The sequence below is a fragment of the Stegodyphus dumicola genome, chromosome 4 (assembly GCF_044657685.1).
Source record: "Stegodyphus dumicola isolate Sdum_Otavi_A_Nest chromosome 4, ASM4465768v1".
Classification (NCBI taxonomy): Eukaryota; Metazoa; Arthropoda; class Arachnida; order Araneae; family Eresidae; genus Stegodyphus; species Stegodyphus dumicola.
Genome location: NC_140771.1, coordinates 134,469,959 through 134,601,661, shown reverse-complemented (window position 1 = coordinate 134,601,661; position 131,703 = coordinate 134,469,959). Strand labels below are relative to the sequence as shown.

The 131,703-nt window shown below is 31.4% G+C and overlaps 1 protein-coding gene and 1 long non-coding RNA gene across 7 annotated transcripts; both read left to right on the top strand.

Moving 5' to 3' along the window:
• Positions 1–10,199: 10,199 nt before the first annotated feature.
• LOC146997697 (inositol polyphosphate-5-phosphatase A-like) lies at positions 10,200–100,389 on the top strand. 4 transcript variants are annotated; one of them, XM_085815491.1, is made up of 8 exons: positions 10,200–10,305; positions 21,878–21,997; positions 47,774–47,815; positions 51,728–51,828; positions 58,969–59,056; positions 81,699–81,803; positions 84,949–85,049; positions 99,845–100,329. In XM_085815491.1, exons 2-8 carry the CDS (start codon positions 21,992–21,994, stop codon positions 99,891–99,893), a joined length of 492 nt encoding a protein of 163 aa, XP_085671617.1. In that variant the 5' UTR covers positions 10,200–10,305; positions 21,878–21,991; the 3' UTR covers positions 99,894–100,329. The 4 variants fall into 4 exon arrangements, with proteins under 4 accessions (XP_085671617.1, XP_085671621.1, XP_085671620.1 ...); XM_085815495.1 differs by lacking the exons at positions 10,200–10,305; positions 21,878–21,997; positions 81,699–81,803 and adding an exon at positions 46,909–47,001 and having other exon boundaries at positions 99,845–100,389; XM_085815494.1 differs by lacking the exons at positions 10,200–10,305; positions 21,878–21,997; positions 47,774–47,815 and adding an exon at positions 48,053–48,196 and having other exon boundaries at positions 99,845–100,366.
• On the top strand, positions 66,725–73,268 carry LOC146997698 (uncharacterized). 3 transcript variants are annotated; one of them, XR_015040791.1, is made up of 5 exons: positions 66,725–67,300; positions 68,265–68,378; positions 68,697–68,806; positions 70,840–70,882; positions 73,044–73,268. It is a non-coding gene; the product is annotated as an uncharacterized LOC146997698 (long non-coding RNA). The 3 variants fall into 3 exon arrangements; XR_015040792.1 differs by lacking the exon at positions 68,265–68,378 and having other exon boundaries at positions 66,727–67,300; XR_015040790.1 differs by lacking the exon at positions 66,725–67,300 and having other exon boundaries at positions 67,889–68,378.
• Positions 100,390–131,703: the final 31,314 nt, after the last annotated feature.

Here is a 131,703-nt window from a genome sequence, read left to right as displayed (position 1 = left end):
ATCAAGACTTGCTTCATGGAAACTTTCTTTTAGAAATGTCTAAAATAAAAGAAATAAGAATAATAAATATTTCCACCTTAAATATACAATGAAAGACACAGTATTAATAAACATTAATTCCCTTTTGTATACTAAATTTTTTGATGAAGCAAGTTCTAATCAGATTCAGCAAAGCCACACAAATATTTCCACAAAAATAATTATTATGTTACTATTATTTGCAGGTAAACAGCCTCAAATATTTAAATAAAGCATACAACTAAGAGGTCCATGATGAGTAAACCAGGTGTAATTATGAGGGTAGTGTGCGAGTTCATAATAAATTTACGTATAATAATTTTTATCAGTTTTTATTTATTTACGGTGTCAATTACGATTTTAAAATAACTGTGTTTGTCTTATTGAATAAAATTCAGGTACACAAATAAATGATTACGACAATGCATGCAAGGATTATCCAGTCCTGGAGGCTTCCTTTTATTTAGCACTTCTTAAATTAAACTCATTCATGTTTGCAACATACAGAGAGAAGTACATGAGGAAAGCAATGAAAATATTCACACAGATAATATTTGAACTGAAATAGAATGAAATGCCAATGTACAATTACTTTATCCACTTGATTTATGATACATAAATAAATTTGTGTTAACAGTTGAATACTCATCTAGAAAGTTGTATTTGTCAGCAATTTTCAAATGTATTTTATTTTTATTGCATGCAAACATTTGGTCATGAACCTCAGTAGTAATTTCTGCTTAATTAATTTATTGCGTTCATACATGTACTGAATTACAAAAGCCCTAATATAATATATTTAAAAGAAACAGTAAACTACATATATAGTTGCTAATTTGTGATGCAATGAAACTTGTTAATAAATGATATCTAAATAAATTTAAAATCAAAAAATTCTCATTGATGATGACTAGAAGCTTCAGTCAATTTAACAGTACAATTTTGTTCCTACAATCATAATTCTAGACATGGCAAAAGAAAAACTCTGGCACTTAGGAATTTTTATGATGAATGGCTTTCAAAATAGCTTTGTTTATTTATTTAGATTTATTTGCCAATGTATGCAGTAAAAGACTAATAATGCAGTAATAGACTAATGAATCTAATAAGGATGCATTTTCTTATATTTAGTAACAAACAAAATACACAAGTTTGTTTTCAATACCTGACAAAATGTAGGCAAAAGCTATTCCATAGTGATTTAAAAAATTGACTGGACAGCTATAGCTACGAAGCATGGACAGTATAGCAACATTTTAAAAAGTTTTCTGAAGTCAATTAACTTCTGTCCCTTTAAAAGTAATCCTCTTCTACATTCATATGTCATTCTAGCATTAGAATCATGTCTGGAATGCCTATGCCAAAAATTATTTAGCCAAAAATTTCATGCTACACAAGAACGTAAATTTAACCAGTTATGATTTAGAAATTTACACTTCTCCTTTTCATTTCCCTATCAGAATGCAAACTAGTTCGAGAAAACTTGAGGATTACAGATTTTAAGACAAAGCCTGTTTCTGCTTCTCGAGGCCACATTTACTAGATTTCACTATCTAAGTAATTTATTATTATATCTATCTCACTATCTCAGATAAGATCACAGTCCAAAGTCTCTGGCTTTGGATTGCGACTGCTGACATTTAAATTGTTATGCTGGTGAGAAGTTTGAGCCAACTTCCCATTAAATGAATTGTGCAATATTTGATTACTGGATTAGTTTTAATTTGAATTTGAATGTGACTTTTAAGATAGCTTGCCACAAGTCATTGTTTGACTTTGTTAAACATGAGATGTGCAGTTCAAGGATCTGATTTAATAAAAAGGTTATATTTTAACCATCAGAAGTCTTTGTCAGTATCTTCAGCCAAGCAATAATTCACTTCAAGTCCATTAGGAGTTTGAATATCAGTTTATGCTGCGAAAGAGCATCAAACTCTATACACTGAAGAGAGATTTTTTTCATTTCTACCTTCAAAAAGTGAATACAGCAAGCTACTGTGTATTGTGTAGGTTGTATTTTATGAACAAAAAGCAAGGAAAAGGTGGGAGCATGCTACCCAATGAAAATGTACCTTTAAGCACACTTCATGAAGATTTTATAGGACCGTTACTATAAACAAACAAGAATTATAGCCATATTTTGACCCCTGTAGATGCTTTTATAAAGTTTGTCTAGCTGTATCAGTAAAGCTGACATCAGCCCAAGATTCATCTTTGGAGATCCTTTTAGAATAATTACAAACAGAGATACGGCTTTCACCTCAAAGAACTGCCCAGATGATTACTATGCAAAAGAAAAAAAACCCAGTACATATTCTAAACTACAGGCATTCTGTGAGGAAATGGTCAAGCAGAAAGTATCCATTGAACTTTCATTCTAGTCTTAGCCAAATTGTCTACTGAAGATCCAATAAAATGACACAAGTATGTTGCAGATGCCCAATGCATATTAAACAGCCCTAACTGCAGAAGCACTAGGAGATCAGCATTTGTCAGCAATCTGTCAGCAAAATACATTTTATTAAAGCAAGCAATTGATACAGCAGCAGAATATTACAAAGACTACTTTTTAAGGATACAAGCGCCCTCCCCCTCTTTTATTCTATGGCATCTGGAGCCAAACCTCATGCAGACATAAGGAAGAAACAGAAATAAGTGATTATCATTTACAAGAAAATTGTTTTTAACAGCTTATTATTTTTTTCAATTCAGTGTGACCATAACATTAGAAATGTAAAATTATAAAGAGACATAGAAAGGTGAATGCATTTCAGATTTATGATGCCATCTAAACCAATAGTAGAAAAAAAAATTAATGAAAATATGTCTTATAAAAAAATTAAACACACATGAAACAAAAAAACCTATGAAAAAATTACTTTTATTCACCCATTAAATATTAAAACTGCTAATGATGTGATGTTTGGTTCAGCAAAGTTTAAAACTGATTATATTTTATTCATTGTTACCTCAATAACTCCTCCAGAAAAAAAAAAAAAAAAAAAAAAAGGATCAGTTGAATCAAAATTTTCATCTAACAGATTAGCACGATCTGCAGCACTGCTTATGATGGTGCTGTCAATTGCCCAACATACCTTCAAAGTTCTTCTACCACTTACAGATTCTTGATACCACTGAATACAAATATCAGTTGATTTTGCAGAGGCAGGTAAACCCAGTATATGTATTGTTATTTAAACTGCAGGTTAAAATATGAAATAAAATTATGTAGAATAATTACTTCAAATTATTATTAAAACTCTATCTTTTTCATCTTTATACAGTTTCAAGGAATAAACATAACTTCAGGAATAGACCATCCTTAGATATATGAAATACTAATAAAAAAACAAATATTTTAGAAAATCAGTTTCTTACATTCAAATATTATTTTAGCTACAGTAGCTGAGAACAATGGGGTGCCCATTTGTTCCAAGCTAACTGGAACAGATTTATCTTGAATAATGCTGTTGTGAATATTTGTAAACATCTGAATCCTTTCTGATTACACTTTTTGTTTTTCTGCATTCTTGTGGTGTTCTATTCATTTATTGTTTTTAGGCTGATAATTTTGGGGTTTACTTGATTTCATCATTCATTTCCTTTATTCCTTGGCAGCAATTTTTGCCACCCATTTGGGAATGAGAACTTGTCAACTTGGTGCTTTTATGGGAGATTTGCAAAAACACATTTTCAAAGCCAGGGTTCGTACACATTTCTGTACACGGAAATTAAGTATTTTTAAAGACTTTTAAGGACCATTAATGAAAAAAAATTAAGGACCTATGAACAAATGGGAACTGAATAAATTCAGTTAAAAATATTATCTATGCCTGAACTTCACTTTTGTAACACCATCCTAAAAATAATATATAGATCCGTAAGTAGGATGCATTATTATTAAGCATACCTTAATTAACATTATAATTAATAAGTGTGAGAATAAAATTAACTTTATGGAATTTATCAAGTAGCATTAAATATTTTACACTTATAATAATTGGACATATTTGAAAGAAGATAAGTGGCATTTTATTTATGTTTTACAAATAGTTAGCTTTATGTTTATTATTATTATTAATGTTTCATTTTGTAACATACTCACTCAGTCTAGAGATTTAATAAATAGTAAACAGATTTTATGTCAAGGGGCATAGGTTAAAATGAAATCATAATCAGCATGATTCATAACAAAAGACTGGTTGTTGTCATCATTGCTTAGAAAGAGACCTGCTGATCAAAACAAACCTGAGAGGCCTGATGTAGGCACGGTTGGCAGGTTATGAAAGTTAGCTGGGCTCCGTCTGACGCAGTTACTGTCATAATTCCATGTAGATTTTCAGGGGTTGCGACTCAGATAATATACTTTAAGGTTCTAATAAGCCAATAAAGCATCAGAGGTGATAAGTTATTTTTCAGTATTTTAAGTGTCACGAGATGCGAAGAATAAGTTTTACATAAGTTTTTACATTTTTGTGTTTTATGTTGTAATCACGGTAAGGCTTAATGAAAGGCAATAACTCGCTTTAATATGCAGAGATAATTTTTAAAGGTAAGTAGTTAGTTATAAGTAATTAAATTAGGTATTAGATAAAAATAAATAAAATAAATAAAATTTAAAAAATAAATAAATAAATAAAATTTAATAGTTAAAAAATAAATAAAATTTAATAGTGACCATGTAAATCCATAATGACTGAGGTTATCTAATCTCAGTCATTATGGATTTACATGGTCACTATTAAATTTTATTTATTTTTTAACAATATTTGTTAAAAAAGGCCCTAGTAAAATCACAATCTAATGAAATTTCACAGTTTAAAATACCTATAATTTATGACATTGATTCTAAAACGATATTAGGATAATTACACATTAAAAGCTACAAAACCATTTATGTTTTGTAGCAACAACACTCAACAAAATAGTTACGCATCTTTTTAATTTGAAGCCTTTCCAGACATTTTGAGTAATTTATATCGATTTCCTTCTCTTGAACCATCTTTACTAACAATTATAAATTTGTCTCAATATGCGAAAGAATGTCCTCACTAATTTCTGCGTGTTTTATCTCCTAACCTGTCAACCTCTCCACAATGTACTTATGAGGGTTTATTTGATCTGGTAAAAGTTAAATAGCCCAAAAACCCCTGACAGTTGTGAAGCAAATTATTGCTGTGTCTGAAAGTAACTACAAAGTCAGACAAAGCTTCTTATTTAAAAAGAACTTAGAACATAGAGGCATGTTCTTATGCTAACAAAATCAACTGCAGCTCGTGGTGATGTAATTAAACAAGAAGAGTCAAATTCAAACTAAAAATATCAACTAGCGGTCAAAGACTATACAACTTAATTTCATTTAACTCACTCTATCGTTGTAACAAACTCAAATGTCGGCAGCGGTAATGCAAAGACAAATAATTACAAATTATGAGAGCTGGCAGGAACTAATGCAGGGAGCAAGTGGAGGTCAGAAACACTCTTGTCTTACATTCCAAAAACCTCAGTTTAAAAACTGTCTAAGTGATTTGCATTCTGGTAAGGAAATAGAAATGGGAAATTAGAGTAAAGGCTGAAATTGTAAACAACTGGGTAAGTTACATAATAATAACTGTACATATCTTTGAAGAATAATTTTCTTTCTCTTTATGTATTCAGTTTATTTCTTCTCCATTTCCTTTTCATTTTAGAATTTTTAGATTTAATTAAAGATTTCTGTTATTCTAAATAAAATAAATACATTTAGAATGTATAGAAAAAGCAGCTAATTTTATTTCTTTAGTAATATGAACATTCAGAAGAAATATGAAAGATAGATGATAAGGTTCAGTTACAGAGCTGTTGTGGCATAATTTTCAGAATTTATTGACACACTGTGCAACAAAATCTAGAAATGGCAAAACTTTTAGCATTTAGAACAGGCACTGGAAGCAGTATTTAAGATCCACAGAAACTACATCAGGTGAGAAAATGCCTAGTGCCAGCCGTGTATATGATGCATTAAGACATATTAGATGAATCTTTTAAATTTTCAGTTTTCAGTTTCTTTATTAGTAAAAAACATTTTCTATAATGCCTGTCCATATGATAAGATTAGAAGCATTTCTAATATTCTCCATGCTCATGTCTAATGAGAAGTAGAGGAAATAAAGGAAGATAAAAATGTTAAGAAGATTCTAGTATCAGAAGTAAAACTTTCAACTATAAAACCAATGTTTTCACTTTTCTTCCAGACGTTCTCCATAAAGTAAGAAACTGTGTGTTAATACCATCGAGACATTTTTCATTTTGTCACATTTTTCTGGAATCTTCTGTAATCGTGGGTCTATAAATCTTGCCTTCATATCTTTCTAAACTTTCCAAGCTGCAATGTCTAAAATCCTAAAGCAAAATTACCCCTACCAATTCTGTAACAGCATGACTAATAAAATCATTAATAATTAAAAAATTAAATAATTCACTAATCAATGCTTAAAATAATTACCATATTTGACGGCATATAAGACACACTTTTTTTCCTAAATTTGGTCTCAAAAAAGTTACCTGCACCTTATCCATGAAGGACACTTTCAATACTGAATGCTATTTTTAGCCCGGATAAAGATCTAGACACACATAACTTTTTCTACATCTACATGTGTGTGGCCTTCTAAATAAGGGTGCGTCTTATATGCCAGTGTGTCTTACATGCCGTCAAATACGGTAAATAGTGCAAGTTAAAATTTAACAAAATACGAAGAGATAAATTAAAATTTAATATGATTTTTAATATAATTTTATTAGTAAAAATAAAATTTTCAAGATGTAATTTCTACTGAAATTTTGCTCAGGTACATAAAAGAAGTGTAGGGCTCCGGGTAGAATTATGATTTAACTGCAAAACTAAGAAGTACCGGAGCTGGGCTCCTGTGAGCTTGGTCGCAAATTAAGCTCTGGAGAAAACTGATGCATATTCTGAGAATTCTGAATACTCTGAGACAATTACATGGGAAAAACTCGATAAATATCATAAAAAATTTTAAAATAGATTTTTAATTAATTACATAGCTATTTTGCTTTTGCTAAGAAATGTTTTAGAATAGGTGCTTTACAGCATTATACCTTGCTTATTTTTCACATTCAAAAATATTGTATAATAAGTGGCCAAAATGGAACTTTATAATATGACAGCGAAAAATACAAATGCTTTATTTTAATGTTATTTCTTAAATACAATTCCAAAATATTACCATTATTTAAATGAAATTTATCAATGTTACAATGTTCTGAAAAATATCATTGAAAAATTCCCAGATCTCGGAAATAAAAATTTTCTATAGAAACTGATCTTAAAATCGCCAAAATGTTGATAAATCGGCAAATTTAGAACCATTTAATAAAAAAATTCATATCTCCAAAAAGCAAAAAGTTCTTTAAGAACTCTTCATTATAAAAAATGAAATAATTTCGAAATGCTTATGTTTCACTTCGTGCTCAGAAACTCGAGTATCCCACTATTTATATTAGAAATAGAAATTGCAGAATCGCCCACTGCTTGCAGCATTTTTAATATTTACACATACACGATATCCATGTACACGTCGACCTATTTTCACTTAAAAAAACATCCCAGAATTGCACAAAAATGGCATTGCACACACTCTTGACTTTATCCATGTACATTGCTAAAGCCCTAGCTAGTAACCTTTATCGCCTTACCAAAATGTCGCCAAACTACCTGTTACCATATTCCAAAGATTAGCCTTTCCTTCGAAAATGAAAAACCCTCCCATTTTTCAACCAAAGTTCTATCAAGCATTATCATTTATATTTCCTGTAGTAATAATGCTGACTTACTGTGTCCGATTGCATTAAGGCATAGGATTTTAAAATTAATGCCTCAATGAGTTGTAAATACGAATTAAATTCTTTAAAAAATTTTAAAGAATTTAATTCGTAAAATTTTATTGTTTATATGGGAAAATATAAAGACATGGAAAAAATTGTATGCAAAGAATAAAAATTGAAAGTCTCTGCTAAGTATTCATTCGATAGTAAGCTATTATGAAAATACCTGCATCAGTTTATAGTTTTATCATTAAAAAAAAATTTGGCAAGCCACGTATTAAAGTCTCCAAATTAGATTAATTTAATTAAATATCTGCATTTGATTTTCACTTTTAACTACCGATCATTGCAATACTTTCACCTGAATCCACAAGTTATTGCTCAAATATGTCGCCAAGCTGAGGCAGCGATATTTAACACAAATGATTATTAAATTTCATAAACTCTTACATAAAAAATAAAATGATTTACACAAAATAAAGGAAGCACTTCCGCAGAGAACCCGGTAAATGTAAACATCGCCAACTTTCGCGATAATAGTTTAAATCTGGTAACCCAGCAGATTTATCCTATTCGCTTGTTCGAAGTTTGCAACCATTCCTCTTGCGTTCATTTTGTTGAATTATCACTGTCGTTATTCGCATTTGCAGATTTTCGTAGATAGATGCCGGTTCTCGGTTCAGGATGAAAGGAAGAAAATACGGTGGTGAATGCTAATTTGTAACATGGCTGTTTACATTGTGTTCTTAATTATTAACAGCTCTAAGAACTATGAGGTTTCCAACCTCTAAAATAATTTGTTTCCGTAGGCCGCAAAAATGTGCATGTGCATTTTAAATAACCAAGTAATGCTTTTATTTTTATTATTGTTTATTGTCATCTAAAATTATGAGAATAAATCAATTTTTATAGTGTAAAATTTTAACAAGGTAATATATTGTTAATGCTTTTCTAACAATAACCTTTCAGAGGATGGCAGGTGTGACATAAATAGATGATTAAATTGAAATAAAAAATATTATTGATTATCTAAGATGACAGAATAGTTTGATGTATCACCATAGTCATCAAAATTAGCAAACCACTGCTGGTGTAAGGAATATATTGTTTTCTGTGTTAAATGGAATTTAAGACAATTTTTTTTTCGCTTATCACATTTAACCGGTTAATTTCAGTATATTAATACTAATTTATATTTATTAAATGAATTTTTATTTCCGTTATAAATGCTTATATATTGTCTTATGCTTAATATATTCTTTTCTCTGCTAACTTGAATTTAATACAAATTTATTATCGTATATCACGTTTAACCGGTTAGTTTTACATCTACATGCTTATTATCTGTGAATTTTTACTACCATATGCTTAATATATTGTTTTGTCTGCTAACTTGAATTTACATGCAGTAAAAATCACGTTTACAGAATATAACGTTTACGGCTCGGCTCATCGTCGCTAAACCGCTAGCTTGGCGAGTAAAAGTGCAACGGCGCCAACGGGTTCTCTGCGGATGAAAACCAAAAATAAATATTTCTAAAAAAGCATTTCATAACGAAAAAAAAAAAAAAAAAATACAATTTTGCAGGTTAAAGGAATTTTAGAAATGCGAGAAATATTCATATTTGAAACTTAATTGCAAGTCACTATGAAGTTTTTAATGTACAAAATAACTTTCAAGTATAGTTTTAACTTATGCTGTTTTTCAAGATAAACATAGCGGAATCGAAATAAATATTAAAAGAATAAAACAAGTATTTAGTGATGATAAGAAAAATGATAGTAAATAAAGGTTCAACTGTTCAACTGAAATCTGGTTTAATTATATTCTTTTAATCATGCAGAAATTCTAGACAGTAGGGTAAAAAATAATTAAACTTACTTGTCTTATGAACAACTTACTCGGAGTGGCTCTAATCAATTTTCGTATTTAAACCGCTCAAAGCATATGTAAACAAAACATCACTGTTGCCATAACAATTTTACATTATCATGAACATATTAAATTATTAGTCCAAAGAGGCTTTGTCCCTAAAGGACGATTGTTTTCGTTTTGCAATTTTGCGTTGAATGAATATAAATGTCCGTTTCACTTTTCAAAATGTTGCCACCAAATATTAGAGTATATATTATATTTGAAGAAATTAAAACATGAAAAATTCGAGTGGCTCCTAAACACTATACCATCTGGGGGAAAAATCTTTTTATTATAAATTAATTTTAATATAAAAGTTATTTTAATATATGTGCATTTAAGAAAAAAGAGCAGTGAAAATTTCCCAAAATCGCAAGCAGATAAATTTTGGCAGCATAGTTTTGTCAAAAATTGCGCGATTTGGCAACACTGCGTTGCAACTTGATTCGCTGTTTGTAGCTGCGCCAAAGAACTAACTTTTAAAATCGTGTATTTAACAGCTTTTGACACTAACATATTTTCTGAAGCAGGGCAGAATTCGAAAGGTAAATCCTCTTGAAAAACCAACAAAGATGTCTTGTAGAATATAATACAGTATTATCAATTAATTACATAACTGCTTTTCTCTTACTTGAAGCAGAACTTTATTAATCTTGTGAGATATTTAGTCCAAGGCAGTTTAATTATAATATTGTTTTTCAAACTTTTAATATTAGGTATATATATATTGTAATAGATGAGTAAGAATTAAGGATACAGTGGATATTTAGCTGAGGTATGCTAATCATCCTAAATGCTACTATTTATCCTGTGATATATCTATATAATATAATAGTATATAATAGTAATATATATAATATAAATATTTAGGAAGTGAAAAATTTCCACACTTTTTTTAAAAAATTAGAATCTTTATTGATTATTTATAATGGGAATATTTCTGTTCCATTTTATTTCTCGCTTCCTGTTAAATAGTCTTAAAATTTGTTTTAATTAAAAATAAATAAAAGTTGTAGATTGATAGAAGCTTTCCATAATGTGAAACAACCTTTCCATGAATACGTTTCTTCCCGTAATGTTATGCAACTGCAACTTTAAAATATTAGATTATGTTAATTAAAATTTGGGTAAAATCCTAGGAGAGCCCTTGGTGACAAACTGGGAAAGTGCAGAATGTCTGCATGTTTCTCAAAATTGCCAACTTAAAAATGGCAAGTAAACAAATTGCACAAACTTGGTATCCATGTACACATCGACCTGTTTTCACTTAAAAAAAATCCCAGAATTGCACAAACTTGGCACTGCACACTCTCTTGGCTTTGTCCATGTACACATCAATATGTGCCATATAAATATGTTATATATGGTGCATATTGTATAATATATGTTATTAAATGTGGACTTTAAATAAAATTTTTAGAGTCCACATTAATAACATTGCAACAGCAAAAATTGCAAATATGGTGCAAGTTAGATCATTTTTAAATGCATATATTTATATTAATTGCACTAATTGTATATGTTTATTATATGAATATTTTAAATGTCTGTTTTATCATTCATTATTAATATATGAACATTTCTGTTTTGATTGTTCTGTTCAATGTATCTTTGATTTTAATTTCACTTTTAAATTTTAGCACCATAATTTTATCAAAGTCTTCTGAAATTTAGTCACAATTTCACTCAATCAAATCTAACAGTGTAGTTCACAGATGCAGCATAAAAACTATGTCAAATAACAGTCACTAAGGTGTATGGATTACGTTTTTCATGCCATCTGTTTTGTTTATTTCATACTTATGACTGCATAAGAAGACTTACATGAAACAAATGTGTCACAAGCAGTGACACTGAGATGTTGTTTCACATAAAACTGAGAAGTACAGCACTAATTAGCACTGTAATTGTTAAAGAAAGTATCCTAGCTTTTAAAAAGCTTTGTTGCATGTAATGTGAACTTAATTACTTTATCATTTTAAGAATAAGAAGGGTTTGTGTGTTTATTTAATTCATAATGCAAAGCATGCAAGGGCTAGCTGAAAAAGGCATGCTTTTGTGAATAATTTCTAGGGCAATTAGGCTCATATTTACATCACTTAAGGAAAACCATGAAAATGTCACAAAATTCAAAAAACACATGCGAAAAAAAATAACCTGCACAGCCAGCTCATTTTTCAGGATTTGAGCCGAGATTTAACTACCACTATTCAGCCTTCTGAATTACTTGTAAGACTAAATATGTAATATGTAATATCATGTAATAAAAAGTTAACTGTGTGTTGTGTGGCAGGATTGCTTTCTCAAGTATCAAGATAGGAAATACTATTCTTTTCTAAATCTATTCTTTTTTTTTAAGTGTTTGGTCATGGTATTATTCATTACATGTACTTTCCATAATTCATGTAGAATACTAATATTTCTACTACAAGTGTCTTTTTTTTTTTTTTAAAGTGTTTTGCTTGTTGATATTCTCAAAATCGTATCTGATAATTAGTATAGTAATAGGTATAAATACAATAGATGTATATAATCGATCAGGAGTGGCCACAACTGCATATTTACATTATTCTAAAATAGGTGAAGTAGGTTTCAGACAACAAGAAATGTGGATTCCAAACAATCATTCAGTGACGATGTTAGTTCAATAAGAGTAATAAATTACTGAAATAAATTACTTAAGATATTAAATAAGAGTAATAAAATATTAAATTATTAAATAAGAGTAATAAATTACTGAAATAATTAGCCTGTAATAAATTACTGAATGCATGACTTTTAATACATCCATTTTACATAAACAGTTTTTCAGTGTTATTTTTTTTAAAATTTACTTGCAGTACAACTCTAATATATGCCCTAATTTCACCAAATGTGCCGATATGTGTTCTGCGCTGGTTTTTGGCGCGATTGCGTGTTCTATGGCAACCCCGTTGATGTTGAAAAATTTTTCGCTGGAGCTCGTTGATTCGCCGGCATACCGCCTTTAACATGCCGCCACGTAATCACTATTGTATTTACATGACAGCAAGACACACTGTCCAGAAAATTTATACTATGGTTCACAAATAAATAAAATCACAAATCCCTATTTCTATCATGCACTGCCATTAAAAATAATCTCCCAGACCCTCTTTCCACACTTCCAAATACCCACTACCCCTCAACAGGATAGCCACATTCATATTTCCTTTTGCCGAACTTTCAATTCAACAACTACCATTTTATCTTTCCCTCCCATCATCTCAGACACAGAGGCGAACCAACGAGCTCCAGCGAAAGATCTGTCAACGTCAACAGGGTTGCCATAGAACACGAAATCGCGCCAAAAACCAGCGCAGAACACATATCGCCACATTTGGTGAAATTAGGGCGTATATTAGAGTTGTACCAAATGCTTAATCATGACGAAGATTAGGTGCGAAATTGGGACAAAGTGCAGAATCGCAAACTGCTTGCCATGTACGTTCATCCATGTACGTTTTTAAGAATTGCACATACACGGTATCATCCATGTACGCGTCAACCAATTTTCACTTAAAAAAGCATCCCAGAATTGCACAAAAATGGCGTTGCGCACACTCTTGACTTTATCCATGTACACTACTAAAGTCCTAGCTAGTAACTTTTATCGCTGTTATGTCGTGGAGCAAAAACAATTTTATTTTGCACATGACTGCCACTGGCTCCAACATAGCAATTTGAATACTCTACATCTAAAATTTTAAACACCATTCCAGAATTTTAAATGTTTATTTAATAGAATTCTATTCATATATTTGCAAGTTATACACTATAAATACAATAAACAAAATTTGAACTTATCTGCGCCAGTGTGAATAAGCCTGGCATAATATTCTGAACTCGACGCAACTTTAGCAGGAAAAATACCGCTAATTCAAACACAAGGTTTCATCCTTTCCAAAGCAGCTAATTTTCTAAATATATTTTACTAATATCCGCAGCGGGACAGCGGATTCCACTTCATTCACCCAAAACTCAAATGTTATATCGTAATAGTATCGCAAAAGAAGCAAAAAACATCGACTCAAAATCAAAATATTAAAATCTATAGAATATCATCCGCTGTTGCCATTCCAGCACTGCCAAGTTTTTCTTCCTGCAGCTGTTGCCAGACTTATCCTCGCTGTATGTGAGAGGTACAACAATCGCCTTGCCAAAATGTCGCCAAACTACCTGTTACCATATTTCAAAGATTAGCCTTTTTTTTTACTAGTACATAAAAATCTAACATTGTGGTTCTCAACCTATTTTGCCCTATTCCACCCCTTTCGCCATTGCTAGAAGATCATTCTCATCATGCCCTTCCTTTTCAGTACTCGAAAAATGCATATGTATATTTATTTAGATTTCTTAACTTGCTTTATAAATTAAACAACAAAAAGTACAGAAAATGTTGGTGTACAACCAGGATTTGAATAAAAATAGTATTTTATATTCATAAACCACAGCTGCTAACTGTGGTTTTTCTTCTGGTCTCCTGGTATATCACCAAATCTCCCATTTTTCAGTTTTTAGCCTTTATTAAGGAACATTTTTCCCAGAAATGAATAAATTTCATTGAATGAATTAAACTTAAATTGTGCTAATTCGATCTTTTCACCTTTAGTGATTTTCAGAATAATTTTTCTTCTTAAATTTTATTATACTTGAATTGTATTTTTTATTAATTTTATTAAACATCATCTGATCTGAATTATCTTAATCTAATGGAGATATTTGTAGATGTTTACATCAGGGTTCAAGCTCTGTTTAATCAATTAATATTTATGTCTAATTTAATTTTATTTCGATCTACAGTACATTACCAAGTTTATCCGGATTTAAAGTACTTTGATCAGTAAAAGCTTTCATTCACTACTTGAAAATTTCTCAATTCATACTCTATTTCGATTTTATTTTTGCCATCAGTTCGTACTGTATTTTGATTTGCTGTTTAATGTGTGAGCTACAGTTGAACACTTTTTTATAAAATCTTCATTATGTAGATGACAAAAAAATATCTCAATTCAGAAAAACTGTAAATTTCAACATTACACTGATCAATACATTATGTAAGTATAATCAGACATCAAGCTGATCTTTACCGTATGGTATCCCTTGGTTTCTGAAAAAAATCAGAAAGTAGTATTGGTTGTTCGTGAAATCTAAAAACCCCAATGTTAGTAACTGTAATGTTGATAATGTTGGCAAAACTTGCCTTGGAGAATTTTTTTTTTTTTTTTTATCATTAAGAAGCCGTTTTTCTGCGAATATCACCAAATGTGTTGTGATAAATTGAGATTTTGGCTATTTTTTGTAATAGTATTACTTCAGTATGGACCGGGATTTTTTTTATACTTACCATTCTTTTCAATTGATGTGTTCGGTTGCACGTGCATTAGTGTTGTATTTTGATGTGGGTACCATCATTTGAGTATGTCTGAGGTAAGTAAGAGGATGAATGTTGATGTTTGGGTTCTATTATGTGTATTTATCCACCATTAATAGCAGATGAGCCGAAACAACCAAAAATTTAATTGAATTGCTTACATGGAAGATGGTGGTGGGAAGCTTGAAAGTATGCTCATGATAAAAAGGTATGTTAAAAAATTGACGTTTCATTTATTTATTCGTCTCCGTATGTTAATTTTTGTTAAAAGATTTGTTGTTTAATGTTAGGAAATATGCATTATCGGTTATTTGTTCATCTCTGTGTGTTAACGCAGCGGCAAATTTTTTCTGGTCACCATGATAGTTTTAACTTTAAGTGAAAATAGGTCGATGTGTTCATGGACAAAGTTAAGGCAGTGTGAAATGCCTGGTTTGTGCAATTCTCTGACTTTTTTTTCAAAGTTAAAATAGGTTCAGGAATTATTGCTTCGGTCGTAGACAATTTTTGACATCTGGTTTTCACTGACTCAAGTAAATGAGCACCCATGGAATCCATTATCAATAACCCTTTTGGTTGGAAAAAAGATCCCATACAACACTGCCAAACTTTTTGTAGCCGCTCATGCATGATTGTTTCGAACATTCAGCTGTTCTCGTTTGCACAAATAATTACGTTATTAGGAAAATCTCTCTTCGGAATAGTCTTTCGTTTAAAAATGATCATCGGCTTTAGCTTGTCACCGTTTGTGGCACATTCGAACACACATGTAAATGACGTTATTTCATGCCCCGTCGTGAGCACAGATACAGTTTTTGCATTCATCAACACTTCTGTTTGCAGGAGAGTCGAAAGCTAACGGCGTTTCATCCATCTGTGACCGAAGAAGTTTTTTTTGTCAATAATATCTGTCACATATTTTTAGAAAAGATGCCTTTTTATCCTGCCAGTCCATTGGTAATTGTTGCCCGACTGTTGTTCTAGTAGGCACAGAATTATTTTTTCTTTTCATAAATCTGCTACACCTCCTTTGAAATCATTATATTCATTCGTTTTGCTATAAATTTTGCTTGTAAGCGAATTTTTACAGTTTTTACATTCCCTTTCCTCGTTCCTCCTTTTTCCAGTTTTCAAGGTCGTCCTCTAGATTCGGCCACCTTACAGTATCACTTCTTACGCTCATTTCTGTTGTGGCATATTTTAAAGTTCTTTTTCAGTCTTCCAACGTCGAATACAACTCTCGTCAACTACAAACTCTCGAGCTGTTGCTCGATTTCCAATTTGCTCAACGCGTGAAATTACATTAAGCTTAAAACCAGCAGTATAGCTTCTGTGCCGTTTAGGTGACATTTTCAAAAATTTTCCACTCTCTTCTTACTTAAAAACTATCCAACAAGTACTTGTACCCAAACTGATGGGATCTGTATCTGGCAGAATGCCAAGAAAAATTGATTCATGCTGAAGGGGAAATATGTCAGAGTTTGTTATTGCAAGACAGGTGGAGTCGTATCCGCCTTTGAAAAAAATTGCAGAAAAGGCAGGGGTGGGGAGAGGATGGGTACTGGAAGATTTATCGAATGGCAGAGGAGAGAAACTATTCAAACTGATGAGATGGTTGATTTGAAAGGGGGAAGAATGTTATTTTTCTGAGATCTCATTTAGGGTGAATAAGGCATGTAGATCCGTTCAAGGGAAAGAATGTAAACAAAATAACGTTCGCAAAAAGCAACTGATTAAACTTATTTTTCTTAAAGGTTGAATAAACTTATTTTTCTTAAAGGTTATTTTTTATCGACAGACCAGCTTCACTGCTTCGTTTTTAATTATTTTATTTAGAAAAACGTCATATACAAATATTTACAGTGAAGCAAAATACAATTTAATTGTGAGCTTCGGTTACAAGTAATTGCTCACGTCAGACCGGTTAGACTTCTTTTTTCAGTCTGCTGCCTCAATCGTAGGAGGCAATGATTTGGCGAGATTCGTTGGCGTAAAATGCGCCAACAGCAACTGAGTGGTCTTTTGTGTGGGAACAGCACCAGTCTATGCACAATGACAAGGCCATCCAAACTATGTACAATGACCATCATAGGAAATATTTTATATTTAGTACACCTAAACGCCGCATGGGTAGAAATGCTGCACACGCTGAAAATTTAAGTTTTAAACACGTAAACGCCGCAGCGTTTCTTCAGGAAATTATGGTACTTAAAAATAAAATATCGAAAAAATATTGAATGATGTAGGAAGGAAATCTAAGATTTTCTTATTTATGCTCAGAGTTTTTGATGATGTGAGATTTGAATGAGCTTCAGAGAATGATATAACATTAAGCATAACCATAAATTGCTTTAAAAAGCAAGATTTGTGTTGTGGCTGAATGCAGTCCACTGATTGCTGCTGAATGCAATCATATCTATCCAGGATTTTGGAGAAGGTGCTGATGAAGTGTAAAATAAAATTTCACACACCTACCAGTTGCCTAGTTACATCTCTTGAGGTTGCTTTTTGTCTAAATATTTGTTAGTGTTATAATATTTATGCTGCTGCAGAGTTTTATTAAGACTGCAAGGGTTTGTTTTTGATGTAGAGGTCAGTGTATGGATAGGGAAGTTAGAGAAGCTTTCTATACCAGAAACATATTGTAGATGACTGTGAGATTTGAAAATGCTGAGAAATACACCATAGTGCATAAAATTAATGTCAACACAAAATGTGAAATTTTTTTCCATTTCTGGAATTTTTGTATCTAAACACAGGACCTGTTTAGCAGATAAAGCAATAGACGCTTAATATGTGCACATAGTTAAATAAAAATTGTCAGCAACTGAAAAACATAACTTGTTATATATTTGTAATATAACTACTGATTGAATAAATGTAAAATATAATAATATTTTCTGTTTCTGTATTTTACAATTTTTTGTGCACTTCACCCTTTCCTATTATTTCTAAGTATATTTCTCTTTAAATGTTAGGAATGTCTTAAGCGGAGTTTGTCCAAAAATTTGGACGCTTGCCTTATGCTATGGCGTATTTTTATCCATACAGCTTGACAAGTGTTATTATCGCATGAAGAATAAGATTAATTTATCTTTCACCTGATCTCATTGTTACTCAGTTTTTAAAGGGCTGCAAGAAAGTAAAGCATAAAATCTTTGTTTTAAATTTATTTAACCTGCTATCATTTAAAAAGTTATCAACATTTGAAGCATTGCTGTTATATTATTACTGTTACTATGTTTCTAGTGCTATGTATTATTACATACATCAGTGCAGACTTGTTTAGTTTTTAACTGAAGCAATTTGTTAAAAGCATGAGATTCTTGAGAAATAAATTACTAATTCAGGGTTTTCCAAATCTTGAGAAGGCAAAAGTTTTGAGAAAACACAATTGTATATAAAGCAATTTGCCTTTTAATTTGAATTATTTTACATTCTAGAAATAGAGTTGATGAGAATTTGATCTTATTTAAAAATGTAACTGGTATTTAAACTTAAATGCCTAATAATTTATTCTTCACAGCCTTGTCAAAATCATGATTAATTATATAGAAGAATATCTGCTTAATTGGATATAAAATATGGCAATTTATTATGCATAAATGGGAGTTGTAAAGTTAGTTTATTGTAGTACGTGCTTGAATTTTCTGATTTCATACATTACGTGAAAAATTGTTAAGTGGCCGAAATCTTTACATTTTGCTGTTTGAACACTGCTATTAGATTTTAATATATGACTTTATAATAAATCCAGATTTTTCTAATAGCCATTATAAATGTGTTTAACATGTTTCTATAGAATCAAAAGAACAGAATTTGGGATATTTATTTTCTTGTGGAAAACATATGGTGTCTTGAAATATGTTTGATTGCGGGAATAATTCAGAATTTTGTGTAATGTAATTTGACTTAAGCTAGAACTGAAACACATTAACCACTTGCGCTAAAAAGACATGCCACGCATGTCGAGATGCTTTTGTCTCAAACCGCATGCAACATGAACACCACGTCGATAGGCATTTATCGCAAAAGTGAAAATAACGTGGTGCACATGTCGCCTAACAACGAGATTGTTTATTTCTCGAGTTACAGCTCTGGATTGCACTCGCAGATGCAAAGCGGCGTAAATGAGACACTTTACCGCTTGTTATATTGTAGTGCATGTCACCGCAACCGTGGAGTTTAGTCGTAGCGCAAATGGTTAAATTGAAGTAAAGTGATAGGATCTTGAATATATTTAGATAGGATCTTTAATATATATTTAGATGTTGCCATGTTTACTGGAGAAGCTAGAGGAGACAATAAGTTGCTTTGAGAGATCTGTTTTAAAGTAACAGAGTCTAATTTATCTTTGATATATGACTTAATTTAGGGTATAAAGACTGATAATACAGAAGAAAAGGAAATACACCTATAAATTAATCATTTTAATAAGTGTTATTATAATGCACAACTAACAAGGTGAAGCTGCAGCATAGTTAATACCGGACTGCTGTATTTTAAGTGTTTCCTTTTAAATCTCTCATATTTTTATTATCTCTCATCTTTGTTATTATTATTTTCTCTCATGTAATAATTATTCCAGTAAACTGCAGCTCCTGTTCAGCTGTTCAACTGCAGCACTTATTGAGCTGTCACGCATATTAAGCTGTTTGTTATACAGTTTCATGGACATCAACTCCTCTGCCCAAGAATTCCTAAATCTAATAGCAGTGACAAATAATATTCTGGAACTACTGAACAAATTTTCAATGTGGAGGCCCTTCTTCTTTCTTACAATTTTTAACATTGCATCTCCAAATGGTTTCATCGTTAGCATAAAATTTCATGTTGTGGCCATTTTTGCATACTCGTTTATCAGGTAAAAAACCTCTTTCTTGAAAAATGATATGGCATCTTCCTCATTACTTGGTAAATTAAAGAATGTTAATGTGATATTCACAAAAAAATGCAGTGGATGTATTTAAAATAAACAGTGGGAATTCAGAAACCTCATCAGAAAGGAATAATGTAAGAACAGGCTGCAAGAGCAAAAATGCAGCATGGTGCATTTTTGCTCTTGCAGCTAATAATATACGATTATGTGGCGAGGTATAAAAACATGCACCCAAAGCTGATATATGATCGTTTTGTGAAGTGTCAGAACTCGTAGCCAGATTCTGGCAAGAAATCTTAGTTGATTGGCGATTCAATCTTGGGGGTCGCTATAACGAAGAAGTACCCAAATTTCTTTAGTTTGGTATATGACTTTGAACTTCAAAGTGAGAGACTAAGCAAAAATATTATAAAGGGCAGATGAATTTTGCCTAGAATCTTACATTTATTTTTTTGCAGTGTCATTTTTCCAATTTAATGCACTTGCCTTGTTTATTAAAATGCTTGTCATTGTAGATACTACTTCCTACTGTACCATCAATATTTGTGTCTTAAATCAATGATTAAAGTGAAGTAGTGACTTACTTTTGATATACTAAATTGACTTCTATGCTAATTTTAAATGCAAGACTATTTTTAGCATTTTATAATTTATAGGATGTTTATTCTTTCCTGAGAACCATATAGTATTTCATGATGATACCAATGAATGAGAGGATTTTTTTTGGGAGGGGAGTTGATATTTCATTTAATTTCAAGCATTATATATTTCCCTAGCATGTTTTTAAGTAATATAATTGCTAAACTCTGATTGGTAGTTAATGGAAGTTTGAATGCTTTAGGTAATTGTTGATGAATAAATATATTTCAAGGTTGAGTTTTAGATTCGTAAGTGGGATATTTTATAGTATGTTCAGTTTCTTTCTTTTCTTTTTTTCTTTTCTTTTTTTTTTTTTTTTTTTCTCATTACATGTTATAGGCTTTGAAAATTTAATATGATGTTATATTATTATTTTTTTTTAATCAAAACTTGTTTGATATAAAGCTTGTTTGCATGCTGTGTATATTTCATTATGATTTATATGTTACATGTTTACTCTTTCTAGAAATTGTCTGCTCCAATATCTACAGAAGTGTGAAACTTTTTACAATTGTTTATTAAGAATTTCTATCATTTGCCACTTATGTTGCATGTGTAGTAAATTTGTAAAAGTTTCTTTTCCCTGCTGCTTGCATGTGTCATCTGCATTATGCTATTATGATTTTTTCTTAATTTATTTTTTAAAGAAAGAAATGATATATTCCAACTTTCATCATTTGTTGTTATTGTTGCTGGATTTTTCTTTAGTTCTATATAATACACATGAAAAATATTTGCATAATTTTTGCTTTGTATTACTTTCTATTCTGCATCAAGATTAGTCGGAGATTTGCAACTATTTATGCTTAATCTAATATATAGTATTCCCTCGCTAACCTGATAATTAGTGCATTATCAAATTTTTTGTAGTTTATCAAAGATATTTTTTGGGGGGGTTCGGGGGGTTACATTCACGAAGTTGCAGCGCAAAAAAACACAGTGAGAATTATTTGTTGTTTTACACAAATTGAATTTTTGATTTTTATTAACTATAGGTATTAATAGGAAACTATATATTGTAACACAAGCCTTTTAATAAAAATGATATTGCAAGATAATTACATTAATTGACAGAGAAATGTCTGTTGTACATACCTTTTCACATTAAAAAAAAAGTTTTAAGCTTATGGCATTTCAGTATTATTATAGTTATTTTCTTTCTAAGTATAATATGATTTGAAAAACCTAATAACATCTATTTCAACAGTCATTGCAGGAATCTAACTCAAATTTAGGTCTTGAGTGGTGAAAGTGCTACTTGTTGAAGAGTATGATTATTATGGTATCTATCGTGACTTGTCGATGAACTTTGTAAATCAAAATGGAGGTATGTGATGCAAGAATTGTAGTTAAAATTTTTTAGAATTTTCAAATACCTTATATTGCATTTAATTTTTTCATACCTTATTTTTTAAAAGGAATAAGTATCTAAGTTGACACAATTTGGCTGTTGTGTGCCTGTTATTTTTTTCCCTTCTATCTGATCTAAAGTAGTCCTGAAGTCTGGGACTCAAATGAGATTGGCATTATAAATGATGGAAGGATTTTGTTATGTTGCTGCTGTTCCCATTTCTGTTTGTACTGTTTCTTGTTACTGATACTCTGCTAAAAATTTCAAACAAGATTCAAGGTGATGGCCATGCTACTGATACTCTGCAATGAGTAATGCTTTCTTCCAGTCACCAATACCCAGCATTTGGTTTTGTTTCTTGTGTAAACACACACACATATATAAATGTACATGCATGTGCACTCACATACACAACACACAAATTAATATAAAACTGACAAAAGCAAATTGCAAGAATGACTTTGAGAATTATTATCTTGTGCATTTGCTGTTAAAATTGACGTACATTACTTTAAAATGTTAAATTATTACCACGTATGCAAATTTTTTTGAACTAATAAATTACATGATTAAAATAAATGAAAATTAAAAATTAATATGTTGATTTTTTTCACTGCCAGACCTGAACATTGTCAGGAGGTAGGTAGAAATAACACCTATACAATCATCATACCTGGCCTATTAGATGTGTTTCTGTTAATCCCAAATTGGCTGAGGCTTTAAAATGTAATATTTACCATTTTTAAAAACCATTTTTATGTCTGAAAATTTAAAGACTCTATCCCTACATATATGGCCAGCCAGAGAAGCATATATACGATAGTATAAACTACATTCAAAATGAAAATTCAAAGCATCAGAAAATTTCGGTTGGGTCGTATGCGTAAAAATGGCAAAGTGAGCAAAAGCAACACTTTTTACAGGAAAACTATAAACACAGTAAATATATAAGTGGTAAATGCAGTCATAAAATTAAGTATAAAGAATCTGGAATTCAATAAACATTAACACTTTCACTGCTGGTCATGTGAGGTTATGTTGATAGTTAATGCTGTGTGATAGAAATAGATTGTACCCATATGCCAACTTTATGAGAAATATGATTTAAAAGAGGTAACAAAAGATTATTATGTCTACCATATTGATTGCTAAGCCTTTAAGCATAGAATTTTATGACTGCACACCAGTGTGTGATTGGCACTAAAAGTAAATTTATTTTTGCAATGCTGCATTAAGCCTGGCACAAGGTATTTAAAAATGAATCAAAATTAGTAACAATAATATGCATTATTTTTGAATGAAACTATGCCACAAACAAATATATATATATATATATATATATATTATAAATAAATATGTTATAAGACAGTTACAATGATATTCCTACAAACTAATTCCTGAATGTTATTCGTGTATGGTCTTTGCATGAAATGGAACTTTGTCTTCATTCCAAACTGCATACATTGACAACTAGTTTCTAACCTTCACTCTATGCCAGTACCAGCACATATTTTCAAAACTTAATGCTGATCGGCAGCAAATTTGTTAATCAATATTTCAGTCTAATTACAAAAATCATATAGATCAATTAAAACTTACTCAAGCAGTAGGTACTTCTAAATGAATGTTGGAAAGAATGTGGATGGGAAAATTATCTGCACTCAGAGCAGCCTTTAATCTCGCCAAATAATATTAATGAAATAGTTGCTATAAAAACTTAAAAAATGGAAACTTTAAAAAGAAAAACTTTAAAAAATGGAATTCAGAATCTGGCAAAAATTAAGAAAAAGAAAAATAGAACAGACTAACAGCTCTTTGTGTTATTTTGGCTGCAGTGGCAACTTTCAGAAAATTTGAAATGTCACCATTAGTCAAAGTTACAGCCATAATGGTAGAAATAAAAATACAAATTTACAGTAAATTACATATTTTACAAATTTTACGTACTAAAAGTAGTTTCTCACCCATTCACCTCATTCTTCCTTGCGGTTTAAAAAGGGCTTCATTATGTTAAAAAAAAAATCGCAGTTCATAGATGATACCAGCTTTTTTTCAGTTTTAATTATTTTTAAACATATTTATTAACTTGATTATTGGTGAATGTTTGTGAAAGCAATAGAATTTCTGGTTTGTTGACTTCCCTTAAAATATCTTTTATACAAGCTAATTGATTATAAATAGTATTTCCTATAACCTTTTTGGAGATGTTACTGTTCCGATTAAGTAGCTTAATCGAATTAAAGTCGAAATCTCTTTTGTCAAGTAATGTGACTTCTTTTGGTAATTAAAAATGTTAAGATCCAGAAAATCGACAGCTGGTCAAACTGATCAATCTCAGTTGGTCTTCTTAAGTTTAAGACAGGAAGGCTGAATATTGCTAGATTCGATGAAGTTAAAATTGTTGAAAGAATGATATCATCAATATATTTATAGAAATCTCTACTTTTTAGTAAATAAGTAAAGGTTACATATTTGAGTAGAATAATTCATTCCCATAAAGATGCCATTAATTTGCAGAAAAGTAGTATCTCGGAACTAAATGTAATTGTGAAAAAGAGAGCAGTGGAGATATACCTTCCAGCTAATAGTATCTAAACTTTTACGTATCTGTAACATTGGTAATTCTAATAGACTGATATAAATTTTTTTCATTGGCTGTGGTGTATAAAGGTTCCCAAAGTCATAGCAATTGATATTAAGTATATTGCTCTTTTACAATTTTAATCACATGATGGTTGTTATAAATGATGCAATTGAAGTGTTTTTCTTTGTTTACATTTTTTAAATTAAGTTTACAAATCTGCTTGAATTTAAGAGAAAAAAATGTAGTCATATCCCTCCTTATAGTTCCTCGTGCCATTAGGAATAAATCTGAACTTGACTGAGCTCTTTTGGAACTTAAGCAGTGCATATAAGTTAGAAAATCTACTGAAATCAGAATTAAGAAATAATTTTAGTGTTCTGTGAAAAGCATGATGTTTATTAAAAGCATGACGTCTGTTGAAAAGCATGATGTTTATTATTAATAATTGCTCTTTTGTTACTTTTAGCAACACCATAAGTAACTGCTTGTTTAAGTTCGCTTTCATAAAGAGAGCTGTTACAAATGATGCTGAAATTATTACCGACTTTGTTTTTAGTTATAAAAAATTTAGCCCTAAGAGTAGAAATTTTTTTTGAGTTCTTGCAAGAGGTAAAAACTTTCAGAACTTTGCTGCTTAGACAGTGCTATTTTGCCATTGTTTAATATATGTTTCCATTCCATAAAGGTTTGAGTAGGTAGGCAAAGCTTGAAGCTGGTTCTTAAAATGAAGTCATCTGTATTATCTTCAACATTTTTAATGCATAATGATTTATTAACTGAGCCAACTAACTGGCATAAATTTAGTACTCTGTTTCATAAGCTGCCTTAAAAAATAATCTTCCAACTGTATCAAAATTACCAGTAATAATGTGTTTATTGGGAGAATCCATACAAGAAGGGGGGGAAATACATCATTGCAGTATCAAGTTGCTTTTCAGTTCAGTTCCTGATGGTTGGAAAGCCAGTTACTCTTTTTTTTTTTTTTTTTTTTTTTTTTTTTGTAGTTGAAACAGACGTGAGTCCTGGAATCTGTTGTGGGAAAAGATATTGTGATGTTTTAAACCATTTTTTTTAATTTATTCTATCGAAGGCAAGATGTAGAAAGTTAATAAGAGAGAAATTCATGGTCATCATGTTTCTGTTACTTTGAAATTTAAGTATAATAAAATCTAATGCAAAGTCTTTAATATCAGAAAAATTATTGAAAGTACCTATGAAGTACTATTGAAGTTGTGATAATGTAAATGTGTGCAGTAACGTGACACTTTTTAAAGGGAAATCTCAGAATTAAATAAATTAATGAACTTAAGTTGAAGTTTATTAACATTAACCACTAGTATTTTGTTTGTAGTCTTTTTGCCTCATCTAGTTCTTCTAAGAGCGTTTTTACTGAAAATATTAAATCTTCCATAAGTAGTATGATTAAAATATAAAGTACATTTATTAAGATAAGTGTTAAGTCCCTGTTTTTTAAAATGTGCAGATTTTCTGAAAAGCCTAATTTTTAGATTAGGAATAAAATCTAAAATTTTAATTGAAATATCAGTGAAACTGTGTGTTTTAAAATGTTCTATTTCTACTGTGGCCTGAGAAGTATGAGCTGATGCAAGCAATTCATTTTAATGCGAGATCTGTAGTTGTTTATTCTTGATTGTTTTTAGTCTGTCCTATACAAACCTTACTACATTTGTTACAAGTAATAGAGTAAATACAATTAGATGTTTTTCAGACTGCTTTTTCTCACCAAGTTGGATTAGCTGGTGGGGCATTATGTCTGTCTGTATGTTAAACAATTGGAATTTTTACATTCCTATATTTCAAATCAGCAAGATGATAAAAGTAAAAAGGGGGCTAACCTTAATTACAGTCAAGATTTATGAAGGAAAAACTTGAAACCTCAGTTTTGCCTGAAAGTAATAGATTAATTCAAAATCGGAAAGTCCTTGAATTATTAAAATAAGAGTAATAGATAATAATAAAAGAATATATTAAGTTGCTTACTCAGATACAAACTAATATAAAATTGAAAAAAGCAAATTGCAAGAATGACTTTCAAACCTAGAACCCTGTGCATTTGCTGCTAAGATTGACATAAATTGCTTAAACATGTTAAGTTATAATCAAATAAGTATTTTTTTTTAAATAATAAATTGCAAACAAAAGTAATTATTGTATGAAACGAAAAATATAAAAATAGATGCAAATTTAAAAGTTGAATGAATAATAGTCAGTAGTCTTTGGCTGAGAGTGACATCTGAACGAACATTATGTTTTAAATTTTTAACTCTAAAAAATTCAAAAATACATCAAAATTGAAATTGGTATGGTCATTTTATCACTGTCAGATCCGAGCATTGTCAGTAGGTAAGCCTATTGATACAGTTACCTTATCTGACCCAGATTTCTTTCACTCGCATTACTTTCTTTTTTGTTACTTTCAACAATTTTAATCATATCCAGTCTAGCAGTATTTGCTTTTCGTATCTTAGTAACACTAACTCGGAGCAAACCTGACTGTTAATTTTCTGAATCTTGGCATTTTTAATTATCAAGAAGTGAGATTAACTTTTATTCAATTAAGTTAATTAAATGGAGCAGTAACATCTCAAAAAGGCTGTAGAAAATACTATTTATTATCAATTAGTTTGTATCAATAATATTTGCACATAAGTTGAGCAATAGCAACAGGAAATTTTATTACTTTCACAAGTAAGTGGGCAATAATCAAATTCCTAATTATTTTTAAGAAACTACTGAAAAAAAGCTGGCTTCCTCTACAGACTATAAATATTCTTTTACATAATAAAGCCAATTTTTTAAACCGCGAGGAGGAATGAGGTGAATGGGTGAGAAAGTATTTTTATTGTCGTCTATAATAACCTTACTCTGACTTTCCGCCTACATTCTTTTCAGCAGTCATTTAGAAGTAGCTACTGCTTGATAAATTTTAATTAATTCTTCGCCTTTTTTTGTAATTGTATTTTTGTATTTTGATGCCAATTTTTAACATTGTTATAATTCCAGATTGTTTATATTTCAGTAGGCACTTACACAATTGTTTATTGTTTTCTTGCGAGAAGTTTTGTTCACTTTTATACATGTGATCCAACAGGTATTTTTTGATGCCTTGAATTTTTATTTTGAATGTTGTTTATACTATTGTATTTACATTTTTTTAGCAGGCTGGGTATGTAGGGGTAGCGTTTTTTAAATTTTAGAGGTACAAATAATTTTAAAATAATTAATTTTGAATCCTATGCTAATTTGGGATGAACAGAAACATATCTAGTAGACTGGGTATGGTAATTGTATCAGTGTTAAGCTCACATACATCCTGACGATGTTCAGGTCTAACATTGATAAAACAATTGTATTCATTTTTAATTTTCATGTATTTTCTGCTGTTTGAATTTTTAGGTCTAAAAATTAATATTCATTCAGATCTCAGTCTCAAATATTGACTGTTCATTCACCTGCTAAATTTTCATCGATTTATATATTTTTTATTTATTATAATGTATTTTATTTATTATTTAAAAAAATTATTGCGTTTGTTTAAAATTTATTTGAAAAAAATTTGGCTATTTGTTTATAATTTAACTTTTTAAAAATTTATATATATAGTGTATATATATATAATTGTCTTCTTCGCTTTTTATTTTAATTTTTTAACTACGTTCACAAGGTTTAAACTCTACAAGCTAGTAGGTCCTTCCTAAAAATCTTGTATTTTTTTACTAATAGCAAATCGCTATTTATTTTATTTTGTACATTTACCTAACCAGGCCAATTATGTATAGTTTTTCTTACACCTTAATGTGTTTTTTCAAGCAGACGTGTCAGGAAATGGAACAGAGAATTGACACTAAAGTTTTTGACTAAGTTTTTTCAGTTAATATTCAAGAAGAGTTTCGTGTACAGTTTCAATTGTCTGTTTCGACGAAATGCGTTATGGAATTAGCTGGATTCGAATATCATTATAAAATTTCCCCTGAAGGGTCGGTAATGAGATTCGAATTGGGCTAATTTACCATTTACCACTTTTTAGTTTTTGTATTTTTGCTTAAGTCTTATATCACACTTTTATTCTATTGTTTAAAGTTTGCCTTACCTTGATCAACATTTCACTTACAATTAGATTTGAATTTTATTTGTAAATATTCTAGTGATAATAATGTTTACACTTAATTGCACTTTATTTTCCGTATGTTAAAATTTGTTTCACTGTAACCGCAGTATCTAAGCTACTTTTTAGCGGAAGCACTAAGAATATTCTTTTAACTTGTTTTCTAAATTTTGCAGCTCAATGCACAAAAGTTCTTGACCACAAAGGTCTTTTTTAATTTGTTCTCCTTTCTTTAGTTTGTTCTCCTTTCTTTAATTATTTATATATATAAAAGTAAATGAAAGACATATTAATATCTTAAAAAAAATATTGTGTGCAGAGCTGCTGTAGGATTAAAAGTAGGAAATAAGTAAAAGTGAACCTACTAACTAACTCTAGCTTAATTTGATGGCATTTAATTTATAGGATGACAAAACTTGAAATGCGGACAGTTTGTCATTCCTTGTCTTCCTGTTTATCTTCATAATTTTTTCTTGCAATTTGTCCTTTTGTCTTGAATTAGGAATTTGTTTGTGTTTGTAATTTGATCCTTTTGCTTTGAATTAGGAAGAATTGTAGAATTAAATATTGTAACATTCAGCTAGGCTTACTGGTGCTCACTTTTTCGTGGCATATACAAATACACATACGAAAAAGTGCAATATTATGTAACAAGAAAGCCATGAACTCCTTATGTTTAATACAGATATTATTTTATATGAAAAAGAAATAATTGCTGCTTAGTTTGACATGTGTAATGTAAAGAAGTCAGTGTAGTGCATTGCCACTGTAAGTGGTGGTAACTGCCGTTCTGTATCCCAGTACAGAAGGGAAATTATGTTCATTATGTATTTGAGGTATGCAACTCGGTAGTTTCGGTATGTTATCAGGTTTCATCTGCTGTAGCTAAGATTGGTCTGTGCTGTGCTATCATGACCAGATGCATTTATTAGGTGATACATCTAGTAAATGCATGGCCTGAGAAAGAACAACAGGCTGCTACACTTCAGATATGTAATGGTGGTTATCCGGTGCAGTGAGAATTGGAAACCAGTGGCATCTTATACCATAATGCTAGATGATGGATTGGTACTCTGATATGTAATGTGGGTCTTACTCTGTCTGTCCCTGTTCTACCGTTGGATGGCATCATGGTGCTACAGAGGGGATTCATATGAAAATTTTATATGTCATTGATCCCATCATATGCAATAGTCTAGGGTCTCATAGCAGTCTCAGAGACCTATGATATGCATTCTGAAGTAATGGGTACCTGGCAAAAATTTCCCAGTGGTATGTCAGTGTTCAACTGTATGTGCAGTAACTGGTTGCTTTGCAGTACATCAATTTTTCTAATACTTGAGTTGTGGCAGTACTGTCCAGTAATTAACTATGCATATAGTATGTCCATTATCATGGTCTTTCATATGATTCAGCTGTTGTGATTTTTCACTTCATTGAGTCCATTTTTCCTCATGTTTGCATCACTATGCAAATAGTCTATCTTAACACAAATGTTAGTTTCTCAAAAGGTAGTTTTCAGTTTCAATATGCCATAGATTTCTAGCCATTAAAGTTGGAAATCTTTTTTATGGCAGCCATATTTCTTAACAGGATCTAGTTTAAGCTGCCTATGCACAGGAACAATGAAAAACACAAATCTGAAACTTAACAGTAGCTCTTTGTTCTACCCATGTACAGTGCTTCCAATCAGTATTTCTGAGGTACATAAATGGCATATATGTGTACTGCTATTACTACCTTTCATGATTATTTGCATATCATGCAATTTTAAGTTGATCTGTTGTATCTTTCCTATTACTCTGTATATAAAATGCTTATTTTGGAATTAAAATTATGATATGAGTTAAAATTATGTAAGTTACAAACATTAGTTCATAATGTTAATAAATTTCAGATTGGAATGCAGAACTTAGTGTGTGTCATGTAAATGGCTTTATGGAAAAAAAAAAAAAAAAAAATTTGAGCTGGTTCTAATTGTGTGAGGTTTGATGTAGTGAAGCTTTGCAGTTTCATAGGCCATAATAATTTTAGAATTTGGATTTAACAGCATTGTAATTTTAAAATGATCATTCTTGGAAATAATAATTTATAAATTTTGCATAGATTGAAAAGAGCAAAAAATATTTGTAGTTAGATATGTGAAATTTCTTATATTGTTCTGCAATTCTAAATTATTTTTTCTATTTGAGATAGAACAAATAATTATTGTATTAATGATAATCATGGAAAATATTTATTACCGAATGTATGGGATAACAATTAATTTGAATCAGTAATTAGTTCAACATATTAGAATGCTAGAAATTAACCATTTTGGGGCACTTAAGAGATGACACATAGGAGACTAAACTGCCAGACAGACAATGAATGAATTGCGTACATTCTGTAATAAGGTTACTGTAGTATTTAAGTTGAAAGGGATCATTGATTTTATACATATAATTTTAGAATTTCAGTCTTTTAATTTTTCTTGATTTCTGTGATCAGATCTTTTGCGGTTTTAAAGATGATTCCTTAAATTTCTTTAAAGTGTTGTTTAATGTTTAATAAACATTCTACTGCTCTTTTACTGATAAATACTTCTAACACAATATTTTTCCTCTTTTTTTCTGATAAGCATCAAGAATTAGTTATTGAGTTTCGTAGTATTTGTTTATATATTTTTAGAGACTGTTTTTTTGTGTGAATGTGTGACTACAGCCAAAGTTACCCCCTTCGAATGGCAGGCACTTGCCTTATCAGCATTGGCGACTTCTAAGGCCAGAAGTGGCGACCATTTTACTATGGAGGCTCCTATTAGGTGGCCACCATTGCCTCCTATGAGGGGACAGACAATTTACATCCATGCCTTCTCCGGCATTCGAACCCGGGCTCTTCAGTATCGCAGTTGACTCCCATACCCAGTATACTGCTTGGGCGGCTACTACAGCCAAAGTATGAAAGCTTTTAAAATTAAGTTTTAAAATCGACATCATCTGTAAAAGTCAGCCTATAGTGTGAATTTTTTTATGCAGTGCAGTCCATGAGTTTTGACTTTTCTGTCCTTATTTTGTTTCATGGATTCAACATCCATATATAATGACTTAATGAGTTTTACATATTTCCATCTATTTAGTGCTATTAATACAGATCAACGACAGTGTGGAAAAAAACCATTGGACATTGATAATAGTTTGGTTTTTGATTGGGTTTTATGCGCTATCTGAAATTTACTTTGTACTGGAAAAAACTAGGTTGTTTTCATGGCTATCCATAGGTGAAGCATAAATACAAGCCAGTGTTCCTTTAAAAAAATCCTCCATAATGACTTTTTTTTTTTTTTTTTTTGATAGGTAGATAGTCTTTTACATGCCTTGTCATAGCTGCTAGGTTGTAACATATATTTGTCCCAATTTGTTTTTTTTAAATTTCTAAATTTTGTGTTACACATAATGGATTCTGTATGCATTTTGATCAGTTATTTTCGTCCAGTTTTCTTATTGCTGAAATGTACCTTGTTTGTAGAATTCATGGCACTGACCCAATTGATTAATGTAATTAATTTTTTGGTAATTACTTCCTTCCCTCCCTTTTTTTTCCCCCTTATTTTTTCGCCTTTCCCTAAAATTTACTTCAAGTGTTTTTACAGAAATTTAAATCTGATAATTTTAAACCATTAAAAGCATTTTGCAGAGCTATATACAGATAGTACTCTGAAAGCCGAAGATCTGGGTTATATGATGGGTGAACTAAAACATCAGTATAACAATTTTTGCCAAGTCTTCATACAAATATGTAGTTTGTCTATGTCATGGTGGAACTCCAGTACCTATTCTGTTGGCAATAACTGACCTCTTCCTCTCAGTGACTTTGTTCATTTTTTCTGATTATAGGCAGTGTTTAATGGAATAAAAATTTAGCTGGAGAGCAACTTGTATTATAGGACTTCTTTCTATTGTCACTAGAGAGGGAGAGAAAAGAATTTTCTTTGGCTGCAAAACAGCACTTGAGATCACCTGTGTTGGTCGTCTTGGGTTTGACCATCTTTTTTTTTTTTTTTTTTTTACTAACATTGTAAAGTCCACTTTTCATTTCCAGTGATGAGTTGTTTGAGGAAAAACTAATTTTCATTGCAGTTAAGTAATGAAACCTTGCACAGACAAATTAATGTGCAATTAATGTCCATTAAAATTGCAACACCATGAAGGAAAGCAAATGCGAAAAAGATTGCATGTAAACAGTGTGGTATGAAGACAAAATGATTAAATATGTACGCACATTGGAGTTGTACGCACATTGGAGTACAGGGTTGCAAACTTAGTAGAAACAGCTGCCATACCGGGCAGCTAAAACGGCCTTTAAACCATTAGGCATGGAGCTGAGAATACAGAAATGGACAACTCATTTCATGCTGCTTCATGTCTATGCCACATTTCATCAATTGTATTAGCTGGAGAGAGGTGGCGGGCCAGTCTCTCATTTAGCCATGACCAGACGTTTTCAGTGGGTGACAGATCTGGAGACTGTGCAGGCCAGGGTAGCAATCAAATACCCTGTGTATCGAGGAAGCTCCGAACACGACATGCAACATGTAGTCTTGCATTATCTTTACTATATATTGTTTAGGAATATATGGAATATACTGTTTAGGGGTCTTGAAGATAGGGCACAACCACTGGACATAAAAAGTCAGAAATGTACCCATCTGCTTTGATTATCATCCATCCGAACTAGAGATGTGCGTGTCGTGTACCAAATGGCTGCCCAAGCCGTCACACCAGGGTGCAGAACCTCTATGTCGATATCGAATGCAAGCAGACGACATGCAGGCTCCTGGGACCCTCCAGACACGTATACGGTCATCAAAATACTGCACATAGAACCGGCACTCATTTGGAAAGGTGACATTGTGCCACTCCTGTAGCCAGCTTTGTCATTTCGTGCACCTGTCGCTGTCTGTCTCTATGCTACTTTGTCAAAGGAAGCGAAGTAATGGTCACCCTCCTGATAGTCCACGCTGCTGCAAACGTCGACGCACCTTATGAGCTGATACTGGGCATACTACAAACTTGCCCATTTCCTGACTAATGGTCCGTGATGTGGTCATACAGTTTTGCAGGGCTTACCTCACAATATGTCTGTTCTTTCTGGCATTAGTCATGGGAGGGCATTGAGATCTTGCATGCTGTTCACTATGATCCTCAGCACTTTATTGATTCCATATTCGCATGACAGTGGTTGGATGTCGACCAGTGCGACCGGTGATATCACAGAACGATAATCTACACTCTTGACAGGCAACGATCCTGCCTCTATCGAATTTTGAAACTTGCAGGTAAGCATTTCCTCTTCTCATCCGAGGATAACATGATATTCTGAGCAAACTCCAACCTTACAAAGCACTTTCCGAATGAGAAATCCACTACATGACTTTTCTTTTATGCTGTGCTTCAGATGTCTTTTCTCCCTCCTGCATCGTCTAAATGTGCTGAAATACTCACGATTTGCACATTCCAACTTCTTCCTTTGACATTCGTCAGATCATTCCTTCCTCATGTTGCAGTTTTAATGGCCAGCAGTGTAGTACCAAAATAATGAGCTTGAAGTCTTTCATATATGACTCAAGACCATAATGGTATTAATATTTAGTGTCTCACCATTCTCACTAGTTATCAAATAAGAGGTGCTATTAATCATCGTTTGATTTTATCCACAGCTGTGGTGACAGGTCATACAGCGCAAAATGTATCTTTGATATGAAAATTTCTTTTATTTATCTCCAACCCCATTTTCTGTTTGTTAAATCATCTGCAGCACCAGCCCTATACATGATGCAAGGTAACAAGGATCTCTTTTTCATAATAAAGAAAGGATAGTAAGAAAAATGTCTGTTATTTGTATTACTATAGGGCATATTGATCACAATAAAGCAGCTGGGATCTAAGTTTTAAAATGAGGAATTTTATCCGCTTTAATTGTATAATGGTTAAGGGAAGTGGAAAAATGAGATAAATATGCTACTACCCCATTAATTATCCATATACACTGAATGTACTTTGGCATTTGCTTAAAAATTATTTTCATTTTATAGCATTTCAAAATGTATAAAACAATCCTGACCATGCTTTAATGAAAATATATATGTATATGCATTCTATGTTTATCTCTTAAACAAAACATTAATTAGTTGATGACAATCAGTAAAAATTCAGCTTCAAGAGTAGATATGGCAAAAATCAATATGAGTTTTGTTACCTTGCAGGTATTATTTATTTTGAAGACAGTATTAAACTTATTAAATGCTTACTATATCATATGAAGTGAATGTTTTTCTTATTTTAAAAAACTCATACCTTTTTTTAAAAATTGTTTTTACATATTTGTTGTATCTTTGTAACGAAAAAACATTAGCAATTTGTGCTTTTGTAGAATATATATCAATTAAAACTTGTCAATTTCAAATCAGTAGGAGCCTTTGTGTGTGCTGTAAAAGTGTATCTTTGTAGTAAAAAAAAAAAGTGTTGGCAGTTATGCTTTTACGCTTTTGTAAAATAGTTATCGATTAAAATTGTCAATTTCATATCGATAGGAGCCTTCGTATATGCTCTTAAAAGTGTCATTTTAAAATGTGTATTCATGGCAAAGAGTAAAATGAGCTTTATAATCTAATTGTGAGCATTTATCTGATGTATGCTAAGTTTGTCAACATATTGTTGAATACCTTATAGTTAGCAATTGTGGTCTTTTTAAAAAGGTATGAGTATCATAGATCCATGGCATCATTTAAGTTTTCAAAATTTTTTAAAAATTTGTGTGAAGAGTAGATAAATTTGGGTTTTATTGGAGATGCTTGCTTGCTTTATATCAGCATTAGCACAGAATCTGTCTTAGGGTAATCTCTAAGTAAGAAAGAAACAAATATAATCTTTCATTCTACAAATTCTAAACTATTTTGATTTGATCATCTTTACACAATATGCATATGTGGAGCCTGTTTCTTGGTTTTGAATTAGTGTAGCTTTTAAAAATATTCTCTAGGTAGATTATCATTACTGTTATAAGAGACATAGTGAATTTTCTTTACTGATAATTCATAATTCTTCACGATTAATTTATGATTCATGATTTAATTTTTTCTTTAACAATGAATTGAGCATTCAAGCACAAACAATATTGTTTATCAAAATGTTTTTTTGTAACTTTCTGTTACAGTAATTCCTGTGATCCTTCATGCCATGTTATCACTTTTATGATGGCATAATAAATAAGTAAAAAAAGTAATTTGAAAGTAAAAAAAGTAATTAATAACCCATTGTTAATACAGTTAGTGACAAATAATAAAATTATCCTTTTCACATTTGACTAATTTCTATGACAAGGTAATTTTTAGTTTAAGTGCTGTATATACCCATGTATAAGTTGACAATGTTAAGGAAAAAAATCAAACTTTGAAGTAGGGGGTCGACTTATACGCAAAACCTTAAAAAAAAAAAAAAGAAAGAAAGAAAAGAAGATCTGCCGTCGCTGATCGATGACACATCAGACTTGATTATTACATATATCGTTATCGTTCGTACAGAAAAAAAAAATTATTTATTCTTTGCATTTTATTTATTAGTTTTTTATTAAATTTGTTTGTGCAGCATTTGACAGCATTTCCAGCATGTGTTCATGTTTGCTTCCAGAAAAATGGTTGGATGGACTACACCCGACTGATTGGTTTCAAAATCTATGGTTTAAAAAACCATATGTAATTTTAAGGAAACCTTCCCTTTTGATTTGGGATATGTTTCGACAGCATCGTGCTTATCATGTGCTAAAATGGAAATAAATAAAAATTTGCTAAAGTGCGAGTGTAATTTTATCAAGTACATCGGCATGCTGTTTTATCAGCGGTGGCAAATTTATTTTTCTCAAAAGTCGGGAGGGATCGACTTATACGCAGATATATACGGTACCTGTTCTTAATCATAAATACGAGGGCTATCCAGAAAGTAGATTACGTTTTGGAATAAAAAAATAAACAAAGTATAGGAAACAAATTTTATTATATACAGATGAAAGCCACACTCAAATACTACTTTTCTACATAGTCACCATACAAATTAAGGCATTTATCGTAGCGATGTACGAGCTTGGAAATTCCTTCGTCGAAAAATTCGGCCGCCTGCGCCTTCAACCACTTCGTTACCTCTTCTTGCAGCTGTGCGTCGTCATCAAAACGCTGCATAGCCAGCCACTTCTTCATTGCTGGGAATAGGTGGAAGTCGCTCGGTGCCAGGTCGGGACTGTACGGCGGATGAGGAAACAACTCCCACTTAAAAGATTCAAGAACTTTACGAGTGACATTTGCCGTGTGGGGCCGGGCGTTGTCGTGAATCAACAAGATCTTAGAGCTCAACATTCCTCTGCGCTTGTTTTGAATTGCTCTTCTGAGTTTTTGGAGAGTTTGGCAATACCTTTGAGAGTTTATTGTAGTGCCTCTTTCCAGGAAGTCCACCAAAATTACACCTTTTCTGTCCCAAAAAACAGTCGCCATCATCTTCCTTGCCGACATTGTTTGCATGCATTTCTTGGGTTTTTGGGGAGAACTTGTGTGCCCCCACTGCATTGATTGCAATTTCGTTTCACAGTTCACATGTTTCACCCATGTTTCGTCACCAGTAACGATGCGATCGAGTAAAGAGTCACCATCCTTATGGTAAGCGTCCAAAAAGTTCAACGCTGCAGCCATTCGCTGATTTTTGTGGTCCTCTGTCAAGATTTTTGGAATCCATCTTGCACAAAACTTGTGGTAACCAAGCTTTTCGCTGATGATTTCGTGCAACAAACTTCGCGAAATTTGTGGAAAACTCAAAGAAAGTTCCGTTATTGTGAAATTTCGATTTTCACGGACTTTAGCATCGACTTTTTCGAGAAGTTCGGCGGTCACTATGCTGGGTCTCCCACTTCGATCTTCGTCGTGAACATTGGTTCGGCCATTTTGAAATCTTATGACCCACTGACGCACTCCACCTTCAGTGATAATGTTGTCCCCATACACTTCACGAAGCTGCCGATAGATTTCTATCGGTTTACAGTTTTTGCAGTCAGAAACCTTATTACTGAGGGCACCTCGCAGCTCGCGGGATTTTCAATTAACGCAGACATTTCAAACCGTCACAGTATCTGAACGGAGCACAGCACGAACCTCTCACTAGCACGGCTAGATGCAGACTGAGCTGCGCAACGCTCTGACCCCAAGATGGCCGCGCTAGCCCCGCCCCTAGCGGACACAGACGGAAACGTAATCTACTTCCTGGATGGCCCTCGTATTAAGCTATTATTGCTAGTACCAAATATTATACAAATAGGCTATCTGATGTGATCTGAAAAGGATCTCTTGTTTTTAGGTATGCTCTGTAGTGTGACTTAAATATCTGTATTATAAGTATCCTATGATTTTGTTTTGTTTTTGTTTCCCAGATTAATTTTATGCTATCTGGTCACAGTCAATTTTATACTATCTAAAGTGCGCTATCTGGCCACAGGTATTGGGATATCTACCAGTGGAAAATTTTGGCTGTAATATCAGTGGCATTATCAGGATCAAAGCTAACCATTTTTTCTCCAAGTGCGGTATCTGCGAGTCTTTAAATTCTGCTGTCCAGAACCTCTCTAAATTCTATAAATTTTACTGTGCATGAATTCTGGCAGTATCTCTTCTAAATTCTAAAAAAATTTTCCATCTGTAGATTTGCTACAAGTTGCTTTTCTAAATTTAAAAAAAAAAAAAAAAAAAAACTGCTTATGGTGTGACTGCACTGGTTGCATTGCCCATGGAAGCATGACTTTTAATGTAACAGCGGTTGACTTTAGTAACATAAATGAAAATCATGTACTATAAGAGTAGTATGCATGAAAAATCTGTACATCACATTATCAATAAATTTCCAATCATCAGTCAGTTCAGAATATTCTTCGGTTGTTAACCATACCAATGTTGGTAAAGTAAAGAGGAAGTTGGGTTTGGTAATGTGAGTCACATATAAGTATTGAAAATGCTGCACCTTCCTGTAACAGTATGCAAAATTTCATTATGTTGCGGTCCTCTTACGCCAAGAATGAGCTGGTTTTTGGTGTCTGTGAGGCAGATTATGAATATTCAGGTTTATCCAGACATTTTCAATTAACCTGTGCTGTTTGTGCTCTGGAAACTGTCTGAAATAGTTCTGTACTTTATCAATGTGAGAGTGCTATTCTAAAATAATGATCTGTTACTGCATATTTCTGGGAGATACCTATGGAGGAGCCTATCTTAACTTCAACCAAATTAAATATTTGTGTAATAAGTTAGAACCAGAGCCACCACCAAAATAGGTGCAACCTGTGTGGTTGCACTGGGGGGGAGCAACATTTTTAGAATTCTGAGAAGCATCGAGTAGCAAAATTTTTAGAATTTAGGGGAGGCAATGGGAAGCAGAGTGGTAAAATTTATAGAATTTATGGAGGCATCGAGTCACAGAATTTTGGAACCGTAGAGAGTACACTTGGGTAGCAAACTGCCTAGCACAAACTGTGGTTAGAACAGCTATTATAAATGTGTTTCATTCACACAAAATTAGTGCCTAAGTTATCAGCTAATGTGAAATTTTAAGTTGTAACCTTCTAGAAATTTATTCTTTTTCATTGCACAGAGGCTGTGACAGTAAAGTATAGACTGACAGTTTATTAAATGGATAAAATTTTTCATTAAATGCTTGCCATATTAAGTATCTCAGTAATTTTTCCAAGATGGTTTGCATGAAATCTCTGAAAATCTTTCTTATGAGTAAGCATTACAATATGTAGGTTGCTAGATTGTGCTTTGACTTAGAATTAAACTTATGCCTTCTTAAATTTGAGATTAGAAGTATGAACATCATGAACTTGCAGTAGTTGATCATTCTTTAATTTTTTTTATTATTTTTTTTTTTTTTTTTCTTTTAAATATATATATAGCCGAAAGGGGAAATTTGCTCAGAAGGACTATTAATTTTGTTTTGCCATTTTGCATTGGTTCACTCTAAACGGCATTTCACTTTTCAAATTGTTGCCAGCAAATATTAGAGCTCTGCATTATAAATAAGGAAATTAAATAATAAAGAATCTGCATGAATGCATGTATGTTTGTCGCACTGAAAAAACAATGGTACCTAGAGGCATCAAATTTTAAATAATTTAGTCCTCCACTCAAATATGGGCATCTGGAAGCCCGAATTTGGAATTAGTATTAGTATGTATTTCCTATTTTGTAAAACTTAAATGAATTTCTGATTAACAAAATCAATGATTTCAAAGCAAGCAATGGCAACACTGTACAGGGAGGGGTAAAAAAGTTTTTATCTTCAGCGCGCGACACTGTGCATCAGAAACTCTGATTTTCGATATCCTCTTTTTTAATTTTTTTGTAATATTGCTGTTGAATATAATTTTACAGGTTAAGGGTGAAGAAAATGATATTTAATAAAGGTAACTTAAAAAACATAAAAAAGTGTCCCTTTGGGCATAATATAAAATGATTATTTCATATTAATGCTTTCAGATTTTACACATATGTAAATACATATCTATATTTTTTAAATGGGTGGCTTTGCAATCCCTTCCTAATTGTGTTGGATATATTCCCATCTGTATGCAGTACTGATGGAGGCCAGCTCTTCAAGTATTTTATTTCACCTGAGCACTTTGACAAAAATTTGCTGTAACTAGGAGTTATACTCTTAAGTCTCTAAATGTATAGGGAAATAATATGTTTGTAAAGCTATGGAATTAATGGCCAGATTCCTTTTTTGATAATGGATTGTACTTTGGAGTTATATCCCATTGTAAGACAGAGATGCTTCAAATTATAAAGAAAAATAATGAAGATTTATATTTTATCTATATTTTTGCCATTTAATACACATATGCATATAATGGGGTGGGGGAGAAGTAGTAATTCAAAAATTCAGCTTTTATTTATACCTGTAAAGGCAGAATTTTTACTTACATGCTTCAGTGCTGCAATCTCATTGCTTGTTTGCTTTAAATACTGATGTTTAACTAATTAGTGTTTGTTAAAAAAATAAAGAACAGCTTTAGACATTTCAGATGCATCTGTACATAAATTGATCATCTTGATTTCTGAATACATATTACATGTGGCAAATTCTTAGCAAATATATACTGTGTTGTTTGATACCTTTATCTCCCACGGAGTGACTACCCAATGGCTGAAAGATTAAGGCTACTAAAATATCCTCACTTGGCCCAGGTCTGATTTTTAATTAGGGCTCACTGAACAAGTTTTTCATGGTTTTCTTTATGAGGGTAAATGAAATACAGTATAAAGTCCATTATCCGGAATGATCTATAATCCGGACCTCAAAGCCACAAACTTTTTTGTATGCTTTACACATGCATATAATGCGTTTACGCATGCATGTAATGCGTTTACACATGCGCGTTTAGTACAAAAAATGAAGCACCTTAAACAACTTACATTGAAAGAAATGTATAACAAAGTAAGCAAGTAAATATTAAGCTCTCTCTCTCTCTTTTTTTTTTTTTTTTTGTGTGTATGTGTGAATTTAGATACCCTTTAGATAATAATTTCTCTTTATGCCTGTAATGCATTTACGCATGCGCATCTAGCACAAAAAACAAAGCAAACAACTTACATTAAAAGAAATGTTTAATAAAGTAAACAAATAAATATTAAGCTATTTTGTAAATTTTGATACCCTTTAGATCATAATTGCTCTTTATTTCATAAATTACGGTTTAATATTTTTAATTGTATAATTTCTGCTTGCCATCTTACCAGATTTAAATTGATGATCTATAATCCGGAAAAACCCCTAATCCAGAATCGCCGAAGTCGCGACGAGTCTGGATTACGGACTTTGTACTGTATAAGCCAGTGATTTCAGAATGTCCTTTACAAAGGAATGCCTCCTTTAGGCATATAGCAGTCATACGTTTCTCACAGCTGAGTAAACATTTACAAACCACTGTATTTTAAACTTTTATGTCAGTCTGACTGTGTTTTAATGTTTATGTGAATGACACCCTGAAAACTGAAATAATCATCAGTTAATGTGACTAGATGAGACAACTGTAAGACTCATAAGCTGGATACTGTAAGTACGTGAAAGGAGTCTTCAATCTAAATCTGGGAAAGACCCAGTACTTCTATAGTTATTGTTCAGAAGGTTTGTTGTTTAAAAGATAAACCTTTTTCTTGCAGTCACTTGAAAATAATTTTATCGAGTAGTAACAAGTTCTTTACGTCTAGAAGGTCATGTTTCTTCTCATATTCATTTATGTCTGTTTTGTGTGGACTTATGTCTTTGAAACCAAATATTAAAAATGTGGCCAATTCTACTCCTGTTATTAACAAACGAGCCTTTTCGTTTTTCATTGAGGCCTTGATCGCTCTCTAGCTTGAAGAATTATGACTTTTATTAACTAATGACTGTTTTTTCCATTTTACTCTTACTTTTGTGGCCATGTTAAGTAATTTTAGCTGAATTAGCCATTTTCACTTTTTGAGGCAGTTCTTATTTTTAAAACAACTTGACTGACGCCATTTTGAACTTTTTCCACGTCTTTCCAAGTCTTTCGACCCCCCTTTGGTTTCTTGGGGCGAGTTCCCGCCAGCGGACAGTCTTATCACATAGGCTGTTGCCCAGTGACTTTGTTTACCCCTTCTTACGTCACACAACAAGTAGGAGAGCGTTGAAAGACACAGAGGGGAATTACAACCCCTTTCAGTTTATGCTTCACGATAGAAAAAACTGCATAGCCACAGGTCTGCTTTTTATGTTTCTTTTTCAAAAAAAAAAGTTTTCTTGGTCTTAGCAAGACCCACACTGTTAGATTTCATTTAAATTTAATTTCAGATTTCTAAATTTATAAAGGTTTAATTCTTTAAGCTGGCAGGTCTAGCCCGTACGTTATTTATATTTTGACTAATAGCAGACCGCTATTTATTATTATTTTTATTATTGTTGTACATTGGAGTTGCATTTTCATTTTTTTACACCTTAATGTGTCATTTTGAGCGGACGCGTCGGGAAATTGGAACAGAGAATTGAGAGTAAAAAAAATTTTTAGGGCAATTTATCTATTTAATTAAAAATTTCGTAATGCTAAAGTTTCAATTGTCTGTTTCGGCGAAACAAGTAATGGAGTTAGCTTGGTTTGACGTTTAACCAGAAATTTCCCTTGAAAAGCCAGGTTGGACCTCAAATTGAGCTAATTTACCATTTTCCGCTTTATAATTTTTATATGTTTTTATTTGTTTTATTTGTTTTTACTTGTTCCATCGATTGGTTTTTTATATTTTTTAACTTGTCACATCGATAGGAATTTAATGTATTTTTTGCCTTTAACTTGTATCCAACGATTGTATTTTACTGCATTTTATAATTTACATTTTATTTCGCGTGTAGCCTAATTTTTCACCCTTCAATGTCATTGTTTTTTTAAAAAACTGTGTTGAACTTTTTCTTGGAGCCACAGCTCCTGGTAACTTTTTGGCGAGCTAACTACAATTTCTCTTCTCATTTCCTTAAGTTTCTTAATTAATGGATTAAGAATTCATTAATATTCTTAATTAATGGATTGTAATTTTACATATATATATATATTATTACAAAAAATTATTGTAAATATATATAAAATAGCAAATAATTAAAAGCTTTTACTTCATTCAAGTATAATAGACTATGGCCTGACAAACGGCTCACTTTTAAACAGGAGTGTTTTTCTACTATTAGCTAAACAGTATCTCATCAGTATTAATTCTTCTAATTCCTTTTGGTCATATGCTCATATTTATTTCATATAAGGGGAAAAAGTGCAGATCAGATAGGTCATAAAAATTATGCAATACATTGTAAAATTTGTAGAAGAAGCTACTGTAATATATTGATATTACATATTGTATCATCTGGAAAATTCAGCAGTTTTTCAAATCAAGTGCATTTTCTTTTAATGATTTTATTACTGCTGATAAAGAGTGAACTTTATCAAAGGAGATGTTTTTAAATATGGTCTTTTCTGCTCACTTTCTGTACTTCTATCTTGCTATGGCATAGGTTTCGTTCAAATGGCTGTTTCTGATTACACAGTTGAAAATGGTTTGAGAAGTTTAAATACAGAAATTTTGCCCATGCTCTATACAGTAATGTTACATGATAGTAACATCAAGAAGGAGGTTGCATCCTAAAAAAGGAATGCTTTGTGTGTGGGGGGGAACTACGGAGAATTGTATACCATTTTTTGTAGATATCCTACTCTGCGAAACCTCATAGCATTTAAAAGAGCCAAAGCAAATGCATGAAAAGTAAGAAGGCAGAGCCAAAGGAAATCTTGGATTTCGTATGTGTCATCAATAACATCCTCTATGCCTAGTAAGCGGGTTTGGGAAAAAGTTCAAAAACCATGCAGAATATATAAGACCACTCACTTTCCTTTTTGGGAAAAGATGGCCGAGTGATCAGCTACATAGAAGAAATTGTGAATACTATTGGTGAGACATTTGCTGCCATTTCTTCCTAGAGAAACTATTCACCTGCATTTCTCTCTATCCAGCGCTCTGAAAGAAATTCCATCGCATTCAACTCTTTCAAATCTGAGTCTTAGAGACTTTACTTTGCTTGAATTAAGGAGAGCTTTGTTGCAGACACATAGGTCTTCTCCGTGTCTTGATGGCGTGAATTATGAAATGCTAAAGCATCTGTGCTATAACTCACTGATTGCCCTTCTCATTCTTTACAATAAAGTGTGGAAGGAGCATACTTTTCCCAGTGCATGGAGGAGAGCTGTTGTAATTCCTATTGCTAAGCCAGGGAAAGATCCAAGAAATCCCTCCAGCAATCGGCCAATTAACCCTTACGAGTTGCATATGTAAGCTGTTTGAAAACATGGTAAACAGCCGCCTAGTCTACTTCTTGGAAAAGAATAATATTATATCGCCTTATCAAAGCGGATTCCGAAAGAGGAGAACAGCCGTAGATAACATGCTTCTCTTCGAGACATATATTCGAAAAGCTTTTGTAAGAAGAAGTCACCTAGTTTCGGTATTCTTCGACATTGAAAAAGCTTATGGTAAGACATGGAGATACAGTATACTTCGGGATCTTCACGAGAGTGGCTTGCGCAGCGACCTATCAATTTTCTTGAACATTAGAACTTTTCCAGTAAGGATTGGCTGTGTTTTGTCAGATGTTTTTGAACAGGAAGAGGGTGTGCCTCAAGGCTGTGTGCTTAGTGTAACCCTGTTCATTTTAAAAATAAACTGTGTATTAAAAGAACTTCCTTCCACCATCTTGGGATCTCTATATGTTGATGATTTACAGATTAGCTGTTGAGGGGCAAACATGAAATACGTAGAGAGGCAATTACAAATGGCTCTAAATAAGATCCCAGAATGGTCAGACAATCAGGGATTTACATTTTTGAAACAGAAAACTTTGTGCGTGCACTTTTGTAGGAAGCGAGGTCTCCATCCTGTGCCTTAGTTATATCTGAATGGTACAATTATTCCAGTTGTGCCTGAAGTAAAATTTTTAGGAGTGACGTTCGACCGAAAATTGACTTTCCTTTCTCATGTTTTAAATTTGAGAAAGAAGTGTTTGAAAACACTAAATATTTTGAAAGTGTTGGCGAACTCCTGGGGTGCAGAGCGTTGCTGTATGCTTCGCATTTACAGAGCGCTTGTCTGCTCTAGACTGGACTATGGCTCAGTTGTTTACGGATCCGCTCTGTCATCAGTATTGTTAAAACTAAATTCTGTTCACCATCAAGCTCTGCGGATATTTGTTCAGGAGCTCTCAGGACTTCTCCTGTCCAGAGTCTGTATGTTGACTGTAACAAACCATCACTTTATCTGAGGCATGAGCAATTATCCCTTTTGCAGTATTTTAATATTTTATCGCAACCTGAACAACCTAACAAGTTGTGCTTCCTTGATAATGTGTGTAGCACTTTATTTGAAACACGTCCATCATGTCCATCATACCTTTCCTTTAACAGCACACCCTATCATTGAGGAACTCTCCCTGTCTGATATGTGTCCCCAAGCAGTGCAGAATTTAGAAATCCCACCTTTGGAAAATGCACGGATCCAGCTTCTAAATTTTTTCAATCATCACGTGAAGGCAAGTGCTAACAGCATCATTTACACAGACGCTTGCACCATGCTTTCTCTGTCTTAACATCTGAACTAACTGCAATATATTATGGTCTTTTGTACATCTCAAAGCTCTGCCACAAAAAGTTCATAGTTTATACAGACTCATGTAGTGCTTTTAAATCGTTGGAAGCTTTTCCCAACACTCAGAATCCTGTGGTAATAGATATTCTCAAGATTCATATAAACTTAACAATTCGAGGATATGAAATCCTGTACTGCTGGGTTCCCGGGAATAAAGGGAAATGAGCTTGCAGATATTGTAGCAACATCTGCTGTTGAACTGTCCAGTCACCTTACCCCTTTTAGAGACATCTGCTGTGTCATCAAGGGGAAGATCTGAAAAAAAAAAAAAAAAAAAAAAAAAATGGCAGCAAATTTGGGATGTTCAGCTTCACAACAAGTTAAAAAATATAAAGCCTAGAATTGAGCATTGGTATTTTGCTGGAAATCGTAAGGAGAAAGTTCTTTTGACTCACCTCAGAATTGGTCACACTAGAGTGACCCATAACTATCTTCTGAAAGCTGAAAATGAGCCTATTTGTTTAAATTGTAATGTTTGTGTATCTGTCCGTCATATTTTAATCGAGTGTCTATGTTTTAATAGTCTTCGTCAGAAATATTTTAATAGCTGTGACTGTTTAATCGGAAGAGAGTTCAATTGTAATTAATTTTATTATTTAGAAGAGACTGGCTTTTATTACCTAATGTAATTTGTTGTGAACATTGTGTCTTGAATTTTAATGTGTGCTTTTACCTTGTTTTTATATGACTTCATCCTCTGGATTTTGTACATTTGTTCACCTGTTTTTATTTATTGTATTTTAATCTCATCAGTTTCGATCATCCCACCTTGTGTTTGGCATGTTATAATCATCTTTGGTTTTGCGCCAAAAACCTCACTCACTTAATTTTGCCCGTACTTCTAATCATGTTCAATTTGGTAATTGGTACTATTTTATAATTTCAGCCACTATAAACTTAATAAATCTCTTTGTGGATTTTTTTTCTTATTTGTCAAAAACTTCACGAGGTTTTAAGAAAAACAAAAGAACATTTTAATGGATTGGAATTACTTTAATTATATTGTAAGAGATTATCATTGTGTTTAAAATAATTTAATAATCATTCTTTGCACTCTGTAATGCACTTTTTACTTGCTTGTCTTGTAGTGTGATAAAATAAGTCCACTGTTTGATAATATTTCTTATTGATAAATATATGTTTCAATATATATGTGTAATTATTTACTTCGCTAATTTTTGCAATAAATTAATGTCTTTAATGTACATTCATTTCATTGTGCTACAGTTCATTTTGCAAAATTTTGTTCCACCTTTTTTTTTTGCTTCAAAGAAATTCTTTAAAACTATATCTGTGCATAATTATTTATGTATTATGTTTTGGCAGTTTACTTTTGGTTTGTGGTTTATGATTTTTTGGGGGTGCTATGTTTTGTGTACCTAAAATCATGGATGCTAAATCATCCATGTTCCATGGTTGATCAGCCAACCATCTGTTGGAACATGAATTTTATTTTTAGTAATACAGAGCTAGTTTCAGCTTGTATTGTTTAATTTTTTTCTGTATTGTATTTCATTTATTATTTTAAATATTCTTTATTATATCGGTAATAACATCCATGTCAGCTTAGTGTGTTAAAAATTAAAAGAAGAAGGCAATTTTACAGAGGGCTTATGATAAGCTAAACTGTTAAAAGATTAATAGTTTATATCTTTTTTTTTTAGCTTTTGTTCTTTTTGACTATTTTAGAAACTTTAGAGATTATAATTATTTATGAATTTCTTAATGTATCAAGTAAAAGAAAAGGATTTTGTAATATGTTTATATTTTTTACAGCCACAAGAACTGTTGAAAATTTGGCTCAGGGTGCTTTTACTGGTAAGGGCTATAAATTTTTTTATCTTCTTTCTGAAGCTTTAGAATTTCATTATTTCAGTCAGAAAATTGTATAATAATATCGATTTCTTGATTTGGAAACATTAGTCAGGCCTTCCCTATTGAATGGTCCAAGTCCAAAATATACATTATTTGACCATATTTTTTTCTGCTAAAATATGCTAATGCATAAATTTTTCCTGATTAAGGTTCTGTACTGCAGCATGTTTTGTAAAACTTTCATAAGTACTTTCTGATTATCTGCACCTTCTACCAAAAATCCACTAAAGAGAATTAATGAGGCAATATGCATACTATAAAAAAGTATTTATAGCATCTGACGATGTTGTCTGAAAATATTTATGTATTTATATGGCAACTCGGGTATGTGAGTAGCACATGTGTGTTTGAATACACAAGGATTTGTAGTTTTGTCAGTGTTTACTTTTCTGATTAGTATAGTTTCCATTGAGTACATTTGTTTTTATTGTGATGATTCATAATGAAACTGTGGATTTTTATTACATTGGTGTATTTCTTTGGAGTGTACGTTGAAGTTGCAACAGTTCTTAGGCAGCTGTGATCAGGGTTGATACACAAGTGCTGAAGTTATGTGCAATGCCGAGTTTGTGTTTAATCTCTGTTTAAGGGGAAAACAGATCACTGTGTACATGAGGAGAGCATTCTTCTGTGGGAAAAAAAGAATGTAAAATAATAAGCAAACTGGACATCATTGGAATAAATGTTAAAATGCACAAATACTTCTGCTGTAAGTGGGCAATGAATTCACAAATGCTCTTCAAAGTCTATAGCAAATTTGCGATTTCAGTGTGGGTGTGTATTATCATAAAGTATCTTTTCATATAATGCAGCAAGACTGTATTAATTGTAATGGAAACCACCTTTGTATTGTAATTTTTAAGAGATGGATATATTTGAATAAATTGTAGCAAACTGTCTTTGTGTCTAACAATACTTGTGTTTCCGCTTCAATTGTTAGGAAAACTGTTTAAAATGCTTGGCATCTTGCAGGAAATAATTTTTTTTGAAGTATGTTAAATAATAATTTTTTCAATAATTTCATTCAAAGATGATTTATAAGTTCTTAATAATATGTATGTTTGAAGTTTTTTTTTTTTTTTTTTTTTTTTTAAAGGTTGAGGTTTTAGTTGATCTTAATATAACTATCAAATCAAAAAGGGGGGAGGAGGAGGATTATATTGTTCTTAAATACTGAGAATCTGTTTTGGTGTTGTTTTCTTGGTAGATGCAGCTAAATCCTTACTTACAGTTATAAATTTTTTTCATTTTAAATATGAATATAATAAAAGTGCAAGCTGAAAATTTTGTGGGAAACATGGTTTTGCTCTAGAATATGGACTCTCCCCCCCCCGTGTCAGTCTGTAGCAAGCAATATCTGCCATGTGAATTCTGACAGCCCAATAAAATTTAGTCTTGGTAAAGTTGTCAGAATTAAAAGTCATAAAATCACCTGGGTGAAATGCTTGGGTCTTGTGATAATGAAATTCCAGAAGATGTAAAGGTAATTCAAAACGGTCGTCGAGTAGTGCCTGGTGAACGGATGGACTTAATGAACTGCTATTGACTTTTTCTTAGACGTTGATAATTATAATGTTATTTGTGTGTTTATTGTTCTGTATTGTTATATTTATATTCACACATTTATAGTTCTTAGTTCAATTTCATCTCATTCGTTAAAGTTTATGTGGATGTTAAAGGAGGATGTTGTGACTCCTGTTAAGTTTAGCATTTCGATTTTATTATTATTTAATAGTTTGTTTTGTAATTTTTTTATGTTTGAACCTGGCAACCAGTTTTGTTTTTGAATTTGAATATTGTGATCGGAAAATTCCTGTTCTAAGCAGTTAAGTAAGCAGCAATTAAGTTACGTTACTGAGATACTGAATGCTTTTTATCATTAAAATGTATGGATCATTTGATCATTATACTATACACGTAAATAGTCACATTAATATGTATGTGTTTATAAAGTGAAATAAATTTGATATTAAACAAAGTTGGATCTTGAGTCAAAATACATACCGATGGCAAGATTATAAGTAGGAGCTCTAATAGTAGGAAGAGAGAGGCCAAACTGGAAAGGGTGGAGTAAAGTAGGCATGATGTTATATAGGGCATAGAGTTCCTCAACACAAGTGATAAATGATTTGTATGTTTTCAGTTGGGGGGCGGGGGAATACTTATTCCAATGTTTCAAATTCAAACTTTCATACTTATCACAGAGTTTTAAAACTTGCTTTTCTCTTCTAAATTTTAAAGACTCAGTGTCAGTCTGAATCTCTATGGCAGGAATTGGAATGGAACCAGCTGCACCAGTAATAATCATGAGTGCCTTATTTTGCATCAAGTTAATATCTTCTTGACAGGTTCTGCAGGCAGTGGCTTGCAAGTTCACTCCCCGTACTCCAAAGCAGGCCTGACATAAGTTTTATATGAGGTCAAAAGAGTATCAGTCAAGGAACCCCAAGTGATGCCAGGCAATCTTTTTAAAAGTTTGAGTCTGTTATTTCCCCTGTTAATCATATGGACATAGAAATGACATATACTACATGGATGATACTTCATCATGGCATATAAAAAAAGTGATGTATTATCCAATTCATTAAAAAAGCTTGAATTGTAGTATTATTATTTTATTGTTGGCAAATTCTGGACATTCCCAAAAGTTCTCTTGAGGATATATGAAATATTATCCAGAATATTAAATCTGTCCTTGCTTGCAATCTGTCAAATTTTGCTGCATCTCCTTTTCCCTTTCGTGGTAATGAGTTTTAAGTACAGAAAACTTTTAAAAATTGGTTGAAAGCACATATAAAAACAATTTTGTTTTGCGTTCTTAATTTTATATTGTATCTAGAAATGATGGAATGATATTTTTAATAAAATTCATCAAGCATTTATAAATTAGATGTGTAAAAATGAATGAACTGCTTTAAGGCTGAATATTAAGTGCCTGATGTAGAAATGAGTAATTTGGAATAAGAAAAGTAATGAAGATATTTATGTTTACCCAGCTAAGGATTTAATTTTATATGTCAAACGCATAATGCCTCAAATAATAGCTTATATTTTAGAAGACAAAAAATTGCGCTTTTAAATCGAATAACAATTATAAAAAAAAAATCCACTAGAGAAACGAGAAACATTAGGAGTAAGATGTATTAAATATTTATATTCTGTCTGTTAATGAAATTATTATATTATTGATGTATTGCACACAGAATTATGATACATTTGAAATTATACATGTTTGAGTGAGGTTAAAATAGCTCTAATCAAAATGAAATCATCAGCTATTTTAAAACAAAGGAAGGGGGAATATAATATCAAAAAAGTACTTCATTTGCAAGATTAAATTTTGAATTCTATGAGAAAATTTTGAAGGAGAATTAAAATATTTCTGTAGCATTCAACTTTCAAAGTCATCTTTCATTTAATTGTATATGAGACTTAGTCGATCCCAGGGGCAAATTTAGTAGTATTTATTAATATTTATTAATTTTTTGTTCAGACAGTGTTATATTTTCCCCTTTTGAATAAAAAATAAAACAAAGGAGGAGGGAATATAATATCAAAAAAGTACTTCATTTGCAAGATTAAATTTTGAATTCTATGAGAAAATTTTGAAGGAGAATTAAAATATTTCTGTAGCATTCAACTTTCAAAGTCATCTTTCATTTAATTGTATATGAGACTTAGTCGATCCCAGGGGCAAATTTAGTAGTATTTATTAATATTTATTAATTTTTTGTTCAGACAGTGTTATATTTTCCCCTTTTGAATAAAAAAGGATTTGAGGCTAATACTATTTCTTTCTGTTGCATGCATAGAAAGTTAATGTTATACGTGCTGATTCAAAGTGAAATTTTTCAGGTGGTTAAGCGTTATGCACCAAAATTTATAACCTTGCATTGCCAAGAAGTTGAAGGTAAAAACACTAAAGAATCTATGAGGCATGTTGAAGAATTCTTAAGGTAAATGAGTTCTTAATTTATTGTATATATTTAATTTTGCAGGTATAAAATTAGATTGTTTCATTACTAATATAATAGGTTTTTAAAATTAAAAAATTGACAAATTATTCTTGATAAATGAACATTTAATACTCACATGTACACAAATGCATACGCACATAAAAACCATGTCCAGAAAAGTGATTACACAGCCTTTATTTTCACAACTGTTAATCAAGGATATCTACTTCCAGTTACAAAAACAAGTTTTAAATTACATGAATATTCATGCCTTAGCCCCCCCTTTTTTTTTCTTTTCTTTTTTGTTTAAAAAATTGAACTTTGCAAATGATACAAAATGTATTTTTTATGCAGTTCCCTGGGGCCTGTAATTCTTACATTCAGGAAATTTATATCCCTGTTATGAAAAATAAAACACAAGCTTAACTTCCAATATGACAAAAATTGTCTAATATTTAATTTCAAAATTTGGGATTTTTGGCATCATTGTCAATTTGCCTTGAGATGCCTTATTAATAAATATATTAGAATAATTTGAGGTGATTTTTTTCCTTCGGAAATGTCATTCAGTGGTATTCTTTTGTGGTTTACTAGAATGTAACCTACTTTAATTTTCAGTTTTGATCCATATTGTATGCTGAATGAATTATCTAATTAATTGATAAGCTTTCAAATGCTGAGAGGATCTCATTAATTATGAAGTTTTATTATTTTAGAATCATGATATAATATTCATACAATGAAAGTCAAACTAGAAATATTTTTCATTTTTAAATTATTCAAACAGTGCTACGAGTTGGCTGTTTGTCAATACTACTTCCAGTGTTTTCTAGTACAGGGGTTCTGTAAGATTTTGTAAATAAAATTTCATTTTTGAAAAGCATTATGTTGAATAATACTTATAACAATTTGCATAGAGTATTTATCAGTTAATCTGTTGGGTCATCTAAAATTTTCTGATGATAAATACAAATGAAACTGAGCAGAAACGTAGAAAACCTACATTGAACTTTTTAGCGTCATTTTATTCCGAGTTTTTGCCCCTATAATTTTTGTTTTGGTTCTGTGACATCTCTCAAGCACCTGGAAAATTTACATTTTAAAAAGTCATTGGGATCATTCTTAAAGAAGTTATTGACATGTTGTTAAATAATCTCAAAAAAAAAAAAAAAAAAAAAAAAAAAAATGAACTGCAGGCTATTCAGAGATTCTTTAAGTAACCTGAAGTGATGCAAATCCAAGAGGGCAAGGTCTTGAATATGGGGGTGGGTGGCACAAAACATCTCATCTATGCTCAGTATGTTTTCGTCTGACATTCATCGAAATGTTGGGCCAACCATACTTGTGATAGAAAGGTTGGTCACTTTTAGGCTCTTTGCATTGATTTTTTTTATATTAAAACTGCCATTTGGAAACAGTATTTTTCTGAATTCGTCTGATTTGGTGGCAGCAATTTGTAGTATATAATTTCTTTGTAGTCTTTCCTTGCACAAAGCATTAATTTTATTGGATGCAGTCCCCTTTTGGTATTACTAACCAAAAGAGATATTTTGGCTAACCTTATGATCTTTCTCATGTAATGTTGCATAGTTCAGAGCTGAAATTTACAGGCTTGTAGTTCTCAAACTACCTTGGAACTGTGTAATAAGAAACAGCACACATTTTGCTGGCAATCTAATTAGTATTTTTTTTTTCCATTTTAAAATAAATGAGCATAATATGACAAAAATAACTTATAGGTTCTCTGTTCTTAGCACTGTTCTGAAGAAAAAAAAATTGTGCCCAGCACATTCTAGGTTAGGTTATTTAATTATGGCAAAGCCTCGAGGGCTATCTCCCTAAGGGGAGGGATGCCTTCGTGGAGGACTTTCTAAGGGAAACTGGCTCGTATACACGTTACACATGGGGAAAACCACGAAAACACCCATGCAGCCAGCCCGTTCGCAGGATTCGAACCTCGGATCGAAGTACCAGTGTTCAGCGACTTTACCGCTCGGCCGCTGGTGGGCCTATTGATTTATATGATTATAACATTCTAGAATTATGCAATGCGTATGGAAAAGATCGTATTTGAACATGTCCACTTTGATCAAGGTTACTCAGTATCAGAAGTAACAAAATAATAAGAAAACGTACTTCAATTTGAACAATGCAGAATTTTTCAGATGACCCAATATTAACATCAGAAACCTTTTTATAAACTTATATATTATCTTCATTATGTATAAATGCAAACATTGTGTTCAGTTTGTGTATGGTCCCTGAATATGATTTCAAACATGGAAATTATATAATCTGGTTCAATTTTTTGTATCTGAATTTAAAATTTTATTTTTTATAATTATGAAAAGTGTGAAATATTCTTAAATATAACTGTAGCGATCCAGGATTTGAATAAAAAATTACATTGTATAGGTTTTTACATAATTATTTTTTCTTAAATTCAAAAGAGTTTTATGTAATAATATGGTTGCAGTAGCGCAGGAAAGTTATTTGCTACCAAAATTTTAAAGTGTTTATGTGTCAAATGTCATATTTTTACCTTTATTGGCAAAAGCAATTTGATGGACAAATATTGGGTATATTCTGCTGTAACTTTGATTTTCAAAAACTCAGCAAATTTTGCACATTGTTGATGGCAATGTTCTAAGTATGGCCAATAACATATTATAAATACGAAAGTAATATATGTGAATTTCCTGTATGGGAATTTCAGATTTTATGAAAATTTTAATTCAGAGTTAAATAATAATTAAAAAGTAAATAGTTTACTATCTGCAAGATTGCATTTTAACTAAAGTTAAAACATTTTTAACTAAAAAAGATTAAGAATTTTTAAAAATTAAGAATTAAATATTATTTTAAAAAGAATTTTTTAAAAATAATATTGTTTAATGCTTCTATGCACTTAACCAGTAAAATCCGAAGATACTAAAATATATAACAAAAATCAGAAATTCAAGGAAAGGATATATGTAATAAGCAACACTATACAAATAAATTTTAATCTAGATTAAAAGTTGTGTAAAGAATGCAGATAAAGTAATTTGAACTCTGAGAACTCTGAGACAAAGTAAGAGAATTCTGAGAGGGTTTGGGTATGATTTTGACCTTGTCGCATTTAATTGTTGAATATGGATGCTTGGTGAAGAATTTAACCAAAAATTTGCTATTTTCTTTAATGAAGTGGCTGGCAGAGAACCCGGAGATACCTTTTTTATGTTGAGTAATCATTGTTGATAATTTTCTGGATGTTGAGTCATATATTGAGTTTCTGTGCTAGTATCTTTGCTACAATTTGGTATAATATATATATGCCTGAAGTATCTACTATGGCAATGTCTGATTTATATGATTATAACGATTTTCAGACTGATGGGACTGGGGTAATGGAAAGTTTATAATCAAATCTTCTAAAGATGGAGTACATATGTGGAGTGATTTGGTACTAGGGAGAAATTCCAATAAATTTGCTATTATTTGATCAGTAACAACTTAATTTTTGTAGAAGTGATTGTAGAAGCTATTTCCCCCCCCCAATTTTTATGGTTGAGTTTTTCCTTATAATCAAGAATATATCTGTTGTTTTTAAACACTTTTAGTTTGTATTTATATTCAGTTTCATAAAACTGGTGTGCAACAAAAATTGTTGGCTTATTTTAAGTAAAAGGTAGCTGTTTTAAGCTTTTATTTTTTACTTAAAATGTAACTCTATTTTTAAACAAATTTTATAAAAATTGTGAAATATAAGTCTTTACATGCCCCCTGCTCGCTATGATTATGTTAGTAAAGATTTACACTCACTATAAAGAATATGGCATTAATAGTGTGACTCAAGTAGGAAAAGAAATTTACCGAGATATTTAATTTCTGAAATGATTTTGACATACCATGTCAGCGCAGTTTTGAAAGTTCGGCTAATTTGAAAATTTTAGTAATTTTCTGTAAAGTGATTACAGGCTCCTTGAGCAGATGCTGACAAAGTATATATATTCTAAGCCTTGTATGATATGTGTTCTATGTTGCAGTAGTAAGCTGCCCCTGATTTGCATTGTTCATCCTGTAGTTTGATTTCTATGATGAATGAAACAAAGTTCTGCTCAGATTTTTAAACTGTTAAATATAAAAGTCATCAGTGTCACATCATGATATGGTTTATGCTGCCCTGATCGGTATAATATTTAGTAGTCCTGGCTTCTGTATATTTCATTGGGTTTGGGTTTGAATCCTCTGGGAGGCATGATGTTTGTATGGCTTGATGACGACATAAATATATGGTGAGCTGAACTCCTGTTGAGTGGCTTAGCGATAGCGATTGGGAAAGAGGGGTGTCATCAGGCCTTACCCTTGGGGGTTGATCTCCATGAAAAGCGGGACAGAACTGAGCAAAGTGATCCTGTGACCTATTATGCTGGTAAAGGCCCATGCAATTTTAAAAAGATTCCAAGACAACTATGGATTTAACATGAAAAAACATCTTAATTGCAGATATTTACAAAATTTAGAAGCAGTAGATATGCAAAAATGATAAAGCTTATTTTCAAAACATAAAATTTATCATCAAAAGATTAAAGGTGCTATACAAAATGCTGTTTAGTGGAGCTGACTTGGAATGATGTGTAGCAGGTGTTGGCAACCTTTTTTTGACTGTGGGTCAAAATCAACCACAATGTTTGTATTAAGATGTTTTGGGCCAGTGGTGTTTTCATTTTAAAACCATCAGTTTGGGTGAATAATAAGTTTGTTTGAGAAAATAATTCTAATATGCTTTAAACTTTAAACGTAAAAATTTAAATTACAATTTTAATTATAAAAACAAACATAAGTGAATTTTATTAATAGCATTTTAATAACAAAAGCATCTGAATTTTTGGTGTTTAAGCTCAGCCTGTTCTGACTTAAAATAAATTTTGTGTGTGAAAATATTTGCTTGCATTTATAAGTTGAACAAAATGGCAATTTTTTTCGCTACTGAAGTCATTCTTGGACTACTGAACATCTCAGAGTGCATGAGGAGAATTGAGCTAACAGTATTAATGTTCTCAGATGTCAAGGAATTATAGAACAGCACTGCCAAACTTATCAATTTCTTCTTGAAATTATACTACAATTTAAATTTAAAAATAAAAATATTTGTTCTTGACTGGAACTTTGTAATCAAACAAAAATGTTAATGTTATTTAGTTTCAATTAATGTTCTTATATATTCTTCAAGTGTTTGTTTCATATTTGCCTTTTACCTTATTTCTGAAACTGAAGTGGGTTGCTCGGTGACCTGTGGGTCATAGAATGCTCAGACCTGGTGTATAAAATTGTCATCCTTTTTTCATGAAAGTGCCTGCTATCACAACGGCCAATTTGAAAGTTTTGCCGTATGGTCATAATAATCCTGGTTTTTGGTATCTGTGTTTAGTATCTTTGTCTCCTTTTGTCGTTCAACTGATTGTCTGCTTCATTTTAGTGTGCTTGCCCCTCCCCCCAAAAAAAACACCATATACGAGGGATAATATGCAAGTTAGATAAAAAAGTGCAGCCTTAACTTTTAGTCTCAGCAGCAATGCAGTTCTTTCTGAAGAAGTACAGAATTGCCTCAATGAAGGCAATGATGGCTAGATGCATGAGGAGTTATAGTTTTGGTGCTTTTTGGACTTTTCATTACTATAATTTAAAAAAAAACAGTCTTGGTTAGCTTTGAACCATTTTTCTGAATAAGTATTAGATGAGAAATTTTACATATTCTGGATGTTTCAGAAGTGAAATATTTAGAAGAAATGTGGGAATACAAATGGTTTTTTTTTTTTTTTTTTTTTTTTTTTTTGCTAAAAGTTGGAGAATAGAAAAACTAAAATAATTTAAATGGAATGAATTTCATTGTTTCTTTTTGTTTTGGGGAGGGTTAGCACTCATTACCTTTTTTTTTCCTACAGCTTAGAAACCAGCAGAATATAGCTAACACCATGAAATATGTTCTAGAAGAATCGGCATGATTGGTGGAAAAATAAATTACAATAAATAAATAAAAATATAAAATATATCATAAGAGAAAAATTTTAATGCTTCAGTTTAAAGCATTTTTATAATGAGTTAAGCCATCATGTAATTCCTTTTTTATAGCAATGTTTTTAATTACATAAAGCAATGAAATGGTGCTTGAAAATTTTTCATCATTAACATATTTTCAAAAAACTAAATTTTATGGAATGCCTTTGTGTATTCCTTATGGTTCCTTGTATATCATGATCTTCCTTTACGGCCATAAAGACTGTTCATCATTTAATACAGCTTTCATGAGTCACACATGTAGCTTGAAAGGTGAAGGTAGAAAATTATAGAGGATTTATTTTCAGCATATAAAATTTCTGAGTTGAATGAATTGTGTGCTTTTAAAAGATATAGAGTGTTCCAAGCTTGTGGCATCATTCTGGCTGCTGCTATGTAAAGAATATTCTTAACATCAGCATTCAGTATAGCATTCAGTTTTTAGTGACCATAAGGATGTGATCAAAGTTCATTTCTTAACTGTATTTATGTAATATAAAATGAGCTGAAAACTTACCTCATCTGAGAAATCTTGTGAAGAGACCTTGCTTTGATTACAAAAATTAATCTTTATTTATGTATGTTATATTACTCACTTGAGGAATGAACATTGGACATTTTTATTGGTTGTCACTCTAGCATCATGTATTTCATAGAACTTGTTATGTAATAATTATGTAACAGGCAGATGCAAACATTCTTTTAATATATTTTGTCAATGGAAAGTGGGAAAACTAACTGACTGGATTCTTGTGTCTCTAGGATTAGAATTATTTGATAGTTAACCAGAGCAGGTAAATATGATTTTCAGCAAAATAATGTACCTTGTCAAAGATGTCCACATGACCACACACTTTGTTTAAATGTTTATAATATATTTAAATAAAAAATAAATTACTTCAGTGCTATTCTGCTTTGATGTCAGTTTTGGTGAGATTATCCACAGTTAATATTTTGTTCTCTCTAAGTTTCTTGCTAAAGCATCTGTAATTGCATATTGATAAGTAATGAAATGTTATAGTGTTTTTACATTGGTTGTAGAAGTTTTTTTATTTATTCCTTTCAGGAAAGTGTTAAAGTGTATATAATTTGTATTTTTAGAGCTCTCATGACCAGTGAACAGCTGTCTGCTTTTAGTCAGTTAAGGATATTTCTTGATGAAGATATCAGATGTCCAGAAAAATATACAGTAAGAAACATAATCAGTTATTTTTGTAAGCCTTAAAAATGTTTCCTATTAAATTCTTTTTTCCTTGCATATTGCTTTTTTTAAAAGCATTTTCATAACAAATCTTTGGTTCTTACTCTGCATTAATTTAATCCCTCTAGTTTCTTTTGATCAAATAGCTGGCAAACATATTTCAAGGGGACTATGAATTACTAAACTCTTGATGTATTGGGGTAATACTGGGGAACATGCTTATGGTTAACTAAAAATCATTTAATCTGAGGCAAAAACACAGGAAAATAGAATTACCCATATTATAATACAAGTAACAGAAAAATACTAAGCAGTTTATCTGTATTTTCACCTAATCAATCTTCAGATTTTTTTTTTTTTTTGACTGTGTAAAATTAAATCATCATTAAATTAAATTAGTAATGGATCACACTTCAAAACAAAAAGAATAATGTATGAACAACACTTGTTTTTCAGTTGAAGTCGTTATGTACCAAATTTTGGCTGTGCACTTGATTTATTTCTATAAATGAGCAATTTTAACTAATAGTGTTCATATGTTCCACAGTACCTACAATTAATTTATATATTTTGCATTAAAAACCATTCCCAAAAACTATGATGTCATAAGCCATCACTCTTGTTATCACTTTTGAGATTTAGTACTTCGTAATTTTTAATGTAGATATTTTGAGTTTTTATGTATTTTTGCCTTCTCGCAAAGTGAGAACTGAATTAATTAAATGAGAAATACTCAATCGTCTGTGAAAAACTGTTTCTGTTTTGTTTTGTTTGCTTAATTTCTTTTATACATAGTTCTAGCTTTATTATAGTATTTGAATAGAACATGTAGCAATGATTAGATAATTCTTTAAATGATATACATTTTGTGCATTCTGAGTTATAATATGAATGAAATATAATACTGTTAAGTAAACCTAGCGCCAGAGTGTCGCTATGGTAAACAAAGTGAATTTTAAAGAATGCATTTATTCTATTGTTTATGCGCTGTCGGCGAAGTAGGTTTATTTCAATCTAATAAGTTTATATAAAATGCAAGCAAAAATGCGTGTAATTTAATATTCCGTACCAGGAAGTCATGTTGTGTACACATCAGATTTTTTTATTTGTATGTCAGGGGGTTAATGTAATAATTTAATATACGAATACGAATTATTTATTTAAAAATGGTTTGTTTTATTGTGATTTAACCTTTTTAAGTGAGTGAAATTTAATGAGAGTATTAGAGGACTTGCATTTATATCCAAATCCTGTGATTTCAAATGAGTTAGAAAATTGTACTTTATTTTTAAATTTCTCTGATTTTGAAAAAGTTTAGATTTTACAATATTAATTTCACACTATTATGGGATCTAAATTTACTGTAGCCATTTTATTTGGAAATAAGATGTCCGTCAGAAAAGAATTACTTTTAATTCTTAATGAACATTTACATTTCTAATAATTTCATTATAGCTTATTTCTTTTTCATTTAAATATTAGAGAAAAATATCTGTGCTCTGAGCTTGTCATTTCACCCTTACAATATACCGTATTTCTTCATGTATTCCCCCCTCTCCTATTTTATCTCCTAGCCTTTTAGGACCTGATTTTGAAGATTTAAAAAATATTTGCATGATTTCCTTTCCTTGCTGCATTCAAAGAACAAGCTTCCCTAAAATTTAAAATGGATTCTTCCACATGGTGATTGTTTTCATTTATGCAAACCCTTGGAAACTACTTGTGAAGGTCACACTGAACCTTTCCCTTAAATTTTTAATCCATTGTTCCCACCAAGCCAGTTTTCACCAGACAAGCCGATTTTTAGATTTGTGATCTGAATTAATTGTCAGTTTGTCCGGTTTTTATAAAAATTATGATTAAATAAAGTAAATTTGCAAAAATATTTTTGAGTATTTTGTTGGAACAGATAATGAATATAACTTGACCTTTATCTAAACTGATCTAAAGGTTTCGAGTGACAAAATGTGAAATTTTTAATTTCTAACCTGAAAATATTTATTGTAAAGTGAATGTTAGTTTCACTTTATAAATTTTTAATTTCTGTTTTAATTATTCAGTCATTCAACCAGTTCTGAATATACATATATATTATAGTATATATGGTAAATGCATAAATTAAAGAAAATAAACAGTTAAAGAGATAAAATTCACAATTTTTGCCTTGTTGCTGTCTAAACCTTTTGTTTAACTTAGACAATTATAGTTTCTTTACTATTGAATTTTATAGTAAAGCAAAAGCAGACAGAGCAGTTTATTAATTTTAAAATAATTAATTAGTTCAATATTTTTAATAAATAATTATAAATAATAAATGTAATAATAGAAATATTTACTTTCTATTCACCATAAATTTGGGAAAAAATAGGTTAATTTTTTTAATTAAATATTTCATTTAAAAATATGCTGGTCAGAAGTTTTAAAAAGGTAGCAACAATGTATTGAACTTTGTGCCAGACCAATACAACAACCAACTAGCCACAGTTTAGCAAACAAGAACGGTCAGTCAATCTAGCTTGAGTCAGCTGCACATTCAGCTTCTCTAATTATTTGTGGATGATTTGAGGCCTAAGGAGAAAACAATAAGAATGTATGAGATTAAAGTTATAGATAAGTTAAAATGAAGATATCTTATTAGGTACTGTAATGCTGCTATGTATTCTTCTTGGAATGTAGGTTTCCTTTTAAAGAAATAATATAATTACATGTTGTTTATTTATGACTACTCTTTTTCATTTCTTATGTTCGTAGCTGTAGCTGCATCGTTTGGAAATTAAATTATTCACATTATTCCCCCCTTTTTTCTCTTCTCTCTCTGTCTCTCTCTCTCTCTCTCTCTCTCTTTTTTTTTTTTTTTTTTCTGTTAGTAAAAGAAAAAGGGGAAAATATGTCAGGAAACATAGTATGTTAGTTTAATTATGTGATGTTTCATAATTTAGTTTTGTCAAATAGAGCATTTGAGTGCAAAATTTAAAAAATGATTGTTTGAAGGTCTTCTGAATTTTACAACATATTCAGTTGTAAATGTTATGATGTTTGGAACTGAAATTTAATTTTAATTTTCTTTCAGTATTTATGCCTGTGCAAAGTTTAAAAAATGATTGTTTTGAAGGTCTTCGGAATTTTACTATAATTTCAGTTGTAAATTTTATAAAATTTAGAACTGAAATATAATTTTAGTTTTCTTACAGTATTTATGCCTGTGTCATTCTTTTTTTGTTAGGAGATTTCAAACATATGTATTCATTTAAATTTTTTCTATAGACTGCTCTTACATTTTATGAGAAATATTTTGAACATTAAACTCTAGTAGAATTGCTTTTCTTAAGTGAATCTTTGACCTGCTGTGTAAAGGATAAGCCATGCATGGGGAACATCCAAGTCCAAATTTAATTTAATCTAGGTATTTAAGCCTCAAGTTGTAATGTAGTGTGTACAGAAAATTATATATTTATATATACTCACACTGTACAGTTTCGATAAACTGCATACTTTGGGACTAATGGTTGTTCAGGTTGTGCTGATAATAGGTTATAACTTTCTGACTTTTGTTTACATTTTGCTCTTTCTAATTTCTATGTTATATATATAGATTATTTTCTCATGAATAAGTAAAATGCACTCATACCTTAATTATTTTTTAATACAGATAGATCTGTTCTTAAAAACCGGTAGAAGTGTCGAAAAACATAATGGAGAGATAAAATAGGAAAATATTTTAAGGAAGTGAAGAATGCTTTTCGAAATATGCATCCGAGAATTTTGTTCAAAAGAAAACTTCATCTTTTAAAGTTATTTTTACACTCTTAAATGAGAGAAAAAGATTATTAATAAAAAATTACAAATAACTACACAGCTCACAAACCCCCTCTTAATAAGGCTTTCCCTAAATTGAATCTGTTTGTTGATTTCAATATTATATTCTGCGTAGGCACATTTTGATTAATGACACTACCAGAAGTACTAGAATTAAAATTTTAAACTTATAGGAAATCTCTCCCCTCTTTAGGCTCTTTTTCGCTATCATATTTTCTATTTTTAAAGCCAGAAGAAGCTTTACAAGGGCTGTTTTCAAAAGCATGTGTGTATTCTTCCACTGACATAAACATGCTCATTTTGTGGAATGTAAACAAATGAGCTGTGAACAGCAAAATGGCACTGAAAACACACATAAAGGAATTTTTGAGATATGTCACATTTTAGAGTGTCATAAATTTGTATGCCAAAAAACATGCAGTGATGAAAGGAAAGTACAATAAATAATGATTTGCCAAGTTGACATCAGATCAATGATGGATCTATGTGGAATGTTTCCATTTGAGATGTGTGCCTAGCAGATACAGAGCCAAATTACTGGTCATACAAATTTACACTAAAATGATTATTTCTTCAATAACAAGGTATTTTATATAGTGTTGAAGAGAAATTAAGAATTGGGACTCTCCAGATGTTTTATTATGCGCAGAGGGGAAAATCAAATATGCATGTGTAAAGCCTACGAGTAAAAAAGGTTTTGGAGGTTTTTGATGTCCGAATTTTAGATCATTCCAGATAATGGACATCCAGATTTTGGATTTTGTACTGTATTTATTTGTTTACTTTATTAAACATTTCTTTCATTGTAAATTGTTTGAGTTGCTTCGTTATTTGTGCTTATACTTTCTCTTCAGTTCTATAGATGGACATAATTGTTCAGTTACAAAGTTTTGCTGTTCAAGTACTGTAGTTGTTATGTCAAGAATTCCGACTAACTTGTCGCCCACCAGCGGCCGAGCGGTAACGTTGCTGAACACTGGTAGTTCAGTCCAAGGTTCAAATCCCGCGATAGGCCTGGCTGCATTGGTGTCTTCGGGGTTTTCCCCATGTTTAATGATTATACGAGCCAGTTTCTCTTAGAAAGTCCTCCACGAAGGCATCCCTCCCCTTAGGCAGATAGCCCTAGTGTGCTTTGCCATAATTAAATACACCACACCACCACCGACTAACTTGTCAATTGAAATTTTTTCAGTTTCAATAACTTCTGTGTTCTTTCTTCACTATTGCTAGTGGTATTTTCTGGATTTAGAACCATACTACAAATTTCGCTGTCCGTTAATTGATTGATGATTGGAGCATTGTTATTGCAATGAAAAACTTCTGTTATATCATCTTTGTTTATTACCACTTCTCCACATTTCATTAAAAAATCCATTACTTGGAAAATTTAACCTTTGGTTTGTGATATCCGAAAGCCTTCACATTCACTGTTATCATCTTCATCATCCTTAACATGAAATGTTGGCCACAAATTATGCCAAGCAGTTTTTAAAGTATCTGAAGAGACATCCTCCCAAGATCGTGTGATGCTTCAGAAAGCAGATTTTATGCTAAAATATTTCAAAAATTCTTGAAAATAGTCAAGAAGTGTAACAAGGATTTAAAAAATTCTAATTTATATTTGAATTTTCAGCATGCACACTATTCTGATAATATCCATAGGCTGAATGATGGACGTACATTTTGAAGGAAAGAATAATACGGTTACTTTATCTTTTGCTAAAATTTTAAGTGAAGTATGAGCCGATGAGTTGTCTATAATCAGAACATTTTTTACGTCAGGCCTCCGTAAACCAACCGAATTCTTCCAAGCCTTGGGTATGAAATGATTTTCAAACCAACCATTCATTAACACTTGTGTCATCCATGTTCTTTTATTTACACGATATATGATGGGAAACATTTTACTCCTTTAAATTCTTGATGTCCTGTATTTTTTCCAATTACGAAAAGTTTACACTTGTGCGTTCCTGCAGCATCTGCGCATGCAAAAATTGTTAATCTCGCTTTGGAATCTTCGACACGAATTGGAGTCTTTTCTGTAAAGGTGTCCAAGGTATTTTGCGATACATATTGCTTGAAAAGACCAGTTTCATCAGTGTTGTAAATTTGTTCTGGAGATAGCTTCTAACTATTAATAAGTTCATTGGATTTATCTACAAATAGTTCATAATTGTTTCACCTGAAATTCTTAATTGCCTTATACCATGGTGATTTTTAAATTTGGTTAACCAACCTGTTGAATATGTGCATTTAGTTTGTAAGTTCATTTCTTAGTCAAATAATTTAGTTTGAGCCATTAGCATTTGACCCGTCAATGGCATGCCCTCTCTGTGACACCGTCTGATCCATTCAGTTCACTTTGCCATGATCTTCACTTTTAGTATAACAAACAATTTTTCTGTTATGCGAGTGGGGTGTTGGAATCCACAAAAAATTCAAAAGGTTCCTTTTTCTGTTTTCTTATGTCATATACAGTTGGCTTTCAAATGCCATACTCCTCACATAATTTTGAGACAGGTATACCTTTATCCGTTTTTTGCTTATTGGACATCGAAGTAGGTTTTTGCTTTTTAGATCCTGTTGCAACTCCAGAATCAGTAACTCTTTTCGACATAATTGAAAGATGAAACTTAATTTTTTTATAAAATTGCTGTAATAACAATAGCCTGCAAAAAAAAAAAAATAATAATAATAATGAGCTGGATCAAACTAGAAGGTTAAGGAACAGCGCAAGCTGCTACATTAATTGAAATTTTATGGAATCTGAATCATTTTAGCCTAATTTAATATCGTCCGCCATACACTATTGGCTATGTATTATGAGATTGATGATGAAAGACAACCCAGGCAGCACGTCTCCAAAAATATACGTATAATTTTGGTGAAATAAGGGTATGGTATTTTTTGCACGTTACTTTTACGAAATTTATATGAATGAAAAAGGCTGAAGTTACTGTTGACTCTTGATCGTTATTTTTCACACGATATTTTTACGAAAATTATACGAATCCGAATGTACTGATAAAACTACCGCCATGATGGTATATTTTATTTGTCACTTTTACGCATATTATACGAATCCGAATGTTCTGAAAGAAACTACTGCCTTTATGGTATATTTTATTCGTTACTTTTACGGATATTATACGAAGTCTAAAAAGATTGAAAATGAAGTTTATTAATTCAAAATATTTAGTGTATTTCTGGCATTTTACTTTGTTTTCCTTGTCCACGAACATGAAAAAAGGGGCATTCATATATGAGGCTAAAATTTTTCTATAAATTTTAACATGTGAGCTAAATCTTTACATGCATTTTTGCAAAAAATTATATTTTCTTAATTCAAACAGCTTCAAAATAACTTATTTATTTTCTTATATCAAATTTGTTATTTTTATTCATATCAACACTTACATTAATTTACACAATTTAATTTCTTTTATGAAAATCCTATTACCCATTTAACTGGAATAAGCTGTATATTAAATTTGTGTACTTACTGAGTTTGGTACAATACTCTCCTTATTTTATTTAGCAAATGTGGGCAATTAAATTGGAATAAGACTAGCAAATCTTTCATGTCGAGGAATAGAATAATAAATACAGCAGAAGATGCTAGAAAACGTTTAACTTCTTGAACAATAGTTTAATATAGACCAAAGGATAATTAATTATAATCAAAGATATACTAATATTTTTATTTAATAATAATAATAATAACTCTACGAAATTGCAAGCTGAATCCTGATATTTTACATATATTTCAGTTCCTTTAATCTTTGTTATAAAAATCATATGAGGCTAATTTTTTAAAATTTTGTTTAATGTACGGAAAAAATGATATAGCGATTTTAATAATTTTTATATGAGGAAAAAATTAATAAATAATGTAAATAAATAATTATATTATATTTTATATTTTTCCTGAAACAGTTAAAGACATTCTTAATATGGAGATCTACAGAATAAGTACAAGGGTCCAGTTAAATGAACTCAAAATTTGCATAGTTAATTTTACGCTAACTTATAAAAATTAAGCGGATTTACGATTATACACTGAGCATGCGCATACACAGACATTTCTATTTTTCGTAGAAAAATTTAATTATTACCTTAATACAGAGATGCTGTGAATATAAATTTATGTAATGTAAAAGTAAGTTTATTTCATATGCTAATTTAGAGGCTTTCTTAATATGTTTAATTATAAAGAAAAAAAAAAAACGTTGCAATTCTTGTTCACTGACCAATGGCAAAGCAGACACTTTCTACTTCCGGTTGTGGCGGGATATTTGTGAAGTCAGCACTCAGCAATGGCGGTCGAAAAGAATGGTAAAGTCGCAAAGAATACTGTTTGTTCATGAATTGGCGTTTGTGACTGAATCCATCGAAGTTACTAATTATTTGAAGAAAGTAAGTGAATATTTTATATTTTCAGTGTTTAATACTCGTACTTTCTTCACCTATATAAAATTTTATAAATAGCGTCTGTGTAGGAAATGTGATTTTCCATGTGTTGTTCTTTTGTGTACGTGCCTAATGATTCATTTTCAGGATTTGGTACTGTTAAATTTTGCACTAGTCTGTTTCTTACTGTTTGTGTCACTCCTTTTTGTATGTGTCTCACCTTTTTATAGTTATATTATTTTTACTCAAACGTTTTAATATTTATCTTAAAGCATACTGTAATTAAGCAGGAAATAGCTTTTAATGGAAAAAGAAAGGCAATATTAACATGACTAATTGTTCAGAAATCTGTTATGGAAATATTATCTACCTTATGCCAAAAAATAAAGCATGTAACTTTCATTTATTTATGAAATTCAAAATTTTTTATTTGCTTAGTGTTTTCCCTAAAAATAATTTAATTTCTTATTTTTGAATTTAGTTTTATAAATTTGCTTTAATATATAATCTTTAACTCAAAGATATTGTGCTATTAAAAAAGGAAATTTTATGCCATAGAAACACAGGTGCTTTGTTCCAAATCTGTGTTAATTTTTTTTTTTTATATATATACTGAATTTTTATGCACTTGTAATTACTGAAATATATCCTTTCATGAATAATAAGTAAGTCCTAAGTCCTTTCATGAATGCATTTCTTTTTTGTTTGTTCTAAATTTTCTGATTTAGAAAATGTATGTTTAATGTAGCATTAGTTTTCCATGGAATTGAAAAGGTTTTCAAAATGTTCAGTTGTTAGAGGGAAATAATATAAATGAGATTGTCCTGATACAGTTTCAGCTAAAAATGAAACTGAATTTTCGGATAGTGAAGATTTCATTTAAGAATTCTAATAAAACTGATTAATGTAAATCCTCTGCATTTAAGAATTCTAATAAAACTGATTAATGTAAATCCTATGATTCATGTAGGTATTCTTCTGTTATCAGGACCAGATTCAGAAGTGTGTGTTTATATGCATGCATTTTTAAATTGTTGATTTTGTTGTTTTGAAAGATCTGCCATAGTTAAAGAAAGAAAATAAAGTAAGAATGCTTTACTTTCAGTTTTGAATAAATTTATTACTATTCACTGCAGCTTCAAGTTTCTCTAAACATAATTTTTAAAGTCAAAACTTGATAGTTATGTTGATTATTAAACTTGCATGAAAAAATTTATTGAAAAATTAGCATTTGATCTAAAATACCTTAAATTATATTTTACTAAATCATGTATTTTGATATAACTAGATAGTTAAAAAAATTAAAATTGTAAATGTGCAGAAATGCTTATATAAAACCAAGAAATTGTTTATATTTTTGTTGCTTTTTCCCTTGTAAATTAATTATATATATATATTACAGTCTGGGGAGTCAGCACCCTGCTGAATTGTAGTAAACAAGACATCCAATCTACTAGACCATCAAAGATGCAGATTTGGATTTTCTATTTCATAGTTACTGAAATCATAATGGTATGTTTGTTTAAATTAGTACTGTTTATGAATGTGATAAAAATAAATTCTGATAAGCTAAGAAATGATTTATTTTCTATTAATTATGAACTGTAAATAATGTAACCAATTTTCTTCATAGTATTTACTAAAAAATTTTTTTTTAAAAAAAAGGGAGGTAGTCTTATTTATACAATTCTTGCAGAGATACCAAGAAATAAAACATTTCAGGAATTTTCACTCAGTATATCTTGATGTGTAAAATCATGTTGTTCAATGCCATATTACTTTTTCACAGGAAAGTAATTTTATTGATCTAACATCTGCATAAATCAAACTTTTTTAAGAATGATTACAGTTTCTAAGCTAACTTAAAATTTTCAGATTTAGAAAATGTGTGTTTAATGTAGCATTAGTTTTCCATGGAATAGAAAAGGTTTTCAAAATGTTCAGTTGTTAGAGGGAAATAATATAAATGAGATTGTCCTGATACAGTTTCAGCTGGAAATGAAACTGAATTTTCGGATAGTGAAGATTTCATTTAAGAATTCTAATAAAACTGATTAATGTAAATCCTATGATTCATGTAGGTATTCTTCTGTTATCAGGACCAGATTCAGAAGTGTGTGTTTATATGCATGCATTTTTAAATGTAGGTGCTCATGTGTGCATGTGTATATTCTTTATGTATGTATGTGTATACTTATACACACATATGCGCATACATGCATATACACATGCTTACATATCTACTGTGGAACCCCGAGATACGAGTTTAATTCATTCCAGCATTCAACTGGTATAGTGAATTTCTCGTATCTAGAAACAAGCTTCCCCATTGAAAATAACAGAAATTCAGTTAACCCGTTTCACACCCCAAAAAATATCAACATTTTAATATCAAGTCAATTTTTCCTAATAAATAACACTTGTAAATAATATAACCATAGTTTAACTTTGTTACCAACATTTTAACTCCTTCTCATTTATCCACACCAACAACAGCTTCTCAATATCTAGGAGTACTTTTATGGTGCTTGGAAGCAACGATAATTCCTTTGGCTACATCAGGTTTCTTAATTTCTTCCTGCTTCTTCAGAATAGTATAGATTTTCGATGTTGAAAGGCCGCAAGTCTTCGCCAATTCTGTCACCATGCTTATGTTTATCTACGATTTCTTTCTTGATATCGACGGCCATGGCCTCCTTATTTTTCTTTGCAGCACTATCTGAGGCAACAATCTTCTTGCGAGGCATCTTGAAATAATTATTTTCACGTTAAATGTCAAAACAATTAACTTACAAGTGCACAAACACGTATATAAAAGAACACTGAGTGATCTGATGAGGGGATTCTCCGAGTTGAGCCGGATCGGGAAATGGCGCCACCCATACCAATAGCCTGGCTCATTGCTCGTTACTCGAATTAATGCTCGTGTTTTGCTCATACTTACCTCGTATCTTGAGGTTTCATTGTACATTTCTGAATCCCGTCCTAATAACAGAGGAGTACCTTTGCCAGTATTGCAACAGAACTAGAATGAATTGTGTTAAATATGTGGAAAATGCATGCTTAAAGTACTGTTATTTTCTAAAAATATTCTGTATGTCTATTTTTTACAAGAAGAAAAAATAGCTAAAAGCTGTTAATTTACTCGTATTTATTAGTCCAAAGGGGCTTTGTCCCTAAAGAACTATTGTTTTTGTTTTGCATTGGTTCACTATAAATATCTGTTTCACTTTTCAAACTGTTCCTACCAAATGTTAGAGTCTCTAGTGTGGGATTAATACTCTATCTTAGTGCCCTCTATAACCTATGTTAGGGTTAACCTGTATAACCTACAAGAATTGCCAGTTTAGGCGAGATATCTAGGTAGTCATCATAATACGTACCTTATTTTTTTATTATTTTTAAATTAAAAGTAATAAACTAGTTTTCAAAAATGGAGTTAAACTAGATTTGCATTCAACTCTGGTTTATTGTGTTAATGATGTTTTGCTGTAACAAATATGAATTTTTTGTTTAAGTATAATAATTTAAAATGTTTTTTCTAGAGAATGAAGTACTGCCACTAAGGTAAAGGTGCTAACTTGCAAGGTAATTTTCTATTCTACTTTAACTCAATCTTTATGTCCTGTTACAGATATATTGGCAGAAATAATGAAAACCTGACATTCAAAAAGAAAAATAATAATGTTGAATGTAGTATATTAGCTGGTTAACTGCGGTTTGGCAGCTCATTAATAATCTTACACATATTGACTACGAATAACTTTGACAATTACCGGTATTTTCAATAGTATAAAATTAGGCAAGAAAGCAGCTTTAGCTTAGCACCAATTTTAAATACAACTCTCTTACCAATATTGGTTTGACGAAGGTAAAATATAATTGAATTTAATAAGTTGGAAAAACTGTTTGTCTTTCCATGAGTTAAAAAATAATTTCAAATAAAATTTCTTTTTTCAGTTTTTCATGTTATTTGTTTAATGTTATTGTAATCTGATTTATCATATTTAGTCACATATTCCATCCCTCTTTGCACTATAGTATATAATTCAAAGGACTTATCAGTTTCAGCAATATTTTTTTTACCAGTATACATTTTTACCATAACTCTGTTTCTAAATCATATCCTGAAAAATTAAGGAGTAAAGTACACAAAGAAGGAAAATATGCAAGTAAATAATGGCATTTAGTGTTGTTTATGTGTCTAATATTTGTACTAGATTGTAAAAGTTATAAATTCTATTAGCTTTTTTAAATTATTCTTTTTTAAATTGAGATGCTTCTTTGCACCCAAATGGTTAAAGCCCTGGTGTGACTTTGGTACTTTGATCTAACTTCTATTCCTAATAAATAATCCAGCTGCATACAGTTTACTCAATTTCTGCCATGTGTAAGGTAAACAATATTAGCTTTTTTTAAATATATCTTTTACAACTATTCCATCAGGTAGATTTCTTTCATATTTTGCCTTAATTGAGTCATCCTGCTAATTAAGAATTTATTAAAGTTAATACGTTAAGTTTTTGTGTGTATAATTCATTTATGTATACATACACTCTTGCACATAAGTATGTGCAAGCAAATGCATACATTAACAGTTACGTAGAATTATGTTTTGGGTATCAAATTCAGAAAATTTGGGGCTGTTTTTAGAAGATTTATTAATGATTTATACTATATTAATATTGGTAAAAAAATTCTGTGGCTTTTATATGAGAGTATATATTTTAAAATAGCTGCATGATATGGTAGAGGTAAAAAGCTTCATGTGGATCATAAATTAATATTATGTGGCAATTTTTCATTTATTTAATAAAGAAAATATTCAAGCTACAATTAAAATTTTTTCACTGGATTATTTGCATACAAAGTTTGCAGCAAATATTTCCTGCAACAGAAGTGACAATTTTTATTTTGCCATGACAGGAAATTTAGTTAGTCAAAGCAGTAACCCTATTTTGAGATGTTAAACAGGAAGGCAAATTTTTGAATTTAAATTGATTTTTGAAGGAAGACTTCATTTAGTCTTGCTATCATTCTACGTGGCTCTTAACTTTTTTATGGTATTTATAATTTTATTGTTATTCAGCTTTCTGTTTGCTTAGAATGCACATGAATGTAGACTTGAAATATTTTATATTGCAAACTGAGATGCCATTATTATCATAATTAAAGATTTTTGCTCTGATTTTGGAGGAATTTACGGATAATACTTTTGATTGTGTATTGGTTTCTGGTTTATTGAAACGTGTCAAATAGCCTGTTAATGCATATACGTATGTTAATGACATGTATATGTTTATGAAGTATTCTGTTATATGTACATAGTGTTGTGATTAGTTTTCTGCTTACTCTTTATTTAAGAAAAAGTTATCTGTAAGAAAGCGAATATTCTTTACTATATATGTAGGAGTAAAATTGAAAAGGCTAATGCAATATAATTAATACAAAATTAAGTTTTTTCTCATGTACTTAAATACAAACATAGCCATTAAAGACTTTCTCAACCTTGCAGTTCTAAACAAATCTTAAGTATTTTTTACTTGAAATTATAGGCATTGTGTAAGGTATATAATTAAAGCTTACTGTGTGATAGTATGAAATTTAATTTTTAATTACTGAAATGTAAATTTTTAAATATGAAATACTCAGTGCATTTTATATGCATCTTTTAATACTTCAACTATATTTAAAAGCTGAAAACATCTGAAGTGTGAAATTATTACAAATTTTTCTTTTTCTTGTTTAGGAGCTGTTCTCAAAACATTGGGTGACAAAGAATTCACTTTTACAAAAATCGAGCAGGATATTAAAGACAGTGAACTGTAGAACAAATATGGCGAAGCTGCATGAAGTCTATGTTGAATTTTATTATTGAAAAAAATATGCTCTTCAGATTTAATGTTAGTTTTTATTGTTTAACAGTAATTGCAGTTTTCGAATACCTGTAAAATAAACCTAATTCTTAAATTAATTTCATGTGTATTTCTTTTGCAAGTATTACAGTTCATAATACTTCAAACAACTTGAAATTTTATACTTGTTAATTTATGTGGGATATGTTCATTATAATTTTATAATTTAAATAACTCATTGTCATCATATGAGCATAATCTAAAGTGTACAGCATTTGACAACAAATTAATAAAAAATTAGCCAACTTCTAATTTCTTTCTTTTGCCCAGTTGCCTCTTTTTAAATCTAATACCATAAAGCTATTTGATGAAAAAAAAAATAATTGGTATGTCCACATCAACATGTACATGTATAATGATGTTATAGAAAAAGTCACATGAGATAAATATTTAAAAACTTCAATATTCCTAAACAAATTAACTTTTTAAAATTTTATCTGCTATATAAGATAAAATAAAAAACATATTTAGGTAATTTTGAATTTGCATAATTTTATGAAATTAACAGTTACATTGTAAAAGGGAACTTTTTAAAAATACCTCAATAAAGAATTTCTTTTGTAGAGGTGAACTTTTAGTACTGATCTAATATATTTATAAGATTTTAAACTGAGAAAGACAACAATAATAGATTATAATACATTGCAAGATTGACTGATAAATGTAAAATTTTTACATATCATAATTATGTGTGTAATTAAAACAGAAGTTACTCAATTAACTTGCGTGCAAATTAATATTTTCTTTAACATGTTTGGGATAAACTGAATTTTAATAAATAAATATGTAGATATTTGTATTATCTGAAGATATGAATGAAATATTTGTGACATTAAACATTCATCTTCAAGGAAAATAACAAAGTCAACTTGGTAAACTATTGGAAAAGGTAAGTTTTCTACAATTTCCTGGTTTATATTTAACAATTTTAAAATTTAGCACACTCATTCAAATAATCTAAACGTATGATGTTTTCTTTTGTGCTACATTCGTTTACTGAATTTGTTAACTATATTGTACTATAGATAGAAATTAACGTAGATATGCCCTGTATTTTACTTATATTTATTTTTTACTTTACAAAAACTTATATATTTGATAGTAATTGACCTAAATCTTCCCTATGTTTTCTTTGCATATACGAATGACTGGTAAAAATTTAGTCCGATGTCTTCTCCTCTTTACTGTGTATAAGTGCACATTTTTGGTAAAAAACTTGCATAAATCTCCAATTACCTATATACTGCATTTTTCGTAAAATGTGCTTATTTTAATCTCTTATTTTTTATATAAATCTATGCAAAAATGTTCTGCATATTATGATTAAAAGATAAAATTAATTTAATATCAAATTTTTACATATCCACCTTTTAGGTATGTACAGCAATATGGAATATATATAACTGGAAAATTTAAATGCAAAAAAATTAATTTCTATTCAAAAATTACATAACACTAAAAGGCTGAAAATCACTTTTAATATTTCATTTCAAAGTGACTACAAAATATGCAATAAATTTTGTAAACCTGAGTTCTATGTTTTAAATCAATTAATGCTATCGTTCATTTACATGGCATAAGAAAATGTCCTTCGAAAAAGCAAATAATTTATTTAAAGTGTTATTTAGTAAACAACTGTTTGCTACAGTTTTTTACTAAATTTAAATTTATGAAATGAATTTAGTAAACAAAAATGCAAATGAACGATAGCATTAATTGATTTAAAACACAGAATTGATGTTTACGAAATTTATTGCATATTTTGTAGTCACTTTGAAATGAAATATTAAAAGTCATTTTCAGCCTTTAAGTGTTACGTAATTTTTAATAGAAATTTTTTTTTTTTTTTTTTTTTTCCCCATTTACTAGTGCATTTAAATTTTCCAGTTATATATATTCCATATTGCTGTACATAACTAAAAGGCAGATATGTAAGAATTTGATATAAAAATTATTTTACCTTTTAATCATAGCATACAGAAAGTTTTTGCATAGATTTATATAAAAAATATGAGATTAAAATAAGTACATTTTATGAAAAATGCAGTGAAAAAGTAATTGGAGATTTATGCAAATTTTGTACCAAAAAATGTGCATTTATACACAGTAAAGTGGAGAATACATCGGATTAAAATTTTACCAGTCATTCACATATGCAAAGAAAACATAGGGAAGATTTAGGTCAATTACTATCAAATATATACGTTTTTGTACCGGAAATTACGGGAAATATATACGTTTTTGTACCGTAAAATACGGGGAATATCTACCTTAATTTTTACCTAATATATACGTTTATATACAGTAAAAAATCGGGGAAATTTACGTAAATTTTTACTAAATATATACGCATACGTGAAGCAAAAAATTGAGATTTACGTATATTATACGTAAAAGTTGCGAATGAACGGTAGTCTCTCGCGTAAATATACCTAAATTTTACGTAAAAGTTACGTATAGTATAACGTAAAAATATACGTAAATATTTAGTAATTGCCACTGGACACTTTTTATGATATTTTTACGTTCAACTTTAACGTTTCTTATACGAATGCATGCTGCCTGGGAAGTTCTTCCGCTAAATTTTGTCTTGCCTCTATTGCGCACTGAGGCAATTAAGCCAGAATTATTAGTTATTTATTATACTTATGTCTATTTCTTACACATGTTTAAGGCTTATCGGCGTCCTGAATAAATAATTCCCACAGATACTTAAGGCTTATCGAGGGCCAGCACTAGATATCTTACCGCCTGATGCAGTCTCCATGGGTCCTAAAGTCTCCTACCATGCAACCCCCTTATGTTCTAAATTTATGCCGTCCCTAAATTTTAGATCCCAGAGCTTTCTTTAAATTCCAGATATCCTTTTATCCCTTAATTTTGTTGCTCGGTGCTTCTCTAAATTCCAACAATCTTTTCTTCCATATATTCTGCCTCCAGGTGCGGCCATACAATCTTACATGCAGTTTATGTGTTAAACAATTAGCGCTACATGTAATCTTTTGGCCTATGAGCATCATTAATAAAATCTATTTTTAGCATATGGAAAGACATTTTTGTTAAATTTTTCCTTGTCAACATTTAGCGCATCTGTAATCATCGCCAAGCGTAAATGTCAACATGAAAGGTTTCCATACTCCTTGTTTTTCAATTACTAATATAAGAATATTGTTTAGGCATCGTTGCATGAGTCATTACTCAAGTTGTCATGTCTTGATAAACATAGGTTTATAAAAATAAAATATAATAAATAATAATTTTCCAAGTTGGCATCAGAGATATAAAAGTTTTAAAATCAACAATGTTTTTACGTAGAATGTTTCTGTTTGAGATGTATGCCAAGCAGATATGCAGCTACAGAGCCAAATTATTGATCACACAAATGTGCTCATAAGAAATTTAGGTAGTCAGGGATTTCAATATTGTAATTGCACAAGTAATGGTAACCCAAATCGCTACAGTGGAAAAATTCAGAAACCCTCCGTAACTTCATATTTTACAGTTGGTAACAGTTTCTTTGAAATGTAATAGCAGTGTGTTTATAATGCAATTTATTTGCATTTTTTGTTGCTGTAAGGTGTTCATAATATAATTTATTTGATGTAGTAAATAATGAATGTATCTTACAAATAATAGTAATCATTGTTATTGTTATAAAACATTTTTTTTTTCATTGATTGCATTTCACTGCTAAGAAAAATGCTAAAGTATGTAATAAATAACAGTAATCATTGTTGCAAGACATTTTTTAATTTCATGCATGTTTGCATGACATTAAAATTTCATTAGAGTTTGAAATTTATGTTTAGTATGCTTAATTATTTGCATTGACCAAACCCATTGATGATTATAAATATTTATGAGTAAATGTGATTATTTTGTGTTATTTATCTCATTAACCCAACAACTGGATTATTATTAATAATCACTAGATTTTTTACTTTGACCATAATATATGCAATGAATACAAGGGGGAATATATACTGTAGGGTAACTGAAATGCCAAAGAGATTAAGCTGTTCATCTGCTGAAATTTAGTTTTTTTATATTTTCTAATTTTGATGAGTAACTGTCAGTTGAATTGCTCAATAATGAATTTCTGGTAAAATTGTTGTATCTGAAAGGCAAATCAGCTGTTTCAGCTTTGTAACAATTTCATATGCTAAAACAGGTGAAAATATGCCTAGGCTATATGACTGTAACAAAACTAAAAATTCTTGTACATTGCTTCAGGGAATCTAGTGGTTTGGCTCATCGAGGTTGCAGTGGCATTCTGTCATTGGCCATATCTTAAGTCGTGGCACCACAGATGCAGGCTGTAGCAACGCAATCAGCAAATTACGTAGCGTAATATCCAGAAGAAAGATCACATCAGCGTAAATGTTGCACTTAAGAAAAATGGCAAGAAAAAAAAAAAAAACTACGCGGAAATGACACTCAACCTAAACACCATACTAAATTAAAATGTGTGTGACATGTCCTTGAACATTATAGTTGCAAAATCTTGGCCTGTTTCATGATATCTGGGATATAAGTTAAGAAAAATGCTTGGAATAAAACCATAACTCAAGGATAAATTATAGATCCTCTTCTGTCTTGTGACTGAAATTCGTTGCCAGAGTTTTATCATTTGCAGCTTCTAGTAGTCTCTGTTATTCCAGTGTGTGCAGCATTTGTATACGAGACATGTTCAATTGGGAAAACATCTAGTGAATCCAGCAGTCAAGACGGAATTGTAACCTTTTGTGTGTTACTGAAGTATTGACATTGATTGCTTACCGTGATTGTGCATTACCTTGCTGTAAGGTAATTCTGAAGTCTTTGTGAATATATGGGAAACACCACAGATTTTATCATATCTGTAATGTAACTCTGGCTAATTAGTTTATTGTATGCTTTCTTGACACAAGCTTAACTTGTATCAAATGGCAACCCACAAAGCAGGTCATTTCGACACCGGGGCAGTTTGATGCCATATTTTTTTTAGTATTTTTATTTATTTTTAGAATAAATATGAAGTAATATAAAGTAATATGACTGATTTTTATTTATTGAATTAGAAATTGTTTGCATGCATATTTGAAATAAATATATGTGTGTATATGTGCGAAAGTGTTCTAGATTTTTGTTTGTGTCCCAGATTAGTGAGAACCCCTCTCGCCAATGTCGCGGCCCCGGGACATGAAGGAGGTTTTTTTTTTATTTATTTATTTCAGAAAACAGTATCAAAAAGGCAAAATACACAAATGGTAAAAAAAACATATGGTTACAAAGTAGTTATATTATATTGCAGACAAATATAATTACAGGTAAATAAGATTACACATAAATAAGATTACATCACAGAAATGTTATTATACTAATCCATTGCAAAGTTATGCGTCACACCTTTCAGGTATCCCATTATTTCTCGATTTTCAAAAATCTTCAACTATTACTTTAATTCTCATATCAGCTCGCAGATACCTATTCTGCTTTTGCAGTGGTTCATCTCCACATACAAATTGTTTATAACATTGATCAATTGATTTTTGAACATGCCTGAGACCATCTATGAATTCCCATAATGTGGGGTGTGAAACACCAAATGATGATAACACCAAATTTATTTGAATGATGGTGCAAACTTATTCTAAAAATAAATAAAAATATTAAAAGTATGGCGTCAAACAAGAACAAAAAAAAGTATGGTGTCAAACTGACCCTGCGTCGAAACGACCTCGTGTCGAATTGACCACACATCGAAATGCTGGCGTAGATCTGACCTGTAAAGGGCATACCATACTATACCTCCTACTGCTGGACCTGTAGGATTCATACAGTAAAATTCTAAGAAGCACTTCCTACTGTGGAGGCATCTGTATATTTGTCTACCTTGATATTGCATGTAGAAGCAGAATTTGTTTGAGAAATGTCATTCCATTGATATAATCGCATGCACCACTCTGTTCACAAATGAAGGTCATATGCTGCTGCACCATTAAAGGTAGGCGGAGGAGTAGCAACTATGCCATACACTGTATACCCTCTGCTAAGGTATGCAATGTGGCCATGTGTTCTCCACAACCCATTCACACAAGCTCTGTTGAACAATGATGCAATGAGGTTGTTGTGAGCTTGCAGTCCTTCGTAAAGCTAGATTTGATGGAGTGAAAAGGGCCCAGTGGCCAAACGGTAATTTGGTCCAAGGTTTGAATTCTGTGAATGGGCTGTTTGATGGCAGATTTCGCCATCTGTTAATCGACTAATTGAAGCATTTTTATTGCAATGAAAAATTTCTGTTATATCATCTTTGTTTATTATTACTTTTCCACATTTCTTCACAAGTTCCATTAATTGGAAAATTTTGCCTTCTGCTTATGTATAATTTTTGTGATTGTTGTAATCATCATCACCATGAAATATGGCAGCTAGCAATAAATTATTCCAAGCATTTCTAAATATATCTTCAGACACATCTTTCTATGACCAATGATGTCCAATGATCCACGAAGCAGATTTTATGTCAGTGTACTTGAAAAATTCTTGAATGGCCTTGTTACTGTTCTGAAAATTCAACATAGGTTTTAAAAAGACTATCTTACATCTGCATCAGTGTACAAAGCACTCTGATACTCATTGGGCAAATGATTTATGTTTAATTTGGAGGAAAGAAAAAGATGGAGACATTAGCTAAAACATTAAGTAATGTATGAGCCAAACAGTTGTCTATAAGTGCTAAAATTTTGCATCATCCGATGAATCAACTAATTTCAAACGTTGCTGAGCATCTGGTATGAAATTATTTTCAAAATCAGTCATTTGTTAATGTTTCTGTCATTCATGCTTCTATATTTAAGCGATGATAGAGAAAATTTTACTCTTTCAAATGTCAAAGTTGTGTTATTCCCAATTGTGTAAAGTTAAAATTTGTGTATTCCTGTAACATTTGCACATACCAGAAGGATTAGTCTCGCTTTGGAATCTTTGACACAAGGTTAGGTCTTTTCTGTACAGGTAGCTCGGGTATTGTAAAATTCGTATATTACCAGGCAACACCAATGTTATCACAGCAATAAATTCTGGAGATAACTTTCATCCTTAATGAGTTTGGTGAATACACATGGATCAGCTGAAGCTTTATTGCCTGAAATTTTGAACTGCCTCATGCCATGGTGATTTTTAAATTTGGTTAACCGACCTGCTGAATATACGAATTAAGCTTTTAACTTCATCATCATTAAATATTTTGCCTACAGCCAATAGCATTGGACTGTCAATGGTGTAGCATCACTATCTCATCTATTCAATCAGTACTTTGTCATAATTTATCATTTTTAGAATTATGAATAGTTTTTCTTTATTCATTGTTGTTCTATTGACTCTCCAGTGCCATATTCCTAACATAAGTTCTAACTTTAATTTTAATAGTGCAGCACCAATTATACCAGCTCCAAAAAATAATCAGCTGAATCAAATTAAAAAGTTAAGAAACAGCACAATTTGCAATGTTAACTGAACTTAAATTCCTCAGAATCAAATTCCTTCTCCTGTTGCTATGCCAGTGAAAAGAAACTAGAATGAGCGACATCCTGCTCCCAAAAAATATGTCTTGGACATTCAGTTATTCTTTATGTTAAAGAATAAATTATATTGTTAAAAAAAAATGGCAAAATCCCCACAACCATTGAGTGAAAAAAGTGTAGTCATAGCCACTTAGCCAGCAGGTGTTTGAATGTTATGAGTAGGAATCTCAGTTAGTCAGTGAGAAAAATCATTGTTATGGAACAGCTTCTTTTTTTTTTAGTATTATACTCTCCATTCCAATACTTTGTAAGAAAAAAAAAATCTTAAAAAATTGCTGAAGGCTGTTCTGAAGTCCAGATATTAGATCATTTCGAATATGAAAAATCCAGATTTTGGACTTTTTATTATAAATGCTGTATTAAAGTAAATCAGTTGAGCACTTTTTGTAGAAAGCATGAACAATATCATTTCTAGTATTGGAATTAAAATTTTGGACCTTAAATCAAATTTAAAAAATACTCATGTATAGAAATTTATTCCCATTTCATTAAAAATTTATCTCATATACAAGTTTGAAATGTTTAAATTTCATTTATTTAATATAATTCTTAGACTTGTGGTTTGGTTACAATATTAAAAAATTTAAATGTAATATCCTTTGTTAATTTTGACAGAGTTCTGCTATAAGTTAAGTTAGAAAAAGTGTTTTGGAATATTACATGGCCTACATAATGATAAGAAAACACTGTTAGGAGGTTTTGGATATGATAGTTTTATAAAAATTAATAGACAGCTATTCATTGGTACTACTTTCCACATCTTAACTCTAAAACATATTAAAGACTTAATTCTAAAATATGCTGTATGCACATTATCTTATGTTTTTTTACTAAGGTGTTTAATATTTGTTAAATTACTTTTTTTTTTTTTTTTGTTTTTTTTGTTTTTTTTTTTTTTTTTTTTGTTTCATTTTCTGTTTTTAGAGTAAAGGATTCATGAGAACACGCTGGAGTATTGGTCATACAATCTTTGATCTATTCAAGATACATCTTTTTCATGATGCATCAAATTTCATAGCCATGGAAGATGTAAGTTTTGTTTAAATGATTTTGCTGAAACTTTTGCAAAAATTATGCTTTTATGTTTAATCAGATTTGCATAAAAACACGGGAGAGTCTGAAAGATACTGCCATATAATGTAACTGGAAATTTAAAGGGAAGTTGAGTAATATGCTTCATGTGCCTTGCGAGTTGTTATTGGATTCGAAAATCTGTTTAATACATTTAGTTTTGACGTTATTAATGTGCTTTTCTCTCTTTTTTTCATTCATGATTTTGATATCATGCTTGAATGCTTATGGGGGATGGTGAAAACCAGTTTTTATTCTATGAAACTAAAAACTTTTAATGACACTCATTAATGAATTATCGTGGGATTCATTCCATACTGCTTGTTTGTTGCTGTGTCACGGAGAGCATGATCCAACTGATGCATGTGTGCATTTAGAAACACGGTGACTGGATTGAAGGTATTTACTAACTCAGGTAAAATAAAATGACCTGACTTGTACATGTGCAATATGCTTTCTATTGCCGTATCTACTTATATGTAGCTTGCATTGAAAATTAATGTATTCATTGAAATGGTAACTGTCATGTTGCCTGTCCTGTATAAGTAGAAATAATGGATTTCATTAAATGTCTAAAATTTCTATTATTTTTGTGTTCCAAATTTTCATAAATTTACCTAAAATTGAAAATATTTTTGTATTGGCTAATGTGAAGATTTTTCAGTTCATTAAGCCATGTTGGGGAAATAAATCATTTCGCTATGCTATTTCTGAAGCTAGAACTTACTCTGTTTCTGTTTTCAAGGTCTTGGCTCGAAACAGATTTAAAAGCAAAAGTTCATAGTTTTGCTGGACGAACACTCCACATATGTAAATATGAAATAATCACCTGTTAGCATTTCTTAAAATGTTTTATCTGTCCATCTTTTAACCCCTTGTCGTATGATTTGAATTGCAAGAGTGCATGCCTTAAACATAATATATATATATATATTTTATGTTTATAATATATATATATATATATATTAGCACCTTAATGTGTCATTTTGTGCGGGCGCGTCGTGAAATTGGAACAGAGGATTGAGACTATTAAAATTTCCAAGACACTTTGTCTAAATTTAAAAAATTTTTGTAGCGAAAAAGTTTCAATTGTCTGTTTCGGCGAAACGCGTAATGGGGTTAGCTTGATTCGAAGTTCAAATAAATTAAATTTCCCTTGAAAAGCCAGTTTGGAAGTCGAGTTGGGCTAATTTACCGTTTTCCGCTTACTTTTTTATCTGATTCTGTTTTTTAATGTTTTACATGTCTAATGGTTTGATTTTCATATGTATTAATTTTTAAAACGTGTTGAACTTTTTGGAGCAGCAGCTTTTGGTAACTTTTAGGTAAGCTTAAAACATTTTTTATATTTCACTTATTTTCCAGCATATTGCGCAAGATGTTTTCTAGACCAAAATTAGTTTTTCAAAATTGTAATTACTACCTTGCTTGATATATATATATAATATATATATATAGCACCAGCAAGATGTAGCTGCATATGTAAAAAAAGGTAGAAGTCCGAAGGAGCAATGTCAGTGCTGTACAGTGGTTGTTGCAAAAGATCCAATTCAAGTCTGTACAGAGTCCAGCTGGTGAATGCAGACACATGTGGTCTTTCATTATTTTGATGGAGTATATTATCTTTTTGTGCCGGAACTCAGTTTGACATTTTTCCTTGATAGTAGCGTCAGCATGGACTAGTATCTTGCTGTACACCTTACTGTTACTTTTACCTCTTTCCAGATACTATTTTTGGATAATGCCACAGATATCCCTCCAGATACAAAGCATGATCTTTTTATTAGTCAAAATTGTACTTTGCATGCTGCCGACAGGCTCACCGCATGCAGACCAAGCCACTTTTCGGTTTTGTTGTTGAAGTGAATCCACTTTTTATCACAAGTGTCGATGTGGTCCAGAATTTTATCCTTGCATTGATATTCAAATGGATTAGTGCAGGCCTGAAAATGTCTGTCTGTATCTGCTTCGTCTCATGCGACACCCAGTAATTGAACTTGTATGTCAAGTTTATGCGATGCATAGCATGAATAATGGACATGGCGCTAACATCTAATTCCTTAGCAAGCTCTCGAGTGATTGCATACTGATCTTTTTCTGCAAGTTCTGGCAGGCAGGCCTCATCAACATCAGAAGGAATGGCCAGAACGTTCTGCTTCTTGAATGTCATAGTCCTTGTTTTTGGACTTTCGATACTAAACCATCACAGTGTTATATGATACAGTGTTAGTACCAAAAGCTGTTGCTTCTTAATTGCGATCTTAATTTTATATTGTGCCTAGAAATGATGGAATGATATTTTTAATAAAATTCATCAAGCATTTATAAAATAGATGTGTAAAAATGAATGAACTGCTTTAAGGCTGAATATTAAGTGCCTGATGTAGAAATGAGTAATTTGGAATAAGAAAAGTAATGAAAATATTTTTGTTTAACCAGCTAAGGATTTAATTTTATATGTCAAATGCATAATGCCTCAAATAATGGCTTATATTTTAGAAGACAAAAATTGTGCTTTTAAATCGAATAACAATTATATATAAAAAAAAATCCACTAGAGAAACAAGAAACATTAGAAGTGAGATGTATTAAATATTTATATTCTGTCTGTGAATGAATTTATTGTATTATTGATGTAAGATTAGATACATTTAACATGTTATAATGTAACAGCTAACATGTTATGATGTAACAGAGTTATGATACATTTGAGATTATACATGTTTGAGTGAGGTTAAATAGCTCTAACCAAAATGAAATCATCAGCTGTTTTAAAACAAATAAGGGGGGAATATAATACCAAAAAAGTACTTCATTTGCAAGATTAAATTTTGAATTCTATGAGAAAATTTTGAAGGTGAATTAAAATATTTCTGTGGCATTCAATTTTCACAAAGCCTTCTTTCATTTAATTATATATGAGACTTAGTCGATCCCAGGGGCAAATTTAATAGTATTTATAAATATTTATTAATTTTTTGTTCAGACAGTGTTATATTTTCCCCTTTTAAATAAAAAATAATTCGAGGCTAATACTATTTCCTTCTGTTGCATGCATAGAAAGTTAATGTTATACATGCTGATTCAAAGTGGAATTTTTTAGGTCGTTAAGCTTTATCAACCAAAATTTATAACCTTGCATTGCCAAGAAGTTGGAGGTAAAAATACTAAAGAAAGTATAGGGCATGTTGAAGAATTCTTAAGGTAAATGTCTTTTAATTTGTTGTATATATTTAATTTTGCAGGTATAGAATTAGATTGTTTCATTACTAATATAATAGGTTTTTAAAATTAAAAAATTGACAAATGATGCTTGATAAATGAACACTTAATACTCACATGTACACAAATGCATACGCACATATAAACCATGTTCCAGAAAAGTGATTACACAGCCTTTATTTTCATAACTGTTAATCAAGGATATCTACTTCCAGTTACAAAAAAAAGTTTTAAATGACATGAATATTGCTTTAGCCCCCCCCCCTTTTTTTTTCTTTTTTCTTCAAAATATTGAATTTTGCAAATGATACAAAATGTATTTTTTATGCAGTTCCCTAGGGCCTGTAATTCTTACATTCAGGAAATTTATATCTCCGTTAGGAAAAATGAAACACAAGCTTAACTTCCATATGACAAAAATTGTCTACGATATTTAATTTCAAAATTTGGGATATTTGGCATCATTGTCAATTTGCCTTGAGGTGCCTTATTAATAAACATATTAAAATAATTTGGGGTGAATTTTTTCCTTCGGAAATGTCATTCAGTGGAAATTTTTTGTAGTTTACTAGAGGGTAACCTATTTTAATTATCAATTTTGATCCATATTGTATGCTGAATGAATTATCTAATTGATAATCTTTCAAATGCTGAGAGGATCTCATTAATTATGAAGTTTTATTATTTTAGAATCATGATACAATATTCATACAAAGAAAGTCAAACTAGAAATATTTTTCATTTTTAAATTATTCAAACACTGCTACGAGTTGGCTGTTTGCCAATACTAAAGTCTTCCAGTGTTTTCTAGTACAGGGGTTCTGTAAGATTTTGTGAATAAAATTTCATTTTTGAAAAGCATTATGTTGAATAATACTTATAACAGTTTGCATAGAGTGCTTATCACTTAATCTGTTGGGTCATCTAAAATTCTCTGATTATAAATACAAATGAAATTGAGCAGAAACGTAGGAAACCTACATTGAACTTTTTAGCATCATTTTATTCTGAGTTTTTGCCCCTATAATTTTTGTTTTGGTTCTGTGACATCTCTCAAGCACCTGAAAAATTTACATTTTAAAAAGTCATTAGGATCATTCTTAAAGAAGTTATTGACATGTTGTTAAATAATATAAAAAAAAATGAACTGCAGGCTATTCAGAGATTCTTTAAGTAACCTGAAGTGATGCAAATCCAAGAGGGCAAGGTCTTGAATCTGGGCGTGGATGACACAAAACATCTCATCCATGCTCAGTATGTTTTCATCTGACATTCATCGAAATGTTGGGCCAATCATAGTTGTGATAGAAAGGTTGGTCACTTTTAGGCTCTTTGCATTGATTTTTTTTATATTAAAACTGCCATTTGGAAACTATTTTTCTGAATTTGTCTGATTTGGTGGCAGCAATTTGTAGTATATAATTTCTTTGTACTCTTTCCGTGCACAAAGCATTAATTTTTTTGGATGCAGTCCCCTTTTGGTATTACTAACCAAAAGAGATACTTTGGCTAACCTTATGATCTTTCTCATGTAATGTTGCATAGTTCAGAGCTGAAATTTACAGGCTAGTTGTTCTCCAAACTACCTTGGAACTGTGTCATAAGAAACAGCACACATTTTGCTGGCAATCTAATTAGCATTTTTATTTCCATTTTAAAATAAATGAGCATAATATGACAAAAAGTACTTATAGGTTCTCTGTTCTTAGCACTGTTCTGGGGGGGGGGGGAATTTGCACAGCACATTCTAGGTTAGGTTATTTAATTATGGCAAAGCCTCGAGGCCTATCTGGCTAAGGGGAGGGATGCCTTTGTGGAGGACTTTCTGAGGGAAACTGGCTCGTATACACGTAACACATGGGGAAAACCACGAAAACGCCCATGCAGCCAGCCCGTTCACAGGATTCGAACCTCGGATCGAACTACCATTGTTCAACGACTTTACCGCTCGGCCGCTGTTGGGCGTCCAGCACATTCTAGAATTATGCAATGCAAATAGAAAAGATGGTATTTGAACATGTCCACTTTGATCAAGGTTACTCAGTATCAGGAGTAACAAAATAATAAGAAAACATACTTCAATTTGAACAATGAAGAATTTTTCAGATGACCCAATATTAACATCAGAAACCTTTTTATAAACTTATATATTATCTTCATTATGTATAAATGCAAACATTGTGTTCAGTTTGTGTATGGTCCCTGAATATGATTTCAAACATGGAAATTAAATAATCTGGGTCAATTTTTTGTATCTGAATTTAAAATTTTATTTTTTATAATAATGAAAAGTGTGAAATAATCTTAAATATAACTGTAGCAACCCAGGATTTGAATAAAAAATTACATTATACAGGTTTTTACATAATTATTTTTTCTTAAATTCAAAAGTGTTTTATGCATTAATATGATTGCAGTAGCACATGAAAGTTATTTGCTACCAAAATTTTAAAGTGTTTATGTGAAAATGTCATATTTTTACCTTTATTGGCAAAAGCAATTTGATGGACAAATATTGTGTATATTCTGCTGTAACTTTGTTTTTCAAAAACTCAGCAAATTTTGCACATTGTTAATGGCAATGTTCTAAGCAAGGCCAATAACATATTATACGAGGGTTGGAACTTTAATAGTGGCAACTATTTATTTACAAGGAATACAAAAGTGATTCATGTCACCATGTTTTACAGTCCTTCAATATAGTCGCCAGCATTGTGTACAACCCGCTTCCAACGATGTGGAAGTCGCAGAATACCTGTAGCAGCGCTTATTTTGTTAATAGTTTGAATGGACTGGTCTATTGACGCAAGAATCTCAGGAACAGTTTGGAAGCGAGTGCCACGAAGTGGTTCCTTCATCTTAGGAATTTAGTCACAAGGGCTTAGATCTGGGGAGTATGTTGGATGGTAAATCACTTCCCAGCCCCATCACTTGAACAAATCAGTCACAGCTTGCTTTGCATGCGGCCGAGCATTGTCATGCAAAATGAGAAGAGTGTTCTGCAGAAAGTGTCACCGTTTTTTTTCTCAAAGCGGGTCGGAGATTCGGCTCCAAAAATGAGCAGTAATACTGCGCAGTGATGGTTTGCTGTGGGGGAGCAGTATGCGTTAGGATGACACCATCACAGTCGTACACGCGAATCACCATAACTTTCACATTGCTGGAGTTCTGATGAAATTTCGAACGTCATGGTGACCTGTGAAGACGCTATTCGTTTGATTAGTGTTTCAGTTCTGACTGGTACAATCGGGCCGAAGTCTCATCCAGTGTAATGATATGGCGTAAAAAAGCATCTCCTTCGCGCTCATAGCGCTCCAGGTGGGTTCGGGCAGCATCATATCATAGTCATTTCTGCATTTCCGTCAATTGATGTGGAAGCCATCATGAAGCAATTATTCTCATGGACAGGCGTTCCTTCAGAATGTGCAGCACAGTCGTGTGCACTAATCCGGTTTGTCTGGCCAGCTGACGAATCGTTTGGCGGCGATCACTGTCCATTAGTGCGGCAACAGCTTGCACGTCTGCATCGCTGAAACTTGGACGACCTGGCCGCAGCATGTCTGCCACGTTTTGGCATCCTTCATTGAATGCTTTCACCCATCTTGCTAGGGTTCTGTAAGGCAATGCAGATTCCCCGCTAGCCTCTTGAAGCAGCCCTTGATGACACTGTCGTGCTGTACGACCTCTGGCACATTCAATTTTTATCCAAGATCATTGTTCTTGTTTTGAAAACATCCTGACAACACTTACTTTAGACCGCGAGCTAATACAAGGATCCATTCTTTACGCCACTCCGCATGTGCGTGACGTAGGCAGGACGAGTCTTTTTGCTGAGAGGTAAGGTAGGTATGTAGTTCACGTGTGGTATACGCAATATTCTTTGGTTTTGTTGCGTAGCGTTTTTTCAGCTGTGTTGCCACCATTAAAGTTCCAACCCTCGTAAATATCAAAGTAATACAGTCAAAAGTCGTTAATCCGGACTCGTCGGGACTTCGGCGATTCCGGATTATCGATTTTTCCGGATTATAGATCATCAGTTTAAATCTGGTAAAATGGCATGCAGAAATTATAAAATTAAAAATATGAAACCGTAATTTACGAAATAAAGAACAATTATGATTTAAAGGGTATCAAAATTTACAAAAAAAAAAAAAAAAGCTTAATATTTATTTGTTTACTTTATTAAACATTTCTTTCAATGTAAGTTGTTTAAGTTGCTTCGTTTTTTATGTTATAATACATTCTCTTTAATTCTATAAACAGACATAATTTCTTGTTCAGTTACAAAGTTCCGCTGTTCAAGTGATATAATTGCTGTGTCGAGAATACCGACTAATTTGTCAATCGAAATTTTTTCGTTTTTAATAACCTCTGTCACTTTCTTCGCTATCGGAAGCAAATTATAATGACGAGGCATTTGATTTAAATCATATCAAAGACGAGATGAAATACTACATTGAGTAAGCAATTATAAGCCAAATAAAATAAAAACATCTGCCCTTAAGATAAGGATAGTGTTGACAGATCAACTTCCAATTCAATGCACGCCACCGCAGCGTTAAAGATAAACAAAGTTTAGATAAACAAACGTTAAAGTTTAGATAAACTTTATCCATTTTTTGCAGCAATTCCACTTTTTGTTTAACGGACTCCGAAAGATACTTTCGCTTTGTATATCCTTTACATATTAGTAAATATATATCGGAAATTCTATTTGACATAATCGAAAGTTCAAGCTTACTTTTATAAAATTGCTCTAACAGTCTGCAAAAAATAATAATCCGGATCCAATTCGAAGATTAAGGAACAACGCAATCTGCAACATTAACTGAAATAGATAATTAGATAATTTTAGCTTAGCTTATCCCGTCCGTTATACATTAAACGTGCATTCGTAAACGTATTTTGCGCACGTGCTCACGCAAATTAGCAGCGGTAAAGGTCTTACGCGCATGCGTCAACGCGACGCATGCGCAGAAAGTTTGTAGCTTTGAGGTCCGGATTATAGATCATTCCGGATTATGGGTGTCCGAATTAACGACTTTTGACTGTATATCTGAATTTTCTGTATGGGAATTTCAGATTTTATGAAAATTTTAATTCAGAGTTAAATAATAATTAAAAAGTAAATAGAGTTAACTATCTGCAAGATTGCATTTTAACTAAAGGTAAAAAATTTTAACTAAAAAAATTAAGAATTAAACAATATTATTTTAAAAAGAATTTTTTTTAAATAATATTGTTTAATGCTTTTATGCACTTAACCAGTAAAATCCAAAGATATTTTTAAATGAGTGTTTAAAGTATTATAAGTGCTAATTATTAAATTTTCTTTATCATGTCAACTAAAGTAACAAAAATCAGAAGTTGAAGCATAGGATATATGTAATAAGCAACACTATAGAAATAACCTTTAATGTAGATTAAAAGTTGTGTAAAGAATGCAGATAAAGTAATTTGAACTCTGAGATATTTTTGTATTGTTTTAAACATACATACATAGTTTGGTAGCAAAATAACCATCAGAATATGAATTGTCTTAGGAAACAGAATGAATTGAATAATGCAGAAGTGAATAAGAATAAAAAAGGTGAATTTATCGATTGATAATAGGTATTGTCACGTCGGGAATGGATGGTGAGGCAGTGACCTGTAGGAGTCTAAGAGAGAAGCACTGTGCAGGATTACTATGAAGTTTTCTTTTCTTTGCAGCATAAGACTTACACAAATACATAGAATTTGAAATTCCTCAAAATATTTTTAAATACATATATTGTTTCTGCTAATGCTGAATTTAATTTACAACTGTTAGTCATAAACTTCTTGTAACAGAGCCATATTAAATGATACAGATATTTCCCCCCCCCTTTTTTTTTTCATTTTTAATCTTCAAAAATAAATTTTGTAAAGTTAAAAATAAAAGTGTGCAGGTTCACATGCTCGAGACATGGTTAAAAAAAATAAAGGAACTCTCACACATGGCTTGTCTGCTTTGTCAGCTGGAGCTGGAAAGTATGATTTAATCACGTTCATCTGTTTTATGGGTTTCTGAAGGATTTCTGTATTTAGAATTGTTGTCCAGATGTATGGAAGAGAAGGTGTCTTGTGCAACATGGTTTTTTTTGGATGTATGAAATTTTGGCTGTGCACTTGATTTATTTCTATAAATGAGCAATTTTAACTTATAGTGTTCGTATGTACCAAAGTTCCCTCTAGTTTCTTTTGATCAAATAGCTGGCAAACATATTTCAAGGGGACTATGAATTAGTAAACTCTTGGTGTATTGGGATAATACTGGGGAACATGCTTATGGTTAACTAAAAATCATTTAATCTGAGGCAAAAACACAGGAAAATAGAATTACCCATATTATAATACAAGTAACAGAAAAATACTAAGCAGTTTATCTGTATTTTCATTTAATCAATCTTCAGGTTTTTTTTTGACTGTGTAAAATTAAATCATCATTAAATTAAATTAGTAATGGATCACACTTCAAAACAAAAAGAATAATATATGAACAACACTTGTTTTTCAGTTGAAGTCGTTATGTACCAAATTTCGGCTGTGCACTTGATTTATTTCTATAAATGAGCAATTTTAACTAATAGTGTTCATATGTTCCACAGTACCTACAAATAATGTATATATTTCGCATTAAAAACCATTCCCAAAAACTATGATGCCATAAGTTATCATTCTTGTTATCCCAAGCATTTTTCTTCTCTTGTATTTTCCACAAACATTTTTGTTTTTTGTTGGTCATTTGCGACATTAATTTTTCCATCATTGCCTAATAAACAGTTTTTTTTAAGGGATACGATCAAGTTACTTTGCCTCTGTGTAATTTGGAGATAACTGTAGTTGCAAAGTTATGTAAATAAGATCTTCATGTTAGGTGAAAGATTATTTAGCTGTCTTTGGTTAACTAATGGCTATAATTGCATTTTGTTGGAATGGAAAAGTAGCCTTTAACCCCTTGACAAGCAATGAAGTTCAGGAGACATCATTGATTCGATGTGCCATTGCAGACTTTGACATCTCCAAGATGTCAAGAACTGTCTTCGGCGAACGCCGCATGTTATTATTGTTTGAAATTTATTTAAATTAATTTGAAAATAAAATGGTCTGTTTCTAAGCTAGCACATGAGTGTCCAAATTAAATGACATTCTTTAGATGATTTTTTTATTTGTATGTCAAGAAGTTCAGATGCTTATTTTATTTATATGTCAAGAGGTTAATGTAATAATTAAATATATGAATAAGAATTATTTATTTAAAAATGTTTTGTTTTATTGTGATTTAACCTTTTTAAGTGAGTGAAATTTAATGAGAGTATTAGAAGACTTGCATTTATATCCAAATCCTATGATTTCAAATGAGTTAGGAAATTGTACTCTTTTTTTAAATTTCTCTGATTTAAAAAAAGTTTAGATTTTACAATATTAATTTCACACTATTATGAGATCTGAATTTACTTTAGCCATTTTATTTGGAAATAAGATGCCCGTCAGAAAAGAATTACTTTTAATTTTTAATGAACATTTACATTTCAGAATTTTCATTATAGCTTATTTCTTTTTCATTTGAATATTAGAGAAAAATATCTGTGCTCTGAACATGTCATCTCACCCTTACAATATACCGTATTTCTTCATGTATTCCCCCCTCTCCTATTTTATCTCCTAGCCTTTTAGCACCTGATTTTGAAGATTTAAAAAATATTCGCATGATTTCCTTTCCTTGCTGCATTAAAAGAACAAGCTTCCCTAAATTTTAAAATGGATTCTTCCACATGGTGATTGTTTTCATTTATGCAAACCCTTGGAAACTACTTGTGAAGGTCACACTGAACCTTTCCCTTAAATTTTTAATCCATTGTTCCCACCAAGCCAGTTTTCACCAGACAAGCCGGTTTTTAGATTTGTGATCTAAATTAATCGTCAGTGTGTCCGGTTTTTATAAAAATTATGATTAAATAAAGTAAATTTTCAAAAATATTTTTGAGTATTTTGTTGGAACAGATAATGAATATAACTTGACCTTTATCTAAACTGATCTAAAGGTTTTGAGTGACAAAAAGTGAAATTTTTAATTTTTAACCTGAAAATATTTATTAAAAAGTGAATGTTAGTTTCAGTTTATAAGTTTTTAATTTCTGTTTTAATTATTCAGTCATTCAACCAGTTCTGAATATACATATATATTATAGTATATATGGTAAATGCATAAATTAAAGAAAATAAACAGTTAAAGAGATAAAATTCATAATTTTTGCCTTGTTGCTGTCTAAACCTTTTGTTTAACTTAGACAATTATAGTTTCTTTACTATTGAATTTTATAGTAAAGCAAAAGCAGACAGAGCAGTTTATTAATTTTAAAATAATTAATTAGTTCAATATTTTTAATAAATAATTATAAATAATAAATGTAATAATAGAAATATTTACTTTCTATTCACCATAAATTTGGGAAAAAATAGATTAATTTTTTAAATTAAATATTTCATTTAAAAATATGCTGTTCAGAAATTTTGGAAAGGTAGCAACACTGTATTGCACTTCATGCCAGACCAATACAAGAACCAACTAGCCACAGTTTAGCAAACATGAACAGTCAGTTAGTCTAGTTTGAGTCAGCTGCACATTCACCTTCTCTAATTATTTATGGATGATTTGAGGCCTAAGGAGTAGTAGAGAAAACAATAAGAATGTATGAGACTCAAGTTATAGAGAAGTTAAAATGAAGATATCTTATTAGGTACTGTAATGCTGCTATGTATTCTTTTAAAGAAATAGTATTATTATAATTACATTTTGCTTAGCTATGACTACTCTTTTTCATTTCTTATGTTCTTAGCTGTAGCTGCATCCTTTGGAAATTAAATTATTCACATTATTTTCCTCTTTTTTGTGTGTGTGGGGGGGGCTGTTACAATTAGTAAAAGAAAAAGGGGCAAATATTAGAGGAAACATAGTATGTTATTTTAATTGTATGATGTTTCATAATTTAGTTTTGTCAGCTATAGCATTTGAGTGCAAAATTTAAAAAATGATTGTTTTTGAAGGTCTTCTGAATTTTACAATAATTTCAGTTGTAAATGTTATGAAATTTAGAACTGAAATTTAATTTTAATTTTCTTACAGTATTTATGCCTGTGCAAAATTGAAAAAATAATTGTTTTGAAGGTCTTTGGAATTTTACAATAATTTCAGTTGTAAATTTTCAGTTGTAAATTTTATAAAATTTACAACTGAAATTATTGTTCTAAAGACTGCTCTTACATTTTATGAGAAATATTTTGAATATTAAACTTTAGTAGAATTGCTTTTCTTGAAGTGAATCTATGACCTGCTCTGTAAAGGATAAACCAATCATGGGGGAACATCCAAGTCCAAATTTAATTTAATCAAGGTATTTAAGCCTCAAGTTGTAATTTAGTATGTACAGAAAATTTTATATATATATATATATATATATATATATATATATACACTCACACTGTACTGTTTCGATAATCTGCATACTTTGGGACTAATGGTTGTGCAGGTTGTGCTGATAATAGGTTATAACTTTCTGACTTTTGTTGACATTTTGCTCTTTCTAATTTCTATGTTATATATATAGATTATTTGCTCATGAATAAGTAAAATGCACTCATACCTTAATTATTTTTTAATACAGATAGATCTGTTCTTAAAAACCAGCACATGTGTTGAAAAACATAATGGAGCGATAAAATAGGAAAATATTTTAAGGAAGTGAAGAGTGCTTTTCAAAATATGCATTTAAGAATTTTATTGAAAAGAAAATTGCATCTTTTAAAGTTATTTTTACACTCTTAAATGAGAGAAAAAGATTATTAATAAAAAATTACAAATAACTACACAGCTTACAAACACCCCCTTAATAAGGCTTTCCCTAAATTTAATCTGTTTGTTGATTTCAATATTATGTTCTTTGTAGGCACATTTGATTAATAACACTACCAGAAGTACTAGAGTTAAAATTTGGAACTTATAGAAAATCTCTTCCTACTTTAGGATCTTTTTCGCTGTCATATTTTCTATTTTTAATGCCAGAAGAAGCTTTCAAGGGCTGTTTTCAAAAGCATGTGTGTATTTTTCCACGGACGTAAACATGCTCATTTTGTGGAATGTAAACAAATCAGCTGTGAAGAGCAAAGTGGCACTGAAAACACACATAAAAGAATTTTTTATATATGTCTCATAATTTTAGAGTGTCATAAAATTGTATGCTAAATAAATTCAAAATTAATAACAACAGTGGAGTAACCAAAATAGGGATTTATATGAAGCAAAAAAGTATTCAGCGTGGGTTCGGTCCTGTGGTTGCTCTTCATTTCCTGCACACTTTTCCTCAAGGGGTTAAAGAAGCATTGTACTGCAGTTTTGTCTTTCTTTATTTATTTAATTAGTGAAAAGGCAAATTGCTACTTTTTATTTTTATGCACATATTGCTTTAAATATTTTTACAATACTCTTTTATTCTAAAGTGCTTAACATGGTGATCTCTTGAAAGTGGAATCTGATTTAATGTTATAGTGGTAGAAAACTTTTCTTTATGATAAAGCTCATGCTTATGATGTGACTGATTCAAGTCTCACTCTAGACATTGGCTCTTTCTATATTAAGGTACAGAAAGTCACTATTTAAAAAAAAAAAAAAAAGGCATTAATGCACTATAAGTATAAAGTTGCAGGGCAAATGAAGAAACTTTTAATAAAATCGTAACAGCAGACACCTAATGTTTAATGATTGGTTACTTCAAAAAGTCCATATGATTATCTAAATTTGCTGTTGTAGAACATTTAACATGTGTTACCATAATTAGTGGTAGTAGTCTTTAAGTTCAGTTCTAAGTGGCTCAGAATATTACACAGGAGAGTAGACTATTTCTGAAGGAGTGTTCAATTACATGTTATGAGCAAAAATCATGCTTGTATTTATTAAACTCTGTGGTTATCTATGTTGCTTTGATGTGCTATTACAGGGTTCGTACAGTCCTTAATTTTTTTGGAATCGATTTTTGGTCCTTTAAAGTCCTTAATTTTGGCTCAAATCAGTAGAAGGTCCTTAATTTTAATCATCTGAAATTTCTGTCTGTTTTTACGACTGCCATTTTGAGTGTGAATTAGCATTTTGGAGTAATATTTTTTGCGATTAACTGATGTAATTTTTTTTTTTTTTTTTTTTTTTTTTTTTTAATGGGTTCATGGGTTGTAATTTGTTTGTATTTCTAATATTTACTCGAGTTTCATGGGATACTCGAGTTTCTAAGCAAGAAGTGAAACATCAGCATTTCGAATTTCATTTTTGGTAATAAAGAGCTCTTAAACAACTTTCGCTTTTGGAGATAATTCTTTTATTAAACAGTTCTAAATTTGGCGACTTGTCAACATTTTGGCAATTTTAACATCAGTTTCTATAGAAAATTTTTAACGAAATCTGAGAATTTTTCGACTATTTTTTTTTAAACATTGTAACATTGATAAATTTCATTAAAATAATGGTAATATATTGAAATTATATTTAAAAAATAACATTAAAATAAACAATTTTTATTTTTCGCTGTTATATTATAAAGTTTCATTTTGGCAACTTATTATACAATATTTTAAATCTGAAAAATAAACAAGGTATAATGCTATAAAGCACATTTTACAAAACAGCTCTTAGCAAAAGCAAAGTTAGCTATGTAATTAATTAAAAAGTCTTCTTTTTAATTTTTCCGATGTAATTCTCTCAGAATATTCAAAATTCTCAGAATATGCATCAGTTTTCTCTATAAAATTAATTTTATACTTTTTCTCCCCCCCCCCTTTTTACCCCCAAAATATTTCTGGCTCTTTGCTGTTACAAAATTGGTTGGGATAATTTTTCTTTAGTATTTTTGACATTGCAGCTTGGAAAATTTAGAAGGATTTGAAGGCAAGATTTATAGACCCTCAATTCTAGACGATTCGAGAAATATGTGACAAAGTGAAAAATGTCTCCATGGTATAAACACGTAATGGATGTATTTTACAGAAAGTTTGCGATTAATTTCTTACTTTTTTGAGAACGTCTGGAAGAACAATGAAGGCATAATATTTGAATGTTTTACTCCTGCTACTAGAATCTTTTTCTTAACATGTTTATCTTCCCTTTATTCAATCTCTGTGGATCCTAAATTCAACTGCATAGTACCTTTTTAAATTCTGCTTCCAATGCCTGTTCTAAATTATAAAAATTTTGCCATTTCTAGATTTTGTTGTTTGGTGTGTCACTAAATTCTAAAAATTCTGCCAACCATCTCTGTAACCGATCTTTACCATATATATTTCATATTTCTTCTGAATTTCATATTACTAAAGAAATTAAATTAGTCACTTTTTTCTATACATTCTAAATGCATTTAGTGTTTTTTAGAAAAACAGAAATCTTTAATTAAATCCAAAAATTCTAAAATGAAAAGGAAACATGCTGAAGAAAGAAACTGACTACATAAAGTAAATTATTCTTCAAAGATATGTGCAGTTATTATGTAAATTACCCAATTATTTATAATTTCAACCTTTACTATAATTTTCCATTTCTGTTTCCTCACATGATAGGGTTACTGAGCCAAATTAAATTAAATTGTATAATCTTTGACCACTAGTCCACATTTTTAGTTTGAATTTGTGTTTAATTACGTCACCGTGAGCTGTAATAGATTTTGTTAGCACATCATTTATGCATTCATTTATGTTTTAAGTTCTTTTTAAATAAGAGGCTTATTTAAACCTTTGTCTGATATTATAGTTACTTTCAGACATAGCGATAATGTGCTTCACGACTTTCGGGGGTTTTGGTCTATTTAACTTTTACCAGATCAAGTAAATCCTCATAAGTACATTGTGGAGTGGTTGACAAGTTAGGAGATAAAGCATGCAGAAACTAGTGAGAGCATTGGTTTGCATATTGAGGCAATTCTCTAATTATTGTTAGAAAAGATGCTTAAAGAGAAGGCAATCAATATAAACTAGCCAAAATGTTTGAGAAGGCTTCAAATTAAAATGACGGATAAATATTTTGTTGAGTGTTGTTGTTACAAACATACATGTTTTGTAGCTTTTAATGTGTAATTTTTCTAATATTATTTAAGAATCAGTGTCATAAATTACATGTATTTTTAACTGTGAAACTTTATTAGATTTTGATTTTAATAGGGTTTTTTTAACAAATATTGTTTGAAAAAAAATTTAATAGTGGCCATGTAAATCCATAATGACTAAGGTTACCTGTTTAACCTAATTTAATTATTTATAACTAACTGCTTGCCCTTAAAAATTATCTCCATGTATTAAAGCGAGTTATTGCCTTTCATTAACCACTTGCGCTAAAAAGACGTGCCACGCACGTCAAGATGCTTTTGTCTCAAACCATGCCTAAAAATGAAAATAACGTGGTGCACACGTTGCCTAACAACGAGATTGTTTATTTCTCGAGTTACAGTTCTGGATTGTACTCACAGACGCGGAGCTGCGTAAATGAGACACTTTACCGCTTGTTATATTGTAGCGCATGGCCCCGCAACCGTGAAGTTTAGTCATAGCGCAAGTGGTTAATACTCACTTTGGTCACAAGATAAAACACAAAAATGTAGAAATTCAAGTAAAACTTATTCTTTGCATCTAGTGAGACTTAAAATAATACAACTTATCAACTTTGGTGCTTGAATAGCTTATTGGAACCTGAAAGTATATTAACTGGGTAACAGCCCATGGAATTCTGCACAAAGCTATGACACTAACTGCATCAAACAGAGCTTAAATAACTTTCAACACTTGCTAACCGTGCCTACATCAGGCCTTTCAAGTTTGTTCTAATCAGCAGGTCTCTCTCTAGACAAGCAGCAGCGGTGATAATGTTCAGTCTTTTGTTATGAATCATGCTGAGTATGATCTTACTTCTCATTTTAACCTATGCCGTTTGACATAAAATCTACCTGTTATTAAACCTCTAGACCAGCAGTTCTCAACCTTTTGACTAACGTGTACCATCTAAACAAAAACTGAAACCCTTTCGTACCATTACTACAAAGTACTACCACCACCAATCTTGAACAAAGCGCAGATCACATAAATTTACGAGTGTTAAGAGAAAAAACTCAATCAGGATGTTGGGATTTTAACTTTTCAAAAAAATAGTTAAAAATACTTTGCTTCTTTGTGTATCACCAATTTTTTTCTTGCATACCACCAGTGGTACACGTACCACCGGTGGTACACGTACCACCGGTTGAGAACCTCTGCTCTAGACTGATCAAGTATGTGACAAAATGAGACATAAAAAAAATCAACATAAAGCTAACTATTAGTAAAACGTAAATGTCACTTATCTTCTTGCAAATATGTCCAGCCTCTTATAAGTGTAAAATATTTAATTCTACTTGATAAACTGCATGATTTTATTCTTAAACTTATTAATAATTATGTTAATTAAGTTATGTTTAATAATAATGCATCCTACTTATGGATCTTTTTAGGATGGTATTACAAAAGTGAAATTAGGCATAGATAATATTTTTAATTGAATTTATTCAGTTCCCATTTGCTCATAGGTCCTTAATTTTTCTTCATTAATGCTCCTTAAAAGTACTTAATTTCCGTGTGCACAAATGTGTACGAATCGTGTATTCATTTTCAAGACTAGGATTATGCTAAGTTGAATATTAGAGTGTCATTTTTGTATGCTTACTTGTTTTGACAATATTTTAATGTATTTATAGGCACTTGGAAGTTTATATTTTGTACGTAACATATAGGCCGAGCATATAGGCAGCAACGGAGCCAAATTACTGGTCATACAAATTTATACTAAAATGATTATTTCTTCAATAGCAAGGTATTTTACGTAGTGTTGAAGTGAAATTAAGAATTGGGACTCTCCAGATGTTTTATTATGCGCAGAGAAATCAAATACGCCTGTGTAAAGCCTACGAGTAAAACGGTTTTGGTGGTTTTTGATGTCGGAATTTTAGATCATTCCGGATAATGGACATGCAGATTTTGGATTTTGTACTGTATTTATTTGTTTACTTTATTAAACATATCTTTCATTGTAAATTGTTTGAGTTGCTTCGTTATTTGTGCTTATACTTTCTCTTCAGTTCTATAGATGGACATAATTGTTCAGTTACAAAGTTTTGCTGTTCAAGTACTGTAGTTGTTATGTCAAGAATTCCGACTAACTTGTCGCCCACCAGCGGCCGAGCGGTAACGTTGCTGAACACTGGTAGTTCAGTCCAAGGTTCAAATCCTGCGATAGGCCTGGCTGCATTGGTGTCTTCGGGGTTTTCCCCATGTTTAACGATTATACGAGCCAGTTTCTCTTAGAAAGTCCTCCACGAAGGCATCCCTTCCCTTAGGCAGATAGCCCTAGTGTGCTTTGCCATAATTAAATACACCACACCACCACCGACTAACTTGTCAATTGAAATTTTTTCAGTTTCAATAACTTCTGTGTTCTTTCTTCACTATTGCTAGTGGTATTTTCTGGATTTAGAATCATACTACAAATTTCGCTGTCCGTTAATTGATTGATGATTGGAGCATTGTTATTGCAATGAAAAACTTCTGTTATATCATCTTTGTTTATTACCACTTCTCCACATTTCATTAAAAAATCCATTACTTGGAAAATTTAACCTTTGGTTTGTGATATCCGAAAGCCTTCACATTCGCAGTTATCATCTTCATCATCCTTAACATGAAATGTTGGCCACAAATTATGCCAAGCAGTTTTTAAAGTATCTGAACAGACATCCTCCCAAGATCGTGTGATGTTCCAGAAAGCAGATTTTACGCTAAAATATTTCAGAAATTCTTGAATAGTCTTGCCAATGTTCAAGAAGTGTAACAAGGATTGAAAAAATTCTAATTTATATTTGCATTTTCGGCATGTACACTGATAATATCTATGGGCTGAATGATGGACGTACAATTAGGAGGAAAGAATAATACGGTTACTTTGCCTTTTGCTAAAATTTTAAGTGACGTATGAGCCAAAGAGATGTCTACCATCAAAACAATTTTTACTTCAGGCCTCCGTAAACCAACCGAATTCTTCCAAGCCTTGGGTATGAAATGATTTTCAAACCAACCATTTATTAACACTTGTGTCATCCATGTTCTTTTATTTGTGTGATATATGACATGAAACACTTTACTCCTTTAAATTCTTGATGTCCTGTATTTTTTCCAATTACGAAAAGTTTACACTTGTGCATTCCTGCAGCATCTGTGCATGCAAAAATTCTTAATCTCGCTTTGGAATCTTCTTCACGAGTTGGAGTCTTTTCTGTAAAGGTGTCCAAGGTATTTTGTGATACATATTGCTCGAAAAGACCAATTTCATCAGTGTTGTAAATTTGTTCTGGAGATAGCTTCTAACTATTAATAAGTTCAATGGATTCATCTGCAAATAGTTCATAATTGTTTCACCTGAAATTCTTAATTGCCTTATACCATGGGGATTTTTAAATTTGGTTAACCAACCTGTTGAATATGGGCATTTAGTTTGTAAGTTCATTTCTTAGTCAAATAATTTAGTTTGAGCCTTTAGCATTTGATCCATCAATGGTATGCCTCGCTGTGACACCGTCTGACCCATTCAGTTAACTTTGCCATGATCATCACTTTTAGTATAATGAACAATTTTTCTGTTATGCGAGTGGGGTGTTGGAATCCACAAAAAATTCAAAAAGTTCCTTTTTCTGTTTTCTTATGTCATATACAGTTGGCTTTCAAATGCCATACTCCTTGCATAATTTTGAGACAGGATTATCCTTTATCCATTTTTTGCAGCAGTTTTATTTTTTGTTTATTGGACATCGAAGTAGGTTTTCGCTTTTTAGATTCTGTTGCAACTCTAGAATCAAACTCTTTTCGACATTATTGAAAGTTGAAATTTTAATTTTTTATAAACTTGCTGTAATAACAACAGCCTGCAAAAAAATAATAAGCTGGATCAAATTAGAAGGTTAAGAAACAGCACAAGCTGCTACATTAATTGAAATTCCTTGGAATCGGAAAAGTATAATTTTAGCCTAGTTTACTAGTGTCCGCTATACATTATTGGCTATGTATTATGAGATTGATGATGAAAAACAAGTTCTTCTGCTAAATTTTCTCTTGCCTCTATAGTGCACTGAGGCAATTAAGCCAGAATTATTAGTTATCTATTATACTTATGTCTATTTCTTACAGATGCTTAAAGCTTATCGGCGTCTTGAATAAATAATTCCCGCAGATACTTAAGGCTTATCGAGGGCCAGCACTAGATATCTTACCGCCTCATGCAGTTTCCATGGGTCCTAAAGTCTCCTACAATGCACCCCCCCCTCCCCGAGTTCTAAATTTTTGCCGCCCCTAAATTTTTTATCATAGAGCTTTCTTTAAATTCCAAATATCCTTTTATCCCTTAATTTTGTTGCTCAGTGCTTCTCTTCTAACAATCTTGTCTTCCATATATTTTGCCTCCAGGTGCGGCCATACAATCTCTGGCGCCGGCTCTGAGTTTATGTGTTAAACAATTAGCACAACATGTAATCTTTTGGCCTATGAGCATCATTAACAAAATCTATTTTTAGCATATGGAAAGACATTTTTGTTAAATTTTTCCTTGTTACCATTTAGCGCATCTGTAATCATCGTCAAGCATAAATATCAACATAAAAGTTTTCCATACTCCTTGTTTTTCAGTTACTAATATAAAAATATTGTTTAGGCATCGCTGCATGAGTCATTACTCATGTTGTCATGTCTTGATAAACATACGGTTATGAAAGTAAAATATAATAAATAATAATTTGTTAGGTTGGCATCAGAGATATAAAAGTTTTAAAATCAACAATGTTTTTACGTAGAATGTTTCTGTTTGAGATGTATGCTAAGCAGATACCGAGTCAAATTCTCGATCACGCAAATTTATGCTAAAATGATTGTTTCTTCAATAACAAGGTATTTTATTTAGTGTCGAAGTGAAATTAAGAATTCGGTCTCTCCACATGTTTTTTTATGGGGAAAACAATCAAATGCTCATGCACAAAACATAAAAAAAATTCCTAAAAGAATTTTGTTGGTGGCTTTGAGGTCCGGAGTTTAGATTATTTCGGATATTGGAGTCCAGATCTCAGACTTTGTACTGTATTTAATCTGAAGACTACAAGTTATATTTTGTCTCTTATTCAGTGCAGGACATGAGTTAACAAATTTGTACTGTGTTTAATCTGAAGACTACAATTTATATTTTGTCTCTTATGAGGTGCAGAACATGAGTTAACAATTTTACTCAAATGGCTGGGGCCCAAAGCAATTTAAGAATTACTAATCTGGAATACTGGTATTACTGAAAATGTTATGTTGTATATAACTTTATGCATAAAATAAAAAGATCTTAAAAAAGTGCTCTTCTTTTATGATTTGTTACATGTGTATTTTTATTGTAATGAATCACATTTATGTGCACCATTTGTATGCATAGTACATTTTAAATGATATAATTTAATTCGTGATATTTTTACTTGTCTGGGCCACAAATACTTACCTTTGGCAGGGAAAGAAGTTTATATTGGAAGTATTGAGCATTTTGGAACAAAAGAAAAATCAAAATTCCCACAGAGATATTTTCTGAGGTAACATTAATTCGTTACTTTCTGCTTTTCTGCTTTTTCATGGGGAGAACACTGATTGTTTAATAGTCACATGCAAAGCATCTGTTTTTTTGTTCAAAATTTTGAAATAATCATATATATATATAATGGGCAGTGTAATGTAGAAAGTGCTATGATACATCTAAAGGACACCTGCTTAAATTTATCTTTCTCATTTTTCTGCATTGCTTTAATTTTTTAATTATCGTATTTAATGATTGAAAGCAATGCTGATAATATTTTCAAGATTTATGTTACATTTACCCCTTCTCATGCCATTTACCTCAATGAAACTTGGGCTCAAGTGTTATGGGTCAATGTGTGATAAACAAGCCAGACTGATGCTTGAGAACAATCACAATACGAGCCGAAGCATAAATGCCTGTATTATAGTCACTTTGCGCGATACTGCTGGCGTGGAAGTAAACTTTAATCCTTCATAGATATTATAAATATATTTTTTAATAAATAACAGTTTCAAAATTATATTTCATAAATAAATAATACTTCAAGTAAGTAAACTTTAGTAGAAGTAAACTTTAATCCTTCTGCCTTTTGCTGATATCATAAATATATTATATTTTTAATATATAATTTATATAATGAAGAATCGTGACTAACTCATGTGGTGTACTGATAGGAACTAACGTTGCGTTACGACCGAAAAATTAAATTACTATGTTATGCTCACATACTATGTTAATGCAACTAACATAGTTATGATGAAATTACTATGTTAATGCTCACTAGCCCAGCTTTCTTTTCACAAGCCTGAATCATGATGTTTATGTTTGGCTCTGCTTTCTGTTGTCGAGCCTGTTTCATGATGTTTATGTTTGGGACAAAATCTCAATCATGAGTAGTCAGACTCGTTAAAGCACGGGAAGCAGTTAAATAAATATTCATTTTTTTGTAGTTAACATAGTAAATCAAGATATAAAATCTGTCATTTAATCATATATTATAGAATTTATGGTCAGGTGTTTTTAAAACTCAGTTATTAATAATAATAAACCGGTTTAAATGAATAATTTATAAGAGTTTATCACATGAACCATTTGTTATTAATAATTTCCATCAATGAAGGAAAGTGTAGCAATTTTCAGTGTGTTCGTTTTGAGATTTGCCATTATGCATGAGTGTGATTTTCTTGCATCAACACCTAACAAAATTGCAAATGTAGAATAGCTGTGGTGAACACTCAGGTTTGTTTTTGCCTGTTGGCCACAACTGAATAAAATCTACTGTTTTTCCCCTCTAGATGTAGGCACTCACATTTTTCAGAACACTCACATATACTTTACATTCAGCATTCACAAATGTTCTGTGTTCTGCTGTGTCTCAATTTGGTATTACTTTTGTCAGTTTCTAGCATACACATAAATGTTTTCAAATTTTCACAAATTTTACTCTCTTTGTGTAAGCACAGTGGATGATGATTTAGATTTCCGAGAGCACATTTTGATGATGGTTTTGATATGCTCAAATCGAAAAAAGGAAAAAATTGTCAGTTGGAATTTTTTTTTTTTTTTTTTTCCCTAAGAGAGATAAGGAAAGTGAAGAGAAAACTTCTGGCAAATAAGCAGAAGATTAGCATTGACTATCAAAGCATGATATTGTTAAGAATTGGTTGTTTTAAAAAACATATTGCTGCAGCTAAAAATGAAAAAGACCTAATTATACTTTTTGCTTTTCTGGAGGAGAATTTTCAAAAAACTCTTGAGATTCATATTGCAGTTTGCCATGGAGGGTGCAATAGAATGATAAAAATGCTTGAGACAAAATATAAGCATATTATGATCAAAATTGATATATTTAAATCATTGTGAATCTTGTCAAAAGAAACAATTTGTTCAAAGACAAAGTTTTTCTGTTTGTTTATTTTGTTAAAAGCATTAAATTGAATCTAAAGTGTCAAGTTGGTCGATCTTACTGACTTAGTCAGAAGCGAATGGAGACATTAAGTTTATAATGGTTTAACAAGACCATTTAATGAAATTTGTTCAAAAAGGGCAATAAAAGCAAATTAAGTTACCTATCATCTGCTGGATGTGTTCACGATATGGAGAGCTAAGACTGACAATGGCAAAGAATTTGCTAATAAAAATATTGAAACAAGATATTGAAGAGGTGTTACTTGCTGAGTTGGAAACAAACATACAAAGTGGTCAGAAGGCATAAAGTTTATTCAATTTGTGAGAAATGGAACACATTGCTTAGAAAGAGATCACAGTATGTATGAAGCTTTTAGCTGTAAAGCTAAAGTATGTTTAAGAACCTACTTGCCAGTTAATAGGAATTGAAGATAAAGAATACCCGGCATTATTAAGAGTCTAAGGTTGATATCCATCTTCAGAAAGTAATCTCAGTCGAGGATAAAGGTACTGGTGCAATGAATATGGAAGTTGAACTGGATGATTTGAATGAGGACATGGAGGTAGTAACTGTTGCAGATGTAATAAAAAACAGAAATAAGAGTGTTTAATAGAAAAGGAGCAAGATAATTCTGATGTGGAAAAGAGAAAGGATTGATGAAGTCTCAGAAAATATTAAAGAAACTTAGCACTGTGCTAAAGTGTCACCAAATATGCAAGAAGAAAACATGTTAGCACTTTTTAAGTTAAAACCTGCAGCTGCTAATTTAGGAGAAACCGTTTGGATAAAAATACCTGAGGGTTGGCATGGGAAAGGCTGATAAGGAGAATTATAGCTGTTACAATTTTTAAGCAAAATGAAAATAATTTCAGCTCAAAACATAGCATTTTAAACCAACTTCAAACAGAGAATTATTCTACTGTCTGCTAGAAACTTTTATTTTAGTCAATAAAGTTACAAATATTAAAATAAGTAAGAAAATGTGCTCATAAGAAATTTAGGTAGTCAGGGATTTCAATATTGTAATTGCACAAGTAATGCTAACCCAAATCGCTACAGTGGAAAAATTCATAAACCCTTCGTAACTCCATATTTCACAGTGGTTAATAATTTCTTTAAAATGTAATAGCAGTGTGTTTATAATGCAATTTATTTGCATTTTTTTTTTTTTTTTTGTTGCTATAAGGTGTTCATAATATAATTTATTTGATGTAGTAAATAATGAATGTATCTTACAAATAACAGTAATCATTGTTGTAAAACATTTTTTTTTTTCCATTGATTGCATTTCACTGCTAAGAAAAATGCTAAAGTATGTAATAAATAACAGTAATCATTGTTGTAAGACAGTTTTTAATTTCATGCATGTTTGCATGACATTAAAATTTCATTAGTTCGAAATTTCTGTTTAGTATGCTTAATTATTTGCATTGACCAAACCCCATTGATGATTATAAATATTTATGAGTAAATGTGATTATTTTGTGTTATTTATCACATTAATCCAACAACTGGATTATTATTAATAATCACCAGATTTTTTACTTTGACCATAATATATGAAATTAATACAAGGGGGAATATATACTGTAGGGTAACTGAAATGCCAAAGAGATTAATTATGAAATAAGCTGTTCATCTGCTGAAGTTTAGTTTTTTTATATTTTCTGGTAAAATTGTTGTATCTGAAATGCAAATCAGCTGTTTCAGCTTTGTAAAAATTTCATATGCTAAAACAGATGAAAATATGCCTAGGCTAAATGACTGTAACAAAACTAAGAATTCTTGTACAATACTTCAGGGAATCTAGTGGTTTGGCTCATCGAGGTTGCAGTGGCAGTCTGTCATTGGCCATATCTTAAGTCGTGGCACCACAGATGCAGGCTGTAGCAACGCAATCAGCAAATTACGTAGCGTAATATCCAGAAGAAAGATCACATCAGCGTAAATGTTGCACTTGAGGTAAAATGGCAAGAAAAAAAAAAAAAAAAAAACTACGCGGAAATGACACTCAACCTAAACACCATACTAAATTATGACATGTCCTTGAATATTATAGTTGCAAAATCTTGGCCTGTTTCATTATATCTGGGATATCAGTTAAGAAAAATGCTTGGAATAAAACCATAACTCAAAGATAAATTATAGATCCTCTTCTGTCTGGCCAGAGTATTTTTCTTAAATTCTAACCTGATAAATCACACTGTGTTTCATATGCTGGGAAATACAGTATCTTGAGATATTGCAATCCATGTGACTGAAATTCGTTGCCAGAGTTCTGTCATTTGCAGCTTCTAGTAGTCTCTGTTATTCCAGTGTGTGCAGCATTTGTATACGAGACATGTTCAATTGGGAAAACATCTAGTGAATCCAGCAGTCAAGACGGAATTGTAACCTTTTGTGTGTTACTGAAGTATTGACATTGATTGCTTACCGTGATTGTGCATTACCTTGCTGTAAGGTAATTCTGAAGTCTTTGTGAATATATGGGAAACACCACAGTTTTTATCATATCTATAATGTAACTCTGGCTAATTAGTTTATTGTATGCTTTCTTGACACAAGCTTAACTTGTATCAAATGGCAACCCACAAAGCAGGTCATTTCGACACCGGGGCAGTTTGATGCCATATTTTTTTTAGTATTTTTATTTATTTTTAGAATAAATATGAAGTAATATAAAGTAATATGACTGATTTTTATTTATTGAATTAGAAATTGTTTGCATGCATATTTGAAATAAATATATGTGTGTATATGTGCGAAAGTGTTCTAGATTTTTGTTTGTGTCCCAGATTAGTGAGAACCCCTCTCGCCAATGTCGCGGCCCCGGGACATGAAGGAGGTTTTTTTTTTATTTATTTATTTCAGAAAACAGTATCAAAAAGGCAAAATACACAAATGGTAAAAAAAACATATGGTTACAAAGTAGTTATATTATATTGCAGACAAATATAATTACAGGTAAATAAGATTACACATAAATAAGATTACATCACAGAAATGTTATTATACTAATCCATTGCAAAGTTATGCGTCACACCTTTCAGGTATCCCATTATTTCTCGATTTTCAAAAATCTTCAACTATTACTTTAATTCTCATATCAGCTCGCAGATACCTATTCTGCTTTTGCAGTGGTTCATCTCCACATACAAATTGTTTATAACATTGATCAATTGATTTTTGAACATGCCTGAGACCATCTATGAATTCCCATAATGTGGGGTGTGAAACACCAAATGATGATGACACCAAATTTATTTGAATGATGGTGCAAACTTATTCTAAAAATAAATAAAAATATGAAAAGTATGGCGTCAAACAAAAACAAAAAAAAGTATGGTGTCGAACTGACCCTGCGTCGAATAACCCACACGTTGAATTCCTGGCGTCGATCTGACCTGTACGGGGACCCCATACTATATCTCCTACTGCTGGACCTGTAGGATTCATACGGTAAAATTCTAAGAAGCACTTTCTACTGTGGAGTCATCCGTATATTTGTCTACCTTGATATTGCATGTAGAAGCAGAATTTGTCTGAGAAATGTCATTCCGTTCATATAATCGCATGCACCACTCTGTTCACAAATGAAGGTGATATGCTGCTGCACCATTAAAGGTAGGCAAAGGAGTAGCAACTGTGCCACACTGTATACCCTCTGCTATGCTATGCAATGTGGCCATATGTTCTTTACAACCCATTCACACAAGCTCTTTTGAACAAAGATGCATTGAGGTTGTTGTGAGCTTGCAGTCCTTTGTAAAGCTAGATTTGATGCAGTGAAAAGGGCCCACAAGTGGCCAAACGGTAATTTGGTCGAAGGTTTGAATTCTGTGAATGGGCTGTTTGATGGCAGATTTCGCCATCTGTTACTCGACTAATTGAAGCACTGTTATTGCAATGAAAAATTTCTGTTATATCATCTTTGTTTATTATTACTTTTCCACATTCCTTCACAAGTTCCATTAATTGGAAAATTTTGCCTTCTGCTTGTGTATAATTTTTGTGATTGTTGTAATCATCATCACTATGAAATATGGCAGCTAGCAATAAATTATTCCAAGCATTTCTAAATATATCTTCAGACACATCTTTCTATGACCAATGATGTCCAATGATCCACGAAGCAGATTTTATGTCAGTGTACTTGAAAAATTCTTGAATGGCCTTGTTACTGTTCTGAAAATTCAACATAGGTTTTAAAAAGACTATCTTACATCTGCATCAGTGTACAAAGCACTCTGATACTCATTGGGCAAATGATTTATGTTTAATTTGGAGGAAAGAAAAAGATGGAGACATTAGCTAAAACATTAAGTAATGTATGAGCCAAACAGTTGTCTATAAGTGCTAAAATTTTGCATCATCCGATGAATCAACTAATTTCAAACGTTGCTGAGCATCTGGTATGAAATTATTTTCAAAATCAGTCATTTGTTAATGTTTCTGTCATTCATGCTTTTATATTTAAGCGATGATAGAGATAATTTTACTCTTTCAAATGTCAAAGTTGTGTTATTCCCAATTGTGTAAAGTTTAAATTTGTGCATTCCTGTAACATTTGCACGTACCAGAAGGATTAGTCTTGCTTTGGAATCTTTGACACAAGGTTAGGTCTTTTCTGTACAAGTAGCTCGGGTATTGTAAAATTCGTATATTACCAGGCAACACCAATGTTATCACAGCAATAAATTCTGGAGATAACTTTCATCCTTAATGAGTTTGGTGAATACACATGGATCAGCTGAAGCTTTATTGCCTGAAATTTTGAACTGCCTCATGCCATGGTGATTTTTAAATTTGGTTAACCGACCTGCTGAATATACGAATTAAGCTTTTAACTTCATCATCATTAAATATTTTGCCTACAGCCATTAGCATTGGACTGTCAACGGTGCAGCATCGCTATCTCATCTATTCAATCATCACTTTGTCATAATTGTCATTTTTAGCATTATGAATAGTTTTCTTGTTATTCATTGTTGTTCTATTGACTCTCCAGTGCCATATTCCTAACATAAGTTCTAACTTTAATTTTAATAGTGCAGCACCAATTATACCAGATCTAAAAAATAATAAGCTGAATCAAATTAAAAAGTTAAGAAAGAGCACAATTTGCAATGTTAACTGAACTTAAATTCCTCAGAATCAAATTCCTTCTCCTGTTGCTATGCCAGTGAACAGAAACTAGGATGAGCGACATTCTGCTCCCAAAAAATATGTCTTGGACATTCAGTTATTGTTTATGTTAAAAAATAAATTATATTGTTAAAAAAATGCTAATCCCCCCACAACCATTCAAGGGCAAAAAGTGTAGTCATAGCCACTGTTAATACAGTGTTAATCAATATATTGCTATTAGCCAACATGTTATTCTGAGCCAGCAGGTGTTTGAATGTTATGAGTAGGAATCTCAGTTAGTCAATGAGAAAAATCACTGTTATCAAACAGCTTCTTTTTTTTTTTTTTTTTTTTTTTTTTTTTTTTTTTTAGTATTATACTCTCCATTCCAACACTTTGTAAGAAAAAAAAAATCTTAAAAAATTGCTGAAGGCTGTTCTGAAGTCCAGATATTAGATCATTCCGAATATGAAAAATCCAGATTTTAGACTTTTTATTATAAAAGCTGTATTAAAGTAAATCAGTTGAGCACTTTTTGTAGAAAGCATGAACAATATCATTTCTAATATTGGAATTAAAATTTTAACCTTAAATCAAATTTAAAAAATACTCATGTATAGAAATTTATTCCCATTTCATTAAAAATTTATCTCATATACAAGTTTGAAATGTTTAAATTGCATTTATTTAATATAATTCTTAGACTTCTGGTTTGGTTACAATATTAAAAAATTTAAATGTAATATCCTTTGTTCAATTTGATAGAGTTCTGCTATAAATTAAGTTAGAAAAAGTGTATTGGAATATTACATGGCCTACATAATGATAAGAAAACACTGTTAAGAGGTTTTGGATATGAGAGTTTTCTAAAAATTAATGGGCAGCAATTCATTGGTACTACTTTCCACATCTTAACTCTAAAACATATTAAACACTTAATTCTAAAATATGCTGTATGCACATTATCTTATGTTTTTACTAAGGTGTTTGACATTTGTTAAGTTACTTTTTTTTTTTTTTTTTTTTTTTTTTTTTTTTTTTGTTTCATTTCTGTTTTTAGAGTAAAGGATTCATGACAACACGCTGGAGTATTGGTCATACAATCTTTGATCTAGTCTAGATACATCTTTTTCCTGATGCATCAAATTTCATAGCCATGGAAGATGTAAGTTTTGTTTAAATGATTTTGCTGAAACTTTTGAAAAATTGTGCTTTTATGTTTAATCAGATTTGCATAAAAACACGGGAGAGTCTGAAAGATACTGCCATATAATGTAACTGGAAATTTAAAGGGAAGTTGAGTAATATGCTTCATGTGCCTTGCGAGTTGTTATTGGATTCGAAAATCTGTTTAATACATTTAGTTTTGACATTATTAATGTGCTTTTCTCTCTTTTTTTTATTCATGATTTTGATATCATGCTTGAATGCTTATGGGGGATGGTGAAGACCAGTTTTTATTCTATGAAACTAAAAACTTTTAATGACATTCATTAATGAATTACCGTGGGATTCAGTCCATGCTGCTTGTTGTGTGTTGCTGTGTCACGGAGAGCATGATCCAACTGATGCATGTGTGCATTTAGAAACACGGTGACTGGATTGAAGGTATTTACTAACTCAGGTAAAATAAAATGACCTGACTTGTACATATGCAATATGCTTTGTATTGCCATATCTACTTATATGTAGCTTGCAATGAAAATTAATATATTCATTGAAGTGGCAACATTCATGTTGCCTGTCCTGTATAAGTAGAAATAATGGATTTCTTTAAATGTCTAAATTTTCTATTATTTTTATGTTCCAAATTTTCATAAATTTACTTAAAATTGAAAATATTTTTGTATTGGCTATTGTGAAGATTTTTAAGTTTATTAAGCCATGTTGGGGAAATAAATCATTTTGTTATGATGATTTAATGAAAAGCTAGAACTTACTCTACTTACTTTTACGAAATGAAAAGCTAGAACTTACTCTGTTTCTGTTTTCAAGGTCTTGGCTCCAAACAGAGTTAAAAGCAAAAGTTCATAGTTTTGCTGGACGAATGCTCCACATATATAAAAATGAAATAATCACCTGTTAGCATTTCTTAAAATGTTTTATCTGTCTATCTTTTAAACCCTTGTCTTATGATTTGAATTATAAGAGTGCATGCCATAAACACCAACAAGGTTGGTCACACATCAAGATATTTCATGATTTGGCTAAGCATTTGAACTGGAGGCAACTCTAGCATAAGTTATGTCTAAATACTTCACTTTCCTAAAAGATTTATGTTTCACTTTCCTAAAAGCTGCATTTTTGCAAAACTGCCTGACATTAAAGATATATTTCTAAAGTCCCGGTTATATTGCTGAATTGCCAAACTGAAGAATTGATTGCTATTTCACCCATAGTAATCAAATAGACTGTTCTGTTCTTAATACTTCATCTTTGTTTTCATTTCTGACCTACAAAATGCTAAGAAGTTTCTTTGATCAAGCAAAAGAAAATAACAATTGCTAGCTTTTAAATGTAGTTTGACCATCTGAAAAATACTAGTGAAAAACCAGACGAATCTTGCACTTGTCTTTTTATAAAACTTATCTCTATTGTTAACCAAAATATTATTTGCAAAATGAAAACATTTAACTATCTGTTTGTAATGAAAGTTTTCCACAAAAAAACGTTCTTAATAAAGTTAGGAAAAAAAAAAAAAAAAAAAAAAAAAAACGAAACCAGTACCTTTAGTGCAGGTAGTAATCACCACCTAAATCTATGATTTGCTGCCAACATTTTGGTAGCTTTTCAGTCTTCAGCCGAGAATGGAATATAGCACCAGCAAGATGTAAAAAAGAAGTTTGAAGGAGCAATGTGAGGGCTGTACAGTGGTTGTTGCAAAAGATCCCATTCAAGTCTGTACAGAGTCTAGCTGGTGAATGCAGACACATGTGGTCTTTCGTTATTTTGATGGAGTATATTACCTTCTTGTGCCGGAACTCAGTTTAACATTTTTCCTTTATAGTAGCGTCAGCATGGACTAGTATCTTGCTGTACACCTTACTGTCTGGTGTTTTACCTCTTTCCAGATACTATTTTTGGATAATGCCATGGATATCCCTCCAGATACAAAGCATGATCTTTTTATTAGTCAAAATTGTACTTTGCATGCTGCCGACAGGCTCACCGCATGCAGACCAAGCCACTTTTCGGTTTTGTTGTTGAAGTGAATCCACTTTTTATCAAAAGTGTCGATCTCGTCCAGAATTTTATCCTTGCATTGATATTCGAATGGATTAGTGCAGGCCTGAACATGTCTGTCTGTATCTGCTTCGTCTCATGCGACACCCAGTAATTGAACTTGTATGTCAAGTTTATGCGATGCATAGCATGAATAATGGACATGGCGCTAACATCTAATTCCTTAGCAAGTTCTCGAGTGATTGCATACTGATATTTTTCTGCAAGTTCTGGCAAGCAGGCCTCATCAACTTCAGTAGGAATGGCCAGAGCGTTCTGGTTCTTGAATGTCATAGTCCTTGTTTTTGAACTTTCGATGCTAAGCCATCACAGTGTTATATGATACAGTGTTAGTACCAAAAGCTGTTGCTACTTAATTGCATTCTTAATTTTATATTGTGCCTAGAAATGATGGAATGATATTTTTAACAAAATTCATCAAGCATTTTTAAAATAGATGTGTAAAAATGAATGAACTGTTTTAAGGCTGAATATTAAGTGCCTGATGTAGAAATGAGTAATTTGGAATAAGAAAAGTAATGAAAATATTTATGTTTACCCAGCTAAGGATTTAATTTTATATGACAAACACATAATGCCTCAAATAATAGCTTATATTTTAGAAGATAAAAAATTGTGCTTTTAAATCCAATAACAATTCTAAAAAAAAAATTCCTCTAGAGAAACAAGAAACATTAGGAGTGAGATGTATTAAATATGTATATTCTGTCTGTGAATGAAATTATTATATTATTGATGTAATGCACACAGAATTATGATACATTTGAAATTATACATGTTTGAGTGAGGTTAAATAGCTCTAATCAAAATGAAATCATCAGCTGTTTTAAAACAAAGGAAGGGGGAATATAATACCAAAAAAGTACTTCATTTGCAAGATTAAGTTTTGAATTCTATGAGAAACTTTTGAAGGTGAATTAAAATAATTCTGTGGCATTCAATTTTCACAAAGTCATCTTTCATTTAATTGTATATGAGACTTCACTTAATTGTATACGATCCCAGGGGCAAATTTAATAGTATTTATTAATATTTATTAATTTTTTGTTCAGACAGTGTTATATTTTGCCCTTTTGAATAAAAAATAATTCGAGGCTAATACTATTTCCTTCTGTTGCATGCATAGAAAGTTAATGTTATACATGCTGATTCAAAGTGGAATTTTTCAGGTGGTTAAGCGTTATCAACCAAAATTTATAACCTTGCATTGCCAAGAAGTTGGAGCTAAAAATACTAAAGAAAGTATGGGGCATGTTGAAGAATTCTTAAGGTAAATGTGTTCTTAATTTATTGTATATATTTAATTTTGCAGGTATAGAATTAGATTGTTTCATTACTAATATAATAGGTTTTTAAAATTAAAAAATTGACAAATGATGCTTGATAAATGAACACTTAATACTCTCATGTACACAAACGCATATGCACATATAAACCATGTCCAGAAAAGTGATTACACAGCCTTTATTTTCACAACTGTTAATCATGGATAACTACTTCCAGTTACCCCCCCCCAAAAAAAAAAAAAGTTTTAAATGACATAAATATTCATGCTTTAGTTTCTCCCTCTTTTTTTTTTTTTTTTTTAATTGAATTTTGCAAATGATACAAAATGTATTTTTTATGCAGTTCCCTAGGGCCTGTAATTCTTACATTTACATTACACAAGAAATTTATATCTCCGTTATGAAGAATAAAACACAAGCTTAACTTCCATATGACAAAAATTGTCTAAGATATTTAATTTCAAAATTTGGGATTTTTGGCATCATTGTCAATTTGCCTTGAGGTGCCTTATTAATAAACATATTAAAATACTTTGAGGTGATTTTTTTCTTTCAGAAATGTCATTCAGTGGTATTCTTTTGTGGTTTACTCTAGGGTAACCTACTTTAATTATCAATTTTGATCCATATTTTATGCTGAATGAATTATGTAATTAATTGATAAGCTTTCGAATGCTGAGAGGATCTCATTAATTATGAAGTTTTATTATTTTAGAATCATGATATAATATTCATACAAAGAAAGTCAAACTAGAAATATTCTTCATTTTTAAATTATTCAAACACTGCTACGAGTTGGCTGTTTGCCAATACTGAAGTCTTCCAGTGTTTTCTAGTACAGGGGTTCTGTAAGATTTTGTGAATAAAATTTCATTTTTGAAAAGCATTATGTTGAATAATACTTATAACAATTTGAATAGAGTGCTTATCACTTAATCTGTAGGGTCATCTAAAATTCTCTGATGATAAATACAAATGAAACTGAGCAGAAACGTAGGAAACCTACATTGAACTTTTTAGCATCATTTTATTCTGAGTTTTTGCCCCTATAATTTTTGTTTTGGTTCTGTGACATCTCTCAAGCACCTGGAAAATTTACATTTTAAGAAGTCATTAGGATCATTCTTAAAGAAGTTATTGACATGTTGTTAAATAATCTCAAAAAAAAAAAAAAAATGAACTGCAGACTATTCAGAGATTCTTTAAGTAACCTGAAGTGATGCAAATCCAAGAGGGCAAGGTCTTGAATATGGGTGTGGATGACACAAAACATCTCATCCATGCTCAGTATGTTTTCATCTGACATTCATCGAAATGTTGGGCCAATCATAGTTGTGATAGAAAGGTTCATCACTTTTGGGCTCTTCGCATTGATTTTTCTTATATTAAAACTGCCATTTGGAAACAGTATTTTTCTGAATTTGTCTGATTTGGTGGCAGCAATTTGTAGTATATAATTTCTTTGTAGTCTTTCCGTGCACAAAGCATTAATTTTTTTGGATGCAGTCCCCTTTTGGTATTACTAACCAAAAGAGATATTTTTGGCTAACCTTATGATCTTTCTCATGTAATGTTGCATAGTTCAGAGCTGAAATTTACAGGCTTCTAGTTCTCAAACTACCTTGGAACTGTGTCATAAGAAACAGCACACATTTTGCTGGCAATCTAATTAGCATTTTTTTTTTTTTTCCATTTTAAAATAAATGAGCATAATATGACAAAAAGTACTTATAGGTTCTCTGTTCTTAGCACTGTTCTGGGGAAAAAAAGAAAGAAAAAAAAATGTGCACTGCACATTCTAGGTTAGGTTATTTAATTATGGCAAAGCTCGAGGGCTATCTGCCTAAGGGGAGGGATGCCTTTGTGGATGACTTTCTGAGGGAAACTGGCTCATATGCATGTTACACATGGGGAAAACCAAGAAATCACCCATGCAGCCAGCCCGTTCGCAGGATTCGAACCTCGGATCGAAGTACCAGTGTTCAGCGACTTTACCGCTCGGCCGCTGGTGGGCCTGCAGCACATTCTAGAATTATGCAATGCGAATAGAAAAGATCGTATTTGAACATGTCCACTTTGATCAAGGTTACTCAGTATCAGAAGTAATAAAATAATAAGAAAACATACTTCAATTTGAACAATGCAGAATTTTTCAGATGACCCAATATTAACATCAGAAACCTTTTTATAAACTTACATATTATCTTCGTCATGTATAAATGCAAACATTGTGTTCAGTTTGTGTATGGTCTCTGAATATGATTTCAAACATGGAAATTAAATAATCTGGTTCAATTTTTTGTATCTGAATTTAAAATTTTATTTTTTATAATAATGAAAAGTGTGAAATAATCTTAAATATAACTGTAGCGATCCAGGATTTGAATAAAAAATTACATTATACAGGTTTTTACGTAATTATTTTTTCTTAAATTCAAAAGAGTTTTATGTAATAATATTGTTGCAGTAGCACATGAAAGTTATTTGCTACCAAAATTTTAAAGTGTTTATGTATAAAATGTCATATTTTTACCTTTATTGGCAAAAGTAATTTGATGGACAAATATTGGGTATATTCTGCTGTAACTTTGATTTTCAAAAACTCAGCAAATTTTGCACATTGTTGATGGCAATGTTCTAAGCATAACCAATAACATATTATACGAGGGTTGGAACTTTAATAGTGGCAACTATTAAAGTTCGAACCCTCTAACTTTATTTACAAGGAATACAAAAGTGATTCATGTCACCATGTTTTACAGTCCTTCAATATAGTCGCCAGCATTGTGTACAACCCGGTTCCAACGATTTGGAAGTCGCAGAATACCTGTAGCAGCACTTGTTTTGTTGATAGTTTGAATGGACCGGTCTGCTGCCGCAAGAATCTCAGGAACAGTTTGGAAGCGAGTGCCACGAAGTGTTTCCTTCATCTTAGGAATTAAGTCATAGACACAAGGGCTTAGATCTGGGGAGTATGGTGGATGGTAAAGCACTTCCCAGTCCCATCGCTTGAACAAATCTGTCACAGCTTGCGCTGCATGCGGCCGAGCATTGTCATGCAAAATGAGAGGAGCGTTCTGCAGAAAGTGTCTCTATTTTTTTCTCAAAGCTGGTTGGAGGTTGTGCTCCAAAAATGAGCAGTAATAATGCGCAGTGATGGTCTGCTGTGCGGGAGCAGTATGCGTTAGGATGACACCATAACAGTCGTACACGAGAATCACAATAACATTCACATTGCTGGGGTTCTGACGAAATTTCGAATGTCGTGGTGACCCGTGATGACGCCATTCGTTTGATTGGTGTTTCAGTTCTGACTGATACAATCGGGCCGAAGTCTCATCCAGCGTAATGATATGGCGTAAAAAAGCATCTCCTTCGCGCTCATAGCGTTCCAGGTGGGTTCGGGTAGCATTATATCGTAGCCATTTCTGCACATTTGCAATTGATGTGGAAGCCATCATGAAGCAATTTTTCTCATGGACAGGCATTCCTTCAGAATGTGCAGCACAGTTGTATGCGCCAATCCTGTTTGTCCGTCCAGCTGATGAATCGTTTGGCGGCGATCACTCTCCATTAGTGCGGCAACAGCTTGCATGTCTGCATCGCTGACACTCAGACAACCTGACCACAGCATGTCTGCCACGTTTTGGCGTCCTTCATTGAATGCTTTCACCCATCTTGCTAGGGTTCTGTAAGGCAATGCAGATTCCCCGCAAGCCTCTTGAAGCCCCTGATGACACTGTCGTGCTGTACGACCTCTGGCACAATTAATTTTTATCCAACATCGTTGTTCTTGTTTTGAAAACATCCTGACAACACTTACTTTAGACCATGAGCTAATATAAGGATTCGTTCTTCGCGTCACTCCTCATGCGCGTAACGTAGGCAGGACGTGTCTTTTTGCTGAGAGGTAAGGTAGGTATGTAGTTCACGTGTGGTATACGCGATATTCTTTGGTTTTGTTGCGTAGCGTTTTTTCAGCTGTGTTGCCACTATTAAAGTTCCAACCCTTGTAAATATCAAAGTAATATATCTGAATTTCCTGTATGGGAATTTCAGATTTTATGAAAATTTTAATTCAGAGTTAAATAATAATTAAAAAGTAAATAGAGTTTACTATCTGCAAGATTGCATTTTAATTAAAGGTAAAAAATTTTTAACTAAAAAAAATTAAGAATTAAACAATATTTTTTAAAAAGAATTTTTTTTAAATAATATTGTTAATGCTTTTATGCACTTCAGTAAAATCCGAAGATATTTTTAAATGAGTGTTTAAAGTATTATAAGTGCTAATTATTAAATTTTCTTTATCATGTCAACTAAAATATGTAACAAAAATCAGAAGTTGAAGGAAAGGATATGTGTAATAAGCAACACTATAGAAATAAATTTTAATGTAGATTAAAAGTTGTGTAAAGAATGCAGATAAAGTAATTTGAACTCCGAGATATTTTTGTATTGTGTTAAACATACATACATAGTTTGGTAGCAAAATAACCATCAGAATATGAATTGTCTTAGGAAACAAAATGTATTGAACAATGCAGAAGTGAATAAGAATAAAAAAGGTGAATTTATCGATTGATAGTAGGTATTGTCACGTCGGGAATGGATGGTGAGGCAGTGACCTGTAGGAGTCTAAGTGAGAAGCACTGTGCAGGATTACTATGAAGTTGTCTTTTCTTTGCAGTATAAGAGTTACATAAATGCATAGAATTTGAAATTCTTCAAAATAGTTTTAAATACATATAGTGTTTCTGCTTATGCTGAATTTAGTTTTCCAACTGTTAGTCATAAACTTCTGGTAACAGAACCATATTAAATGATACAGATATTCCCCCCTTTTTTCAATTTTAATCTTCAAAAATAAATTTTATAAAGTTAAAAATAAAAGTGTGCAGGTTCACATGCTGGAGACATGGTTAAAAAAAATAAAGGAGCTCTCACAGATGCCCTATCTGCTTTGTCAGCTGGAGCTGGAAAGGATGATTTAATCACGTTCATCTGTTTTATGGGTTTCTGCAGGATTTCTGTACTTAGAATTGATGTCCAGATGTATGGAAGAGAAGGTGTCTTGTACAGCATGGTTTTATAGTGATTTCCTGCATTTCTCTGATTTTTAACCTGTTTTTATGCAGAGGGTTTCGGTATGATTTTGACCTTGTCGCATTTAATTGTTGAATATGGATGCTTGGTGAAGAATTTAACCAAAAATTTGCTATTTTCTTTAATGAAGTGGCTGGCAGAGAACCCAGAGATAGCTTTTTTATGTTGAGTAATCATTGTTGATAATTTTCTGGATGTTGAGTCATATATTGAGTTTCTGTGCTAGTATCTTTGCTACAATTTGGTATAATATATATATGCCTGAAGTATCAACTATGGCAATGTCTGATTTATATGATTATAACGATTTTCAGACTGATGGGACTGGGGTAATGGAAAGTTTATAATCAAATCTTTTAAAAATGGAGTACATATGTGGAGTGATTTGGTACTAGGGAGAAATTTCAATAAATTTGCTATTATTTGATCAGTAACGACTTTGTTTTTGTAGAAGTGATTGTAGAAGCTGTTTTTTTTCCTCCCCCAATTTTATGATTGAGATTTTCCTTATAATCAAGAGTATATCTGTTGTTTTTAAACACATTTAGTGTGTAATTATATTCAGTTTCATAAAACTGATGTGCAACAAAAATCTTTGGCTTATTTTAAGTAAAAGGCAGCTGTTTTAAGCTTTTATTTTTTACTTAAAATGTAACTCTGAAACAAATTTTATAAAAATTGTGAAATATAAGTCTTTACATGCCCCCTGTTCCCTATGATTATGTTAGTAAAGATTTACACTCATTATAAAGAATATGGCATTAATAGTGTGACTCAGGTAGGAAAAGAAATTTACCGAGATATTTAATTTCTGAGATGTTTATGACATACCATGTCAGAGCAGTTTTGAAAGTTTGGCTAATTTGAAAATTTTAGTAATTTTCTGTAAAGTGATAACAGGCTCCTTGAGCAGATGCTGACAAAGTATATATATTCTAAGCCTTGTATGATATGTGTTTTATGTTGCAGTAGTAAGCTGCCCCTGATTTGCATTGTCCATCCTGTAGTTTGATTTCTATGATGAATGAAACAAAGTTCTGCTCAGATTTTTAAACTGTTTAATACATAAGTCATCTGTGTCACATCATGATATGGTATATGCTGCCCTGATCGGTATAATATTTAGTAGTTCTGGCTTCTGTATATTTCATTGGGTTTGGGTTTGAATCCTCTGGGAGGAATGATGTTTGTGTGGCTTAATGACATTATAAATATATGGTGAGCTGAAGTCCTGTTGAGTGGGTTAGTGATTGGGAAAGAGGGGTGGAATGTCTTCAGGCCTTCCCTTGGGGGGTGATCTCTATGAAAATCGAGACAGAACTGAGCAAAGTCATCCTGTGACCTATAATGCTGGTAAAGGCTCATGATATTTTTAAAAGATTCGAAGATAACTATGGATTTAATATGAAAAAACACTTTAATTGCAAATATTTACAAAATTTAGAAGCAATAGATATACAAGCTTATTTTCAAAACATAAAACTTATCATCAAAAGATTAAAGATGCTATACAAAATGCTGTTTAGTGGAACTGACCTGGAATGATGTGTAGCAGGTGTTGGCAACCTTTTTTTGGCTTTTTTAACCTTTTTTTAACCTTTTTTTGGTCAAAATCAACCACAATGTGTGTATTAAGAAGATATTTTGGGCCAGTGGTGTTTTTATTTTAAAACCATCAGTTTGAGTGAATAATAAGTTTGATTGAGAAAATAATTCTAATATGCTTTAAACTTTAAACGTAAAAATTTAAATTACAATTTTAATTATAAAAACAAACATAAGTGAATTTCATTAATAACATTTTAATAACAAAAGCATCTAAATTTTTGGTGTTTCTCTGCCTGTTCTTAAAAAACAAATTTTATGTGTGAAAGTACTTGCTTGCATTTATAAGTTGAACAAAATGCCGATTTTTTTCGCTACTGAAGTCATTCTTGGACTACTGAACATCTCAGAGTGGATTAGAATTGAGCTAACAGTATTAATGTTCTCAGATGTCAAGGAATTATAGAACAGTACTGCCAAACTTATCAATTTCTTCTTGAAATTATACTACAATTTAAATTTAAAAATAAAAATGTGTGTTCTTGACTGGAACTTTGTAATCAAACAAAAGTGTTATTGTTATTTAGTTTCAATTAATGTTTTTATATATTCTTCAAGTGTTTGTTTCATATTTGCCTTTATATATTAACCTTATTTCTGAAACTAAAGTGGGTTGCTCGATGATCTGTAGATCAAAGAATGCCCAGACCTGGTGTATAAAATTTTCATCCTTTTTTCATGAAAGTGCCTGCTGTCACTAGGGCCAGTTTAAAAGTTTTGCCATATGGTCATTATCATCCTGGTTTTTGGTATCTGTGTTTAGTATCTTTGTCTCCTTTTGTCATTCAACTTATTGTCTGCTTCATTTTAATATGCTTGCCCCTCCCTAAAGCCATATACGAGGGATAATATGCAAGTTATATAAAAAAATTGCAGCCTTAGCTTGTAGCAGGGTTCGTACGGTCCATAAAAGTCCTTAATTTTTTCAAAAATGATTTTTGGTCCTTAAAAGTCCTTAATTTTGGCCAAAATGAATAAACGGTCCTTAATTTTGCTCATTTGACATTTCTTATCATTTCTAATGATTGCCGTTCTAAGTGTGAATTACGATTTCTCAAGAATATGGAATTAAAATTACACGGCTCTTAACCAATCTGTTGGCGGATTAGCGTTGCAAACGATAAAAAAAAAACAATTAGCTACCCGAATGAAAGTATCGGTGTCTGATTGGCTATTCACCCAATCTTTCGAAACAGGTGTTATCCATAAATTTAGGCAGATTGTGACGAAAGTGTGAATCCGGAAGTTCTTTAAGAGGCGAAAGTGATAATTGAGGTGCTCAAGAAAAAAAAAGGGGGGGATTCTGAAAATATTTGCCAAAATTAGAGCAATCCCAACCTGGAAGGCCACAACCCTTCCGACGCCAATAGGAACGAGATGCCTAGAAAGTGCATTTTCAATAAACTGTGGCTTCATCAAGCTGACTACAAAGACTGGATATTGATGGATGGCAATCCTTAAATGTGGTCTTTGTCTGAAACAAATTGAAATTTCTAGAATGGGAAAGTCAGCGCTGAAAATTCACATGAAAATTAAGTTTCGTTTTATCATTTCAATTTGTTTTTACATGGTTTTGCTAAGCTTAATTTCCGTGTTTGTTTCAATTAAGCCATAAATTAATTTTTATCACCTTCTACGGAGTTTATTCTCTTTTGCACATACTATATGTATGGGATATCGGGATTATGAGTTTATTTCTGCAGAGGGTCTGTTATCGATTTCGCGGGAAATCTGTTGGCTCCATTTCGATTTTAGGTCGCCAAGGGCAAATTTGGTAATGCTAGCCGAGAAAAAGTGAAGTTTTGAAGCTTCAATAGACAATTAAGTATTTGGTTTAAACCTATGTTGTTGATAGTAATGCATAATTTTTGCTAAATGGCGATACAATTATTAGTTGAAAATAACTATCTAATTAAAAAATTTTTAATATTTTTAAAGCTGAAAACAACTAATTGAAACTAATTTTCCTGAATTAACTAGACGCAAAATTAACTTTCATGAATTACTAAAGTTATTGGGTAGAAGTTTAACTGAAAATATACATTCCGTATTATATATACATATATTTATACAGTACAAAGTCCGAGGTCTGGACTCGTTGGGACTTCAGCGATCCCAGATTTGAGATTTTTCCGGATATTAGATCATTTTAAATCTACTAAGATGGTACGTAGAAATTATAAAATTGAAAATATGAAATCATGATTTATGAAATAATGAAGCATTTATGATTTAAAGGGTATCAAAATTTACAAAAGAAAAGAGCTTAATATTTATATATTTACTTTATTAAACATTTCTTTCAATGTGAGTTGTTTGATTTGTTTTCTTTGCTAATACTTTAGACTAATACTATAGACATATAATTTCTTGATCAGTTATTAAGTTCCATTGTTCAAGTCCTGTAATTGCTGCATCGAAAATTCCGAATAACTTGTCAATCAAAATTTTTTCTCGTTCAGTAACCTCTCTGTTACTTTCTTCACTATCGGTAGCTGTATTTTCTGGATTTAGAACCATACTACAGATTTCGCCCTCCGTTAATTGATTGATGATTGGGCATTGTCATCGCAATGAAAAACTTCTGTTTAACTTCGCTAAATTCTGCCGCCTGGTGCGGCTATGCGAGATCTGGCACTGGTTCTTCCTTTATGTGAATAACAAATTAGTTATTCTTAATTCAAATAGCACTAAATATAATTGTTTGTGCTATGAGTATCATTAACATAATCTATTTTTAGGATAAGGAAAGAAATTTCTGCTAAATCTCCCATTGTCAACATTTTAGCGCATTAAACTTAAATCTGTAATCTGATAATACTCTGTTATTTGGCGTCGCAGCATGACTCATCACTCAAGTACTCATCCGTTGATAAACATGCGGTGATGAAAGCAAAATACAATAAATAATTATTCGCGATTTCTGCATCAAGGATATAAAATATTAGTTGGTGTAAAATTAACAAATGCTTCGGTTTGAGATTATGCCAAGCAGATACGCAGCTATGGAGTCAAGTTACTAATCACACAAATTTATGCTAAAATAATTATTTCTTCAATAATGAGATATTTTATTTAGCGCCAAACTGAGATTAAGAATCGGGATTTCCGACATGTTTTTTTATGATGAGGAAAAAAATCTAATGCGCGTGCGTAAAGCATACCCCTTTCCTTCAAAAAAGCCCTAAAAAATTGGTTGGTGGTGGGTTTGAGGTCCGGATTTTAGATCATTCCAGATATTGGATGTCCGGATCTCGGACTTTGTACTGTATATATACATCTTTCAAAATATAACTTACCAGTATGGATTCACTCTTTTAAAATAATTCTACTTTAATTAAACTTAGGAAATAATATAATCAATTAATCAATATTGTTTAGGAAATAAATTATATATATATATATATATAGTAAAAAATGTATATTTTCACTATTCAAGTATTCACTGTGACAAGTATTCTTATCTTGTCACATGAACAGGCCTCTGTGCAAAGGGGCTTCTCTGTAAATAAAGCAATTGAAATTGAAAATTTAAGTGACTCATCATACATTTTTCGACATCATCATACATCGAAATTTTTTCGTTTTCACTAACCTCTCTGTCACATTCTTCATGTCTTTATCCATTTTTTGCAGCAATTCAACTTTTTGTTTGATGGACATCGAAACATACTTTCGTTTTGTACGATCCTTTGGGAGCTCCAGAATCAAAAATTCTATTTGACATAATCGAAAGTTCAAGTTTACTTTTATAGTATTGCTCTTACAGTCTGCAAAAAATAATAAGCCGGATCCAATTCGAAAATTAAGAAACAACGCAATCATCAACATTAACTGAAATAGATAATTAGATAATTTTAGCTTACACCGTCCGTTATACATAAAACGCGCACGCGAAAACGTATTCTGCACTTGCACACACGCAAATGCGCAGTCGTAAGAGGTCTTGCGCGCACGCGTAAACGCCTATGCGCATGTGTCAACGCGGCGCATGCGCAGAAAGATTTTAGCCTTGAGGTCCGGATTATAGATCATTCCGAATTATGGGTGTCCGAATTAACGACTTTTGACTGTATATTCTATCCAAAACGTTTATTTGATTAAAAATAATTTCTTGTCTCTCTAATTCTAATGTCTTAGTTTCCTATTTAATTACCTTTTGCCCATTAGGTGATGCTATACTCATTTTCTTTTTGATTCTCTTACTAATTTTTAGTCCTAAGTACCTCAGATTTCATCTCTTAACGTAACTAATCAAAATTAGAATGGATTTATCAAATTGTCTTTAGTGTTTTGGCGTAAATATCCTTTGATAGCATTGTGACCACCCTTAAAGCATTGGCCGGGAAAGATTCAAATTGCACTTTGTTATTTAACGGTTGCTGGAGATGCTGAAACGTTTTCTTGATGCTTTGTATGCATGTAATGGGAAGCCTGCAAGTAAATTCAGGCTTTTATTATATAATGAAATGCAGATTAATGGTCAAGTTTATCTGCAAGCTCCCCAGTTGTTAATTTTGGGTTATTTTCCACTAAAGCATGTACAATGTCCTTTTTGCCAGAAATCTGCCCAGGTTGTGGTTCATCATCGAAATTAAATTCAGTTTTTAAAAAATCTGCTAAATTACTTCTTATTGTGCAGACAGTATATAAAAAATGCATTTTATTTATTTATTTTTTGTCGTAGTTTTAACACATATTCCTTTTTTGATTTCATAATGTGGTGCAAATGTATATCTTTTGACAGTCTTTTTACACAAAAATCAACTTTGCGGAATAGTGCCTGTCTTTAAAAATAACTCGCCATACTCCTACCTATACCATTGGTTCACCATACAGCCATGAACTAAGGCACTGGTGCTTCTTAGCTGTGATTTTACAATTTATGAAAACGGAGAATTAAATTTTATAATTATCCAGTGTGTCAAAGTGAAAAAACATTGTCTGAAAAACCATAAATCTTCACTGTATTGTTCAAAGAAAGCATTGCCTTCAGCATTGTATATTTATAATGCAGCAGTATTCCAGCATACCCATTATAATATAGATCAATAGAATATTACAATATGTCAATATTAAATATAGTGACTTTGATTATTGTATAAGTTCTGAGTTATTTTTTAAGGTTTGATTCATCTTTGAGTACTATTTAGTATATTAAATAAAAAATATCAATGTTTTTAGTATGTAAAAATAACCATAAACTGAATACCAGATCCAGATATTTTAGTACGAAGTCTGAGATCCGGACTCATCAGGACTTTGGCTAATCCCAATTTGAGAGTTTTCCGGATATTGGCTATGTATTATGAGATTGATGATGAAAGACAAGTTCTTCCGCTAAATATTGTCTTGCCTCTATTGCGCACTGAGGCAATTAAGCTAGAATTATTAGTTATTTATTATACTTATGTCTATTTCTTACATATGTTTAAGGCTTATCAGAGTCCTGAATAAATAATTCCCACAGATACTTAAGGCTTATCGAGGGCCAGCACTACATATCTTACTGCCTGATGGGTCCTAAAGTCTCCTACCATGCAACCCCCTTAAGTTCTAAATTTTTGCCGCCCATAAATTTTGGATCCCACAGCTTTCTTTAAATTCCAGATATCCTTTTATCCCTTAATTTTGTTGCTCGGTGCTTCTGTAAATTTCAACAATCTCATCTTCCATATATTCTGCCTCCAGGTGCGGCCATACAATCTCTGGTGCCGGCTCTGAGTTTATGTGTTAAACAATAGCACTACATGTAATCTTTTGGCCTATGAGCATCATTAATAAAATCTATTTTTAGCATATGGAAAGACATTTTTGTTAAATTTTTCCTTGTCAACATTTAGCGCATCTGTAATCATCGCCAAGCGTAAATGTCAGCATGAAAGGTTTCCATACTCCTTGTTATTCAATTACTAATCTAAGAATATTGTTTAGGCATCCTTGCATGAGTCATTACTCAAGTTGTCATGTCTTGATAAACATAGGTTTATAAAAGTAAAATATAATAAATAATATATTGCCAAGTTGGCATCAGAGATATAAAAGTTTTAAAATCAACAATGTTTTTACGTAGAATGTTTCTGTTTGAGATGTATGCCAAGCAGATATGCAGCTACAGAGCCAAATTATTGATCACACAAATTTATGCTAAAATGATTGTTTCTTCAATAACAAGGTATTTTATTTAGTGCCAAAGTGAAATTGAGAATTGGGACTCTCTACATGTTTTATTATGGGGAAAACAATCAAATGTGCATGCATGAAGCATAAAAAAAATTCCTAAAAGAATAAATTTTGTTGGTGGCTTTGAGGTCGAGAGTTTAGATTTTTCCGGATATTGGAGTCCAGATCTCAGACTTTGTACTGTGTTTAATCTGAAGACTACAACTTATATTTTGTCTCTTATGAGGTGCAGAACATGAGTTAACAATTTTACTCAAATGGCTGGGGCCCAAACAATTTAAGAATTACTAATATGGAATACTGGTATTACTGAGAATGTTATGTTGTATATAATTTTATGCATAAAATAAAAAGATCTTAAAAAAGTGCTCTTCTTTTATGATTTGCTACATGTGTATTTTCATTGTAATTAATCACATTTATGTGCACCATTTGTATGCATAGTATATTTTAAATAATATAATTTAAATCATGATATTTTTACTTGTCTAGGCCACAAATACTTACCTTTGACAGGGAAAGAAGTTTATACTGGAAGTATTGAGCATGTTGGAACAAAATAAAAATCAAAATTTTCCCACAGAGATATTTCCTGAGGTAACATTAATTCGTTAGTTTCTGCTTTTTTCATGGAGTAACACTGATTGTTTAATAGTCACATGCAAAGTATTTGTTTTTTGTTCAAACTTTTGAAATAATTACTGTGATATATATACACTCATGTCCATAAATTAAGGATAATGCAAAATCAGGCAAAGGAAGAGTTAGAAGCAAAACAAATTTGACTTATTTGTAAAGTTTATTTATTAAACAAAAAGTAAAGAGCAAAAAAAAATATGCTATATGTTTGATATTATTAAAAAAAATAACGATTTTTTTCTCCCAGGAGCAAATTACAAAAAAAAAAAACCTATTTACAAAAAACCAATATTACATGGTTGGTATGATTGTTAATACATTGTATGTCTCCCAGATGATGCAATACAGTCCGTACAACGCCTAGGCAGGCTGAGTATCAAATTATCGATCTGATCTTGGGGGATATTTCACCACTCAAAAAGCAATGCTTTCCAAAGTTCCGGTAGACATGTAGGAGGAGGTTGACTGGCTGCAACTCGTTGTCCAAGCATGTTCCACCCATGCTTTACTGGATTCAAGTCCGGTGAGAATGCTGGCCAGTCCATACGGGTGATATCGTCCGATTGAAGGCATTCGCTTACGATGTTTGCATGGTGAGGATGGGCGTTGTCATCCATAAACACAAATTGTGTGCCCATGGCGCCCCGAAACTAATGTACATGTTGTTCCAGAATGACGTCCTGATAGATTTGGCTTGTCATGGTTCCAATTTGAACATGCAGGTCAGTTCTGGAACCCAAAATAATTCCACCCCAAACGAGCACTCCTGCACCACCGTAACGGTGTCGTTCAATGCTGTTTTCTTGGTGGTAACGGGTACCTGGAGCTCTCCATATGAAAGTCTGGCGAGAATCAGACTGCAAGCTAAAACTTGACTCGTCGGAAAACATCACACAAGCCCACTGTCGCGGTGTCCACAATGCATGGTCTCTACTCCAGTCTAACCGCAGGTGACAGTGAGTTGCAGTAAGTGGAACGCATCTGACAGGTCTACGAGCATATAGACCAATCTGAGCTGACAAGACAAGTCTGAGGCTGTGCTCCACGTGTTTCTTTTGGCAGTAATTTCCAAATACCGGTTCTCATTCAGTGTTGTAACTCTGGGGCGACCTGTGCTGTAACGTCTACTCACATTACCGTCATCTTGGAATCGTTGCCAAAGCCTGAAGATGACACTCTGGGCAATTCCAAGTTCGTCTGATACTTCCAGTTGGGTACGCCCACATTCCAGACGGCCGATAATTCTACCATGTAAAACACCATCCAAATGCGTCTTTTGTGTCATAACTATTCGGTTATTGCACTGAAATGCTTATAAAGCGCCTGCGAACAATTTTACTTCTTTCCCTGTATTCCTTATATATCACTCTCTTACACTCTTGTCATTGTGACGTACCATCGGTGTCATCTGGTTATTTCCTGAAATTTGCATATGATTCTTGAAGCTGTGTGTGGTGATTTTACAGGTGATATATTTATTTCAGAGTCAGATTTCCGTGTGACTCCGAATTATCCTTAATTTATGGACTTGAGTGTATAATGGGCAATGTAATGTAGAAAGTGCTATGATATATCTAAAGGACACCTGCTTAAAAATTTATCTTTCTCATTTTTCTGCATTGATTTTTGAATTATCATAGCCATTTACCTCAACGAAACTTGGACTCAAGTGTTATAGGTCAGTGCTTGGTAAACAAGCCAGACTGATGCTTGAGAACAGTCACAATACGAGACGAAGCATAAATTCCTGTATTATAGTCAGTTTTGTACGATACTGCTGGCATGAAAGTAAACTTTAATCCTTCATAGATATTATAAATATATTTTCTGATAAATAACAGTTTCAAAATTATATTTCATAAATAAATAACACTTCAAGTGAGTAAACTTTATTAGAAGTAAACTTTAATCCTTCTGCCTTTTGCAGATATTATAAATATATTATATTTTTAATATATAATTTATATAATAAAGAATCGTGACTAACTCATGTGGTGTACTGATAGGAACTAACGTTGGGTTACGACCATGAAATTACTATGTTAATGCTCACTAGCCCAGCTTTCTTTTCACAAGCCTGAATCATGATGTTTATGTTTGGCTCTGCTTTCTGTTGTCGAGCCTGTTTCATGATGTTTATGTTTGGGACAAAATCTCAATCATGAGTAGTCAGACTCGTTAAAGCACGGGAAGCAGTTAAATAAATATTCATTTTTTTGTAGTTAACATAGTAAATCAAGATATAAAATCTGTCATTTAATCATATATTATAGAATTTATGGTCAGGTGTTTTTAAAACTCAGTTATTAATAATAATAAACCGGTTTAAATGAATAATTTATGAGTTTATCACATGAACTATTTGTTATTAATAATTTCCATCAATGAAGGAAAGTGTAGCAATTTTCGGTGTGTTCGTTTTAAGATTTGCCATTATGCATGAGTGTGATTTTCTTGCATCAACACCTAACAAAATTGCAAATGTAGAATAGCTGTGGTGAACACTCAGGTTTGTTTTTGCCTGTTGGCCACAACTGAATAAAATCTACTGTTTTTTCCCTCTAGATGTAGGCACTCACATTTTTCAGAACACTCACATATACTTTACATTCAGCATTCACAAATGTTCTGTGTTCTGCTGTGTCTCAATTTGGTATTACTTTTGTCAGTTTCTAGCATACACATAAATGTTTTCAAATTTTCACAAATTTTACTCTCTTTGTGTAAGCACAGTGGATGATGATTTAGATTTCCGAGAGCACATTTTGATGATGGTTTTGATATGCTCAAATCGAAAAAAGGAAAAAATTAATTGTCAGCTGGAAGTGTTTTTCCCCCCCCCCTAAGAGAGATAAGGAAAGTGAAGAGAAA

Bases quoted from the DNA above. Each gene is read 5' to 3' on its own strand.
- LOC146997697 (XM_085815491.1), top strand. The intron at 59,057-81,698 runs GTAAGAAACATA...TTCTGTTTTTAG, and splicing joins GATGTCCAGAAAAATATACA to AGTAAAGGATTCATGAGAAC. The intron at 81,804-84,948 runs GTAAGTTTTGTT...GGAATTTTTTAG, and splicing joins ATTTCATAGCCATGGAAGAT to GTCGTTAAGCTTTATCAACC.